This window comes from Saccopteryx leptura, chromosome 12 (assembly GCF_036850995.1).
Source record: "Saccopteryx leptura isolate mSacLep1 chromosome 12, mSacLep1_pri_phased_curated, whole genome shotgun sequence".
NCBI lineage: Eukaryota > Metazoa > Chordata > Mammalia > Chiroptera > Emballonuridae > Saccopteryx > Saccopteryx leptura.
In genome coordinates, this window is record NC_089514.1 from 40141792 (window position 1) to 40285970 (window position 144179).

General features: G+C 40.5%; 1 protein-coding gene and 1 long non-coding RNA gene across 3 annotated transcripts; one reads left to right on the forward strand and one right to left on the reverse strand.

Annotated features, from left to right (window-relative positions):
* Window positions 1–10730: 10730 nt before the first annotated feature.
* Window positions 10731–87106, reverse strand: LOC136383993 (uncharacterized). Of its 2 annotated transcripts, none has more exons than XR_010747509.1 (4): window positions 86927–87106; window positions 81002–81170; window positions 55945–56060; window positions 10731–11320 (listed from the first exon to the last, which is right to left on the reverse strand). It is a non-coding gene; the product is annotated as an uncharacterized lncRNA (long non-coding RNA). The 2 variants fall into 2 exon arrangements; XR_010747508.1 differs by having other exon boundaries at window positions 55940–56060; window positions 86927–87104.
* On the forward strand, window positions 86476–119505 carry SYPL1 (synaptophysin like 1). Its single transcript, XM_066353997.1, has 5 exons — window positions 86476–86655; window positions 109057–109178; window positions 110566–110773; window positions 115795–115983; window positions 118006–119505. The coding sequence occupies exons 1-5, from the start codon at window positions 86587–86589 to the stop codon at window positions 118138–118140; spliced, it is 723 nt and encodes a 240-aa protein (XP_066210094.1). The 5' UTR covers window positions 86476–86586; the 3' UTR covers window positions 118141–119505.
* Window positions 119506–144179: the final 24674 nt, after the last annotated feature.

The window sequence follows — 144179 nt, forward strand, 5'->3', positions numbered from 1 at the left end:
ACCGATGTCCTGGTCTTTGGAGAGTCCACAACAGGCCTAGAGTCAACTCAGTAATGCCGGAAAGCTGACTTCACCTACATACTCCCGAACTTACAACTCAGCAATGCAGACGATTGGTTTTACCTACACACCTCTGGAGTTACAACTCAGTAAAAGCAACGGCTTTGCTCTACCTACAAAATTCCAGAGCTACAACTCAGCAAAACAGCTTTGAAGGCCCTACTTACATCACCGGAGTCACAACTCAGTGAAGCCCCCAAATTACCTAGTCCCAAACCAATTTGACCAGTACTGTCTCAGACAGAAAAGCGAAAGCAAGAATTCAGAGGAAAGCCAGAAAAAAATTCAGTAAAGCAAAAAGAGTTGCCTTACTTACCTCCTCGATTTCTCTGCCAAATTATCCAAATTGGCGGATTTTGGAACCGAGGGTGTCTACTGAGGAACTGTCCGGACCCACAGGAAGACTGGGAGCCCCGAGAACATTTCAGGTGGCGCGCCTCTCCTCGGGACGCAAGTGGGACCGGGCAGCCTTCGGAAAGACCAGCCGATTCTGGGTGCCTCTACCCAGTGATGTGACACACCGTAGGCCCCGAGTGGGCACCAAATGTTATAAAGTACCCAATCCACAATTCCGCGGGTTTTCATAGAGGCACGTAGTCCAAATGAGTTTTGAAAAGTTTTATTAAAGGAGGAAATTTATTAAATATGCCGGCTGCATATAGCTTACACGGGGCAGTCCCAAAGTCCAAATTGTGTGTGTGAGCCCCAAAAAATAGTTCAGGGGCTGTTTATATACTCTTAATTATACATGGGCAGGGGAAAAGCCTGACATCATTGTTAATCCAAATTCGGAGGGACCCAAAACATGAAAGACAGAAATAAGGTCTGTAGTTTACACACCAAAGCTTTATTGTTTAGCTTGGCCAAGTGGTGGCAACTCCAACAGAAATCCGAGGGAGAGCGCGCTGGCCCTTTGTTCTACTTAGTTTTTATAGTTTTGTAAGTGGGAAGCACAGAAGCAAAAATTGCAATTAGGAGCCCCTTACCACTATTGGTTATAGTCATATGTCCTTTACCATGATAGGACCACGTTCAATTTGCAAGCTATACATCATTTTAGGGAAAACAAAGTTTACAAGCCAACACAATGGTAGAAAGATGTCTCTTTACATATTAAAGGCATTCCTATATTATCTAGTGTTTATCTGCTATCTCTCTGTCCAGAGTCACACACACTTTTACATAGGAGAGGTAGTTTCCGTGGGGACAAATACCCGCAAATGGCTCATTGCTATAAGAAAAGGTTTATTTTGGCTTTTCCCTTCCTGCACCTGGCTAGCCATTCACCCCTTTCCCCACAGGTGTGGTGGAATGTCTGGGAATCCATGTTTTCCTCCCCTTGCATTTACAATACAATGCCAAGGGCCATCCTGGTTATGCCAATCACACAGTACAGAGACTATTCTCACAATTTCTCTGCACACCTTAATCCAAATTAATAAAATGTTCTCCAAGCCTCCTAAAATATTAATATTAATTCTGTAGCCTTTGGTACTTTACAACACCTGCGGGTGAAATGGCTCAGTGGCTCCTCAATCATGGCATAAGTTTATACCTTTTGTTTTCTACAGGTTTGGGAAAAGGATGAAGGGAGGGGGGATGGGACACAATTCATTAGCAAGTTTATAACATCTGTCTATAGGATTCATAAAAAGACACTTCTACCCATTAAAACTTACAAGGCAACTCAATGGTAAAAATGTCACTTTACATACTAAAAGACATTCCTATAATTTCTGGTGTTCAGTTGCTATTCCTTTGTCCAGAGATACATACATTAACTACATGCTTTCAGGAGGGGAGAGGTAGTTTCCATGGGGACAAAGGCCTGTAAATGGCCCATTAGTATAAAAAAAAGTTTAATTTAATCTTTCTCTCCCTGCACCTGGCTAGCTATTCACCCATTTCCCCATAGGTATGGGGGAAGGTCAGAGAATCCAAGTCTCCTTTCTCTTCTACATTTACAACACAATGCCATCGGCCATCTTGGTTTTATGCTAATCACACAAGTACAAAGATCATTTACAAAATCTCTCTGTACGCCTAGCCCAAATTAATAAAATGTTCTTTAAGCTTCCTAAAATATTAATATTAATTCTGTAGCCTTTGGTACCTTACAACAAGTGCAATATGGTCCCTTTTAAATGTGTCCTCAGTGTGTGTCTCTGCTGTTAGGTCAGGTGCATCTTGGGAAGAACACCTTGGTGGCAGTCAGGAGGGACAGGGGTGGGTACCGTGCATTATCTGTCAGTGGTTGATCCACTTACCTGCTTATGTTAAGTATGTTTTCTTATCTCTCTCCTGATTTTCTTTTTTGTGGGAATCTATTGGTTTTGAAAGAGGTATTTTCTTTTATTTATTTATTTATTTATTTATTTATATTTTTCTGAAGCTAGAAACCGGGAGAGACAGTCAGACAGACTCCCGCATGCGCCAGACCTGGATCCACCCGGCACGCCCACCAGGGGGCAATGCTCTGCCCCTCCGGGGCGTCGCTCTGCCGCGACCAGAGCCACGAAAGAGGTATTTTCTACCCCTAAATGAGAAAGTTGGATGTAAACCATGGTTATGTCCTAGCCGGGTAGCACAGTTAGGTAGAGCATCATTCTAATATGCCAAGCGTGTAGGCTCGATCCTCAGGGGACGTCCAAGAGTTAAACAGTGAATGCATGAGAACATTGGCACTGCCATATTTGGAGTTTAGCCGTTCTCATAGGTGTGGGTGCCATATTATTGTAGTCTGAATTTGTCATTTCCTAATGTTATATATCAGGCGGAGCTTATTTTTGCAAGGTTAGGTACTTACTCTTGTCCACATATGAAACATGAAACTTTGGGATGTTTTAGGAGTTTATTAAAGTTAAAGTGACTCCAAACATTTGAGATGAAGATCTCCAGTCCTGCTGAGACTCTCAGCATAGCAATTTTATTTATTTATTTATTTATTTATTTATTTATTATTTATTTAATATAAGTAATTTTAGAGAGTAGAGTTAGAGAGAGAAGGGGGAGGAGCAGAAAGCATCAACTCCCATATGTGCTTTGACCAGGCAAGCCCAGTGTTTATACTTTAATTATTTGTTTGTTCGTTCATTAGTTTTATTCAGAGGGGAGAGAGAGAGAGAGAGAGAGAGAGAGAGAGAGAGAGAGAGAGAGAGAGGTAATTTCTTTAATGCATGTGAAATTGTTGTAAAGTAGCGTACTTTAATTTCACAGGATTACGTAGAGACACCAAGGCAGGATACAGAAGAATTTTTAGGAGGAGATTTATTAATAAGCTGGCTGCATATGACTTACATGGGGTATAGCTAACCCAAATCGTGTGTGTGCAAAATAGCCCTGAAGCTAGTTATATAGACTTGATCACATATAGGTTGGGGAGAAAGGAGGGGGAGCATGACACAATAAGCTTACAACATTCGTCTATAGGATCTAAAAAACATTCCTACATATTAAAACTTACAAGGTAACACAATAGTGATGTCGTTTTACATATAAAAAACATTCACAAATCTTTTAGTGTCTACCTCCATTCCTTTGTCTAGAGGTATGTGTTACTCTCAGGATTCCAGGAAGGGAGGAAGAGTTAAAATCAGTGTAGGATATGTAAATATTGTCTCTTATTGAAAGGGAAAGGCAGTTTTTCAGATAACCTTTATTCTTTCAGAGAACCGTGGTTAAACTAAATGACCCAGTCATCCCTGCAAGCCAGGAAGCTCCCACATCTTTCTCCCTCCGTTCTCTAAAGGAGGGAGGGGGAAAGAAGACTGGCTTTTCCTCTTTAAAATGGTGTTGCCAATACTAACTTTTATAGTTCTTTGGTACCTTACCACAAAATAAAAGAAAGGAGGGAAGATTCCACGAGGGCCTGAGAATCAGAACCAGAGGGGATGAGCAGGTAGGGAAGAGTCTGTGCTCTCACCGTTGGGCAGGAGGGGAGAGTCAGGGGGCAGGTCAAAGGCATGATCCTACTGATGCACAGAGTGGCCAGACACAGCTCAGTGACAGCAGAAAAGCTTTTGGTAAAGAAGTGATCTGCCAAGGGTGTGAGTTCCCACCTCGACCTGTTCAATTCGGAAATTTCTATGGGATCAGGAGGAGGGCCCATTCCACTGAACCCTTTCTTGTCCACACTGTGTTCTCCGCCTCGAGTCTGTTTAGATACAAATTCATTTTCAGTGGGGCTGTTTTAGAGTGCTATGTGAGTATTGATCAGAAATGCATTGTAGGCCCTGGCCGGTTGGCTCAGTGGTAGAGCATCGGCCTGGCGTGCAGAAGTCCCGGGTTCAATTCCCGGCCAGGGCACACAGGAGAAGCGCCCATCTGCTTCTCCACCCCTCCCCCTCTCCTTCCTCTCTGTCTCTCTCTTCCCCTCCCGCAGCCAGCCGAGGCTCCACTGGAGCAAAGATGGCCCGGGCGCTGGGGATGGCTCCTCGGCCTCTGCCCCAGGCGCTAGAGTGGCTCTGGTCGCGGCAGAGCAACGCCCAGGATGGGCAGAGCATCGCCCCCTGGTGGGCAGAGCGTTGCCCCTGGTGGGCAGAGCATCGCCCCCTGGTGGGCAGAGCGTCGCCCCTGCCCCTGGTGGGCGTGCCGGGTGGATCCCGGTCGGGCGCATGCGGGAGTCTGTCTGACTGTCTCTCCCCGTTTCCAGCTTCAGAGGAATACAGAAAAAAAAAAAAAAAAAAAAAGAAAAAAAAAAAGAAATGCATTGTAGTTTTCTCGGATTATGGAACAGAAATGTTTTATCAGGTAAATGGTGAGTAAAGATGTTCTCTCCCTTTCTGGCTTGTGTTTTTATTATGTGAATAGTGGTTTTTTTTTTAAAAAGAGTTGATTCTAATTTTATAAAGTTCCTGGCTTTTTCTATTTCGATGGGTCCCTGAAACCTAGAAGAACGGCAAGAGGCGTGGCGGGTCCCAAGGCCCCAGGCGCGCGGGAAGGAGGTGGGAGGCGGGGAGAGGCAGGTGCACGGCGGGCTCAGGCACCGCGCAGTCCGGACCAACGGTGGGAAGAGGCGTTGGAACCACCGCCCGGGCTCCGAGGGAGGTGGTCGCCAAGGCGGCATGAAGGTGAGGTGCATTCGATGTACTAACGTGGGTTCTGAAGGGAAGTGAGAAAGTGGGGGACCGTCAGATTTTCTTTAATGCTCCCTTTGCAGGGAAGACTGTTCGAGTTTCCTGTGTATCGGTGTGCAGTGTTTTTATTTCGTGTCAGTTCCGATGGCATTGTAACCGCCAGTTTAATGTATTTTGTGGGTTATTGAGAAGTACATTTGATAACTTGTAGCCATAAGGGCTCTGTAGTTACTTTTTGTTGTGGATTTCTAGAGGAACCGCCAGGAGGGGAAGATACATCGTTTCTATGTGTCATCTCTGTGTCTAGGCTACTGCGGTTCTTTTTTTTTTTTTTTTTTTTCATTTTTCTGAAGCTGGAAACGGGGAGAGACAGTCAGACAGACTCCCGCATGCGCCCGACCGGGATCCACCCGGCACGCCCACCAGGGGGCGACGCTCTGCCCACCAGGGGGCGATGCTCTGCCCATCCTGGGCGTCGCCATATTGCGACCAGAGCCACTCTAGTGCCTGGGGCAGAGGCCACAGAGCCATCCCCAGCGCCCGGGCCATCTTTGCTCCAGTGGAGCCTTGGCTGCGGGAGGGGAAGAGAGAGACAGAGAGGAAAGTGCGGCGGAGGGGTGGAGAAGCAAATGGGCGCTTCTCCTGTGTGCCCTGGCCGGGAATCGAACCCGGGTCCTCCGCATGCTAGGCCGCCGCTCTACCGCTGAGCCAACCGGCCAGGGCGAGGTTCTTTTCAAACATGCCGTCAGTGCGATACCCTGGCGCCCTCGTGTGGGCATCTCGGGGAATGACAGTGTAGCGCAGGTGCACAGTAGAGCGGATCCTCGACGAAGGCGGAATCCACTCTGCGGTTCACGTAAGGTTTTTTCTGTCCTTACCGACTTTTTTGAAGCCGGGTGTCTATCGTTTTTGATGGAGTGACGGTTTGTCTCTGAATAAGAGAGGTGTGTTGAATATATTTCAATTATAATTTTTCTTTTTCTTTTTTTTATAACTGTGTTGTAAGTGGGAGTTTATTTTCCGGAGTTTATATTAAGTAAAGGAAAAGTTGGAATTACCAAGTGAATAAAGCGTATCTATAGGAAGCGCTACTGTTTGCAGTGATGGTTTTTGCCCTCAATCGTATCAACAACTGTATAATACAGGGATCCCCAAACTTTTTACACAGGGAGCCAGTTCACTGTCCCTCAGGCCATTGGAGGGCTGGACTATAAAATAAACTATGAACAAATCCCTAGGCACACTGCACATATCTTATTTTAAAGTAAAAAAACAAAACGGGAACAAATACAATTTTAAAATAAAGAACAAGTAAATTTAAATCAACAAACTGACCAGTATTTCAATGGGAACTATGGGCCTGCTTTTGGACCGTCTTCCATTGTGCAGCCACATAATCCTTTGCGCAATACCTCGTTCTCGTTCAGTTACTCTCAGAACACTGACCACCAATGAAAGAGGTGCCCCTTCCGGAAGTGCAGTGGGGCCGGATAAATGGCCTCAGGGGGCCGCATGTGGCCTGTGGGCCGTAGTTTGGGGACCCCTGGTATAATATCTATTTGTATAGCGTTTGCCTAATACAGGAGGGCTCCAGAGTAGGTTTTCCGTTGTGACTGTAAGAAGGAATTAATAATTGTATTCATATTTATTATTGTATTATTTTCAGTAGAATGACTGTCACCCTTTATTTGCCGCACCCCGTAGAACTTATTCCACCGTTTCCCTTGCAATCTGCTCGTCCCTTTACGGTTATTGAATTTCAGAATGTCTCCTATGTTGTGGCTCCTGTTTATATTCTATAAAGAAGGCCTTTTCCATGGTAGTTTTAGTTTTATAAAGTGTCAATGAATTTATTTTGCTAAAGTAAATGTGAACGATTGTACCTGGTTCGTGGCTGTTTTTATGTAAATGAACCATTGTAAACTATTGTGGTGTGTGAGCTGCAGGGTCTGGGGCAAGGTGAGGCCTAAAGCTGGACCCGAGGGAGTTGAGAGGTGGGGCCCAGGCGGAGATGCGGGGCGGGGCGGGGCTGGGCCGAGGGAAATCGGGCGGGTGGGCAGGTTCCAGATGAGGCGCTGGAGAAGAGAGAGGCAGCAAGTCGGTGGACTTGAGGTGCAGCGCTGGGTCGGAATTAACATCCAGCGGAATCCCCGAGCTCTTGGTAATATAAAAGAGCGCCAGATAGGCCGAATGTGCCCTGAGGGCATATTCACCTTTGGTTCAGAAAGCACAGCCCTGGAAGCTTTGAGCGATCTGGCCTTGGAAATAGTATTTTCATCATCGTTCCTTTGAAATTATTTTGTAAGGCTAGCATTGATTTAATTTTGTATTTTTTTTAAAAAAATATTTATTTATTTATTTATTTCAGAGACAGCGCGAGAATCAGAGAGAGGAATAGATAGGGACAGACAGACAGGAACGGAGAGAGATGAGAAGCATCAATCATCAGTTTTTCGTTGCGACACCTTAGTTGTTCATTGATTGCTTTCTCATATGTGCCTTGACCGTGGGCCTTCAGCAGACTGAGTAACCCCTTGCTGGAGTCAGAGACCTTGGATCCAGCTGGTCTCGAACCTGGGTCCTTCCGCATCCCAGTCCGACGCTCTATCCACTGCGCCACCGCCTGGTCAGGCTAATTTTGTATTTTTTTTAAATGTTCATTTGATAACATGTCTATGTAATGATACTGTCATCACCTTTTCTACAGGGTTCTAGATGGAGGGTCAGAAGAGCTATAAAGAAAGTTCATGAAACTTTAGTCTATTGAAATGTGTAGGAAGGTGGTCTATCATCCAATAGGGTCAGTTTTTAAAAAGTGGCAAGCATTCTTGCAAGCGTGGTAGATTTGAATATTTGCAGTATGGTGAAGTAGTTATGTTTATGGAATGTTATGTGCCACTTAGGTTATTATTATTATTATTTGCAGATTATTTTGTTGCATGCATCAGTTTCAAAAGCTATGCTCCATTGCTGATTGAGAGGGATATGTTCAACTGCCTTTTACAGTTACGAATATTTGTATTTTATCTTTTAGGTGTGTGTTGTTTGAGTTTGTTATGAATTGCATGTGAATGTAGATATTCCTGGTCTACTGAACCTATTAAAACAGCGGTTCTCAACCTGTGGGTCGCAACCCCAGCGGGGATCGAACGACCAATACACGGGGGTCACCTAAAGCTATCGGAAAATACATATTCAGGGGTTGCCTAAAGCCATCGGAAAATACATATTCGGGGGTCGCCTAAAGCCATCGGAAAATACATATTCGGGGGTCGCCTAAAGCCATCGGAAAATACATATTTTTAAATTTTGGTCGTTTGACCCCCGCCGGGGTCACGACCCACAGGTTGAGAACCATTGTATTCAAAGGATTTTGTGGTTTTTATAGGGCCACTTTTTGCTTAAAATCTATGTATTTCACCCAAATATTTTTGGTGGTTATTTTTAGTTCTTTTAATGGCTTGCTGCCTTATGTTGTAGGCAGCTCCAGGGTTTTCTATTAGTTGTGGGCAGCTATTCACTTCCAGAAGGAAGTGATTTCGGTGGATGTCAGGATGTAGGGGCACAATTTATTTTCTCACATGGTTGTTTTGATACCAGTTATTTATCATGATAAATTTTTCTTTCATGTAAAGAGAAACCTTTGTCATATATGTGTCTGAAATTTCATCCATTAATGTGTGCCAATAATTATGCTATTTATGTTTATTGATAAGGAATTAGCCCAGCAGTTCATTTTAGTAGCTGTATGCCACAAGGAAATGATTCAATGTAGTCGTGTTTTCTTCTATTCACTGCTTTTTGCATACTTTCCCTATATTTTGTATTTTAATAGATGAAGTGAAACTAAGGGAGGAGCATTATTAAAAGTGTGGGCAATGTTTTCATGTGTGACATTACGTTTCGTGTATAGACATCTTTGGGAAGGCCCGATCGATGCAGAGCTTGGGCTCTACTGGGACAGGACCAGTTTTCCTTCCAATGTACCATACATTGTGTAAATTTAATTTAGTTCTCATTTCTATGAGCCTGTGATTTAAGGAGAAGTCTTTATTTTACAAAAATTTCATATGAATTTACATTTATCACCACATTTTCCTTTGGTGCAAATTGTGTATTTAGAATGTGGCCATGTACCCTTTCATTTCATTAGCTGTAGAATACAAGAAAGTGTTATGCATTTTGGGGCTTTCTTCCACAGATGGACTTTTCCAGAATCATCCTTTATGTTTTAGTTCATGAAGTAAACATAAGGCAATAGGATCATTGCCGGGGTCCAGCCCCGGGGGGGATCCAGGGGTCCCACAGGAGGAGACGGCGTCGGCGAAAATCGAGTGAGAGAGCCGAATTCTTTTCTTTCTCTTTATTCTCTGGTTAGCATTTACTGCCAGGCATCTCCGCCAATGGCTGGTCTAACATTACTTTTTATGCACACACACTAAGTTACAATCACATGGTATTTTGAATACATCATTGTTTTAGTTTCACTATGGTTACATATTTCTAGATAACAGTTAATTCATATCTATAAGCTACAAGTCAGGTGGTAAGTCATTCAAAGTACAGTTATACAATAACTTGAATAGTAATAACAATATCGGTACAAACTTCTAAAAGATTAGTACTAATTAATAACTATTTTACTCTTGTTGTGAGTCAAGGGCACAGAAAGAGATAGCAGACGAAATCATCAAGGACTAGCAAAGGACCACCGCTTGCTCAGGCAAATAGCCTTGAGTTCATGTAGTGTCCTAATTCTTTTTTCACAAGACTACAAAAGGCTTGCTATTTAAGAAACTGACATAGTATTAAGAGTAATTTTTTACTTAAAGATACATAGAGTGCACCTGCAAGATAGCTAGTAGCAACATAATATCAGAAGGCATTAGTTGCTATTGCTGCTATGAATCCCACCACATTCCTCTCCTTATTCTTGGAAAATACAAAAATCTCATGAGAATGTTTTACTGAGAAAAGCCCAGCAACTGCCTTCAGTGACAAAACAAGTCTTTTAACAAGACATTCTTTACTAGCCGGCTGCACTCCTATCCAAGGCCACGCAACAGGCCACTCCACTACACTTTACCTAAGATTCTAATGTCTAGTTAAACTTTATTCATTTACTATATTCATACACTAGTTAAGTTCTAACTTTATTCTTTCTAACATGATTAATAAGAAGAAATTCTCCTACAAACTTAACCCTTTATGAGGGATATCATGGCCAGCCTCTTATGTTTATGAGCCCAGTTCAAGGGGCTTACAGGCTTTTCTGTGCAACTTACACCTTCTGTCTCATTTCCAAAGAAATTACTACAAATCTACAGGGAAAGCACGGTACTATTATCCCTGTGCCATAAATAATAGCACACACCCAGAAAAAGGGGGGAATATAAGGCCAGATTAATTCAAAAGATTAAAGGGGGAAGTATCGTTGTGCCTTTCCTTTGCGGTGACTTTGTCAACCCGCAGCTGTTGGTCTTACTGCGGTGACTCTATCTTCTTTTGCTGTGACTTTGTCAACCAGCAGTTGTGGATCTTCTCCTGCTATGACCTAGTTAGCCAGCATTAGTGGATCGGCTCCCGACAGATCATGAAAAATGTAGTCAATGTTTTAAATTGTATTGTAATACATTTATAGACATGTTTTGGAAATTGACATAAGTATGTAAAACTTTTTTGTTTTAACTGGAATAATTCATAGAATATTAAAAAAGTCCTTAGCATTCTAAATGAGGGAAGGGTCTGGAGGCAAGGCATTCTATAAAGGGGAAGTACTGTGTGCATGACATTGTGTCCCCCTTCACGTCTGCTGAGAGACTCACACATTGGCAATTGTCCACAGTTTGGTAAGGTATATTACAGAAGTGGGCATGTAGGAGCCATGAGAAAGCAACGGAGGCCAGGCGCCCGCAGTGGTTCATGAAGTGATTTTGTGTCTTACAATGGCAGATCTTCTTTTGCCTGGCAGGCAGGTAGGCAGGGGTTTTGCAGTTGCCTCTTTGACCCTATGGCACTCACGCCTGGTACTCCCTGGCGTTGGTGTTAAGTGAATGCCCAGGATAGCTTTGCTCAGTCATCAGTCAGGACGGGTGCCAGAGACAGTGGTCGTCATTTCAGATGATTTTATTTTGATGAGGCAGGTCAACATTGTGCCTGGTTGCTCAGGAGTGCTCTCCATGGTCCTGAGCGGAAAAGGTGAGGTAGAATGAGTTTACTGATGGATATAGGGAAATGTCAAGTGGTAATCAGGGTTAGGGGGTGAGGAGAGGGAGGGAGAGAAAGATGGAGAGGGTATATGAGCTCGTGTTGTTTAACTTAGGTGCTCTATGTAGTTGTGCACTCTTGCAGTGTCCTGACAGTGTGTGTGTGTGGGGGGAGGGGGGTGTCACAGATCGAGTCCACCATGTTTTGCAGGGTCGATGTTGACTGCATCAGGCCACCCAAGCAAGGCTGGAAAATGTTTAATGTTTGACTATAATATACGTGAAGAGCTTAGAAGTCTTGTTAGTATGTTTTTGTTGTAAGTAATCACCTTGGAGAGTTGGAATATTAATGGTCCTGGAACCTAATTTTCAAATGCATAATATTCTGAAAAAGATGTTTACCGTTGATGTTTATTTTTGTCATACGTGTGTTGTAAATGGCGGCTCATGTGCAGCCTCGGACACCCGTAGGCAGTCTTTGGAAGATGGCAGGTTTTGTGTTTGTTGTTGTTGTTGTTCTTTTGGTTTCAGCCTCCATGTCATCGTTGAAGAGAGGCATGCTTTGAGGGGTAGGACGCCACAGGACATGCTGTTTGTGTGGTCGCTGACTCTTCATTTTGTTTCCCATAAAGTAGCGCTTGTGTTCTCAGTAATATAGATGTTTTTGCCCGGCACTTTTAGATGGGGGTGAAGGCTCTCTGCACAGTAGGTGCTCAGCAGCACCTGTTAGTGTGTGAACTGCTCGCCAGTAACCCCCACCCTCTCTGTAATGTGAAATGCTGCCATCTTGGCTGAATATGCCCTGAGGGCAAATTTGACTTGTAGAAAGTTGAAATGTAACATTTTTATCATCTTATTACATTTTAACTGTAGTAGTGATTTATTTGGGGGGCTGTTTTAGAATCTTATTTGAAATCATGTTAATGGAATGGGTATCACCATTTCCTTGCCTCACAGGTTTCCAGATCAATGACCATGAGAGGGGAGAATGGAATTTTCTATCAGATCACGAGAAGGACCCTATCCACAGAACCCCTTTTTGTCCACATTGTGTTATCAGGCCAGATTTGTGTTTAGCTAGAAAGCCATTTTTCAGTGTGGTTATTTGTTTTAGAAAGCCATGTGAATTTTGATCAGAAAAGTCCATTTTATTGTCTTTGTGTCACTGTATGGAGCAGAAATGTTTGATCAGATATGTGGTGAGCAAAGATCTGGTCTGTGTTCGTGACTCATCTTTGTATTATTGAGTAATTTCTTTAAAGAGTCATTTTTAATTTTGTCACTTCTATAATAACGATCTATTTTTTAGGTGAGAGAAGGGACAATAATGATGCAAACTTCCACATGTGCCCCATTGGAAACCACGCATCAACCCCATCTGGGGCAGGTGCTCCAGTACTGAGCTGTTTTCAGATCCTGAAGTGACAGCGTTGGGGCCATGCTCTACCACTGGAGGAGGAGAGAGAGGAAGCAGGGAGAAGCAGATGGTCCTTTCTCCATGTGCCCTGACCCAGAATGGAACCTGGATTGTCCATACGCCGGGCCGACAGTCTATCCACTGAGTGAACTGGCCAGGGCTATCTTTATGATTTTTGTTCAATAAACTTTAGGTCCACAATTCTGATTGGGTTCTGGCACTTTCTAACTGGATGTGTCCCTGAAAGATAGTGAACGAATGAGGGCCATGGGGGGTCTGGAGGCCAGAGGTGCGCAGGAAGGAGTGGAGAGGAGGGGAGAGTGAGGTGCAGGGCGGTTGGACTCAGGTGCAGCGCAGTCCGGACCCGCGGTGAGAAGTGACCTGGGCACCGCGGTTCGGGCTCCAGGTGATGCCATTGTCCAGGCCGTGTGAAGGTGAAGTGCCATGGGGTTACTCTCGTAGGTGGTGAAGAAAAGTGGTAAAGTAATGAAGCGTCAGGTTTTCTTCTTTGCTCATGGGTGCAGGTAAGACTTAGAATTTCCTGTACGTTTTGGTGCATGGTGTTATTAGGTTTCAGTTGCAATTATATTGTAAGTGCCCTTGTTATTCGTCTTGGGGTTTATTTAAAAGTATTTGACAACTTGCAAGTATATGGACTGTGCAGTTAATGTTTGTTGCGGATTTCTAAAGGAACCGTTTAAGGAGAGGAAGATACATAGTTTCTATGTGTCACTGCAGGTGTGGAGCAGAACACAGTCACCTTTACAGCTGCCATCCACACAATGCCCTGTCGCCCTCGTGTGGGCATCTGGGGAAATGACACCTTAGCGCAGGTGCGTAGAGAAGGTCTTGCAGAGCAGGTCCCTGCGAAGGAGGAATCCACTTTGCTGTTCACGTTAAGTGTTTTCTTTCCTTACTGATTATTTTGAAGGAAGTGGGGAGGGTCCTCTCGTTTCTGAAGGAGAGAGATGTGATTTATCTATTTCGATGATAAATTTTTGTGTTTTTTCTTGCAGTTCTGCTGTGTGTCATTGGGAGATTCTGTTTCCGAGTTTCTGTGCAGTGCATAGAAAGCAGGAATTCCCGCATCCATCCATCTCAGCGGTAGGAAGCGCTGGTCTTTGTAGTCATAGTTTTTGCCCTCAGCCATACTAAGTGTTGTATAATGTCCATTTGTATGATGTTTGCATAACACAGGTGGGTTCCAAAGTCAGTTTACAGTGGTGAGTAGGAGAAGGAATTAATTGTCCTATTCCTATTTATTAATTACTGTAATATTTTCCATAGAAAGACCGTCAACCTTTATTCGGCCCACCCCATAGAAATTTTCCCACCATTTCCCTTGGAATCTGTGTGTTCCCTTACTGTTTTTGCATTTCAAAATGTCTCTGTTGCGGTGGTACGAGTTTTGATCTTGTAAGGAAGGTGTCTTTTCCATTGTAGTTTTAAATTTTATGAAGTTTAAATGAATTTATTTTGCTAAGATAAACATGCACAAGTGTCCCCGGTTCCTGAGTGTTTTCATGTGAATGAACCAGAAAAAACTAAAGTCAGGTACGAGCAGGAGGGCGTGTTCCCCAGAGGCTGCCCAGCCAGAGACGAGAAGTGGGGTCAAGAGAAAGGTACCAAGCTGGACTGGAGGGAAATGGAGCCCAGACCCGAGGTGAAGACTTTGCATGGGAAGAGGAAAGATGTTGGTGGATGTGAGGCCAGGTGCTGCCAGGCAGGGGCCATTCTCTTGGGGTCAGAGTTGTAGAGGTGAGAGGATCCCCAGACTCCGGCGATGTCAGAAGGGGTGGAGGGGACATGAGGGAGGAGATAGGGCAGGAGGAGCAGCAGCCAGTTGTGAGGAGCAGAGAAGAATCTCCAGACGGTTTGTGGGGTGTATGTCCCACTCCCAGTGTAAATGAGCACTTCCAGTGGGAGCACTTTTCTATGTCAGTGTAGACAATGTTGAGAAAAAAATGTAATTCTTTTTCTAAAAAGATTTTAGTTACTGATTTTAGAGAGAAGAGAGAACGAACCGGGGAAATATTCATCCGCTGTAGTCACCCTGAATGTGCTTTGATCAGGCAAGCCTGCTGTTTCCAAGGTGACATCAGTATTCCAGGTCAACGCTTCATCCACTGTGCTACCCCAGGTCAGGCTAATTATTATTATCATTAATATTAATATTATTGTTACTATCATGTAATTATTATTAAAGAGCATGAAAATATTGTGTGTCTTTAGGTTATAATTTCATTAGTATAGATCATCGCTGCTCTTGTAAAGCAGATTCCCAGGCATTTTCCCTGTTTTACTATTAATTGGGTTTGAAGAAATGTATTATTCACTCAAGAGAGTTTTTTGTATCAGTGGAATATTTATGTATAACTGTTTTTCTCCTCCAGTATAATAAAATTTTTTGTTTGTAGTAAATGTTAGGTGAGCGCCATGAGTCATCCAGGTACATAAGCTAATATGTAGTCGTGATCAGTATATTGATGTAGGTTTAAGGCATGTGAACGTTGTCAAAGTTTGGGAGACCTGAAGATGGCAGTGGAGTAGCCAGATGAACAGACTCCCAGCTCACACCACCGAACTGGATTACAAATTAATTTAGGAACCATCAGTGTGAAAAACCAACTCTGGACTACAAGAACAGCTCTCAAAAACCAAGGAGCAAAGAAGAAGCCACACTGAGCCTGGTAGGGAGCGCCAAGTAGTGCTGGGTCTCCCCTGTTTATAGGAATGAGGGGGGGGGGGGCTGAGGGTGAGAGCCCTTCTCTCACTCCAAGTAAAAGAGCAGAAAATATAGCTCACAGCCACTTGCCTAGGGACCTGGGAATGAAGTGTGATGAAAGGGCTGGCTTGTCTTCCAAAAGGAATGGGGAGAGAGAGAGACAGATGGTGAGGGGCAGAGGAATGCATGGGATGACTTGAAAAGCTGACTCATCCAGTGCTGGAGGCAGCCATAGCTGGGGGAGGGGTTGAACCTTCCACACAATACAAGACTAAAGTGGTTCCAGGTGACCCATCTCCAGACATCTCTCCAACTCCAATCAGCACAAGACACAGCTGAAAACAAGAAGTGGGGAGGAGGGGTAGTAACTCAGGTCTCCATGGAAATCTGAGATACACCTCCCCCTACTGAAGCTGAGAAAACAACCCGCCCCTAGAGAGAGTAACTGGCAGATGAGGCCTTCAGAGTCTCAGGTTACACCCACTGCATTCCTGGATACAGTTTCAAATAAGCCCCCTGCTGAGATCAGTAAACAAGACTACCACCTTGTTAAGAATACTGAGAAGAAAACAAATCAAGATTCAAAGCAGCTCTACTAGAAAAGCCAAATCCGACAGTGGATTACAAATAACAGCTGATGCCAACCCAAGACCTAGAAATAACACAACTGAAAATTGGAGGCAGACAACACCAAGCCTACACTCAACCAGCTATACAAACAACACACCCAAACACAGAGACATAATGATTAGATAGAGAAGCACAATCCAAATGAAACCACAAGAGAAACCTCCAGGAAATAAACTGAATGATATGGAAATAACCATACTTCCAGATGAAGAGTTTAAAATAATGATTGTTAGGATGCTTAGGGATCTTAGAACAGCAATGGATGGTCATTATGCACACCTAAATAAAGAAATAGCAAGCATAAAAAAGGACATTAAAATATTAAAAAAGAATCAGTTGGACATGACAAATACAATATCAGAAATGAAGATCACAATGGAAGGAATTAAAAACAGGATGGGTGAAACTGAGGATCAAATCAGTGAGTTGGAGGACAAGTTGAACAAAGGCATGGAAGCAGAGCAGAAAAAAGAACAGAGACTGGAGGCGACAAAATGACAATGGAGTAGGCGGACATACCAACTTCCACTTCCCAGAACCAAAGTGGATTACAACTTAATTTTAAGAACCATCATCAGGAAAAACCAACTTTGGACTAAACTAAGAGGACTCTTCAACCAAGGAACACTGAAGAAGCCACACTGAGACTGGTAGGAAAAGCATAAACGCGGAGAGGGCTGCCCAGCTCCCTGGCAGAATGGCAGCCCGGTGAGACTCGTGTGGTGGGAAGTGAGTTTAGCAGAGAGGGGAGGGTCCTGAGCCCCAGGAACAAAGCCCCAGCCTGCAGCCTCAGAGCCTAGAAGAGGCATACAGACAGTATTTGGCTGGAAACAAGTCAGGATACTGTTTGTGAGAGACTGATTTCTCAGACCCAGGATTCTTCTTAAAGGGACCGCACAGAAAACCTCTCTCACAACCACTCACCCGGGGTTCAGGGGGACGGGGAGAGAGGAGAGGACTAGAACAGTGGGAAGAAAGTGTAATCTAGGAGGCACAGGGAGAAACACTTTGAGAGACAGCCACTCTAACCCCTGGGACGAGTCACTCCCCAAATCTGAAGTGAATATTTCCTCCGGAAACAGCAATACCAGCAAAGGGAAGCAGGACACCAGCCAAACAAGCTCTCTCACGGTGCTTAGAGCAGAGTCACTTAGAAGGAGGGAGTTTTTGGGACTGCAGTAGTGAGTCTTAGGGTTTGAGCTGCAGCACCCCAACCCACATGGCTGAGGGCTCGCCCGAGGGCAGGAGGCAACAGGACATGAAAGCTCAGTTCTGTTGGCAAGGGCGAAAGCTGGCTGGCCACCACTGAAGCCCAGAAGTGAGCTCGGTCTTGCCAGGCTGGGGAGAAGGGGATGCAGGAAAGTGGTCAAGCCCAGCTATGGGCCACCTGCAATTCAGCCTGTGGGGTAAGGGAAGGAACCCCAGAAGGGGCAGAGACCCACCCTTGAGCAAAGGCACAGGAGCGCAGCCTTGTCCAGCCTGTGGAACAGAGGCTTGTGGCCTGACACAGGAGCTGGCTCCTCCCATGGAGGTGGAGGGAAAGCCAAAACAGGTGAAATCCCACGACTGAGCATGGGCACACAGCCCTGCCCAGCCCATGGAACCAAGGTTTGCACTATCCCACAAGCAGGATCCTCCTGCAGGGGCAAGGCAAAAGCCCAGAATCAGTTGGAGAACTGCAGCTGAGCAAAGGTGCTCACCCCTGCCCTCAGGGCTGAGCATAACCCCACCTGCGGGGATGGGGCGAAAGCTGAGGCAACCGAGGCTTGTACACCTGAGCACGTGATCACAGCCCCTCCCACAAAGGAGAGGCAGAAAACACAGCAACAGCCCCAGTGGGCTGGCACCAGCAACGCCCATATCCAAACGACCTAGGCAGCAGCAGCAAAGGGTGTGGCAGGCCTGCAGACAGACCACACTTAGGGAACACAGAGGCCACACCAGGAGAATCCAGGGGCCAAAACCTTCTCTTACACAGATAAAATGAGAAGGAGAAATTGCAACACAAATGAATCAAGAGAAATCCCTAAAAAAGGACATGAATGAGTCAGATATAACCAATTACCAGATGCAGAGTTTAAAATAACGATTGTTAGGATGCTCAAAGATATTAGAACAACAATAGATGGTCATTACAAACACCTAAATAAAGAGATAGCAAATATAAAAAAGGACATTGAAATAATAAAAAAGAATCAGTCACAAATGACAAATAAAATATCAGAAATGAAGAACATAAGGGAAGGAATTAAAAGCAGCATGGATGAAGCAGAGTATCAAATCAGTGAGTTAGAGGACAAGATAAATGAATGCATGGAAGCGGAGCAGAAAAAAGAAAAGAGACTCAAAAAGTCTGAGAAAACTCTAAGAGAGCTCTGTGACAACATGAAGAGAAATAACATCTGCATCATAGGGTTTCCTGAAGAAGAAGAGAAAGAACAAGGGACAGAGACTTTGTTCAAACATATCATAGCGGAAAACTTCCCTAAATTAAGACAGGAAAACAACTCACAAGTTCAAGAAGCACAGAGAACTTCATTAAAGAGAAACCCAAAGAAATCTACACCAAGACACATTGTAATTAAAATACCAAAGCTAAATGATAAAGAGAAAATACTAAAAGCTGCTAGAGAAAAAAAGGCTATCACCTACAAAAGAACCCCTATAAGGATGACTTCCAACTTCTCAACAGAAACACTTGGCCCTGGCCGGTTGGCTCAGCAGTAGAGTGTCGGCCTGGCGTGCAGGGGACCCGGGTTCAATTCCCGGCCAGGGCACATAGGAGAAGCGCCCATTTGCTTCTCCACCCCCCACCCCCTCCTTCCTCTCTGTCTCTCTCTTCCCCTCCCGCAGCCAAGGCTCCACTGGAGCAAAGATGGCCCGGGCGCTGGGGATGGCTCCTTGGCCTCTGCCCCAGGCGCTAGAGTGGCTCTGGTCGCAGCAAAGCAACGCCCTGGAGGGGCAGAGCATCGCCCCCTGGTGGGCAGAGTGTCGCCCCTGGTGGGCGTGCTGGGTGGATCCCGGTCGGGCGCATGCGGGAGTCTGTCTGACTGTCTCTCCCCATTTCCAGCTTCAGAAAAAAAAAAAAAGAAAGAAACACTTGAGGCCAGAAGAGAATGGCAAGAAATATTCAAAGTAATGCAGAACAAGAACCTACAACCAAGACTACTTTATCCAGCAAGGCTATTGTTTAAAAATGAAGAAGAAATACAAAGCTTTCCAGACCAAAAAAACCCTCAAGGAATTCACTAAAACCAACCAATGCTGCAAGAAATGCTAAGGGGCCTATTGTAAACAGATCAAAAAGGAAAAAGAATATAGCAAAAGAGTAATACAGTTTTAAAGAATAAAATGACAAAAAAACAACTATATATCAATAATAACCTTAAATGTAAATAAATTAAATGATCCGATCAAAAGACATAGGGTAGCTGCATGGATAATAAAACAAGACCCATACATATGCTGTCTACAAGAAACACACCTTAAAACAAAAGATGCACATAGACTGAAGATAAAAGGATGGAAAAAAATATTTCACGCAAATGGAAATGAAAAAAAAGCTGGGATAGCAATACTTATATCAGACAAAGTGTACTTTAAAACAAAGGCAAAAGTAAGAAATAAAGGTCACTACATAATGATAAAGGAGCAATCCAACAGGAAGATATAACTGTTATAAATATCTACGCACTTAATATAGGACCACCTAAATATATAAGGCAGACTTTGATGGATTTAAAGGGCGAGATCAACAGCAATACTATAATAGTAGGGGATTTCAATACCCGACTAACATCACACTAGATAGATCTTCAAGAAAGAAAATTAATAAAGAAACAGCACTCTTAAAGGACACACTCAATAAACTGGATATAATAGACATCTTCAGAATCTTTCACCCTAAAGCAGGAGAATATACATTCATTTCAAGTGCTCATGGTACATTTTCTAGGATAGACCACATGTTAGGGCACAAAAGTGGCCTCAACAATTTAAAAAGATTGAAATCATATCGAGCACTTTCTCTGATCACAAAGGCATGAAACTAGAAATCAACCACAAAAGAAAAACTGAAAAATACTCAAACACTTGGAAACTAAATAGCATGTTATTAAATAACAAATGGCTGAACAATGAGATCAAAGAGGAAATAAAAAAATTCCTAGAAACGAACAATAATGAGCATACATCAACTCAAAATTTATGGGATACAGCAAAAGCAGTCCAGAGAGGGAAGTTCATAGCATTACAGGCATACCTTAAAAAGCTAAAAAAAACCTCAAATAAAAAATTTTACCCTGCATAAAATAACTAGAAAAAGAACAGCAAGTAAAGCCAGAGGCACTAGAAGGAAGAAAATAATAAAGATCAGAGCGGAAATAAATGACATAGAGGCTAAAGAAACAATACAGAGGATAAATGAGCCCAGGAGCTGGTTCTTTGAAAAGGCAAACAAGATCGATGAACCTTTAACCAGACTCACCAAAAAAAAAAAAGAGAGAGGACTCAAATAAATAAAATTAGAAACGAGAGTGGAGAAATAACAACTGACACAACAGAAATACAAAGGATTGTAAGAAAATACTATGAAGAACTATATGCCAAAAAACTAGACAACCTAGATGAAATGAACAAATTTCTTGAAACATATAATCTTCCAAAAATTAATCAGGAAAAATCACAAAACCTAAACAGACTGATTACAACAAATGAGATCAAAACAGTTATAAAAAAACTCCCAAAAAAGAAAAGTCCTGGGCCTGATGGCTTCACAAGTGAATTCTACCAAATATTCAAAGAAGAACTAACTCCTATCCTTCTCAAGCTATTTCAAAAAATTCAAGAGGAAGGAACACTTCCAAGCTCCTTTTATGAGGTGAGCATAATTCTGATTCCAAAACCAGGCAAAGACAACACAAAGAAAGAAAATTATAGGCCAATATCCCTGATGAATTTAGATGCTAAAATCCTCAACAAATATTAGCAAACCGGATCCAGCAATATATGAAAAAAATCATACACCATGATCAAGTGGGATTTATTTTGGGGAGGCATGGCTAGTACAATATTTGCAAATCAATCAATGTGATTCATCACATAAACAAAATGAAGGAGAAAAACCACATGATAATTTCAATAGATGCAGAAAAAGCATTTGATAAAATCCAGCACCCATTCATGATCAAAACTCTCAGCAAAGTGGGAATACAGGGAACATACCTCAACATGATAAAGGCCATTTATGACAAACCCACAGCCAACATCATACTCAATGGGAAAAAATTAAAATAAATCCCCTTAAGGTCAGGAAAAAGGCAGAGGTGCCCCCCAATCACCGCTCTTATTCAACATAGTTCTGGAAGTCCTAGCCACAGCAATCAGACAAGAAAAGAAATAAAAGGCATCCAAATTGGAAAAGAATAAGTAAAACTATGATTATTTGCAGATGATATGATATTGTATATAGAAAACCCTAAATTCTCAGTCAAAAAACTACTGGACCTGATAAATGAATTCAGCAAGGTGGCAGGATATAAAATTAATGCTCAGAAATCAGAGGCATTTTTATACACTAACAATGAACTGTCAGAAAGAGAAATAAAGAACGCAATCCCTTTCACCATTGCAACCAAAAAAATTAGGTACCTAGGAATAAATTTAACCAGGGAGATTAAAGACTTGTATTCGGAAAATTATAAAACATTGATAAAAGAAATCACCAAAGATACAAACAAGTGGAAACATATATCGTGCTTATGGTTAGGAAGAATAAACATCATTAAAATGTGTATATTACCCAAAGCAATTTATAAATTCAATGCAATACCGATTAAAATACCAATGACTTACTTCAAAGATATAAAACACATATTCCAAAAATTTATATGGAACCAAAAGAGAACACGAATAGCCTCAGCAATCTTGAAAAGGAAGAATAAGTGGGAGGTATCACACTTCCAGTTATCAAGTTATATTACAAGGCTGTTGTACTCAAAACAGCCTGGTACTGGCATAAGAACAGGCACATAGATCAATGGAACAGAACAGAGAACCCAGAAATAAACCCACACCTTTATAGACAACTGATATTTGACAAAGGAGGTAAGAGCTTATAATGGAGTAAAGACAGCCTCTTCAACAAATGGTGTTGGGAAAATTGGACATCTACCTGCAAAAAGTAAAACTAGACCACCAACTTACACCATCCACAAAAATAAACTCAAAATGGATAAAAGACTTAAATGTAAGCCATAAAACCATAAGCATCTTAGAAGAAAACATAGGCAGTAAGCTCTCTGACATCTCTTGCAGAAATATATTTGCCAATTTATCTCCATGAGCAAGTAAAATAAAAGACAGGATAAACAAATGGAACTATATCAAACTAAAAAGCTTTTGCACACCTAAAGACAATAAGAACAGAATAAAAAGACAAACTACACAATGGGAGAACATATTTGAAATTATATCTGATAAGGGGTTAATAATCAAAATTTATAAAGAACTTGTAAAACTCAATACCAGAAAGACAAACAATCCAATCAAAAAATGGGAAAAAGAAATGAATAGACACTTCTCCAAAGAGGACATACAGATGGCCAATAGGTATATGAAAAAATGCTCAACATCACTAATCATTAAAGAGATGCAAATTAAAACCGTAATATGATATCACCTCACACCAGTCAGAATGGAATTCATCAACAAAACAACACAGAATAAGTGCTGGCGAGAATGTGGAGAAAAGGGAACCCTCCTGCACTGCTGGTGGAAATGCAGACTGGTGCAGCCACTGTGGAAAACAGTATGGAGATTCCTCAAAAAATTAAAAATTGAAGTGCCTTTTGACCCAGCTATTCCACTTTTAGGAATATACCCTAAGAACACCATAGCACTATTTCAAAAGAAATCCACCTCCATGTTTATGGCAGCATTGTTCACAATAGCAAATATCTGGAAACAGCCCATGTGTCCATCAGTGGACGAGTGGATTAAAAAGCTTTGGTACATATATACTATGGAATACTACTCAGCCATAAGAAATGATAACATCGGATCATTTACAACAACATGGATGGACCTTGATAACATTATACTGAGTGAAATAAGTAAATCAGGAAAAACTAAGAACTATATGAATCCATACATAGGTGGGACATAAAAATGAGACTCAGAGACATGGACAAGAGTGTGGTGGTTACGGGGTGGGGTGGAGGAGCGGGAGGGGGTTGGGGGAGAGAAGGGCACAAAGAACCCAGTTAGAAGGTGACAGAAGACAATTTGACTTTGGGTGATGGGAATGCAGCATAAGCAAATGTCAAAAGAACCTGGAGATTTTTTTCCTCTGAACATATGTACCCTGATTTATCAGTCACTCCATTAAAATTAATTAAAAAAAATTTTTTTAAGCTAAATAAAAGAGACTCAAAAAGTCTGAGGAAACTCTAAGAGAGCTTTGTGACAACATGAAGGGAAATAATATCCGCATCATAGGGGTTCCTGAAGAAAAAGAGAACAAGGAATAGAGACTTTGTTCAATCATATCATAGCTGAACACTTCCCTAAATTAAGGCAGGTAAAACTCTCACAAGTTCAAGAAGCTCAGAGAACTCCATTAAAGAGAAACCCAAAGAAATCTACACCAAGACACATCATAATTAAAATATCAAAGCGAAATGATAAAGAGAAAATATTAAAAGCTGCTAGAGAGTGCCTGAGCAAGCGGTGGCGCAGTGGATAGAACATCAGACTGGAATGCGGAAGGACCCAGGTTTGAGACCCCGGGGTCACCAGATTGAACACGGGCTCATCTGGCTTGAGCAAAAAGTTCACCAGCTTGGACCCAAGGTAGCTGGCTTGAGCAAGGGGTTACTCGGTCTGTTGAAGGCCCACGGTCCAGGCCCATATGAAAAAGCAATCAATGAATAACTAAGGTGTCACAGCAAAAAACTGATGATTGATGCTTCTCATCTCTCTTTGTTCCTGTCTGTCTGTCCCTATCTGTTCCTCTATCTGACTCTCTCTCTGTCCCTGAAAAAAAAGGGGGGGGAAGGCTGCTAGAAGAAAAAAGGCTATCAGCTACAAAGGAGCCCCATAAGGATGACATTCAAATTCTCAACAGAAACAAACTTTAGGCCAGAAGGGAATGGCAAGAAATATTCAAAGTAATGCAGAACAAGAACCTACAACCAAGACTACTTTATCCAGCAAGGCAACCATTTAAAATTGAAGGAGAAATAAAAAGCTTTCTAGACAAAACAAAGAAAAAAGAAAAAAAAACCACCTCAAGGAATTGATTACAACCAAACCAATGCTGCAGGAAATGTTAAGGGGCCTGTTGTAAACAGATCAAAGTGAGAAAGGAATATAGCAAAAAAGGAATACAGCTTTAAAGAATAAAATTGTAATAAACAACTACATATCAATAATAACCTTAAATGTAAATGGATTAAATGATCCAATCAAAAAACTTAGGGTAGCTGCATGGATAAGAAAACAGGACCCATACATATGCTGTCTACAAGAGACACACCTTAAAACAAAAGATGCACTTAGACTGAAGGTAAAAGGATGGAAAAAAATATTTCATGCAAATGGAAATGAAAAAAAAAGCCGAGGTAGCAATACTTATATCAGAAAAAAAAGACTTTAAAACAAAGGCTATAGTAAGAGATAAAGAAGGTCACTACATAATGATAAAGGGAGCAATCCAACAGGAAGATATAACTATTATAAATATCTACACACCTAATTTAGGAGCACCTAAATATATAAAGCAGACTTTGATGGATATAAAGAGCGAGATCAACAGCAACACTATAATAGTAGGGGATTTTAATACCCCACTAACATCACTAGATAGATCCTCAAGAAAGAAAATTAACAAAGAAACAGCAGACTTAAAGGACACACTAGATCAACTCGATTTAATAGATATCTACAGAACCTTTCACCCTAAAGCAGCAGAATATACATTCTTTTCATGTGCTCATGGTACATTCTCTAGGATAGACCACATGTTAGGGCACAAAAGTGGTCTCAACAAATTTAAGAAGATTGAAATCATATCAAACACTTTCTCTGATCACAAAGGCATGAAACTAGAAATCAACCACAACAGAAAAGCTCAAAAATTCTCAAACACATGGAAACTAAATAGCAGGTTGTTAAATAACGAATGGATTAAGAATGAGATCAAAGAAGAAATAAAAAAATTCCTAGAAACGAATGATAACGAGCATACAACAAGTCAAAATTTATGGAACACAGCAAAAGCCGTACTGAGAGGGAAGTTCATAGCACTACAGGCACACTTTAAGAAGCTAGAAAAAGCTCAAATAAACAACTTAACCCTATCTAAAAGAACTAGAAAAAGAACAGCAAGTAAAGCCTAAATGTAGTAGAAGGAAGGAAATAATAAAGATCAGAGCAGAAATAAATGACATAGAGACTAAAGAAACAATACAGAGGATCAATGAAACTAGGAGCTGGTTTTTTGAAAAGGCAAACAAGACTGATGAACCTTTAACTAGACTCACCAATAAAAAGAGAGAGAGGACTCAAATAAATAAAATTAGAAATGAGAGGGGAGAAATAACAACTGACACAACAGAAATACAAAGGATTGTAAGAAAATACTATGAAGAACTGTATGCCAAAAAACTAGACAACCTAGATGAAATGGACAAATTCCTTGAAACATACAATCTTCCAAAAATTAGTCTGGAAGAATCAGAAAACCTAAACAGACCGATTACACCAAATGAGATCAAAACAGTTATCAAAAAACTCCCAACAAAGAAAAGTCCTGGGCCAGATGGCTTCACAACGGAATTCTACCAACTATTCAAAGAAGAACTAACTCCTATCCTTCTCAAACTATTTCAAAAAATTCAAGAGGAAGGAAGATTTCCAAGCTCCTTTTATGAGGCAAGCATAATTCTGATTCCAAAACCAAGCAAAGACAACACAAAGAAAGAAAATTATAGGCCAACATCCCTGATGAATATAGATGCTAAAATCCTCAACAAAATATTAGCAAACTGGATCCAACAATATATGGAAAAAATCATACACCATGATCAAGTGGGATTTATTCTGGGGAGGCAAGGCTGGTACAATATTTGCAAATCTATCAATGTTATTCATCACATAAATGAAAGGAAGAAGAAAAACCACATGATAATTTCAATAGATGCAGAAAAAGCATTTGATAAAATCCAGCACCCATTCATGATCAAAACTCTCAACAAAGTGGGAATACAAGAAACATACCTCAACATGATAAAAGCCATCTATGACAGCCTGACCTGTGGTGGCGCAGTGGATAAAGCATCGACCTGGAAATGCTGAGGTTGCCGGTTCGAAACCCTGGGTTTGCCTGGTCAAGGCACATATGGGAGTTGATGCTTCCAGCTCCTCCCCCCTTCTCCTTCTCTGTCTCTCCTCTGTCTCTCCCTCTCCTCTCTAAAATGAATAAATTTTTAAAAATAGTTTAAAAAATCTACCCTTTCTTAAAAAAAAAAAAAAGCCATCTATGACAAACCCACAGCCAACATCATACTCAATGGGAAAAAATTAAAAGCAATCCCCTTAAGATCAGGAACAAGGCAGGGGTGCCCCCTTTCACCACTCTTATTCAACATAGTCCTGGAAGTCCTAGCCACAGCAATCAGACAAGAAGAAGAAATAAAAGGCATTCAAGTTGGAAAAGAAGAAGTAAAGCTATCATTATTTGCAGATGATATGATATTGTATATAGAAAATCCTAAAGTCTCAGTCAAAAAACTACTGGACCTGATAAATGAATTCAGCAAGGTGGCAGGATATAAAATTAATACTCAGAAATCAGAGGCATTTTTATACACCAACAATGAACAATCAGAAAGAGAAATTAAGGAAACAATCCGCTTCACTATTACAACCAAAAAAATAAAGTACCTAGGAGTACATATAACCAAGGAGACTTGTACTTGGAAAATTATAAAACATTGATAAAAGAAATCAAGGAAGATACAAACAAGTGGAAGCATATACCATGCTCATGGTTAGGAAGAATAAACATCATTAAAATGTCTATTATTACCCAAAGTAATTTATAAATTCAATGCAATACCAATTAAAATACCAGTAACATACTTTAAAGATATAGATCACATATTTCAAAAATTTATATGGAACCAAAAGAGAACACGAATAGCCTCAGCAATTTTAAAAAAGAAGAATAAAGGGGGAGGTATCACACTTCCTGATATCAAGCTATACTACAAGGCCATTGTACTCAAAACAGCCTGGTACTGGCATAAGAACAGGCACATAGATCAATGGAACAGAACAGAGAACCCAGAAATAAACCCACAGCTCTATGGACAACTGATATTTGACAACGGAGGTAAGGAAATACAATGGAGTAAAGACAGCCTCTTCAACAAATGGTGTTGGGAAAATTGGACAGCAACCTGCAAAAAAATGAAACTAGACCACCAACTTACACCATTCACAAAAATAAACTCAAAATGGATAAAAGACTTAAATGTAAGCCATAAAACCATAAGCATCTTAGAAGAAAACAGGCAGTAAGCTCTCCGACATCTCTTGCAGTGATATATTTGCTGATTTATCTCCATGGGCAAGGGAAATAAAAGACAGGATAAACAAATGGAACTATATCAAACTAAAAAGCTTTTGCATGGCCAAAGACAATAAGAACAGAATAAAAAGACAAATTACACAATGGGAGAACATATTTGACAGTATGTCTGATAAGGGATTAATAACCAAAATTTATAAAGAACTTGTAAATCTCAACACCAGAAAGACAATCAATCCAATCAAAAAATGGGCAAAAGAAATGAATAGACACTTCTCCAAAGAGGACATACAGATGGCCAATAGGCATATGAAAAAATGCTCAACATCATTAATCATTAGAGAAATGCAAATTAAAACCACAATGAGATATCACCTCACACCGGTTAGAATGGCGCTCATCAACAAAACAACACAGAATAAGTGCTGGCGAGGATGTGGAGAAAAGGGAACCCTCCTACATTGCTGGTGGGAATGCAGACTGGTACAGCCTCTGTGGAAAACAGTATGGAGATTCCTCAAAAATTTAAAATCGAACTGCCTTTTGACCCAGCCATCCCACTTTTAGGAATATACCCCAAGAACACCATAGCACTGTTTGAAAAGAAGAAATGCACCCCCATGTTTATGGCAGCATTGTTTACAATAGCGAAGATCTAGAAACAGCCCAAGTGTCCATCAGTGGATAAGTGGATTAAAACCTGGTGGTACATATATATAATGGAATACTACAGGGCAGTGAAAAAGAAGGAAATCTTACTTTTTGTGACAGTATGGATGGACCTGGAAACTATTAGGTTAAGTGAAATAAGCCAGGCAGAAAAAGAAAAATATCATATGACCTCACTCATTTGAGGAATTCAGTGAACAATGTGAACTGTGGACGGAATTGAGACGGCAGAGAGATCAAAGGGACCAGAGGAAAATAACAAAGAGGGAAAGGGGATGATAGGATGGGATAAACCTGAAGTGAAGGGGGGAGGGTGCTATGAGGAGGGGGACAAGGGAAATGTTGAGGGGAATATGGGGGAGGGGGGATGCATTTGGGGCAACACTAGAATCTATGTAAACAGAATAAATTAAAATCAATTTTAAAAACGAGGATATAACCCTTGTAAACACACACCCAACATAGGAGCATCTAAATATATAGAGCAAATATTGAGGACATAAAGGGAGAAATCAATAGTAATATAGTCTTGGTAGGGGATTTTAACACCCTTTGAGACATCAATGGATAGACCTTCCAGACAGAAAACCAACAAAGAAACTGTGGTCTTAAACGACACACTGGATTAAATGGCTTTAATTGACACCTTCAGACCACACATTTTCAAGTGCACATAAAACATTTTCTAGAATAGACTACATGTTAGGACACAAAACAAATCTCAATAAATTTAAGACTGAAATTGTATCAAGCATCTCTTCTAACCATAATGGTATGAAACTAGAAATCAATCATAAGAATAAAACTGAAAAAAAACACAAAGACACAGAGGTTAAATAACATTCTAAACAATAAATGTTTTAACAATGAGATCATGGAAGAAATCAAAAGATACCTTGACACAAAAATGAGAACACAACAATGTAAAATCAATGGGTCACAGCAAAAGCAATCCTAGATGGGAAACACGTAGCATTGTAGGTCCATTTCAAAAAACAGGAAAAATCTCAAGTAAACTATTTAACTTTACACTTCAGTGTACTGGAAAAAGAACAACAAACAAAACACAAAGCAGAAAAAAAGGAAATATTAAAGAGCAGAGCAGAAATAAACAAAACAGAACCAAAGAAAAACCCAATACAAAACATCAGTAAAATCAAGAGCTGGTTCTTTAAAAACATAAGCAAGGTTAACAAACCTTAAACCAAATCATCAAGAAAAAAAGAAACAGGACCCAGAAAATATAATCAGAAATGAAAGAACCTGACCAGGTGGTGGCACAGTGGATAGTGCGTGGGACTGGGATGTAGAGGATCCAGGTTCGAAACCTTGAGGTTGCCAGCTTGAGTGCAGGCTCATCTGTTTTGAGCACAGCTCACCAGCTTGGACCCACGGTCACTGGCTTGAGCTTGGGGTCACTCAATCTGCTATAGCCCCCCGGTCAAGGCACATAGGAGAAAGCAATCAATAAACAACTAAGGTGCCACAACAAAGAATTGATGCTTCTCATCTCTCTCCCTTCCTGTCTGTCTGTCCCTCTCTCTGTCTCTGTCTCTGTCTCTCTCTCTCTCTCTGTCATAAAAAAAAAAAAAGTAATGGAATGAAATGAAAGAGGAGATGTAACAACTAACACCAAAGAAATTCAAAGAACTTTGTTTGTTTGGGGTTGGTTTTTTTTGTTTTTTTCTTTACAGAGACAGAGAGAGAGAGTCAGAGAGAGGGATAGACAGGGACAGACAGACAGGAACGGAGAGATGAGAAGCATCAATCATTAGTTTTTCATTGCGCATTGCGACACCTTAGTTGTTCATTGATTGCTTTCTCATATGTGCCTTGACCATGGGCCTTCAGCAGACTGAGTAACCCCTTGCTTGAGTCAGCGACCTTGGGTCCAAGCTGGTGAGCTTTTGCTCAAACCAGATGAGCCCACACTCAAACTGGTGACCTCAGGGTCTCAAACCTGGGTCCTCCGCATCCCAGTCCGACGCTCTATCCACTGCGCCACCGCCTGGTCAGGCGAAATTCAAAGAACTTTTAAGAGAATATTATGAAAAACTATATGACAACAAATTGAAGAATCTGGACAAAATGGATAAATTCCTAGAAACAAACAATCCTCCAAAACTGAATCAGATTATGAAATCACTCATATGCTGAATCTTACAAACAAAATAGAAACAAACTCATAAGATAGAGAACAGACTGACAGTTGTCAGAGGGGATGGGGGTTGCAGAGTTGGGTGCAAAAGATGAAGAGATTAAACAACAACAAGAAAAAGAAAACCTCATAGACACAGACAGAACAGTATGGTGATCACCAGAGTGAAAGAGGGCTGGGGGAGCTAGAAGAGGGTAAAGGGGATAAATGGTGATGGAAGGAGATTTGACTTGGGCTGGTGAACACACAATACAACATACAGATGATGTACTATAGAATCGTACACCTAAAACCTATATAATTTTAGTAACCAGTGTCATCCTATAAATTCCATAAAAAAGACATTGTTAAAATGTCCACACTGCCCAAAGTTATTTACAGATTAGCACAATCTCTATCAAAATTCTAATGGCATTCAACACAAAAATTGAGGGGGAATGGGAAATCCTCATATTTGTGTGGAACCACAAAAGATCCTGAAGAGTCAAAGTAATTTTGAGAAAGAAGACAAAACTAGAGGCAACACACTGCCTGATTTCAAGCTATGTTACAAGGCTATATTAATTAAAACAGGATGCTACCAGCGTAAAAAGAGATACATATATCAAAGGAACAAAGAGAAAGCCCAGAAATAAGTTCTCTCTCTCTCTCTCTCTCTCTCTCTCTCTCTCACACACACACACACACACACACACACACACACACACACACACACACGAGGTCAATTAAAATCGAACTACCACATGATCCAATAATCTCACTTCTAGGTATATATTCAAAATAAATAAAAACAGGATCTTTTTTCCTAAGTAATTTCTTTAAAATTTTAAAATTCATTTTAGAAAGAGAAAAAGAGAAAGGAGAGAGGGAAACATTGATTTGTTGTTCCACTTATTTTTACATTCATTGGCTGATTTTTATATGAGCCCTGACTGGGGATTGAATCCACAACCTTGGTGTATCAGGACAATGCTCTAACCACCTGAGTACCTGGTCACATCAAAAACAGGGTCTTGAAGAGAAATCTGTACTTCCATGTTCGCTGCAGCATTATTCACAATAGCCACGACATAGGAACAATCTAAGTGTCCATTTTTGAGTGAATGGATAAAGATGTGGTATATATATATAATGGAATATTATTTATTCAGTCATGTGAAAAGAAGGAAATACTGCCATTTGCAACAATACAGATGAACCTTGAGAGCATTATGCTAAATAAAATAAATCAGAAAAAGACAAATACAGCATAATCTCACTTACATGTGGAATCTGAAAAAACTGAACTCATAGAAACAGTAGAATGACAGCTACAAGAGGCTGGGATTGGTGCAAATGGGGAGATGTTGGTCAAAGAGTACAAATGCCAGTTATAGGATATTCTGAAGGTGTAAGGTACAGCATGGTTATTATAGTTAATAATACTGTATTATATACTTGAAAGTTGCTAAGAGTAAATCTTAAGTGATCTCAGCACCAAAAAGAATGGTAATTATTTGAGGTTATTGAGGTGTTAGCTACAGCTAACAGGGTAATCATTTTGCAGTGTATAAATGTATCAAATCAAGATGTTGTACACCTTAATTATATCTTTATAAAGCTGGAGGAGTTTAAAAACAAGTTAACATCATTTTCCTGACAAAGTCATGGAATGTCTGCTTTTTCTTCTGCAGAATTCTGGTGCCTCATCTCTGTCAGTGTTGAGTTTGAGGATGGTAGCACAAAACTCAGGGATCTTATGCCTGGTCCCTGGCTTTGTGGGTGTGGCAAGGCAGCTGTGATAGTGACAGTGGCTGCTCCCTGACACGTGGGTTGCAGCCTGGTGGTCTGCCTTCAATTCAGAAGTCCTAGTGCCATCATAGACTGCCACAGAACCCCACCCACACAACCTCTCATCCTCATCTTTCACCTGTGCCAGAGGTCAAGGCAATACACTCGGCATTTGTTCTGGAAACCTTCTTTAGAAGTCCCACCTATAAAGCTCACTTCTTGAACCCTTCCAACAATTTTGTATTCACCTACTTCTAGTTTTTTTGTTTTGGTTTTTTTTTTTTTCTTGCCTAACATTGCTAGAAAATTTTTGAATCACTGACTGCTGAATGGTACAGAAGATTTTTTAAAATCACTTTAATTCTTAAAAAAAATTTTTGAACTTTGATTGCATCGTGTGTCCATCACCCAAAGTCAAATCAGAAGATTTTTTTTAGTGTTCACTTTTTATATCTCACACCTGAGTTGTTATCAGAGACTATGTGCTATAAGATACTTAATCTTTGAAATCTATAAAAGCTAGATTTGTGATCTAGCACATGGGCAATTTCATTACATTCAGTGTGTTCTTAAAAGATGATGTGTTGGCCTGACCTGTGGTGGCACAGTGGATCAAGCGTCGACCTGGAATGCTGAGGTCACCGGTTCAAAACCCTGGGCTTGCCTGGTCAAAGCACATATGGGAGTTGATGCTTCCTCCTACTCCCCCACCCCTCCTCTCTCTCTCTAAAAATGAATAAATAAAATCTAAAGATACAAACTGTATAATGTTAAAAAAAAAAGATGATGTGTTTTCTCCAATTGTTTGTGTTCCTTATACAATGCTTGCTAATTGTGCTCATCACATCTCGGATCTCACTGATTTTTGTCTGCTTGAGCCACAATTTACTGCAAGTGATACGTTAAAATCTGGAAGTATAATGATTGATTTGTCAGTTTCTCTTGGTAGATTTTTCATTTTGCTTTAAATATTGTGATGCTGTATTATCAGGTACATACATGCTTAGAATTATTATAACTTCCCAGTAAGTAAATGTTTAATCATTATTCAGTAACCAGCTTTTCCACCTTGGACTTTGCACTTTTAATGCATCCTTATGTCTCATTTAACAGTATGATTTTATTTTTAATCCAGTTTGACATTCTTTATCTTTTAACTAAATTATATTCCATTTACTTCTTTTTTTCTCTCTTCCTGTCTTCTTTTAGTGAAAACTCCAAACATTAAGTTTAAGGTGCGTTTTAATATGCATGTTTTTTACAAAGACTAAAGTTAATCAATATCCCTAACCTCCCAAATAATGCCAAAAGAATAGAATAGTTTTAACTCCAATCACACAATTATAACAATGCTATTTCTGTTCAGTATTTTGACTATTTTGTTTGCCTCCACAAATATACACTTATTAATATCATCATTTTAAGGGGTCAACATTTGCTTCTATATAACCTATATAACCACACTTTTATTACTATCTTGTTCATCATTTTTTTTTTTTTTTTTTTTTGCACTTCTAGAAACTTTCTTCCTGGAGGCTATCCTTTTTATCTTTTTTCTTTTTTTTTTTTTTTTTTTTACAGAGAAAGGAGAGAGGGTAGGAGGAAGAACAAGAAATGTCGACTCATAGTTGCTTCACTTTAGTTGTTCACTGATTGCCTGTCATACATGCCTTGACCAGGCAAGCCCAGGGTGTCAAACCAGCAACCTCAGCATTGCAGGTTGATGCTCTAGCCACTGTGCCACCACAGGATAGGCCTGAAGTTTATTCTTTAATTTGCTTCTGGTGAAGGTTTGTTGTTAAACTTTTAAATTTTGTTTCTCTTTTAAAATCTTACTTTTGTCCTAATACTTGAGAAATATGTTATGAGTATAGAAGTCTAGTGTGAAAGTTTTCTATTAGTAAATTGAAGGTATTTTTGCTGTTAATAATCAGGCTTCTCTAATTCCTGCTCCTTTTTACATGGCTATTTTTTAAGATCTCTTCTTTATATTGTTCTGTGGTTTGCTTACGAGGTATCTTGGTAGATTTCTTTGTACCTGTACCACTTAGAATTTCTTGGGCTTCCTGAATATACAAGTTGGTTGCTTTCATCAGATTTGTAAAATTCTTGGCTATTGTCTCTTTGAATGTTGCCTCTTGACATTGTCTTCTAGAACTCTGGCTGGTCATCTATTAAATCTCCTCTCTCTTCCAAGTCTTGCTACCTCTGTCTTTTCTTACGCCTTTGTCTCTCTGATGTGCATTATGAATAATTTCTTCTTTTCCTTTTTTTCTTTTTTTTATGTGAAAAGAGGGGAGATAGTGGGATAGACTCTCGCATGTGCCCCAACCAGGATCCTCTGGAAACCCCGTCTGAGGCCAATGCTCCAATCAACAGAGCTATTCTCAGTGTGGCGGCCACACTTGAGCCAATCAAGCCACTGGCTGCAGGAGGGGAAGAGGGAGAGAAGGGGGAAAGGGACAGGGAGAGAAGCAGCAGATGGTCACTTCTTCTGTGAGCCCTGACCAGGAATAGAACCTGGGACTTCCATTTGCCGGGCCAGTACTCTATCCACTGAGTCACCAGCCAGGGCTTGAATAATTTCTTTGAATGTATTTCTGAGATCACTATTTCTCTCCTGAATGTCATCTAAAATCTGATATTTAAACCACTCTAGAATTTCTAGCAACAAAAAAATAATTGAAAAGAAAAATTCCATTGTTTCTTTCAAATTTACTTGGACATTCTTTTTTTTTTTTTCATTTTTCCGAAGCTGGAAACGGGGATGCAGTCAGATAGACTCCCGCATGCGCCCAACCGGGATCCACCTGGCATGCCCACCAGGGGGCGATGTTCTGCCCCTCTGGGGGGTCGCTCTGTTGCATCCAGAGCCATTCTAGCGCCTGAGGCAGAGGCCACAGAGCCATCCCCAGCGCCCAGGCCATCTTTGCTCCAATGGAACCTCGGCTGCGGGAGGGGAAGAGAGAGACAGAGAGGAAGGAGAGGGGGAGGGGTGGAGAAGCAGATGGGCGCTTCTCCTGTGTGCCCTGGCCAGGAATCGAACCCGGGACTCCTGCACGCCAGGCTGATGCTCTACTGCTGAGCCAACCGGCCAGGGCTACTTGGACATTCTTTACAGTCTCTTTCCCAATTAACTTTTCAAGCTTTTTATTTTAAGAAATATGCAATTTTATAGTTTTAAATACGCCTGTTTATAGTTTGCATCTGCTAATTCCAATATCCAGACTTCAGGGTGTGTTTCTGGTATGTACTTTTTCACCTGGCCTTCAGTCAAGTGCCTCACTCCTTCCCCTCTAAAATTTTTTACCCTGAATCCCTCACTTACTTAGAAGTAAAGCACCTCTCCGTAGAAAAGCTCTGAAACCACTGTTGAGGTTGCATTCCTCCAGGAAAGGCTTGTGTTGGATTCTGCCCTTTCCCTAGAGAGCCATTCTAAACTTAACTACCTGTTTGAGGTTTGTTTTTTAACCACACAGGCCATAAATTTGGACCACAACTCTAAGAGAGTTAGTTTGTCCTTATGAATTCTCAAGGGAAATTTTTTATTCTCTACCATCTGGTGTCAAAGTTAAAACAGTCAAGTCTCCATGCTGTGCTCTTTAGCACATCAGGTTTATTTCTTACTCATACTTACCCTCACATTGTAGCCTGATGAACCCCATCTTCAGCAGGAGAGTCTCCTAACATAAACTTCCCTTTGGGCATGCCCTAGTTTTATCCCCTATCTGCTGAGCTCCCTGCATCTATCAAAGAGGAAGTTGAGTCTCCACGCTTTAGTAGAAACCCTCGTGCAGAAGATTTTAGGGGACCACAACAATACACCTTTAAATTTTTGGCATTTTTCAACTGGAAGATTATTTAGAATACCTAATCTGATATACGAACATAAATAGTGATCTCATTCCATGGAGAGTGGGCCACCCGAGGGTAAGGTTCTTTGATTCTGGGTCCATAAGTGGCCAGTGCCAGAACAAGGGGGCCAGTGTTTCTGGGAACAGCTTGGGCTTTGCAAAGTCTTGTGAAAGATAACTGCTAGGGGAAAGGTTTAGGAGGGTTTGAGTATCCCAGGATTGCTTAGGATGTTAGCATCACCTTTCTCTACACAACCACTGCCATGAGGAAGCATCTCCTTATAGATATAGTCTAACTAATAGATGAAATGAAAAAAATTATAGTTTCATTTTATCACCATTTCTCAATGCCCTGTGAATTACTGGATCTAGACATGAAATCAATGGCTGCTAACATCATGTAGTCAGAGGTTATGAGATAGAAGTCTTATCACCTAGCATCTTGCCAAAGGATTCAAACCTGAGAGTGATTCAGCCTCTGGATCCGGCTTCCAATCTGCAGGGAACATGTAGGGGACAGGACCACAAGAGGTGACATGCACACATAATCGAGGTGACATGCACATATAATCACAGGATCCAAACTACCGATCAAGTGGCCTAGGCTCTGCAACCAATAAATTTCAAGGAAGAGAAAGGGATAGCAGGGAAACCAGTAGATTAAAAAATGACTGGAGGGACATAGCAAGTCATTTTTATAAATGGGGACACTTAACTAGAGTGTCTAGAATTGCACACTTGGATGATCAACCAGAAAGAAATAAAAGAAACATAAGGAAATAATTGCTATAGAAGAATAGCAGTTACTTTGGGGGATGGAAACGGTGGTGTTTGGATGTTCACACCAGGAGGCTATTCACCTTGTAATAATTCACTAAGCTATACTTTGTTTTGCATAATTTTCTTTCTTTCTTTTTTTAACTCAACTTTTTTTTGCAGAGAGAGGAAGGGAGAGAGAGAGAGACATAGATTTGTTGTTCCACTTATTCATGCAATCATTGGTTGATTCTTATATGTGCCCTGACTGGGAATCCAACCTACAACCTTGGTGTATTGGGATGACACTAACCAACTGAGCTACCCGGCCAGCACTCCATAATTTTATTATCTGTTGAACTTTACAATAAAAAAAATTTAAAAGGTGAGGACAATTATTTAGACCTCAAAATATCCTCTCACTGCTTAGTCTTTATTGGTCCAATCCCACGTGAAATATTTGAAAGATCTCAGGATTAGTCTCTAAGAAACCCAAGCAAACCTTATACCACTCTATACAATCTTTTTATAGGTAGAGATATACAGGTCTCTTATACGTGGATACATATATACATCTAGAGTTAGACTGACAGTAACTAAATTCAGTTTATTAACCATGAACTTCATACAATTCCAGAATACAGAATAAAAGGGGTGGTGGTGGTGGAAGGAAATTTTAACCTGCCTTCCGCAGCTTCTCCCTGACACTCATGCACTCTAATCTCTGGACACACTTGACAATTCCCCAATTCCAAACACAACCCCAATACAATAGAGACCTTGTTCCTATTGTTCCTTTATTGGAACACTCACATCTCCTTACATCCTGCTGCATTTGCTGCTTTCCAAGACCCCACACCCCTCTTCTCGAACTCTAACTGAATCTGAGCTCTCTCTCACCTGAGCCCCATCACTATCTGGTACTCTCCTCAGGGAATTTATCTTGATTCACCTTATTTTATAATTATTTCCCTTCCTCTGGGGTGATACAATTATAAACTCATTGCAAGAAGAAACTGTGTAACTTATTTTATGGGCTCCTTTAAAAATGAGTACAATATCTTGTATAGTAAGCGTTTTTGTTTTTGTATTTTTTTTAATAGAAGAAATATGTTTTTTCTTTCTTGGTTGAAAATTAACTGTTTTCATTCATTGCTTTTTTAACCATCACATAACCCATTCTGTGATAATAGAGCATTGGTTTTACTTAGTATTCAGTTACAAGACATGAAAGTCTGTAATTTACTTGTTAGCTTCTCTCTGTTAGAGACCACAGAGAAATACCAAGAATTGGCCAAGAGCCTTCCAGAGCTCTGAGGATAAACTCCAGGAGTGCTGGCAGCACCGTTCCAGCAGAGGGCAGCAGAGAGCCAAGGAAGGGAAGAAACCTGCTGCAGGGCTTCAGAAGGCATTTCTGAGCTGAGTTGGGAAGGTGGGCCTGGGAAATCTTCCATTTCAAAGCAGAAGGTTTCCAGAGTTAGAGAAAAAGCAGAGCTAGAATGCCCCACATGTCTCTTGGATCTCAAAGTGACCACAGCCTGATGGGCATTTAATCAAAGTTCAGACTAGTGGGAGTGAGGATCTGGTGTGAGGAGGGGTCAGAGGGCTTCATTTTCTTTTATGAAACAACCTTCCTCCCAACTCGACATCACCCTCCTCGAAAAGCCCCTCCTTTCTGAACACGGCTTCCCCCCACCCCCCGGGACTCCTGTGAGGGAGAGCGCCCCCTCTGTCCTGAGACGGGTCCGTTTCTGAAGCAGCCTATGTTTCCCTCGTGGGCTGCCCCCTGCCCTCCCCAACCCGGGTCAGCATTTCTTTCTAGTCCAGTCTGACCCACTCAGGTCTGGAGAGAGACCGTCCTTAATTCAGGCTTGGAGAATGTCTAGGAGCACCAGTCTGATTCCAGACTCTAAGGAGCACATTTTTAAAAAGGAAATTCCGTGATACTTTTACTCTAAGCATTCGTCTTACAAGAAGCGCAACTCTGGCCATGAGGGTCCCTGGGTCTCAGTGCTTAGGACCTCCTGCCCCCAGAAGGGGACAAGGTTCCCTCTAAAATCTACGATGCCGAGCATGTCTGAAACTTCAGTGACTGTCATAAGGACACCAGCAAGTGCAACAGTACAGGAACATAAAGAAACACTGGGGCCCTGGCCGGTTGGCTCAGCGGTAGAGCGTCGGCCTAGCGTGCGGAGGACCCGGGTTCGATTCCCGGCCAGGGCACACAGGAGAAGCGCCCATTTGCTTCTCCACCCCTCCGCCGCGCTTTCCTCTCTGTCTCTCTCTTCCCCTCCCGCAGCCAAGGCTCCATTGGAGCAAAGATGGCCCGGGCGCTGGGGATGGCTCTGTGGCCTCTGCCTCAGGCGCTAGAGTGGCTCTGGTCGCAACATGGCGACGCCCAGGATGGGCAGAGCATCGCCCCCTGGTGGGCAGAGCGTCGCCCCCTGGTGGGCGTGCCGGGTGGATCCCGGTCGGGCGCATGCGGGAGTCTGTCTGACTGTCTCTTCCTGTTTCCAGCTTCAGAAAAATGGAAAAAAAAAAAAAAAAAGAAACACTGGGGATGACACGTGAGGATCTTCTGCTCTTCCCAAGATTTCCCCCGGTCATGCACACCGTGACCACTGACCGCAGATGGACACTGCAGGGGTGAACCCCACAGCACATAGCCCTGCGGGTGAGCTGGGATGACCTGGCTGGCGCTGCTGCTGAAGGTCTGGCCTGATGAGCAGGCTCTTCCCATCGGACTGATTATAGCACCTTTGGTTTCAGATTTTTCAAAAATCCACCTTGGTCCCAAAATCTCTGGAGCACTTATAAATCATGACCTTCACTGCAAAAAGCAGCGCTTTTAGACTCTGTGAGACTGCTTGCCGCCTGTTCAGGGTCTAGTCTGTCCTTCTCCAGTGACAGAATTCTGGCGATGTGCCCGATTATTTACTTACTAGAAAGCCCAGCGGTCATACGAAATGACCGCTGTTCTAGATATTATAAATTGTAATTAAAATGATTTGTGCAAAGGTGTCTGCTAATTCAAACTGAATTACCCAGGGCAGGCGGCGAGGACGCCCCTTTGCTTACTGCCCCACGGGGTTTCCCCCTTCTACTTGCTTAATTGCTTAAAGCAGAGTGCAATGAAGGAAACCACTGGCAGTACATTTCTTAAGAGCCACCGCTAGCTCAATAAATAAAGGTGATTTAAATAATAAAATGTTAATTCACATGTCAAAGATCTCTTTGTACACAACATTTCTTGTGTAGATCTTTCCATCATTTTTAAGCTCGCCTTGCAGAGGACCATCAATTATTTTTAATTTTACATGCAAATGGGTTAATGTCTTGAAATAATTCCCCCATTTCATTAAGTAAGGTCTCAGGAACTCTTTTATTCCATTCTAAACGTGCTGAACTGGCTTCTGAGGGATCAAGTATATATAATTGAGCAAACTTTCTTTTACCGTCAGAAGGATGCAAAGTTCCAGTTTGATGGTAAACTTGACCATGAAGTCGAAAGCAATAAAGTCCTGGTCCAGGCAAGTCAATTGGTTTGTTTCCCATGGACGCAAAAGCAAACGAACTATTAATTGATCGAATGCTATCCATGTACTGTTTGCTATTTGGATGCTGATTAGTCAATAATTTATTCAAGAGTGGTGGATAATTCTCAATTAGTGGAACTACAATGTTTCCGTACTTGCAACATTGAGAAAATCCTTTCTTGCCACGGTCAAATCGATTAGTTTCTAACTTGAAGTTTAAGGACTGACAGTGTTCACATTTAATATTCATGTCACCAGAGGAATGCTCAAAAATTAGTTTATCCGTTTGAAACTGTTTTAATCCTTTTTGCGTTTCGGTCAGCATTACTCTGTCGTTTTTTTGCATTTCTCTCCTGCCTTTGTTCAAGGGACTCATTTTGTCGAGACAGGCTTTTTTGTCTTGCATCTGAGGCAAGCCTTGTTTCTCTATGCTCATCAGTCTCATTTTGCCGAGAAAGACACATTTGCTCTGCGACTGAAGCAAGCCTTGTCTTTCTCTGCTCAGTGGTTTCTTTTTGTCGAGAAAGCCGTTTTTGTGCAGCTTTAGCTCCTTTTCTCTCCTCTTCAGTGCTGTATTTTCTAGGAGGCACTCTTAAAATAAATTATGTTAAGACGTAGGTTTTATGTAAAACAGATGATTGCCAATGCAAACAAATGTTCACCTTCCCCCGACACGCTCAATTTGCGTTCAGCCTTAAATTGTTTCAAAAGCAGATGATTGCCAATGCAAACAAATGTTCACCTTCCCCCTGACCCGCTCAATTTGCATTCAGCCGTGGCAACTTCACCCCATTGGCTAGTACAGTTATGCAAGCAACCAATAAGCTATAGGCGACAAACAGACACTTAAGCCGCATATAATAAAGATATAAATAAATGTTTATGCAAATGTATTTAAATATGTTTATTTATAAATCAATTAACTAACACTACAGTCCACACTTCCTGTGCAGATTAGGGGTCACCAAGTAGGAGGGCAAGCCTTAGGGCACTGGCCTCTGGGAGAGCATGCCTGTCCTTCCCCATCCAATCGTCCAATCGCAGCCAGAACAGGGCACCATGAATAGGGACTAAGGCTGGTACCTAATAGTTTGTGAGAACTGCCCATACCTGAAAGGGTGGACTTTAACTAGGTTTGAATTCCACCACTTCAGTATATACATAAACATTTTGAGTATTTCAGAACATCATCATCCTTCTTATTCTGCCTTCCTTTGCCTTTACCACCATTAGCTCTTAAATCCTTTTCTCCTTTCCTACATCCAATGGATGACCCCAAAGGCATAAGGTAGTTGTCAGAGCTGGGAGGTGTCAGGACTAACAGAAACAAACCATTTTAGTTCCTAAATGTCACCTCAAACCTTAAATTAAAAAAAAAAAATTCTCTTGAGAAATTCAAAACATTTTGCACAGACTCCCCGCTGGGCTGCTTGTCATGCACAGTGTCTGAGCCCTCTAGTGGTGGGGGGACTGGGGGCTAGTGACACCTGTACTGAGCAGGAAGTACCTCCACCTGGGGGCAAGTAGCGGAGAAGCAGAGGGTGGAGTGGACACTGCTGACCATCCTGTATACTATGGACATGGACTTTAGGTGACTGGTTTTATCTGTACTCATTTCTCTATGACCTTGTAACCAATGGCTTAGAGTCTAAGAGAGCTAGCAAAGATTAAGTACCCACAGAAGAGAGCAAGGCCAACCTTGGCCTCATTAGCACAGTGAGCTATTCTCCAGACTCTAGCCTAACACTAGAACAGGAGTGGCAAACAAGTTTTAAATTTTATTACCCACACACAGTGATCAATACTGACTGCTAGAGCAGGGTCAGCTTTCTATAAAGGATCAGGCAGGTATTTTAGGCTTTTGGACTAGGTGGTCTCTTTGGCAGTTACTCAGCTCTGCCCTTAAACTACAGAAGCAGCTATGGACAATGTGTAAACAAGTAACTGTGGCTGTGTCCCAATAAAACTTCAAAAAACAGGTGGTGGGCTGGGTAAGGCCCTCAGGACATAGTTTCTTCCCCCACTCCTACCTCCCCCCACGCCCCTAGAGAGCACACACTGTAATGAAGGGTGAGGATGCCTCCAGGCTCAGCAGGAGTGCTGTAATCAATCAGCTCTGTCTGCACAGGTGCTGAACGCAGAACAACAGGTTCTGAGTCAGTGGTCTACAAGTGAGCTGTGCCTACCCCAGATATGTACATGATCCACTGAGATACATGGAAAAAATCAGAATTCCTATTTATTTTTATCTTACCTGCTTTCATTTTAGACCACTGATCATGTCTACCCATCACAGATCCATGGACCTGCAGTGAGTCAGTTCTTCTATATAACGTGCTATCAGAAGTCAGGCTTACAAACCTCTGAAGAGGATGTCACAGCAGACATGTCCTGGAATGGCAATATCTGCCTGTTACCTCTCTCTGCAGGTCTAGTCTGGTGCCTTTTTAATTCCACAAAGGTACTGCATCAGTTACCAACAGCCACAGCTACATACACTGCTAATAGGTAAAGAATGAAGAAGAAAGAAAATGCATGGAATACAATGGATTCAAATTCTTCTAGGGCACAGAGGTCCTGTGAATCCCTATACAGTGTGGGGAGACTTTGCTGAGGGAGGCAGAGTTTGAGTGATGAATCCTTAGCACAAATCTCTAAGAGTGCCAGCCAGAGCACATGGTCTACCTGCATTCACCTCTACTCATGGTGGTGAAGGGAAAAAGGGACAGAAAGCACTTCTTTCCCCATCCTGACTGCTCTCCCAGGAGCAGGATCTGGAAGAGGCAGTGTGAGCTGTCAACATCAACCCACACAGAGTGAGTGATGAAGTAACACTCTCTTGAGACAAGAGCCACTAGTTATCATTTGGTTTCCCAGTATCCATTTCCCTTTCTCCTGGTAACAACTTCGCATTTTCCCCAGGAGAAATAAGTCCTGCCCATGGAGGGAAGTCTCTGGAATTACCAAACAAAACACCCTGTCATCTACTGGCTAAAAAGATGGTCATATGACTGAAGCTCGCCAGTGTGCTCTCCCTCTCCTTCCCTGTGATGGTCAATTTTATGTGTCAATTTGACTGGGACATGAGATATCCACATATTTGGTCAATCATTATTCTGAGTGTTTCTGAAAGGGTATTTTTGGATGGGATTAACATTTTCATCAATGGAGTAAAGCAGAGTTCTCTCCATATGTGGATGGGTCTCTGTAATATCGGTGGTTGAGACCAGGCAGGTTCACACTAGATTCGGGCAGACAGTAGAGGAACTGTGGAGCCAGAAAGCGTTAGACCATTCTCATTTAATAGAGTCTTGCAACCGTGAATGAGCAAACAGGCAGGGGAAACCACTTCCCAAAGCAACAGGTGAACAAATAGCTAAACAGCCCCTCACAGTAGCAGGCAGGCAATCCATACTTCATCCCGATATGACAAAGTGCCAGGAAATTGAAAAACTGTTAGCATAAGTAAATGCCATCTCTTGTATTTTGTATACTTTCTGTAACCCCACTTGGAAAACTTTTATGTTTCTGTGCAAATTTGCAAACTAAGCTAGAGACCACAAGATGTACTGTTAGCAAAAGGTGTGAAAAGGCTTGCAAAGTAGAGATGAACTAACATGAAAAATAACTGCTAGTTTCTGCTTCTGTGAAATGGCTTTTTGCATCAGGTGTAGCTTTGGCTTATAAAAACCCAAGACTCTTGTCTCTCAGGTCTGCTGATTTGGGATTTGTTTTGCCCCAGCAGCCTGCTTTGAATAAACTCCTCTCAAATTCTGAAACTCTGGTGTCTCCTTGGGACTCAATGGTCACTTTATAACATTTGGAGGCCCCAGCAAGATACCTGGTACTCCATGTCACTGGGTTGAGACACCCGGGCTGGTTAGCCTCTCTGAGAGGTTGACCAACCCCTGGATCTCTAGGAGAGGCGCCCCTGAGATATCCCAGGGCTCCAGTTATCCTGTGGGTCTTGGACAACATTTCAGCAGACACCCCTGGTTCCCAGATTTAGCAATTAAACCGAAGAGCACAAGTTGTGAGTAAAGTAAGTCTTTTGCTTTGCTGAATCTTGGTTTTGGGCCCCAAGTTAGGACTAGACAAGGACTGTTGCGACTGAGGATCGGACGTGATCAGACTCATGCAACAGGCTCTCCAAGGCCAAGACGTTGGCAGAGAGTTTTGGTCAGGCATTCTCTGATAGAGTGACGAATTCTCGTTAGTGCCAGGCACTTTCTGATAGAGTGGAAAGTTCTGGTCAGGAAAGGGACTTTGAGTTTGACCTTTTCCCTTCCATTAGTCTGTCTGAAACCCCTGAGTGATTAGTGTGTAAATAGGGATCTCTGGTGCCTGCACCTGAGTTTCCAGTTTGTGGCTCCACGGTAAATAACTATGGAGTCTGAATGGGTTCCAACCTGTGGTTCTGTGGCGATCTTCATATGGCTTATAGTGGTACCAGACACTCTCTGATCCAAGTTGGGGCTTTATATCAACCCACCAATGCTAAGAGGTGCCTAAGCTCCTGCGAGGGAAGTGGTCAGGTGGACACCTGAGAGGCTCCTCATGGGGCACCCCCTTCTCTTGTCCATTGAACTGTGTCTAAAAGTCAAATGTAAATATAAATATTAAATTATTTGTTCTGTAGGTTCTCTTTGTTCGTCAGAGAAATCTCTCATGACATCTCTTAGTTTGGGCCACTCTCCTCGGACCCTCTAGACCTCTTTTCTTAGATCTAAGACCTCTGGTTTCAGGCATTCTGTCTGACTTTCCCCCAGAGGAAACTGTTTTTCTGTTAGCCCCTACCTCCCTTCTTATATAATAATTGATACCTCTAAAATTAAACAACCCTTATTCCTAGTACTTGTCCTTGTCATTTTGACTGTTAGAATTTTGTAGGACAGTACCCTAGAACTTAAGAATGGGAGGGGGACAGGTACTCAGAGGACTCCCTTAGGTTGCCTCTTAAGGCATTTCAGAGAAGCCTTTAGAGACAAGGGCAGGTATAGAATTAAGTAGTCAAGAGGGAAACTACAGACTTTGTCCTTTAGTCCTCAAGGGACTGACCAAGGGGGGAAACTTCAAACTTTTTATAAATTAGAATATCCCACATTTAGGGTAGGGTAGCCAAAACAGGGCTCATTATATCCTAGAAATATCAGAGCTATATAAGATAACTAAGCCCCAGGGCCACCCATACCAGTTCCCCTACATAGAACAGTAGAGGGCCCTAGTAGAAAATCCCCTCCCTAAAGAAAGGCTGTGCAATCAGGGACTATCATCATATTTTACTAGCAACAGCCCCCAAATCAAGAAAGAGGGCCCCTATCTTACAAACTATTAAGGAGGATAAGGCAGACTAGGAAGCAAAAAAAAAAGAAAGCTTTTTCTTGTTTATGTCCTTTCTCCTCTAGTAAATTGTATAATTAGAAGACTTTCCAAGGATAGAAATTTCCCTACTATTAGTAATAGCTCAGAAAATTTACAATAATAGAGACAGTTTAGAGGAAAAACAAACTAAGGTAGTTATAACTGTTAGAACACCAAAAAAGGGTACATTAAAAACTCTCTGTGAATTAAAGTAGCTAACTTTTAGAGCAAACTAGCCAAGTCAAAAATTGCTAGGCCCAGAGAAAGCACAGGCAATTTAGAATATTATCACTAGGCATCTACCCGCAGGCAGGTAGCACAGCCAGGCTGCAACCAAGCACGAGTAATGGCAGCAGAAGAAATAAAAGTGGCAGCCAGGTAATGCCACCTCCATAGTATTTAGGGCCCATAGGACCACACTGTGCCTACTTATGCTCCAAGGAGCGGTGCCGAGTGGTGGCTCCTCCTGCAGCTCCTGGTACCTGCTCCTCCCCTCGGGCACCAGGAATCCCAGGCACCCCGATCAATTCCCCTATATTAGCCAGTAGTACACTCTAATAAAGAACCCTTATTCTTAGTCCAAGGGATGCACCAGGTAATTAGGACAAAAGGTTTAATAGTGCAATAAGCCAGGGGCATTTACAGCCCCTCCTACCTCCTCTGCTTTGGCTCCTGAGAATCACAGCTTCATACCTAGAGCCAAACCCAAGGGGAAGACTTAAGGAATAGTGCCCCTTCTAAACCCATTTCTGCCCCGAGGGAAGCACCACCTGCTGATGCATTGCTGTAGGGGAGGCAACCTTTCATAGTTTATGTACCCTTTTCCTCAAGCGACCTATAGAATTAGAAGACTTAGAATCCCCCTTTCTTAGAGAATCCTCAAGCCCTAACAGGACTGTTAGAATCTGTGCTGTACACATCACCCCACTTGGGACAATTCCCAGCAGCTGCTAGTTACCTTGTTCACTGCCAGAGAGAGGGAAAGAATCAAAACTAAGGTGAGAAAAGCTGCTATGTTAGGAATAAACAGGTCTGAGGAGGACAACCAAGACCACCTCAAGAAGGTGTTTTTGGTTGCCCAGCCTAAGTAGGATCCTAACACCACAGCAGGATAGAAAGCTTTGAACACTTTTCACCAGTTTCTGTTAGCTGGGATCAGGGAACTACTGAGGAACTCACAAATTTGTCTAAGGTGTCAGAAGTTATTCAGGGTCCTCAGGAGACTCCCACCGCTTTCAAAAAGAGACTACAGGAAGCTTACAGGGTCTACACACCTCTAGACCCAGAGGCAACAGAAAATTCTAAGGCAATCACCTTAGCCTTTGTATCACAGTCAACTCCAAACATTAGAAAGAAAATGTACTACAAAAATTAGACTTCCTCAGAATAAGTCTTTAAAGGTTTAGAAACATCAATGGCTAGAGAAATAAAGCTAAATGTTTCAGAAGAGACATTGCTCCTCCCTCACTCACATCACACTGTTTGGCCCCTAAGATGGCTGGTTAGCCAAAGACGGGTAAGATTCTTAAAGGCAGGAACAACCTAAGACAGGCACAGTTAAACAGGGTCCATCAGGAGAAGACTTAAAAACTAACAAAGGTGAGGCTCAACTCCTCACCCCAACAATGCAGAAGTCTGCTTCCCTGAGATAGTGGCCTTCACCCACTGTCCAGGGCACCAAAAGAAGGGGGGAACTCCCTAGAAGCTCAAGAAAACAGAGCAGCTGATGCTACTACAGTGGGGCCTTTAGAAGTTTTAGTAACTTAAAATTTGCCAGCAGGAAAGGGATGACTAAGAATAAGGAGGGGTAATTAGGAATACTAGGTAACAGACATTTTTACCTAAAGCCCTAGACAGAGCAATTAAGTTAGCTACATCAAGTTACTTATCTAGGCCAAATTAAGATAATAAAATTATTTAAGAAAAACTATTTTTCAGGCTTAGAATCTATTATAAAACAGTATAGTGTCCAAATATTTAGTCTGTATCCAAGTAAATACTAAGCAAGGTAGAGAAATTATAAAAAGAAATAAGGAAAGAGGAACTTTCCCAGGTAAACATTTAGAAATAAATTTTATTAAATTAAAGCCACCAGCGCAGGGATATAAGTACCTATTAGTTTTTGTTGACACCTTTCCAAGATAGGTAGGAGCTTTTCCTTCCGGAAATGAGACCACAGTAACAGTTGTTAATAAATTGCTGTATGAGATTATTCCTAGATTTAGCTTGCCCATCAATATTAGGTCTAATAATGGCCCTGAATTTGTGTCCAAGATCTCACAGCTAGTAGGAAAGGCACTCAAAATTAATTAGAAATTACATTATACATACAGGCCTCAGAGTTCAGAACAGGTCAAAAAATAAACCAAACTCTGAAAGAAGTCCTAACCAAATTCATTGTGAAAACTGGACAAACTTACTCCCCCTAGTTCTGTTAAAAGCTAAATGCACCCCCTACTAGGCAGGATTCACCCTGTATAAAATTGTATTAGGCAGGGCAACACCCCTTCTCCCTAAGTTCCCTTGGAGAGCCCCTCGGAGACGGTACAAACGAATCCCACCAACTCCTATAAGTTGACCCTAAGAAGGACAATATGCCCTGCTCCAGCCACAAACCAGAAGCCAGCTGGTCTACGTATGACAGAAGCCTGAGGAACCTCATGCCATGGGACTCCTTATAATTGAACTTTAGGGAGGGAGGGGAACACTAGGGTTAGGGGAAGGCCCAAGCAAGTTACCTTAAAGTTTAGTATATATGCTGCTACAAGTCATATGGGGGGGGGGGTGTAAGTCCCTTCACCAGAAGAAAAGCTACAATGTAAATAAAAATATATATATACTCATAGCTACCCCTATAGAGTAACCTGTAAATGTTGTCAGGTGTCCAATAAGCTACTTAGGAAAAGGACACCTCCAAAAAGAAGTATATTTTGAAGGAGAATTACTTGTTACTAGCTTAGTTGTCACTAGAGGTTAAGGTTTTTAAGAAAAATAAAGAGTTCTAATTAATTAGAAAGAATTGTATAGTTTTAATAATAAAAGGTATAAGGTATAGAAATACTTTTTTAAAAAAATAAATAATTTATTATAAAAGCTAGTTATTTCTGAATAATTATTTAAGGTTCATAAAAAGTTAAAAGGTTTATATAAGTTACAGAAAGTTTGTGCAAATTGTAAAAAGTAAAAGGTTTGTACAAAGAAAAAAAGTTTATAAAAGAATAAGCCTCTTTTGTATATTCTAGTATGTATTATGCCTCAAGTTTGTTTACATAGAGGAAATATTTTTGCAAAATAGAAAGGAACTAACCCTGCTGTTCCTAAAACAGGGAGGGCTTTGCATAGCCCTTGAGGAGGCCTGCTGCTTCTATGTCAACAGCATAGGAGTAATTCAAGAAAGCTCATGCCTAGGCCAAAAACTTAGGCAAAAATTAGAGAAAATCCAATTAATAATTCTCCAAAATACTTACACTCCCCTCCCTATAGAGAAAAATTAATCAAGGATTTGATTAAAACTTAAATAAAACCAGTGGAGAATGTGACAAAGTGCCAGAAAATTGAAAAACTGTTAGCATAAGTAAATGCCATTTCTTGTATTTTGTATGCTTTCTGTAACCCCCACTTGGAAAATTTTTATGTTTCTGTGCAAACTTGCCAACTAAGCTAGAGACCACAAGATGTGCTGTTAGCAAAAGGCTTGCAAAGTAGAGATGAACTAACATAATAAGTAGCCACTAGTTTCTGCTTCTGTGAAATGGCTTTTTGCACCAAATGTAGCTTTCACTTATAAAAACCCAAGACTCTTGTCTCTCAGGTCTGCTGATTTGGGATTTGTTTTGCCCCAGCAGCCTGCTTTGAATAAACTCCTCTCAAATTCTGAAATTCTGGTGTCTCCTTGGGACTCGCTGGTCACTATTACACTGAGAGAAAGCAGCCATAGCCTTACATAGGCTACACACAATCACACACTAATTATGCAGAGAACAAGTGAGCAAGCCTAACACAGCTGTTTTCTCTACAGTCTCCTCTTAACTAGGACAGAAAAGAACAAAAAGACTCTCCCCTGAGTATGAGAATTCTGCAGCCAACTGACTTTGATCTTCATCAGTAACACCAGCCCTTCCTACCTGCCTGCCCTTGAACTGGAACATATGTTCTCCCCAGCTCTCGAACTCCAACCTGTCACCCACCCTGCAGACTGGGCTTGTCTGCCTCCATAGGCATGTGAGCCAATTCCTTACAATGCATCAGTATCTCTCTATCTCTCTAGATAGGTAATACATAGGTAGGCAGACAGTTGGATAGATGATAGATTACATAGATCAGTGGTTGGCAAACTGGCTCATGAGCCACATGCGGCTCTTTGGCCCCTTGAGTGTGGCTCTTCCACAAAATACCACGTGTGGGCGCTACCTCGATAAGGAATGTACTTACCTATATAGTTTAAGTTTAAAAAAATTGGCTCTCAAAAGAAATTTCAGCCATTGTACTGTTGATATTTGGCTCTGTTGACTAATGAGTTTGCCGACCACTGAGATAGATAGATAAATGATGATAGATAGATAGATAGATAGATAGATCTTTTTTTTTTTTTTTTTTTTTTTTTTTTTTTTTTTTAAAGAAAGGCAGACTGCCACATGCAGTGCCTCACTTGGATGTGTCTGGAGTCTTGGACGCTTGACTACCCTACGTTCTCCTACAAATGGAGCTTGAGACTTGTTTGGAGGTTCTAGCAGGGGAGCGCAGCTACTCGTATACCCTTGACCGAAGAACGGTCCTCTCCTCTAGCGGGGAAGGTCGTCCTCTTCGACCGAGCACGCAGCTTCGGGAGGGACGCACATGGAGCGGTGAGGGAGGAAGGGGACACCCGCCTAGCCAGCCAGATCAGCCGAATCAACCCTGGCGATCAATGGGGTGACAGATGTCGCAGCCAGATCGCCCTCACATCCTAGATAGATAGATCTTATTGGTTCTGTTTTTTTCTGGAAAGCTTTGATCTGGACTTTGATGTGGGAGTATAGACACTCAAAAATATAAAAACAGTTGAGAGCATTCACTCCAACAGTGATGTCCTGATGAAACTGTCAAGGACTTACTTCCTGCTACCTAAACCCCTCCAGAGATGTTCTCAGTCTTCATAATAGTAGCTTCTAGTCTACAGTTGCTGAATGCCATATTTAAGGTACTGTTCTATTGGGGAAACAGTAGTGAACAAGCTAACCCTGCTCTCATGGAACTTAATTTTTAAAAAGTCCTTTTTTTCTTAAGTACATTAACTCATAAAAGAGTTGATTTCTGTTGCTTGCCACCAAAGAGTCCTGGCTTATACTAACATCTTTCCTTCAGAGCTCTGCCCATTCTCTGGGTCATCTTGGATAAACCAGATGTCGGTCTCCCAAAAGTCAGAGAAAATGACCCTGTGTAATTCTTGAAAACCACTTCTTAGGATTACCCCAAGTAAAACAAGAGGGCCCTCCAGTAGACCTGTCTAGTGCAGTCACCCAAGAGAATGAATGAATGGCTCAGCAGGACCACCTGATTGGAACAGCTTCTCCACTCGCCCTCCAAAACCATCTTTCTCCTCTCCTGCTTAAGACCTGAGAAGATACAATGAGCATTGCATTGTTTGCACCTCATTATGACTTGTTTCAAGTTTAATCTTCATTACCAGAAGCCCTTTTAATGCCCTTCCCCAAGGCCCACAGGATTTATTCTAGGATTAGGAGATAAAACGAAAGAAGCTGATGAAATGGCCAGACAGGGCTTCTCCTCAGTAGCACCAGACGGTATTTAACACAACTGAAACTCTATCTTGCCAGCAAGTAAGCGTGCTGTTTGCTCACTGTGGGGTTTCAATGACTACCCACAGTTTACTTTAGCACTCCTGGCAAACTTTGGAGCCAGCTTGCATAATGCAGTGGCTAAAGAACATGATTCCAGTTCAACAGAGCATATTTGCAGTTAAAAATAGAACTCGGTCACATAATCAACTCATATATCAATTGTGAGGCTGGGGTAGGGATAAAATTAAATAATAGTCACTGGGGGTTCCTGAACACCTGCCCCAGTCACTCAGAGCCTGTACTCTTCAGAACTGCCAGCACACTAAAGCCAGGCCTGCCCTGAAATCAAATGGCAAAAATAAACAACCTAACTGACCCAGTTAAACCAAGAAACATGAGTGTACCTTTAGGCAGACAGCAATTCTGGTGGCCTCTCCAGGCAAGGCCTCCTTGGGGGTTTAGCTCTGTATTCTAAAAGAATTAGCTGTTGTAGACCCAGTGGCAGACACTGTGGGTTTACAGCTAGACTGAAAGCTGAGACTGAGTTAGGTCTGAATTCCACTCCCACTGATAAGAGTTTCACTGCACATACACGTGTTATGCTCTGTACAGAATGCATCGAGATCCCTGGCTCCTTTTTAACAGATGTGAGACCTTGTGACCCACTGTTCAGGCTTGCAAAGAGCTAAGAATTACAAAAGAATGATCTGAGTTTCCATACCAGAAAACATATTAAAACAGTTGTGGGAGACTGCAAGCTGGCAAAACCCACGCAGTTTAAGGCTTAAACTAAAAGTGAAGTTCTTTCCCCACACCTCCATATTAGCTATGAAGCTGAGTCTTTGTACTCATCCCATCTTGCTTAAGTTGCTAGAGGCAACTTACATGCCCTTCCTCTCACCCTTTGTTTGTTCTGATGTTGGTTGATTTCAGTTATGCAGGGTAGAGGGTTTTCTGCACTTGAGAGATTTCTTGGGTTGCCTTAGAAATGTGACATTGTGTCAGAGACTTCCTTATTTGCATATGGCTCTGCACTGTATAATAAAGCAGACTGGGGCTTTGCTTTGCTCTTGCAAGCTATATGTGTTGCAGAGAGACCTCTTGATCCCTCCGTTTTCTCTCTGAATTTATTGCTTCATTCCACACTGTTCTCACTCAGGACCTGGACAATTACTAGCCGCACTGGTCTGCAGCAGGTGGCACCCAAATAGGGACCTGGATATGAGAACACTAATATAGTATAGTTGAGAGTAATAAATTATGGGACAATTAGGGTCAAAAGTAAGGGACCTTTTTCTTTTTGTACAAATGTTTTTATTTGAGAGGGAGCCATTACCTAGGGGGTGTCAGAGGGAGCTAGAAAAGGAGGAATGTGTATGTGAGAGGAAGAAGGGGGGTGAACTAGATGCCTCCGAGTCTGCAGATGACTTGAGGGATGGAGGTGTCGCGACTGTGGCCGCCTTAACCTTGGCACCTCCGCCACCCTCTGTTCCTTCTTATGCTTATCAGGTTGCTCCCAGGGTCTTTGATTCAGACCCTTGGAGATCCCTGCTCCAACAAGCTTTAGATCAGGCTCAAGATATAGGGGATTATATCCAAATATGCGCTGATCTTGGGCCTTCATACATGCAAGGTCTGGCTATTGCCGCAGTGCTCCGGGATATTTTGATAAATGGAAGAACAAACAAAAGGGAGGCCAGGGAAGTACTTCTGCCAGTGGATCTTGTTTCCAATGCGGGGGTTTAGGACATTTTGCTAGAAATTGCCCTACTCTTTCCGGATATCAGTCTCAGCCTCCCAATCAAGGGAAGCCAACTCCTAAAGCTCCTAGCCTCTACCCACGCTGCAGGAAACGGAAATACTGGGCAAATGAATGTAAATCTAAGTATAGTGCTGAAGGGCAGGTGATTCAGGAAACGGACAACGGGGCCCTCCCCAGCCCCATCAAACATTAGGGGCAATGTCAGTGTTTCCTCAGCAAATTCTGATTCCAGCAGGCCAAACATCACCCAGTTATCCCGAGCAACAGCAGGGCAGCTGCTCCTAGTTCTCTCTGGCTGCTTAGTCTGTCACTCTGCTAAAATTGAGGTAGGGGAGAAATCTCACTATAGTCAACCTGAACCGCCAGTTACAGCAACTATGGAATTTGAGAATAGATAGGAGACTCAGATACTATTTAAGTTACAGCTTTTCCTGTTATTTTTTCATTTTCTTTCATGTTTTAGCTATAATCCTCTGAACTGTCATTTTGTTTCTTTCCTATTCTTTGCCTGGAATTTAGGCAGGAAACCCCTGGTGGATCTGACTACAAAATTCCCCATGCAGCTGCCAAGAGGAAATTTTCTCAGGAAGATTTTGTTTAGTTCCATCCTCCTGTGTTTCTGTCAGAAAATGCCCTGATTGAGATCAGGCAGGCAGGCATCTTTCTAGTTTGGTTGTGCTCTGAAATCCCTGGTTTCTCTCTGGTTTGTCTGATCCTAGTTTCTGTTTAGTATATTTTTGTCTGATGTTGTCCAAAACGTGTCTGCTTATAAGGCGTGAATTAAGTTCTTGCATGCAAAAATCGGAAATGCTGGCTCTTATATTGAAAAAATAAAATATAATAGTTTCATCCCTACTCTTTTTTTTTTAAATTGGTACATGTAAGGAGTACTCATTTAAATTTAAATAGAATTTAGGTCATAAAGACTTGCTAATTCAGTTTGTGTTTTGTGAAGTACGTTTAGTGTTTGTCTTCAGAGTTGAGAGCCAAATAGCAACTCAGGTATTAGGGTTAATCAGATTTATGTGTTATATTTGTGTTTCTGTACTGTAATTGTCTTCTTTGTGTGTAAAACTATACTCATGTCTGTGAAACAAAGGAATTGAGCCAAATTAAGCAAAGCTCTGATAAGTCATTTCAAGAATTTGTGTCAAGCTGCTTCAGGCAGTTGGAAGAATAGTTTGAGAATACTTATTCTGCTTGTCAGGCCACATCCTGCACAAAGGGCCCCAAGGAAATCGGGAATTTGGCTCCTCTGATGCCTGAAATAGAGTTAACAATATAAGGGCATAAATCAGAGGACTCTCGGATGCATGCAGGAGCTGATGTATCTGTTATTGCTGAGCAACATTGGCTTTCTTCTTGGCTCACTCATGAAGCAGTCAGAGCTGCGAGGCTTAGGGCAAAGTAAATTTCCCTAACAAAGCTCTAAGTTTGTTTGTTTTTTACAATGGGAAGATAAAGAAGGTCATACTGAACTTTTTCAGCCTTATTTGTTCCCTGGATTGCCTGTTAATTTGTGGGGTAGAGATGTTTTGAAAAATATGGGAGCATTACTTGTCAGTCCTAATAAGTTAGTCAGTGACAATGCTCCTGCATATGTAGGAAAAGCACTTACTACATTTTGTTAGACTTTTAGAATTTACCTGAGGACAGATATTCTTTACAATCCTCAGGGTCAAGGCATTTTAGAGCATGCCCATCAAATGTTTAAAGGTCAATTAAAAATAAAAAAGGGGAGTCATACCCTCGAACTCCTGCAAATCTTCCTTGTCCTGCTCTTTTTACTTTAAAAAAATTTTTAATACTTATATACAGGGCCATTCAGTAGCCAAAAGACTCTGGAATTCAACAAGGAAAGCCTTCCCTTAAGTACAATGGAAAGACCCACTCACAGGAATCTGGCAAGGGCCAGACCCTGTTCTTTTGTGGGGCCGAGAATATGTGTGTGTTTTCTCTAGGTCTACTAAGGCTCCTTGGTGGGTTCCTGAACACCATGAGCCAGGAGGAGAGCACTCCTCCTGCAAATTCTGCTGTCCTTCTGTCATCTTCCAATCAGCCCCCAATATACGGGAAAAGCTTAAATAGGCAGAGGAGGGCCCTCAAACCCCTCAATGAGATCTCCTGAGCATGGCTTTTAAGGTCTGTAATGACCAAGAGGAACAGAAGGCAGACAAAGCCCAAAGAAATCAGGCAAAATACCAGCTCTTAGCAGATGCCCTTAAAGGTTCCAACACCCCAAAGGGGCCTCATAAGACTCCATCAGGGCCCTGCTTCAAATGTGAAAAGGAAGGTCACTGGGCTAAAGCCTGTCTGGCTCTTTGGCCCCCACCAGGGCCATGCTCTCACTGTGGTAAAAAGGGACACTGGATGGCAGACTGCCCCCTCACTCCTCCAAGGGAGGGTTCAGTCGCTTCCAGCCCTAACCCAGCCACCTCTGACCTAACCTTGCCCAGCCTGCTGCGACTTGCCACTAAAGACTGAAGGTGCCCAGGGCCATTGGTCCCATCTCACTTCACCATCCCAGGGTAACCATCCAAGTAGCAAGTAAGCCTATCTCATTTCTTATAGACATGGGGACACTTACCTTACCTTGCCTGAATATTCAGGTCCTGCTCATTCCTCCAAGATCTCTGTTGTGGGTGTTAATGTTCTTATTTAACTCCTTGCTTACCATGGATCCACTGCCTTGTCTAATACAGTGGTACCTTGAGATACAAACAGACAAACAAACAACTTTTTTTAAAGATATGAGCTGCGACTCGGTCCATATTTTTGTTTGAGATCTGAATGAAATTTCAAGATACAAGTCGTAATTAAGTTTTTGTAGTTTCATTTTAAGTAAAAAAAGTGCAATTTTAGTTTTGTTTAAAGTAAAGAAAATGCAGTTTTAGTTTACATTTAGTGTTAAGAAAGTGCAGTTTTAGTTTACGTGTCTACAGTGCCTGCATCCCTCCCTCCCTCCTCCTCTGCCATTCACCTCCGTTAGCCACACTCGTCTGTCTCCAAGGTAAGAATACAGTCTAAATAACACTTTTTTCTTTTATTTCATATATTTTGTTATGCATTGGTAAAGTATACATGTATGTTTCTTAGTTAAAAACATGTCTTTTTTTCATAATTTAGGATGGCTTGGGGATGTTTCACAGGGCTGGAATGGATTAAATCTATTTCAGTTATTTTAAATGGGAGAAATTTGTTTGATATACAAGTTGACTGACTTACGAGCTCGGTTACAGAATGAATTAAATTTGTATCTCAAGGTACCATTGTACATGGTGTCTCCTTTCCACACTCTTTTCTCTGCCTGCCTTAAGGCCCCATGCCTATTTTAGGCCGGGACCTAACCTCCAAATTCAGAGCCTCTCTCTCTTTTCACCTCCCATCCTTGAAGTCAGCCCTGTTGCTACTCTTGGCCAGCCAGATTTGCCCACTTCTGTTACAAATTTACCTCTACCACCCAGCATAGTGAATCCCAAGGTTCTCCTTACCACCCTATACTGCAAAACTCCAGGACAAGGCCCCGTTTTCATCTCTCCAGGTTACAAGAAAACAAAAACTCCATCTCCACACATACCTAACAGATGGCCCTTCCAGTCTACCTAAATTATCACCATAAATCCAGAATTGACATTAAGCTTGAGAAAAAGGCTTAATGTGCTGGAAGCAGTGGTCATTAGGACTTAGACGCTAGCTGTGGAGTGTAGAAATGTGACAACCGTTCCAGTGCTGTGCGGACTTTTCGTGAGTGTTACTCCTACTCTTTGTGACAATTCTCAATGGGACTGAAGTGGGGCTGGGTTGCATCTGCAGGGAATGTAGAATGGTGATAATGTCAACATGGACTTAGTGAACATATTAAGGACATTCAACACAGCAAAGACTCTATTATAGATCTTGCTGTATTGCCTAAGAATTTGCCTAATGATTGGAAAGGCTTTAATCCCTTCAATGTATTAAGACACTTGTTTGGATATCTGTTAGCACTGGCTATATTAACTTTGTGTTTATTCTGTATTTTTCCAGTCTGCCTCTGAATTGGAATCTGGCAAATCAGATGAGTACAAATCTCAGCACACAAACTAAAATAAAAAAATAAAAAAGGGGGATGTGTAGGAGACTGCAAGCTGGCAAAGGCTTTGCAGTTTAAGGCTTAAACTAAATGCTAAGTTCTTTCCCCACACCTCCATATTGGCTATGAAGCTGAGTCTTTGTACTCATCCCATCCCCCGACCTCACTTGCTTAAGTTGCTAGAGGCAATTTACATGCCCTTCCTCTCACCCTTTGTTCTAATGTTGGTTGATTTCAGTTATGTAGGGTAGAGGGTTTTCTGCACTTGGGAAACTTCTTGGGTTGCCTTAGAAATGTGACATTGTGTCAGAGACTTCCTTATTTGCATATGGCTCTGCACTATATAATAAAGCAGACTAGGGGCTTGGCTTTGCTCTTGCAAGTTATATTCATTGCAAAGAGACCTCCCGATCCCATCCATTTTCTCTCTTAGTTTATTTCTTCGTTCCGCACCATCCTCACTCTGGACAATTACTAGCTGCACTGGACCATGGCAAACAGTTGCATAGATCTAATTGGAAAGGTTGCCCCAGATAAAGAATAGAAATATCATGCCTGCATACATATACAGCTAAGCCATCAGAACTACTGATTCTGTGATATACTACCAGAAGAATGGATGTGAAAGAACATAAAGGAGCTGCCTCCTACCTCTGCCCAGCCTTCACCAGCCCTCTGCCCAGGCAGATTGCTTCTCCTCTCTATGCCTCTCTTCTCTTTAAAATCCACCTGCAATGCCTGTTTTCTTTCCAAGCTCACCAAAATGATGGCAAGTTTAATTGGACACTTATGTCAGTTCTTTGTTTCTGGTTTTGAAATCCTAGAATAAAAACCTCTGTGCTTCACAATCACCTGAAGAGCTTATAAAAACTACAATACCTGGGCCATACCTCCAGAGATTCTTGCATAGTGGATCCTAGTCAGGGGTAATGAAAAAACACTCAGGTGACTGTCCTGGCCAGTTGGCTCAGTAGATAGAGCATCAGCCTGGCATGTGGACGCCCCGAGTTTGATCTTCAGTCAGGAAACACATGAGAAGCAACCATCTGCTTCTCTTCCCCTCCCTCTCCCCCTTCTCTCCCTCTTCCTTTCCTATAGCCAGTGGCTTGGCTGGTTCCAGCATTGGCCTCAGGCACTAAGGATAGCTCGGTTGATTCAAACATCAACCCCAGATGGGAGTTACTGGTGGATCTGTCAGGGCACATGTGGGAGTTTGTCTATCTTCCCTCCTCTCACTTCAAAACAACCAACCAAACAAAAAAACTAACAGAAAGCGCCCAGGTGATTCTAATGTGCAACCAGGACTGACACTATGGAAGGCTTCCCTAGGATAGGGTGGCAGATGAAAGACATACATTCTCCCACCACCTCACCCAAATCTTCAAAGTCTTTCCTTTCATTGGGTTGAACAAATTGTTTTGTTCCCAGACTGTCTCTCACCAACTTCTCCTTCCCCAACCCCTCTGCCAGCATCAGTCAGCATTGATATGAGCTAAATATTTCAGAAAGATGGGTGGGGACTTTTTATTGTTTTTAATTGAAAAACCCTAAGTAGCTCTTAACTGTATTATAGGCTTTACCTCAACAAAGTTTATCTTTCAGGATTTACTCAGTATTGGAACATTTGTAACCAACCAGTCTGTGTTGCCTTCCCACAAAGCTGGTGACATTGCACCCTTCGCTGTGCCATCGATTGCTACTAGAAAGGGATGTTTTGGTGTCAATCACCCCATCCTCCTATAAGATATGAATGATTCAGAGTAGAGCAGGGGTCAGGAAACTTTCTGGCTCTGAAAGAGCCATGAACGCCACATATTTTAAAATGTAATTCCATGACAGCCATACAATGACCCATGTACGTTACTCATTATCCAATAAAAATTTGGTGTTGTCCTGAAGGACAGCTGTGATTGGCTCCAGCCACCCGCAACCATGAACATGAGCGGTAGGAAATGAATGGGTTGTAATACATGAGAATGTTTTACATTTTTAACGTTATTTATTATTATTATTATTAAAGATTTGTCTGTGAGCCAGATGCAGCCATCAAAAGAGCCACATCTGGCTCGCGAACCATAGGTTCCCAACCCCTGGAGTACAGGATCTGTAGAAGTCCCTTAGTGAGGGACTTAATGCTTGAGTATGTGCTGGTCAGCCCCACTTTTCCCTATCCACCACACTAAGCTCCATGCCCCTCCTGACTAACGTGTTGTTGTTTTGCACCGTGGGTCAGTTGTGTCTCCCATTGGAATAAGTTCTGGAGGTCCCACTGTTCATCCTATATCTTCCCAAGAATGTAGTTCAGTTTTTGCTTTTGAGAGCACCCTGTGTGTTTCTGCTGGAAACCTTGAAGAGAAACCTAAGGACACAGCAAGGTCATGGAGTGGCTAAGAGCTAGGGAATGAAACATGCCTGAATTTGAGTCCTGTTTCCATCACTTACTAGCTATGCACCCTGGGATAACATACCTTAACCTCTCTGAGCCTCAGTTTAATCAACTTGTAAATGAAGTTTAGATATAAAGTCAGTATCATGGGATTGGCATGATGATTAAATGAGATGCCCCTGCATCATGGCACTATGCCAAGTGTCAGCCACTATCACCACTGTTACTATTAACAGAGTGAGAGTGTGGGGAGCATAGTAGACGAGTGGCATCTCCTCAGAATCAGTATGAATTGTGAAGGAACAGAACTTGGAGCAAGAAAGCCTGAGCTTAGATACATTCTCTTTCTCTATGATTTTAGACCAGTTATATAACCTCTTGAAGTTTTCGTTTTCCCAGCTGCAAACTTGTGACAATAATGCCTACCTGATGTTGTAATTGAAAGGACTAAATGCAATAATACATATAAATATGTTTTGCAAACAACAGAAAACCGAATAATGTTAGGAATTATTATTCATACCCAAGTCTCAACATTTTCTGAGTCTGGTCCTGACTATTGATAAGAAGAATAAATGGATTCTTTAAGATTAGAAATGGAAGGAAAAGAGGTTCAATTCTCATGCCTTTCATCCAGCAGCTCAACAAAGTTCAGGCCAAAGGTGAGTCCCACAGAGAGTGAGGATTCTAATTAAAAGGGAAGACCACACTGGGCTAACTGCACTCCTGAATGACCCCTTCCTTCGATTCAGCAACTGCCTACTAAAACTTAACGTTATCTCACATTGTCTCAGAAGATATCTTAACATTAGTTAAAGTTGTGCTTTTTTATAAAAGATGACCATCATAAAAGATGGCCTAATATAAAAGGCCCCCCCAAAAAAATACAGGGTAGAAAATTTTAGAGTGTGTGTTTCCTCTCTTAAGCAGATGTTTTTTGGGAGGTCTCATGGTTTTTTAATGTTTAACTTTAGTTTTAAGCATTGAGTTTTGGGTGACACTCTTCTGCTGCCTTATTTTTTATGGGTTCTCCAATCTCTGCTGACTTTGCTAGCCTACACTGTTTTCCATTGCTACCATAAATAAACATTTCTAATTTGAAAGTTAAAGGCTGGGAGCAGATATGCCAGCAAGAGAGGGGGAATTCAAGGTCAAAATGTTACTTGCCACCAGGTGGCTCCTATCAAAGGGGAAGCTCGGTCTGGGTCCTGACCCAAGTTCGGATCCCTTCTCCTCCATTGCAGCAGTTCTCAGAGCCTCCGCTGACCCAGCCTGTTCGCAGTTCACATTATAGCTAGAGCTGACTTCAGACACCTCCAATGCCAGTCTTCCAGTACACCGATGCTTTAGAAAAAAAATCAAAATTTAGCCAGAGGAGAGTTCTGGTAGCAGAACTCCAGGTTTTGACCTTGGTGACCCCAGAGGTATTACAGGGACAGGCAAAAGATCGTTTCTCCAGTACTACTTGAAGTCAGTGGGATGAAGTCTTTCAATGACTTCCTATTCCCTTGCCCACAGCGCACTAGAAAGAAACTGGGGATAACTGGCTCCACAGATGTTGGAAGTGGGCTGGGGGGGGGGGGAGGCCAAAGGAAATCTGCCAAGAGTGTGCAGGAGTGCCACTCCTTCAGAATATTTTACATATTTGTGGGAACCACAGGGTTAGCTCAAAGGGAGAGATGCAACCTAGAGACTAGGAATGTACTCTTTCCTCAAAAGGCTCTGAGGAGGAGTGTCTGGGAGCATGTGTGAAATATGCGTTAATGCTAAGTGTCAGGGGTGGAATTAAGCAAGATTCATGGAGACAAATACCTCAGCAAGGCAACTTTAATAACTTCTGCAGAAGGGCATGCTGCCGCAGTGAAGACCAAGCCAGCAAGCACACGGGCAGGGGTATAGGTTATATTTTAAATCCTAACGTGGGCCCTCGGCTGAGTCTTGCCCCATTGGCTGGGGTGGTGACCATACAATCTTCCTCTTTCCCCATGAGCTAGTTTCAATAGCCATGCGAAGAGGGAAGGGAGAGATGGGGATATCATTAACTGGATAAGGGGGTTGGGGAATGGTTAACAAGTTCTTTCTTCTTTTATCCCCTGGTCAGAGCAATCCAGATGAAGGGGGTTGGGGAATGGTAGAAAAAAAGAACATGAGGTAAACATTTCCTTTACTAAGGACAACCTTTTTGAGAGTCTTCCAGACCCTATGGAAATTCATTTTATCCCCAAATTAAAAACCAAATTAAGAACAAGGAAATTTTAAGTTACCTATATCTACAAAATTAAAACCTGTACTTAGACTACTGCAATTCACCAAGAAAACAGCTGTATGCATTTATTTTAGTCCCTGGCATGTATTCAAACACAAGAATCTATGGAGGTATTAGAAAAGACAGTAGCTTTTTATTGCATGAGGCAGGCAATCAGGAAATGGGTATTCTTAAATAACCAAAAAGAAAGAGGATCCTGAATTAAAGTGATGTCTATCAACCACCAAGAGATCTGGCTGACCTAGTCAACCTTTGAGGAGCTTTAGAAACATAAAACAATGACCATACTTTCCAGGCTTTCATTATCCCTACTGCAACTTCTTGGCAGCCTGAAACTTTGTCCTTTAGTTAAGCCTGTCCTCCTGCGTTGGCACCCCAGATTGCAAAATTACTCTTTTTTTCCTACACTCCCACTGAAACTCCCATTTTTCTTACTGCCAGGAGAAAAAGAAATCATTTTCCGTTAACTGTTATGCTATAATAGACCAATTAATGCAATAATTCTCCAGGGTGTTTGTATTTTAAAAACAAAGCTGTTAATGTAAGATAAAGAATGTATTGCTATGGTATTTCAGGATCCACATGACAGCACAGTAGGATGTATGCATCTTTTCATAGGCAGGTGGTGGGGTGGTTGGGCTTTCCTCAAAATTCCTAGCCTTCTCATCATTTGGTCATTATAGGAAATGGAAAAGAAAGAGAGAGAGAGATTGAAATAAGAAAGCAGAAGAGTTTAAATACAAACAAAAAACCTTGCATTTCCCTGAAGGAAAAGAACAAGTCAAAAAACTGTTTCAGAAAGCAAAGACCAATGTATTCAGCTTGTAAAAAAAAAAAATTACAAATGATTGTTATGTTAAACAGGTTGAGAGAGTATAAAAAATACAAACCTATGAAGCGTAGATTGATCACAAAGTTCTCCCCAAAAATCCTTTATCTAAAAATGACTGGCTAAGTCCTGAAGTGTATTAAAGTAAAATCCCATTTGCAAAAATTACATTTATAGTTAACTTACTAGAGATCAAGCTACTGCATAAAATACTTTACTCTGCCTCCTAGAGAAATTATAAACAAACTTCATTGCCATCATTTCACGAGCATCAGAATTTTCCTGGCCAGCTTCTACTCAAGCATTTATTTCCGTTCTTTGTTAGAAGATTCTCATTTTTTATCAGATTGCAGACTTCCTAGTTATGTGATGGTCAACATTAAAAGTGGTCATCTCTGGTGATTGATTTTCTCATAATAAATGCTATGATGTCACTCAGAAGATCATGGTGGTCCTGGCACAAAATTTACAGGTCAGGAATCAGGAGGGAATGACTACTGTGCATTTCTTTGGGTTTCCTATGTGAAACACAGGAAATTCAGATCCTAAGGAGATCCTGTCTGGCATGTTAAAAAACAAAGCACTTTTCACTGTCCCAGATCCTTCATGCCCTGTTCTCTCTCTGGCAGGAAGTCAATTCTCTGCGCCTGCAAATAGAGTAAACAAACCATCCACATAGAATTAGTGGACATTTTGCTTTGCTTCTCACCTGACTTCAAGAGAGAGCCTGGGTATAATATAGTATTAATTTTGAAATCTTTGTTTAAATCTTTGTGACACTGTGCTTTCCAGAGAGACAATAAAATGTGGAAGTCCTTGGAATAATTACTTATAATATTATAGAAGTGGCTCAGAATTGGATTGTAAAATCCCAATATCCACCCTCCTATCCAGCTTTGGCTACCTGCTGAACCCTCCCCCACTGGATATGATTCTAGGACTGGCTTGTAACAGCTTCACATTTGTCTTCATTCCTAAGTCCTGATTTGTAGTCCAAAGTACTCCAGCAACACGGATATATGTCAAGTCGATGCTATACAAATACTCTCAAAGGGAATGAAATGGTGATGCTCCAGAACAATTATAGATCCGACAGAGCCAAGGCAGGAACCAAGGTTTCTGCATCTAAATCTGGCTTTGCTGCAAGCAGTATTGTGCAGCTCATGTCAAACTGGCTGTCCCCTGTTGCTCATTAACACCACGTCTGGGACCCGAGATCTCATGGCCAACAGGTTTTGAAAATATCAGCTATTTTGAACCTACCTGCTGAAGGCCTTTCAAGTTTCACTTTCTATAGTATTGTCATAATGATCTTCCTAAACTGAAATCTGATCATGTTACTCTTTGCCTCAAAGAAACTCAACTGTCAGAGAATCAAGTCCAAGTTCCTAGCTTGGCATGTAAAGTGCACCCCCCTCCGCCCCACTGCCTCTGTACTGCTCCTCATACCCAAAGCACCAGACATATGGATGTATTTGGTTCCACACACACACAAAAAGCCCCCTCTCCTCTATCACCTCACTTTCTGCTACACCTCTTCAGGGAACTCTCCATCCATCTGAGTAACTCCCTTCACATCTCTCAAGCTTCAGTGCTGTGTCACTTCCTTTATGTGGCCTTTCATGATATATTTTCTTACTGCTGAGCATCCCTCTTGGCAAAATGCGGAAGATAATTCATATATCCTCCCTTAAATGAAGGGTCATGTGAGAAAAATGATGATGAAAGGTCTCAGAAAAATGCCAAATACTATATATACTCCAAGTTATCTTATTTCTGAAGCTATTATATAATAAGCCTTATTTCTTTGGCAACCTAATAACAATACTTGAGATAATTATTATAAAATTAATCTCTACTCATTGCTTAAATGTGAGCTAAACTTAAAATAGTGATAATAGCAGTGTTCACTTCAGCCACAAGTAGATTAAAATTGGATCCATGCAGAAAGGATTAGCATGACCTTTGCCCCACATGATTTTCAGTAGTTAAAAATTGCATTTTATTTGCTTTCTAGAATTCTATTCCCAAGTTTCATATTTCTTTCCTTTCATCAGTGAAATTGTCTTCCTTAGTACTCTAATGATCTCTAGAGATAATAAAGTTGAAATCTCACTACAGCTCTCATTTCCTCTCTGAAAAATAAAAATTAAAAGATGGAAGGGTTCAACCCTTTGCTGCAGGTCACAATGTAAAGGGAAGATTTACCCAGAAATCTGATAATATATCCTCGCTGTTAACCACTGATTGTCCCACAGCTCTAAAGGGCTATATAGCAACTAGAGAGCTTCCTTGATGTCCACAAACTTACACTTAGGGCAAGTAGGCACCAAGGCTATGGGAGCACACACCAGAACTTCAGAAAAGATCTCATTATATTAAATGTGGCATCCTGGATTGGACCCTGAAGCAGTAAAAAGACGTTAGTGGACAACTGATGAAGTTTGAAAAATTCTATAGTTTAGTTAATAGTAATATACCAATGTTAACTCTTTGTTTTGATAAACATATCTTGGTTATACAGATGTTAGCATTAGGAGAAACTGGGTGAAGTGTATACACGAATTCTTTGTACTTTGCAGCTTTTCTGTAAATCTAAATTTAGAGGAATTTTTAGATTTTTCTAAAATGATTGCTGAATTCGTGGGTAAAAAGAAAAGAATGTGTTTATCGGCAAAACTCAGGTTTTGAACTCACTGGTATTGAACAGTTATCTTTTTTGGAAAAAAAATTAAAAAAATATGGGTTGTGAGTGCATAACAAAGTCTTATCTTCTCAATAAAATGATCAGACCATTTTATTACTCTTGAGAAACATAAAACAATGCTATAGTTATCCAATTACATGATTTCTTTATACATAGCTCCCTTCAGAACCAGTCAGAAATGAAGAATACAATATCTGAAATGAAGACTACACTATTAGGAATAAACAGTAGGTTAAATGAAACAGAGAATCAAATCAGCGATTTGAAAGACAAGGTAGCAGAAAGCACCCAAATAGAGCAGCAAAAACAAAAAAGAATTTAAAAAAATGAGGATAGTTTAAGGGAACTTTAGAACAACATGAAGCATAACAACATCCAAATCATAGGGTTACCAGAGGGAGAAGAGAGAAAACAAGGAATCCAGAATCTGTTTGAATAAATAATGGCTGGAAACTTCTCGAACCTGATGAAGAAAAAAGACATACATGTCCAGGAAGTGCAGAAAGCCCCAAACAAGATGAACCCAAAGAGCCCCACACTGAGACACACCATAATTAAAATGGCAAAGGTTAGAGACAAAAAGAAAATCATAAAAGCAGCCAAAGACACTTAGTTACCTAAAAGGGACTGTCAGCTGATTTCTCAACAGAAACATTTCAGGCCAGAAGGGATTAGCATGAAATATTCAAAGTGATGAAAAGCAAAAACCTAAAACCAATGCTTTATCTAGCAAGGCTATCATTTAAATTTGAAGGAGAAATGAACAGCTTCCCAGAGAAGAAAAACTAAAGGAGTTCATTATCACCAAACCAATATTACAAGAAATGTTAAAAGGTCTTCTTTAAGAAGAAAAAGTAGGAAAAAAAAAAAGCCCAGAGGAACATAATTATTAAAAATAAAATGGCAATACTTTTCACGGTCTCACTGTATTGCAGATTTTTAAATTGTATATATCTAATTTTGTATCACAGATTTTTCACTATTTCATGGGATTTTGCAGTATATAGGTATTTTTATATATTATTTTAATTATTTTTGCAGTAAAATAAGCATTTTCTAGCCTAAAAAATTGAAAACAATATAAAAATATTAATTAAAACATATTAAAAGAACATTAAATTGAAATAAAATACTACTGGAGAGTACCTATATAGAATTTTATATGTTGTTAAAATTACATAGGTTTAAGAGTGTATGAAGTGTTTAAGACCATGATGGCAAACCTTTTTATAAAAACCACCCACTTTTTTTTTTTTTTTTCATTTTTCTGAAGCTGGAAACAGGGAGAGACAGTCAGAGAGACTCCCGCATGCGCCCGACCGGGATCCACCCGGCACGCCCACCAGGGGCGACGCTCTGCCCACCAGGGGGCGATGCTCTGCCCATCCTGGGCGTCGCCATGTTGCGACCAGAGCCACTCTAGCGCCTGAGGCAGAGGCCACAGAGCCATCCCCAGCGCCCGGGCCATCTTTGCTCCAATGGAGCCTTGGCTGCGGGAGGGGAAGAGAGAGACAGAGAGGAAAGCGCGGCGGAGGGGTGGAGAAGCAAATGGGCGCTTCTCCTGTGTGCCCTGGCCGGGAATTGAACCCGGGTCCTCTGCATGCTAGGCCGACGCTTTACCGCTGAGCCAACCGGCCAGGGCAAAAACCACCCACTTTTGCAGTGATGGTCAACCCGGTCCCTCCGGCCCAGTAGTGGGCATTCCAGCTTTCATGGTGGGCAGTTTTGGAGCAACCAAATGGCGCTACAATTGGCCCACCATGAAAGCTGGAATGTCCCCTAGTGGGCGGGAGGGATCATGTTGACCAGCACTGCAAAAGTGGGTGGTTTTTATAAAAAGGTTCGCCAGTTTAAGAGCATAGGAAGTGTTTATAGAGTGTGGGAAAGGTTAAAAACAGTGTAGGAAAGATTTATAAGAGTGTGGGAAGGGTTTATAAAGCCTTAAAATACATATAAATAATAAATATAAGGTCACTACTTTGCAGATTTTCGCCTATTGCAGGGGGTTCTGGAACCTAACCCCCGTGATAGACAAGGGACCACTGTAAATATATATCCATCAATAATCACTTCAAATGTAAATGGCTTAAATGCTCCAATCAAAAAACACAGGGCAGCAGAATGGATTGGAAAATAAGACCCATATACAGTGGTACCTTGAGATATGAATTTAATTTGTTCTGTAACCAAGCTCGTAAATCAGTCAACTCGTATATCAAACTGCCGATACTGGACCCGTGCGCCAATGTACCAACTAGCAGCAGCTTCCCAAATCACGACTTGTATCTCGGAATTTCACTCAGACCTCGAACAAAAATACAGACCAAGTCACAGCTCATATCTTAAAAAAAATTGTATGTTGGTCTGTTCGTATCTCAAGGTACCACTGTATATGCTATCTAAAAGAGACCTATATCAGGATAAAGGATACACAGAGACTAAAAATAAAAGATATTTCATGCAAATGGAAATGAAAAAATAAATCTGGGGTAGCAATACTTATCAGATAAAAAAAGACCTTAAAACAAAGAGACAAAGAAGAGCACTACTAATAGCAAAGGGAGTAATTAAACAAGAGGATATTACCTTTGTAAACATTCATGCATCCACCATGAGAGCACCTAAATATGTAGAGCAAATCTTGAGAACATAAAGGGAGAAATCAATCAATATACTCATAGTAGGGGATTTTAACACCCCCTGTGACATAAATGGATAGACCTTCCAGACAGAATATCAACAAAGACACTGGGGCCTTAAATGACCCACTAGATTAAATGGCTTTAATTGACACCTTCAGACCATTTGACCTCAAAGCAAAAGAATATACATTTTTTTCAAGTGCGCATGAAATATTTTTCTAGAATACATCACATGATAGGACACAAGACAATTTTCTTTTCTTTTTTCTTTTTTTTAAATAAATTTTTATTAATGGTAATGGGATGACATTAATAAATCAGGGTACATATATTCAAAGAAAACATGTCTAGGTTATTTTGTCATTAAATTATGTTGTATACCCCTCACCCAAAGTCAGATTGTCCTCCGCCACCCTCTATCTAGTTCTCTGTGCCCCTCCCCCTCCCCCTAACTCTCTCCCTCCCTCCCTCCCATGTCCTCCCTCCCCCCACCCCTGGTAACCACCACACTCTTGTCCATGTCTCTTAGTCTCGTTTTTATGTTCCACCAATGTATGGAATCATATAGTTCTTGTTTTTTTCTGATTTACTTATTTCACTCCGTATAATGTTATCAAGTTCCCACCATTTTGCTGTAAATGATCTGATGTCATCATTTCTTATGGCTGAGTAGTATTCCATAGTGTATATGTGCCACATCTTCTTTATCCAGTCTTCTATTGAAGGGCTTTTTGGTTGTTTCCATGTCTTGGCCACTGTGAACAGTGCTGCAATGAACATGGGGCTACATGTGTCTTCACGTATCAATGTTTCTGAGGTTTTGGGGTATATACCCAGTAGAGGGATTGCTGGGTCATAAGGTAGTTCTATTTGCAGTTTTTTGAGGAACCACCATACTTTCCTCCATAATGGTTGTACTACTTTACAGTCCCACCAACAGTGAATGAGGGTTCCTTTTTCTCCACAGCTTCTCCAACATTTGCTATTACCCGTCTTGTTGATAATAGCTAATCTAACAGGGGTGAGGTGGTATCTCATTGTAGTTTTGATTTGCATTTCTCTAATAACTAATGAATCTGAGCATCTTTTCATATATCTGTTGGCCATTTGTATCTCTTCCTGGGAGAAGTGTCTGTTCATGTCCTCTTCCCATTTTTTTATTGGATTGTTTGTTTGTTTGTTGTTGAGTTTTATGAGTTCTTTGTAAATTTTGGATATTAGGCCTTTATCTGAGCTGTTGTTTGAAAATATCATTTCCCATTTAGTTGGCTGCACAAGACAACTTTCAATAAATTTAAGAAGACTGAAGTCATCTCAAACATCTCATCTAACCATAATGGTATGAAACTAGAAATCAATCACAAGAATAAAACTGAAAAACACACAAACACACGGAGTTTAAATAACATGCTACTAAACAATGAATGAGTTAATGAGATCAAAGAAGAAATCAAAAGATATCTCAAGACAAATAAAAATGAAAACACAACCCAAAATCAATGAGTCACAGCAAAAGCAGTCCTAAGAGGAAAATTCATAGCATTATTGACCTACCACAAGAAACAGAAAAAATCTCTAATAAACAATCTAACCTTACACTTAAAGTTACTAGAAAATGAACAACAACAACAAAAGAAAAAAACACAAAATGAGTAGAAGAAAGGAAATACTGAAAATCAGAGCAGAAATAAAACAGAGTCTATAAAAAACTACAAAACATCAATAAAACCAAGAGCTGGTTCTAGAAAGGTAAACAAGATCAACAAACCTTAAACCATCAAGACAACAGAAACAGGGTCCCCAAAAAGATAATCAGAGATGAAAGAGGAGAAGTAACAACTGACACCAAAGCAATACACAGCATTTTAAGAAAATATTATGAACAACTATATATGCCAAAAAAATTGGACAATATGGAAGAAATGGATAAATTCCTAAAAACAGATGAACTTCCAAAACTGAATCAAGTAGAATCAGAAAACATAAATAGACCAATTACAAGTAATGAAATTAAAGCAATAATTAAAAAAAAAACAAAAACAGTCCTGGACTAGATGGTTTTATGGGTGATTTTTGCCAAACATTCAAAGAAGAACTAACACCTACATTTCTCAAACTATTTCAAAAATTCAAGAGGAGGAAGGCTTCCAGGCTCATCTTGCAAAGCCAGCATTATCCTAATTCCAAAACCAGATAAAGACACTACAAAGAAAGAAAATTATAGGCCAATATCCTTGATGAACATAGATGCTAAAAGCCTCAACAAAATATTAGTGAATAGATCCAACAATACATTAGAAAAATCATACACCATAATCAAGTGGGATTTATTCCAGGGATGCAAGCAGGGTTGGTACCATATCTGCTAATCAATAAACCACATAAACAAAATGAAGGATAAAAATCACATGAGCATATCAATCAATGCAGAAAAATAATTTGATAAAATCCAGCACTCTTTTACAAAAAAAACTCTCAGTAAAGTGGGAATAGAAGGACCATACCTCAACATAATAAAGGCCATATGTGAGAAACACGGAGCCAACATCATATTAAATAGGTAAAAACTAAAACTGTTTCCCTTAAGATCAGGAACAAAACAGGATGTCTGCTTTGACCACTCTTATTCAACATAGTACTGAAAGTCCTAGTACTATGCACAGTAGTCAGACAAGAAGAAGAAATAAAAGGCAACCAAGAAGTAAAACTATCAATATTTGCAGATGACATTATACTCTACATATAGAATCCTAAAGATTCCACCAAAAATCTACCAGAACTGATAAATGAGTTCAGTAAAATTGCAGGGAACAAAATAAATATCCAGAAATCAGTTGCATTATTTTTTTAGAAAGAGAACAGAGAAACAGAAAGTGCGGTGGGTGGGGAGGAGGGGGAGTGGGAAGCACCAACTTATCATAGTTGCTTCTCATATGTGCCTTAACCAGGCAAGTCTGGGGTTTCGAACCAGGGACCTTAGCATTCCAAGTTGATGCTCTATCCACTGCACCACAACAGGTCAGGCTCAGTTGCATTTTATACATGAATAATGAACTATCAGAAAGGGAAACTATAGAAACAGTCAATTCAGACTGACTGGTGGTGGCACAGTGGATACAACACTGACCTGAGACACTGAGGACCCAGGTTTGAAACCCTGAGGTAGCCAGCTTGAACCCTGGCTCACTAGCTTGAGCGTGGGATCACCAGCTTGAGTGTGGGATTACAGACATGATCCCATGATTGCTGGCTTGAGCCCAAGGTCACTGGCTTGAAGTCCAAGATCAGTGGCTTGAGCCCAAAGGTGCTGCTTGAGCAAGGACTCACTGGCTCATCTGGAGACCCTTGGTCAAGGCATGTATGAGAAGCAATCAATGAACAACTAAAGTGACACAAATATGAGTTAATGCTTCTCATCTCTCTTCCTGTCTGCCTGCCTGTCCCTCTCTTTCTCTCTCTGAAAAAAAAAAGAAAGAATGAAAACAATCCATTCACAGTTGCTTCCAGTCTGTCTCTCTCTCTCCAATCTCTCTCAAATAAAAGAAAAAGACAACAATTCCATTCATAGTTGTTTCCAAAAAACCCCCACAAACCTAGGAATAAATTTAACCAAGTATATAAAAGACCTGTACTTGGAAAATTATAAGACATTGAAGAAAGAAACTAAAGATACAAATAAGTGGAAGCATATATCATGTTCATGAATAGAAAAAATTAAGATAATTAAAATGTCCATACTGCCCAAAGCAATATATAGATTCAGTGCAATTCCTATCAAGATACCAATGGCATATTTCACACTAGGACAAATGTTTCAAAAATTTATATGGAACCATAAAAGACCCCGAATAGCCACAGCAATCTTAAGAACAAATTTGGAGGAATAACTCTGCCTGATACCAGACTGTACTACAAGCCAATACAATAGTAAGCAAAAGAGCATGGTACTGGCATAAAAGCAGACATATGATCAATGGGTCAGAACAAAGAGCCCAGAAATAAACCCATACTTTTAAGGTCAATTAATATTTGACAAAGGAGGCAAGAACATACAATGGGGTAAAGATAGTCTATTAGATAAATGGTGGTGGGAAAATTGGACAGAAATGTGCAAAAAAATTAAACAAGACCACATTCTCACACCATACACAAGATTAAAGCCTTAAATAAATGTAAGACCAAAACCATTAAAATCATAAAAGAAAACAAAGGCAGTAAAATTTTGGACAGTTTTTCTATCAGTATTTTTTCTGATATATCTCGTTGGGCAAAGGAAACAAAAGAAAAAATAAACAAATGTGACTACATCAAACTAAAAGTTTCTGCACAGCAAAAGGAACAATCAACAAAATAAAAGACAACCTACTGCATGGGAGAATATATTTGCCGTTACATTTGAAAAGGGATTAATATCCAAAATTCATAAAGAACTTACAAAACTCAATACCAAAAAAAAAAAAAGAATTCAATTTATGGGCGAAGGACCTGAACAGACTCTCCAAAGAGGACATACAGATGGCCAATAGACATATGAAAAGATGTTCAATGTCACTAATAATCAGAGAAATGCAAATTAAAACCACAACAAGATATCATCTCACACCTGTCATAATAGCTATCATCAAGTGTTGTTGAGGATGTAGAGAAAAGGGGACCCTTGTGCACTATTGAAAGGAATGCAGATTGGTGCAGTCACTGTGGAAAACAGTATGTAGTTTCCTCAAAAAATTAAAATGAAACTGCCTTATGACCCTGCAATTCCACATATGGGAATATAGCTAAAGAAGCCCAAAACACTATTTCAAAAGAATATATGCATTCCTATGACACTGCAGCATTATTTGCAATAACCAAGATTTGGAAGCAGCCCACGTGCCCATCAGTAGATGAGTGACTAAAAAAGCTGTGGCACATTTACACAATGGAATATAATTCAGCCATAAAAAGAAGAAAATCTTACCTTTTGCAACAGTCTGGATGGAGCTGGAAGTACAGTGTGTCTGTAAAGTCATGGTGCACTTTTGACCAGTCACAGGAAAGCAACAAAAGACGATAGAAATGTGAAATCTGTACCAAATAAAAGGAAAACCCTCCCAGTTTCTGTAGGATGATGTGGCGGCATGTGCACATGCGCAGATGATGACATAACACCGTCTATACAGCGGAGCAGCCCACGGCCATGCCAGTAGAGATGTGGATGGTACAGAGGAAAGCTCAGTGTTCTGTGGCTCGCTAAATTTGAATCCGTGACCAAAGTGCAATGTGACTATAGGCGCGTTTATAACGAAGCGCCACCACATAGGAATAACATTACTCGGTGGGATAAGCAGTTGAAGGAAACCGGCAGTTTGGTGGAGAAACCCCGTTCTGGTAGGCCATCAGTCAGTGAAGAGTCTGTAGAGGCTATACGGGATAGCTACCTAAGGAGCCCTAAAAATCTGTGCGTGAGCCCACATCAAACTGCACTGAATAGGTATGAAACTGGGAGAGTGTTCCTTTTATTTGGTGCAGATTTCACATTTCTATCGTCTTTTGTTGCTTTCCTGTGACCAGTCAAAAGTGCACCATGACTTTACGGACACACTGTATATTACGTTAAGTGAAATAAGCCAGTCAGAGTGTTGTATCGGAACAGCGAGAAACAAACGTCTTGCCACACAATCAATTAGCCAAATTAAGAAATTGAGGAGTCTTTAATTAACCGGCTGTAAGGACTGCAAGGAGACCTAAGTTGTTCAAATCAATGCGGCAGGGAACACAGTTTGGGGCTGGGTTTTAAAGGGAAAATTACATACTGACTGAGGAATGGGGAGGAGAGGAAGCATAGCAGTGAAACAAGCTTTCTTGCAATGTTTATCTTTAGGGTTAATTCGGGGAGAAACATTCTGAGAACACCTGCAACTTTGCAAAGCTAGCCCAAGGCCACAGTCTGGGAAACCAGCCTCAAGGCCAGAAATAGAAAGTCGTTTCAGAAAAAAGTAAGTTCTGCTAAAAGTCTCTTTGTTTTAGAGAAAGTAAGTTTTGCCAAAAATTATTCATGTTAAGAGCCTTTCTTTTCTACACTTCATTCCCTACTGGTTTTAATTAAATTTTAATCAAATCATTGATTTATTTTCATTTTCGATGCTATCCTCTTATATTGGTGTATTGATTTCTGATTACTATTAATTTGATAGAGTTTATCCTTTCTTGATCAAATCTTGTTATAAAATTGATTAAACATGGTCCTACTATAGACAAGTTAAAATTAAAGTAAGAGGACCAATTGCTGTAGACTAAAGGGTAGTGAGCTATGGTGACTAATTAAACATTCTTTGGAACTAATTCTGATTGTTCAAATTCTTTTTCTTTTCTTTTATATGTTTGCCCTAACTAAAGACAGGCTTTCTTTAATTACACTAGAATTATTAGCATAGAAACAACAAGTTTCTCTTAACACTGCACATAAGCTACCTTGTTGAAGGCAAAGTAAATCTAAGCCTCTTCTATTTTGTAAAACTATTTCCTTTATACAAATAAACTTGATACATAACATTTGCTAGAATATATGAGAGGCTTATTCTGTTCCCTAAACCTGTCTTTTTTCTCTTCGTACAAACCGCTTACAACCTGCACAAACCTTCTGCAGCTTACGTAAACCCTTTAGCTTTCATGAACTTTCTTATCTATTCAGAAATAACTAGCTTTCATATCAACTTAGTTTTTCTCTTTTCTTAAAAGTATACCTTACACCTTCTATTATCAAAACTATACAATCCCTTTTTAATCAGAACTCTTAATTTTTAAAGATCCTAACCTTTAGTGACAAGTTAAGTTAGTAATAAGTAATTTTATTTAAAAATATGCTTCTTTTTAGAGGTGTCCTCCCTCTAGGTAGCTTGTCAGACACATGATTAATATTTATAGGTTACTTTACAGGGGTAGCTATGAGTACATGTATATTTTTCATTTACCTTGTAGCTTCTCTCTTAGTGAAAGGACTTATACCTCCCTTCTTTATGACTCATAGCAGCACATGTATTAAGATGACTCACTCTGGCCTTCCCCCGACCCAAGCTCCCCTCCTTCCCAAAGTTTAATTATAAAGGAGTCCCACGGCAAGGTTCATTAAGCTTCTGTCGTGCATGTGTAGACCAGCCGGCTTCCGGTTTGTGGTTGGAGCAGGGCATGTCATCCTTACAGGGGTTGGTGGGATCTGTTTGCACCATCTCCAAGGGGGTCTGCAAGGAAGCCTAGGGCGAAGGGGTGTCGCCCTGCCTAATACAATTCTACGTGGGTGAATGTTTCCTAGTAGGGGGTGTATTTAGCTTCTAGAAAAACTAGGGGGGAGTAAAGTCAGTCTAGTTTTCACCAGATTCTAAAATGAATTTAGTTAGGACTTCTTTCAAAGTTTGGTTCATTCTTTCAACTTGTCCCAAGCTCTGAGGCCAGTAAGCACAATGTAACTTCTAATTAATGTTGAGTTCCTTTCCTACTAGCTGTGAGACCTTAGATACAAATGCAGGCCCATTATTAGACCTAATATTAATGGGCAAGCTAAATCTGGGAATGATTTTATACAGCAATTTCTTTTTTTTTTTTTTTTCCATTTTTCTGAAGCTGGAAACAGGGAGAGACAGTCAGACAGACTCCCACATGCGCCCGACCGGGATCCACCCGGCACGCCCACCAGGGGCGATGCTCTGCCCACCAGGGGCGACGCTCTGCCCACCAGGGGGTGATGCTCTGCCCATCCTGGGCATCGCCATGTTGCGACCAGAGCTACTCTAGCGCCTGAGGCAGAGGCCACAGCCATCCCCAGCGCCCGGGCCATCTTTGCTCCAATGGAGCCTTGGTATACAGCAATTTCTTAACAACTGTTACTGCGGTCTCATTTCTAGTAGAGAAAGCTTCTACCTATCCTGAAAAGGTGTCAGTAAAAACTAATAGATACTTATATCCCTGTGCTGGTGGCTTTATCTCAGTAAAATCTATCTCCTAATGTTCACCTGGGAAAGCTCCTCTACTTGGTTATAAAAAGGCCTCTCTGGCAACAAGCATTCTGGTCAAGTCACTAAGATTTCTAAAGGCCCTAGTGGTTTTAAAGCGACTTCTTTGGCTGCCTTATCTGCTGCCCAATTTCCTTTTGCTTCTTTTGAGTCCCCTTTCTGTTGTCCTGGGCAATGAATAAGCGCTACAGTTTGTGGCAACTGAATGGCTTCTAGTAAAGCTAAAATCTCATCTTTGTTTTTAATGTCCTTACTAGCAGATGTCAGGAATCCTCTCTCCTTATAGATTGCTGCATGAACATGGGCAGTAGCAAAAGCATACCTACTCTCAGTGTAAATGTTGGTCTTCTTTCTTTTGGCCCACCTCAACACCTGGGTGAGAATACTAAGTTCTTCCTGCTGAGCCGAGGTCCCCTGGGGCAAGGCTTGGGCCTAGATGGTGTTATCAGGAGTCACTACAGCCGTTCCAGGATATTAAACCCTATCTAGGACAAAACTGCTGCCATCTGTGAATAGCTGTTTTTTCCGCATCAGGTAGGAGTACATCAGTAAGGTCTGGCCTTGCAGTTTGAACAGAGTCCAGCACCTCAGGGCAGTCATGCAAGGGGATGCTTGGTTCTTTGTCAGGCATCAGGCTTGCTGGGTTGATCCTGCATCTGAACAAACTTAATGTGAGGCTGATCTATGAGCAGGGCTTAATACTGTGTGATCCTAGCATTAGCTATCTACCTTTCTGGAGTTCCTCTAAGCAAAGTCTCTACTGCATATGGGGCTTTCAGGAACAATTATTGCCCTGTGGTTAGTTTATCTGCCTCCCTCACTAGTATGGAAGTGGTTGCTATGGCTCTGAGACAGTTTGGCCATCTAGATGCAACAGGCCATCCAGCTGCTTAGAGAGGTAAGCTACAGGCCTTTTCCATGGCCATGGCCCTAAAGTTTGGGTCAAAATCCCTTTGCCATTCCCTTGCTTACATGAACAAAGAGCTGGAAAGGCTTTGTAATGTCTGGCAAAGCCAGGGCAGTGGCCTCAGTGAGGGCCTTCTTGAGGGTTTCAAAAGCTTCTTGTTCCTTATCTGTCCAAATTAACTCTTGGGTTCCTGCTGTACAGGAGTATAAAGGCTTGGCTATCTCTGCAAACCTAGGGATCCACAACCTGCAATATCCAACTGCCCTGAGAAATTCTTGAACTTGTCTCTTCCTAGTGGGGGCTGGAATTTGAAGGACTGCCTCTCTTAGCTGACACCCGGTACCCTAGAGTCTGCAGTGTTTGTAGAAGTCCCTCAGTGGCTGTGCAGCAGCTTACCTCCGTTTACACAGCTAGAAGCAAATCATCTATACTGTAGCAGTGTGCATTCTGGATGTGCCTGGCGGAAGGCGATTAGGTCCTGATGTAATGCCACCTCAAAGGGGGTTGGTAGAAGCTGGAAACAGGGAGAGACAGTCAGACAGACTCCCGCATGCGCCCGACCGGGATCCACCTGGCACGCCCACCATGGGGCGATGCTCTGCCCACCAGGGGGCGATGCTCTGCCCATCCTGGGCGTCGCCATGTTGCGACCAGAGCCACTCTAGCGCCTGAGGCAGAGGCCACAGAGCCATCCCCAGCGCCCGGGCCATTTTTGCTCCAATGGAGCCTTGGCTGCGGGAGGGGAAGAGAGAGACAGAGAGGAAGGTGCGGCGGAGGGGTGGAGAAGCAAATGGGCGCTTCTCCTGTGTGCCCTCGCCGGGAATCGAACCCGGCTCCTCCGCACGCTAGGCCGACGCTCTACCGCTGAGCCAACCGGCCAGGGCGGGGGTCGGTGAATTCTTGAAGCCCTGAGGTAATCTGGTCCAGGTTAGTTGTCCTGAAATGCCTGCCTCTGGGTCATTCTACTCAAAGGCAAGGATGGCAGAGGCCAGGGGAATACTGAAGAAAGTATCTTTCAAATCTAAGACAGTGTAAAATTTCAAGTCCGGTGACAACAGGCTTAAAAGGGTGTAGGGGTTAGGCACAATTGAGTATATTGTCTCAACCTGTGTATTTACCTCTCGTAAATCCTGGACTGGATGATAGTCTTTGATGCCTGGCTTCTGGACAGGCAGTAAAGAAGTATTCCATTGGGATTGGCAAGGAACAAGAATACCAGTTTCTAACAGTCTTTTAATATGATTACTTGCTCCCCTGAGAGAAGTTCTAGGAGGGCAGTGAGAACAGAGTGGGAAGCTCTAGTGCTAGTGAGGAAGTCTACCAGGTAGCCTCCTACCTGAAAGGCTAACAGGTATGGATCTCTGCCCCGTCAGCCCTCCTTTAGATTAAGGATTCTTGGGGTCTTCTGTGACTTTCTTTTCAGCTTTGGACAATCTTTCTTCCAGTGTCCTTCTTCTTTATAATAAGCACATTGATTTCTGCTTAACTTAGGCTTCCTTTTTCTTCTTATTTTGGTGTTCTAAACCAGCTACAACTACCTTTGTCATTTTCTTAGTCTGTTTCTCCTCAAGGGTGTCTCTATTATTATAAACTTTCTGAGCTATTTCTAACAATTGGGAAATCACTATCCCCAGGAAGCCTTCTAATTTTTGTAGCTTCCTCCTAATATCTGGAGTGGACTGTGACACAAAAGCTAAGCTAGGCCCTGGACGGTTGGCTCAGCGGTAGAGTGTCGGCCTGGCGTGCGGGGGACCCGGGTTCGATTCCCGGCCAGGGCACATAGGAGAAGCGCCCATCTGCTTCTCCACCCCCCCCCTTCCTCTCTGTCTCTCTTTTCCCCTCCCGCAGCCAAGGCTCCATTGGAGCAAAGATGGCCCGGGCGCTGGGGATGGCTCCTTGGCCTCTGCCCCAGGCACTAGAGTGGCTCTGGTCGCGGCAGAGCGACGCCCCGAGGGGCAGAGCATCGCCCCCTGGTGGGCAGAGCATCGCCCCTGGTGGGCGTGCCGGATGGATCCTGGTCAGGCGCATGCGGGAGTCTGTCTGACTGTCTCTCCCCATTTCCAGCTTCAGAAAAATACAAAAAAAAAAAAAAAAAAAAAAAGCTAAGCTAACTGCCCTAGCATTCTCTGGTGCTTCAGGGTCTAGAGGTGTGTAGACCCTGTCAGCTTCTTGCAGTCTCTCTAAGAAAGCTGAGAGAATTTCCTGGGGGCCTTGGATAACCTCCAACACCTTAGACAGATTAATGAGTTTCTTAGCAGCTCCCTGATCCCGGCTAACAGAAACTGGTGAAAGTGTTCAAAGCTTCCCATCTGACAGGAGTGTTAAGGTCCCACTTAGGCCAGACAATGGGGAACATCTTCTCAGGGTGGTCCTGCTTGTCCTCCTCAGAGCTATTTCTCCCAAGCATGACAGCTTTTCTTGCCTCTGATGTGATTCTTTCTCTCTCTTCAGTAGTAAACAAAGTAACTAAAAGCTGCTGGCAATCGTCCCAGGTGGGGTAACGTGTGTACAGCATAGATTCTAACAGTCCTGTTAGAGACTGAGGCTTCTCCCTAGTGGATGGAGCCAACAGAGGAGGAAGATATGGAGGGGGAAATCCTGAATCTCCCTGAACAGCTTGGAAAACAGGGACCTTCTTGTCTGCTGTTGGGGCTGTTGCTAACAAAACATGATGACCGTCTCTGACAGCACAGCCTTTCATCCAGGGAGGGGGATTCTCTACTAGAGCCCTTCACTGATCTATATACAGGAACTAGTCAGGGCAGCCCAGAGGCTTAGCTATTACATTCCACACAGCTCTGACATCTCTAGGATCTAATGAGCCCTGGTTTGGCCACTTTACCCTAAAGCAGGCATCCCTAAACTACAGCCCACAGGCTGCATGCGGCCCCCTGAGGCCATTTATCTGCCTCCCCCCCCCCCACACTTCCAGAAGGGGCACCTCTTTCACTGGTGGTCAGTGAGAGGAGCACTGTATGTGGCGGCCCTCCAACGGTCTGAGGGACAGTGAACTGGACCCCTGTGTAAAAAGTTTGGGGACCCCTGCCCTACAGGATGGCCATTTTAGTTCACAAAGAGTTCTAAGTCTCCCTTTGCTTACTTTTACACTATCATCATCAGAAAATCCAATTTTGTAATTCTTAAGTATACACTCAAGAGGAGTTTGACTCTTATTTGCCCTTCTACCATTGTTATAAACAATATGAGTACAAATTAACTTCCCAAGATTACAAAAGGGATCATGAACTGAGGTTTGTGCCAGTTTTCTAAAATATCTCCCATTGGAGAACCAAAGGACAGAGAACTCTCAGACAAAAGGGAAGGGGGTGCCCATCCTGAGAAGAACCACAGACTGGAAACTCAGGCTCAGGTACCTGAGCTCCTTGTTCACACAGTCACTGAGGGGTTTTCAACACAGAGACAGAGTAACAAAACAAAAGTAAAGACCGAGATCTCGACAGGAGTAAAATCAGAGAGGGACCCTTGAAAATACAGGTCCTCTATCTGGTGAAGAATGCAGGAAGGAAACCCGAAGAGGGACCAAACTAGGAGATGTCTTTTAGGATATCCTGTAAAAACAAACAAAAGCAGCACAACAAGCAGAGGGCAAACATATGAGAGCAAATCGAAATGTGTCCTAGGAAGCTTGAGATGGGACTCAGTCCCAGTAACTGTCCTCCCAAGAACACACAAATCCCTCTTCCAAATAACCCTCTGCCAACATCTTGGCACTGGAGAGCCTATTGTGTAACTTCAATCACGTCTGATCCTCCCTCGATCACAATAGTACAGATGGCTAGCCACAAACAAACAAACCACAAATGGAACAGATTAAAAATCTGCTCTGCTTACCTCCAGAGGATTTCTTGATGACTCCAAATGGGTGGATGGGCATACTGATTGTCTGCGGCTGACTGTCAGCCAGACAGAAAAGACCAGTGGGGCCCTGGAACATCTCAGGTGGTGCCTCCCCTGCTTGGTTTCTGCTCCTGGAAGTCAGGCCAAGGAGATCAGCAGCCCACTTGTGTTGCAAAGACAAAAAGACAAATGAGTCCAAAGGACTCTTATCTCGCTGGGGCCTCCATTAATATGTTGTATTGGAACAGCAAGAAACAAACGTCTTGCCAATCAATCAATTAGCCAAATGAAGGAGTTTTTAATTAACTGGCTGTGCAGACCGCATCGAGACCTAAGTCATTCAAATCAATGTGGTGGGAAACACAGTTTGGGGCTGGCTTTTAAGGGGAAAATTACATACTGACTGAGGAATGGGGAGAGAGGAAGCATAGCAGTAAAACAAAGCAGTGAAACAAGCTTTCTTACAATGTTTATCTATAGGGTTAATTCAGGGAGAAATATTCTGAGAACAACTGCTACTTTGCAAAGCTAGCCCAAGGCCACAGTTTGGGAAATAAGCCTCAAGGTCAGGAATAGAGAGTCTTTTCAGAAAAAAGCTAAGTTCAGCTAAAAGTCTCTTTGTTTTAGAAAAAGTAAGTTTTGCCAAAAATTATTCATGTTAAGAGCCTTTCTTTTCTACACTTCAAGAGAAAGACAAATACCATATGGTTTCATTTATATGTGAACTCTTATGAACAAAATAAACTAACAGACAATATAGAAACAGACTCATAGATACCAAGAACAGACGGACATCTGTCAGATGGTTGCGGGGGAGGAGGTTGAGTGAAAAGGTTGAAGAGATTAAGCAAAAACAAACCAGCAAACCTATAGACACAGAGAACAATGTGGTGATTACCAGAGGGAAGGGGGGGGCAAAGTGTGTGGGCACAAGGTGAAAGGGAAATAAATGATGATGGAAGGAGACTTGACTTAGGTTAGTGAACACACAATGCAGATGATGTGTCATAGAATTGTAAACCTGAAACCTATGTAATTTGATTAACCATGTGACCCCAGTAAATTCAATAAAAATTACAAGAAAAATTCACAACCTTTTGATTGTCTAATCAAATCTCACTTGCTCTGCTAGTCACCACCAACTCCTTGTCAGGAAAGTAGGAGCAACTATGAGCTTAGCTGACTGACTGAAGTTGTACTGGGCTTTATACAACTGAAGGTAACAGCTATTGCCCCTCCTGCTTTGTTTTGCTCAAATTCTATAAATGAGTTCTGACAAGTGATCCAATACTCTTTTGTTCACTGTAAGTGATCTCAATCTTTTTAAAATTACTGGTACATGGTCAAGGAAGAGAATTTCTTAAAGTACAAGGGGTGTACTGTAGCACTAATGGCTTTCAAGGGAACAGCCATGTCTTCCACTGGTTGGTGTGAACAAGAAGCAGTCAGGAAAACAAGGAGTCAGAAGATTGAAAATAGAAAGTTAATCTCAGAAGTTAAGAAAGGGCCTGCCCAATTCTAATTTCTGAGACTTTCAAAAAATGGGGGGAAAAATGGAGAAATGTCAAAACTGGGTTACCAAATTACAGTATATTTTAGATTTTTAAAGTTATAAAGAGATTAACAGTTAAATATATACTTCTCACAAAAATTAGGGGCTGTTTCAAAATGAACATGAAGTGATAAAAAAAAAAGCATTTGATTTTTTTCATTAAGCAAGAACATCAGAAGAGCAAACAAGTCAAAGAAAGTTGTTTGATTATGCAAATGAGATGCAAAACCAACTGTTATTTCATTGGTGAAAATGCACTATACAAAAGATTGAAAGTACTGGAGTATCTGCACATTCCCTGGTCCCCTAATTTTTGTGAGCAGTGTGTAGGTATATACTGGCAGTGTGTGTGTGTGTGTGTGTGTGTGTGTGTATATATTATATATATATTAGTATATATATATTAGTATATATATATTAGTATATATATATTAGTATATATTAGTGTGTGTGTGTGTGTGTGTGTGTATTAGCAAGAGAGATAGAGACAGATACAGATAGAGGGACAGATAAGGACAGGAAGGAAGAGAGATGAGAAGCATCAGCTCTTCGCTGCAACACCTTAGTTGTTCATTGATTTCTTTCTCATATGTTCCTTAACCTGGAGGCTCCAGTAGAGCAAGTGACCCCTTGCTCAAACTAGAGACCTTTAGCTTCAAACCAGTGACCTTTGGGCTCAAGTCAGCGACCATGGGGTCACGTCTATGATCCCATGCTCAAGCCAGTGACTCTGCGCTCAATCTGGTGAACCTGCGCTCAAGCCAGATGAGCTTGCGCTCAAGCCGGTGACCTTGGGGTTCGGACCTGGGTCCTTTGTGACCCAGTCCAATGCTCTATCCACTGCTCTACCACCTGGTCAGGCTAACAGTTATATTTTTAAATGTCATAAGTAATGTTGCAGAGAACATTGTTCCGATCTGTCATGTGTATCTTATTTGGAAATCACATTAGAGTCTACTTTGAACCTTTGTGACTATGAAATCTAAGCCAAATAGCACTACTATCCACAATCAACCTCCAGGTGCCCACTCAAAAAGCCACAACAGAATGGAAGTAAAGGTTTAGAAAAATGGACTAAAGAGAATAATACAAAGAGTAGCAAGGAAAGCTGTAAGAAGATCACTTTCTTGAGACTCTGCTAACTGGGTGCCAGGAGCAAAGGTGCAGAAACAAAGTAGAAAAGGAAGTAATAACACTTAGAGTACCCCTTACAGTGGTCTCAGGTGCACTGGGTGCCATGCATGGTTACTGTCTACTGTTAACCCTGAGGGGCATCACTGATTTACTTAGTAAGAGGAATCAGCAACCAACTACTAGGTGCCCATTCAGTATAAAGCACTATGCTGGGAACTAGGGAATGAAAATCAGAGTAAAAAGAGTATGACTGTCTGTTGACAAGGAAATTGAAATGTGTTCTCTGCGCTCTGGGAAGCTAATAGGGAGATAAATAGTGATAGATAAAATGACTACTCAGCTGCCATCACGAAAACAGTGCAGGCCCAGAGGAGGAGGAAGGGCTCCTAACAGAACATTCTCACCCCCTGTGAGGTTGTAGTTACTGTGCTTGCTGTTCTCTCTCTTACTGGTTTCCTGGTCTTTACTTTGAAATGTAGCAAAAAGTTTACCTTCACAGGAATGCCTGGAAAAGCTTACAATGGGGAAGGACCTGACCATTAGGTGAGTCTAAACCACAGTAGTTGTTTATGAAAGCCTAGCCACAGGCCCAGAGGCACCTGGACCAGCTGTTCCTGCGACATTCCTGACCTCTGGCTGTCTTCAGGATTTACCAAGGACACCATATAAGATCACACTGATTAGGCCTGTGCTACATCAGAAAGAACTTGCAGAGGAGGTGTTTCTGCAGCTGAATCCCCCTCCTCCTGCTCATCGTCAAGTCAGTGACCAAGGCCACAAACCAACGTGTTAATCTGAGCACGTCCAGGTGCACCCAACCCCATACCGCAAATGCCTGCAGCAACCCCTTTAATGCTCCCCCTGGCAGCGGGGCCTGACACCCTTTGTTGGTCTCAGGCCATCTGCACCCAGGCGCTTTTAAAATAAATTTTCCTTTTGGAACAACCTAGCCTTCTGTTCTTGGTTTGGCCCAAGGTTTCTGCCTTTCAAATAGGTCTCAAAGAGAAAAGGTTAGCGTCCTATAAACAGCTTCAAAAAGTTATCAATCCCTCCTAGAATATCTTCAATGGCAAGGAACCTGCTAACTAACAGGTTAAATGCCTGTTAAATCAGTATATATGAGCAAGTACCTGGAAGTTGGTATCGAGATGCTACTGTGCTCAATTCCTTTCTTCCTTACTTACTGGTACATGGTGTTAACGACCTTACAACCCAAACACGCCATCAGGCTACCATTCCAGCTCTCCAAAACCTCCAAGATGTTGGGGAAGCAGAACGGAGATCACTACCTCATGCTCTGATAACTGGGTGCAAGGAGGGAAGTGTCACCTAAGCTGAATCTTGATGGGGGAGCAGGATTAGCATTCTACAGAAAAACACCAAGAATGACATGAACGACAGGGTGAGCCTCTCTGGTCAAGCCTTTTTCTACTAGATATAACCTTCTCCTCCATATTTAATCCTGACTCAATAGTAACTGACAATAAACTAAATTTTCCTAAGAATGTTTGGTGAATCATGCTTCTGAGATACCTATGTTAATCCAAATTCGGAGGGACCTGAATTATGGAAGACAGGAGCAAGGTCCGTCGTTTACACATTAAAGTTTTATTGTCTAGCTTGGCCAAGCGGCGGGAACTCCGACAGAAATCTGATGGAGAGCGCACTGGCCCTTTGTTCTACTTAGTTTTTATAGTTTTGTAAGTGGGAAGTACAGAAGCAAAAATTGCAATTAGGAGCCCTAAGCTTACCGCTATTGGTTATAGTCATATGTCCTTTAACATGATTAGGACCACGTTCAATTTGCAAACCATACATCATTTTGGAGAAAACAAAATTTACAAGTCAACACAATGGTAGAAAGATATCTCTTTACATATTAAAAGGCCTTCCTATATTTTCTAGTGTTCATCCTCCATCTCTCTGTCCAGAGTCAGACGTATTAACCACATGCATTTACATAAGAGAGGTAGTTTCCGTGGGGACAAATGCCCGCAAATGGCTCATAGTTATAAGAAAAGGTTTATTTTGGCTTTTCCCTTCCTGCACCTGGCTAGCCATTCACTCCTTTCCCCACAGGTGTGGTGGAATGTCAGGGAATCTGCTTTCCTCCCCTTGCATTTACAATACAATGCCAAGGGCCATCCTGGTTATGCCAATCACACAGTACAGAGACTATTCTCACAATTTCTCTGCACACCTTAACCCAAATTAATAAAATGTTCTCCAAGCCTCCTAAAATATTAATATTAATTCTGTAGCCTTTGGTACTTTACAACACCTGCGGGTGAAATGGCTCAGTGGCTCCTCACCTACATCATAGTCGCCCAAACATCGTTGTTCTTCAATAACTATCCACCATTTTAATCAAAGGCCTCTAAAGCCAGCTTCATCTGTATCAATACTTTATAAAGCCACCAAAAAGTTGGGACTCCGAAGAGAAAGGCGCCCCACGGCGGGAGACTAACGAACACAGAGAGGACTGTGCGCAGGGAAGCAGCTCTCGCCGCGCAGACGCGAAGGTGCATGCGCATGCGCGTGAGGAGCCGGCTCGCCAGGGACTGCACTTCAGGGAAGGGGGCGCGGCATACGCAGCATGGCGTCCAACATCTATTTGGTTCGCGAGCGGATCAGCCGGCTCGGCCAGGTGCGGCCCAGGGAGGCCCCTCCCCTTCCCAGCCCTCGTCCACCCCTCGCCTCCCGCCGCCGCCCCTCTTAGTCTCCTCCCCGCGTCTCACGAGCTGCTCAGCCGCCGCCGCCCCGCCCCGCGGCCTCCCGGGCCCGCCTCCCCGAGCTGCCCCGCCTGCCCGTCCTCCTCGCCGCACCGCTGTCTCCGCGGGGGCCTCCTCCTCCGCCCGCCGGCCTGACTGTCTCTCCCTCCTTCCCTCAGAGGATGTCGTCCTTCCAGCTCAACCTCAACCCGCTCAAGGAGCCGCTCGGCTTCATCAAGGTCCTCGAGTGGGTGAGTGCAGCCGCCTCCGCCAGGCCGGGACTCGCGCCGCCGCGCCGCGCTCTGGCCGCGCCGCTCCCCCAGCGCCCTCCGCGGGCGGCCCCGAAGCGGGGCGCGGCCCAGCCTGCGCGGGCCTCCGAGTCGCCGCCACCCCGGCGGGGGCCGGGATTGGGGACGGGGCTGGCGGGGGCGGCGGGCGCGAGGGGTCCCGCGGGCGGTGTTGGGCCCTGACGCCGCCGGGCCGGGGTCCCGCGCCGAGTCGCCCGCCCACACTGAAGCTCACCTCTGGGTGCCCCGGGAGCTCCCATTCTCTCTGGCTTCACGGTTTCCCGCAAGGGAAGAGAGGACTTCCTGTTGCGGTCTAACCGAAACCGGCGGCCACGCCGCTGCGCCTCCGCGCGTCCTGAGCTCGGCTGCCGGGCGGACCTGAGGCCGCTCCTCCGAAAGCTAGTTGTTTCTTACCGAAGCGATTTGATGAGCACACACGTCTTAATTTGTGTTTAACATTGGCTCCAAGTTAAAAATGTATAAAAATAAACTGTTGGTCAGGGAAGCTAGTGGCGGGGATGGCAGCGGGAGACGCGGGGCGGCGGCGGAGAGGTCTAGCAGAACGCGCGGTGTCAGCCCGAGCCTCTTAAACACAGGCTAGGAATCGCCATCACGATTAAGTATTTCCAAGCGACGGCCTGCGATTAGCTTTAGTCCCTTTCTGGGAACACTCAGTCATTAACATCGCAGGAGACATTAATTTGACCTTGACAATGATCATGTCACTTTGGAGGAGTTGGTGAATACACCAGGCTGGTAGAATTTCTTCAGACTTTGTGGCCTAGTACATTTTAGTGCTGATTTTCAGGCGCACATTAATAGGCAGCTGGCATCTGTCCAGCATGTACAGGCAGGCAAGTTTTTCTAGTGAACAAATTTTACATCTAACTTTAACTGTGTATTTTAGTGACATGGTGATGAAAAGCAAGAATTTTCGATTTCCTGATTTAAATAACCTACCCAGGATGATTTATAAAGTAACAAAGAAACAAATTCTCTAATGGGCACGCAATCTCGCAATCTGATTTCCTACCTACATCCAGTTCCCTACTTTTACCCCAGAGTTCCACTTGGTGTTTTGTGAAAACTGAAATCGAGATTTCACACATATCTACTTTAAAGACGCATAAATATGAATGCTTAGGTTCTGTAAACCTAGGTTCAGATTTAAATACATATGAAGAAAATTAATTGAATATATAAAAATTTAAAATTGCAATTTAACTAAGCTAATCAAATATAATGGTTAAGAAAAGTCTTATACCTAGAAGACTTAATCTCATTGAGGATTACAGTTAAACTTTTCCTTACACAAAGAGGCAGTTGTTTATATTTATGCTTATATTATTTACTTTTAAAAAGATGTAGACTTTTTCTTAGTATTTTAAAACAGCAATAAATATTAGTAGTTGCAGTCTGATATGTTAATATTTTGAATAATATCCTTTAAAATTTTTTTCAAGGATGTACTACTGTTAGTTTGAACAATTTATTACACAGGAGAACCTTTTTTGAAAAGATTCCTACATTCCACCATTGTTAATGGTGTAGGAAATGTTTGTTCAACAAATATTTGAGTATGTGTTATATACAGGCATTGTGCTAAGCACTAGCGCAAACATGAGAAAATTTGTTTTTTTCTTACACACTATTAAGAAAGACATGAAAACAAATATGAAAATGACGTATGACAAATACTATAATAAAGGTATTAACAAAATTAATAAGTTAAAGGAAGGAGAAATCAATTGCTTAGAGGAACCAGGGAGACTTTTATAGATGAAATAACACTTGAAGGATGAGAACTTGTTCACTGGGAAGTGACTTTCCAGGCAAAGGGAACTTATGTTCAGTGATGTGAAAAGTTAAAGCAGCATAGCCCTGTTTGAGAACTCGAAGTATTTGGGATTGACTGGAACATAGATAGACCTGGGGGGGGGAGAGTGTGATTTGAGATGATTCTAAAAGACTTCAGAGGACTTGCAGAATAATTTGTGGAGTATGTTATGTGCAGGTACAGAATTTTGGGTAGTTTATTGGATAGCTTCCATTTAAACCCAGAATTCCTAATATAGGGTGAGCACATTCTCATTCAGGTGTTTTAAACAAGTGAATGGTATGATTACGGTTTGCCTTTTAGAAATTTTCATTTTGTCAGCAGCTAGGACATTGGAAAGGCCATAATTGAAGGAAAGGAAGAGGGGACACCTATTGCTTGAGAAATTATGAGGACCAAAAATTAATAGCAGTGGGAATAGAGAAATTTAGAAATACGAATATATCTGGAGGCTGAATAGGAGGGAGGACTCAAAGATGACTGCCATATATCTGATTTGGGTTGGTAGTGGCAGTGCTATCCAAGATACATTACTAAGGAAAAGAAGCAAATTTTTGGTAGAAGATAAATAAGGATTTGGATGATTGAGTTTGTGAGATCTTTGGGTCATAATAGTGAACGTACAATATAGGCAGTTAGATATATTCATCTGGGTTTTAAAAGATAAATATGGGTTGGATATTCAACAGAGATGTACCACTAAAGGAGAAGAAATGGTTTGAAAGATGGAGAGGAAAACATTTTGGTACCACTATTAGAATTTTAAGTAAAGAGAACTCAACAATATCAGGTTCAATAGGGAGATTCGCTAAAATAAGGGCTAAAATGCATCCTTCGTTTTGGTAATCAGGAGGCTATTGGTGGCTTTAGTAAGAGCAGTTTCACTAAAATCAGAAACCAGAATGGTAGGGGGCTGAACTGATATATGGTAAGAAAGTGAAGAGAGTGAGGAAAAACCACTATTTGACTGAAGATGGGAGAAGTAAGGTAGTACCTCATTTTAAAGATGGGAAAGACTGTATAGATTTGTCGGCTATTGGTAAGAGACTTGTGAATAGAATTGTTGGAGATTAAAAACAGGCACAAAGCCTAACCAGGCGGTGGTGCAGTAGATAGAGCGTTGGACTGGGATGCAGATGGACCCAGGTTTGAGACCCCGAGGTCGCCAGCTTGAGCGCGGGCTCATCTGGCTTGAGCAGAAAGCTCACCAGCTTGACCCAAGGTTGCTGGCTCGAGCAAGGGGTTACTCCAGTGGTCCCCAACCTTTTTTGGGCCATGGACCGGTTTAATGTCAAAATATTTTCACTGACCGGCCTTTAGGGTGGGACGGATAAATGTATCACGTGACCAAAACAAGTGTCAAGAGTGAGTCTTAGATGTAACAGAGGGTCATTTTTAAAAAATAAAACATCGTTCAGACTTAAATATAAATAAAACGGAAATAATTTAAGTTATTTATTCTTTCTCTGCAGACTGGTACCAAATGGCCCACGGACCGGTACTGGTCCGCAGCCTGGGGGTTGGGGACCACTGGGTTCCTTGGTCCGTTGAGGGCTCGCGGTCAAGGCATATATGAGAAAGCAATCCATGAACAACTAAGGTGTCGCAACGAAAAACTGATGATTGATGCTTCTCATCTCTCTCCGTTCCTGTCTCTCTGTCCCTGTAAAAAAAAAAAAAAAAAAAAAAAAAAAAAAAAAAAAACAGGCACAGAGCCCCTGCCAGATAGCTGGGTTGGTTAGAGCATTGTCCTGACGTGTAGAGGTTGCTGGTTCAATCCCTGGTCAGGGCACATACAGGAACAGATTGATGTTCCTGTGTCTTTCTCTCTCCCTTCCTCTCTCTCTAAAATCAGTCAATAAAAATAAAAAAATTTTAAAGACAAAGAGGAGAATGAATAATAAAAGGAGGGTCTAGAGGAGAAAAGTCCATTTTAGGAATCTTTAAACGTGTTTTGAATGAATTGTTAAAGTTTCATAAGGCCTAGATTGAGGTGTGTTGGGGGGGGTTACCTCTAAAAAAGTCAATAAGTAAGTTTACAAACTAACGTAAAATCTAGATGAAGGCTGCGTACCATCCATGTAACTAAAAGAATTCCCAAATCATCTTCTCTAGCAAGGCTCTAGATCAGTGGTAGTCAACCTGGTCCCTACCGCCCACTAGTGGGCATTCCAGCTTTCATGATGGGCGGTAGCAGAGCAACCAAATTATAAATAAAAAGATAGATTTAACTATAGTAAGTTGTTTTATAAAGATTTATTCTGCCAAACTTAGCGAAAATCCGACATAAAGTACTTGGTAAGTAATTATTATTATTATATGCTTTAACTTGTAATTCTGCTTTATAAATTTTATAAAGTTACTTCCCTACTTTATAAATCTCCAGTACTGTGGAACTGGTGGGCGGTTAGAAAATTTTACTAACAGTATAAAAGTGGGTGGTAAGTATAAAAAGGTTGACTATCCCTGCTCTAGATAAGTGGTCCCCAAACCCTGGGCCCCAGACTGGTACCGGTCCGTGGGCCATTTGGTACGGAGCCACAGAGAAAGAATAAATAACTTACATTATTTTCATTTCATTTATATTTAAGTCTGAACGATGTTTTATTTAAAAAAAAATGACCAGATTTCCTTTGTTACATCCGTCTAGGACTCACTCTTGACACTTGTCTTGGTCACGTGATACATTTATCTGTCCCACCCTAAAGGCTGGTCCGTGAAAATATTTTATGACATTAAACTGGCCCGTGGTCCAAAAAAGGTTGGGGACTACTGCTCTAGATGATATTAGACTAACATATAACCTGATAATATGAACCTTTCAAGGGGTTACAAATCTGTGTCTCATAGACATGAAGGCGAGATGCCCAGTAAATATATATTTATTGATAGAATAAAAATACAATTGCTGCCTGACCAGTGATGGTGCAATGGATAGATCAGGGGTCCCCAAGCTATGGCCCGTGGGCCGCATGTGGCCCCCTGAGGCTGTTTATCTGACTCCCGCTGCACTTCCAGAAAGGGCACCTCTTTCACTGGTGGTCAGTGAGAGGAGCACAGGATGCAGATGCTGTGCTGAAGTACTTTATGTGGCGGCGCCACAAAGCACACGTCACTCACGTACAGTACTACTTCCGATGACACGGGATGCACGCATCATGGCTCCGGAAGCCCGTCATATCACTTGTTACGGCTAGCAGTGACAAATATGGAACCGGACATTGACCATCTCATTAGCCAAAAGCAGGCCCATAGTTCCCATTGAAATACTGGTCAGTTTGTTGATTTAAATTTACTTGTTTTTTATTTTAAATATTGTATTTGTTCCCGTTTTGTTTTTTTACTTTAAAATAAGATATGTGCAGTGTGTATAGGGATTTGTTCATAGTTTATTTAATAGTCCAGTCCTACAATGGTTTGAAGGACAGTGAACTGGCCCCCTGTGTAAAAAGTTTGGGGACCTTTGGGATAGAGCATCAGCCTGGGACACTGAGGTCCCAGATTCAAAGCCCCAAGGTCACTGGCTTGAGCATGGTCTCATCTGGTAAGCGCAGGCTCACTAGCTTGAGCACGTTGAAGGCCAAGGTTGCTGGCTTGAGCAAGTGGTCACTGCCTTGAGGCCAAGGTTCCTGGCTTGAGCAAGGGGTCATTGGCTGGGCTGGAATTCCCTTATACCCCCCACCCCTGTCAAGGCATGTATGAGAAGCAGTCAGTGAATAAAGTGCTATAACTGATCTCTCTCCCTACTCCCCACTTTAAAAAGTTTTTTTTAATACAATTGCTGAAGCAGAAGCATTTTTACTTTGCTTCTAAACTGCAGCTACAATATTATTTGTATAGATAAAGAATTTATATATTATGTTTCTTTTTTTTGTTTTGTTTTGTCTTTACAGAGACAGAGAGAGGGATAGACAGGGACAGACAGACAGGAATAGAGAGATGAGAAGCAATCAGTCATTAGTTTTTCATTGCGCATTGCAACACCTTAGTTGTTCATTGATTGCTTTCCCATATGTGCCTTGACCGCGGGCCTTCAGCAGGCCAAGTAACCCCCTGCTAGAGCCAGCACGACCTTGGGTCCAAGCTGGTGAGCTTTTGCTCAAGCCAGATGAGCCCGCGCTCAAGCCAGTGACCCCGGGGTCTCGAACCTGGATCCTAAGCATCCCAGTCCGACGCTCTATTCACTGCGCCACCACCTGGTCAGGCATGTTTCTTATTTTTATATTTTTAATGTACTCAGGCCCCTAGTTACAGTGGCTGGCAGAAGCATTGCTTTAGTTCTCTTTTTGTAATTCAGTGAAAGTTTAATATTTGTAACATTTATATGGGACTATTGATACTTTATAGGGCTGTTGGAATATTGAGTTAATTTATAAATGTATGAGTGATGACAATATACTTGACCAGTTCTTAGTTATTTTTTCAGGACGGAGATGCTATGTTTCTAAAAGATCAGACCAGAGAGTGGATAGATTTGAGCCCTATTATGACTGTCAGACAGACATATGTCCTGGTCCTTCAGGATCACTAAGTTCTCTGTTAGGTATTTTAAACTTTAGAAATGACATGTTGTATACTTTTTGTCTTCTGATGCGTTTTCCTGCCTGGAGCAGTCTATCAAGTTGACAAAATAAAATTTAGATAAGAATAGATGCTCCGTATGTGTGGACTTGAACACAGAAGTAAAAGTCAAGGATTTTTATCAAAGCAGCTTTTTATAATATTTAATATTTCTCTGATAAATTTTAATTTGGTTCTTTATAGTCAGTTATTCCTACTATTTAGATCAAAGTTTTTCATTAAAATGATATTATCTCCTTATAATGTCAAGCACTGTGTTTTGGACTTCCTTGCTACTACCTTATAAAGGGTAGACAGTGAACAAATATTTAGCCCTTAAGGAATTCAAGTAACATGCTTCTCTAATTCCACACACACAAAATTATAGAAGAGGTACTGTTTGGGGAATATATAAGGAATAACAGACTAACTTGAATTTTAGGATTATTAACCATCTCTCATTTTTGTCAGGGCTGGTCAACTTCATTCTCACTATTAATGAGATATTTATTGAGTATAATATGTATTCTAGGGCTTTACCTATGTTTCTCATTTAATCCTCTAACAATCTTATGAGGGTTGTTATCCTCATGTTACTAAAGATTAGAGATGAAGTAATTTACCCAATATGCCATAACTCTTATTATATCCAAGACTCTTAACAGTTTGTTCTTAGTCATTTTGATAATTTACCTTTGTGTTTCTAAGTGACCTTTTAATTAATTATAAGTATTTTAAAAATTGCCAAAAATTTAAGCTTAAAAAACAAAAATGTAAGATACCTGAAGTAATTTTTTCTTGTTAAATGCATGTTTTTAATAAGATCCTAAGAGCTAAAACAAGTAGGGTCTTCTTGATTAATTTATGAAATTTGAAGTTTTTTCTGATTTTATACTTATGCCTTTAAAAACATTACTTTGGTATAAATTGTTATCCAGGAAAATTAGTGTCAAAAAACAGTAAGAAAAACTGTAACTCTTTGAGCATTACATATATTAATGTCATTAAACCACAAATTTTCAGAAATATATAATATGTTTCTATAAAGTATTTAAAGTTTAGTTACCCCAAGTACACTTTTAAGATTTGTGGCTTACAATATGACACAGAGGAGCATCCTCAAAATATAAACTGTTTGTATTGCAGAGTTGGGGTTGGGGCATAGATAGACTGATGTTTGTCTCATCTGTCTGCTTAATTTTTACATTTTCAGGTTATCAATCTGTAACACAGACTACTTTTTAGAAAATTTATCTTTCTCTTAACTCTGCCATTTGTGTTTGTTTACCCACCCCCCTATTATGGAAAGAGAAAAAGGATTTCAAGTAACATTTTAATAGTCTTATGGATCTCCCCCACACCCCACCTTAACTCTGTTTTTCTTCCTGTAATCCTCTCAGTATTTAACCACAAGCATTCTAAGGGGGTAGATCAGATGTTAATTTTCATAGACAAAATACATGTGTTGTCATTGCTTTCAGAACACAAAAACACATACCCACACATACACAGCCCCACACATACAAATAGAGGTCTCTGATAAAAAGGGAAAATTAACAATAACGGAGCGATGCTCTCATAACAATGGTTCTGAAACACTCTGGTCTCAGAACTCTTTATGCTCTTAAATATTGTGAACTTCCAGGAGTTTTTGTTTATGTGGATTATACCTATCAATATTTACCATATTAGAAATATAAGCTGCTACATTTAAAAGACATTTATTTATATTAAAAATAACAGTAATAAATCACTTGAAAGCTTGAATTACATCAATGGCAATAAATCTTGCCAGTTTTTCTTGAAGTAAAGGGCTCACTTCATTTGTTTTTGAGAAAAACATCTCCCAAATATCTAAATCTGAATAATTATATTTTGTCTATGACTTTTTCTTACAAGTGAAAATGTCATTTCAGGAAGAAAGTAGCTAGTTGAGCGTACAATTCAGTTGTCTAAATGCTTTTCCTGGAGAAAACCATTGTGTTGTGATAGTGACAATCTTTATTTCATACATCTATTTCATCACAGAATATTAAGATTCAGATGTCAGGATTTTATAAAATAATTTTTACTGTTTCATCAAAAGGTTTTTGTTTTTTTTTACTACAAGTACATAATAGTTTGGTGGTATTGCTGATTCCTACCAAAGCCCAGCAGTGCCTTTGATTAAATCAGTAGAAATGTCAACAGAGTATTAAAGGCAAATAATGTCAGGCCCTGGCTGGTTGGCTCATTGGTAGAGCATCAGCCCGGCATGTGGAAGTCCCAGGTTCAATTCTCGGCCAAGGCACACAGGAGAAGCGCCCATCTGCTTCTCCACTCTTCCCCCTCTTCTTTCTTTCTATTTCTCTCTTCCCCTCCCACAGTCAAGGCTCCATTGGAGCAAAGTTGGCCCGGGCGCTGAGGACGGCTCCATGGCCTCCACCTCAGGGGTTACAATGGCTCCGGCAGCAATGGAGCATCACCCCAGAAGGGCAGAGCATCGCCACCTGGTGGACATGCTGGGTGGATCCCGGTCAGGCGCATGCGGGAGTCTGTCTGACTGCCTCCCTACTTCTAACTTCGGAAAAATACAAAATAATAATAATAAAATAAAAGGCAAATAATGCCTTAGTAATATTATGAAAATATTTTTTACCTCCTGGACTCCGTGAAAGAGACTTGGGTACTTCCATAGGTCCACAGACCACACATTGAGAATTACTGTTGTGATACAAGATAAATATCATTGAGGACCAGGAATGGAACAGAAGATGTGGGTGGGAGAAGGACCATTCCTAGCTCAGGGAAATAAATCTGGAAAGAAGTTTCAGCCTGTTGTCTGGATTTATAACTTGCACAGAGCTGAGTTCTTAAGGAATTAGGAAGGGAGAGAATATAGCCTCCGAACTGAGACCTGACTCTACCTGACAGCTTAAGGTCTGGATTTATGGTAACTTAAATATTTCCATATGTTGGGATTTTAGGAGCCCCATTCTAACATGTGGAAGAAATAATAAGCTCTCAAGTGAGCCTACATCAGATACAGTATCCTCAGGCAAATGAAGGAAACCTTTTCACTAAAAGCTCAAATTATAGCAGCAGCAAAAAATACTATCAGCTTTCTGTGAACTGACAGGCTAACTTCAAGACAGCAAGCCAACTCAACAGCCAGGATGGATATTGAGTCACTACAAGACATAGAAATAATAGAGCAGTCAGGATAGATTTAGGCTCCCCAGAGATTTCTAGTTCCCTACTCAGCTGAAACAGTTGTTTAAGAATAAAGGTGACATAAAGATGTTTTCAACATATAGTAATTAAAAGTTAACAAAAAACTTCTAGCTGTTTATTTCAGCAGAAATTCAAGTTTATTTCACATAATCCAAATTCTTAAGGGTTATGCAACAGACTATCTAGAACTTACTATGAATGTGTTTTACTAGCAGAAGGAGACAGTAGAAGAGTCAAATTGAGGTATTCTGTGACTGATTTTCAGTGCTCAGTGAGAATGAATTGATACCGGCATAAGTAATAAAATGTTTTTTAAAATGAGTATCTTTAATAAAAACTTCAGACATTGACTCATAAAAATAAATACCTTGGCTCTAGGCTCTAATCCTATTGATTATAAAGGCAAACATGCCGTGATAGTTCATTTTAAATACTAAATGATAATTTGGTTTTAATATAGAGCATATATTTGGATTTGCACATGAACATTTATATACAATATACTTTAGGTCTATAGTGTGCCCGTAAAGTCATGGTTCACTTTTGACTGGCCACAGGAAAGCAACAAAAGACGATAGAAATGTGAAACCTGCACCAAATAAAAGGGAAACTCTCCCAGTTTCATACTTGTTCAGTGCAGTTCGATGTGGGCTCACGCACAGATTTCTTAGGGCTCCTTAGGTAGCTATCCCGTATAGCCTCTACAGACTCGTCACTGACTGATGGCCTACCAGAACGGGGTTTCTCCACCAAACTGCCGGTTTCCTTCAACTGCTTATCCCATGAGTAATGTTATTCCTATGTGGTGGCACTTCGTTATAAACGCACCGATATTCACGTTGCACTTTGGTCACGGATTTGAATTTAACGAACCACAGAACACACTGAACTTTCCTCTGTACCGTCCACATCTCGACTGGCATCGCCATAGGCTGCTCCGCTGTATAGACGGTGTTACGTCATCATCTGCGCATGCGCACGTGCTGTCACATCATCCTACAGAAACTGGGAGGGTTTTCCTTTTATTTGGTGCAGATTTCACATTTCTATTGTCTTTTGTTGCTTTCCTGTGACTGGTCAAAAGTGCACCATGACTTTACGGACACACTGTGTTATTGGAGATTTCAGTTATACATTTTATTTTCTTACACTAACCCTGTACAGAAGGAAAATTAAGTAGATGATATCAGGTTAATGATGAAACCAAATAGCAGTGAGGGCCAACTAGAAACATGTCAGGTAGATGAAGATCAGTGTTCCCCAGGAGAATCCTTAGTGTGCTGAGCAAGGTCTAGGAATAGGTGCAAGGACTGGGACTCTGTCTGTAGGATAAATAACTCATTGAAAATACTAAGAATCATCACACTTTCTTTTTTATGATGAGTCCCTCTCAGTGTAATATTTTATGCACAGAGCCCCAATATCCATCTATAAGTTAGATACACATTTTACCATGTGAGTATCTTAAGGCATTTGACATACTCAGGATAAATTTTATTCATATTTTTAAATCTTTGTTTCAGATTCTGGTCTGATATTGAGTGGGGGCTTCTTGTGATCTAATTAAGTGGGGTCTGTTTTTACCTTGTAATGTAGCTGATGAATATAGCTCACATAGGATATTAATGCTTCTATTTTCCCTTTGGTCATGAGGTGTTTTTTTTTTTATTATCAGTATAGTTTCTAAAGATAATTTTAAGCCACCAATCCATTTTGTGCAAGTTTGGTTAAAACTAGACTTTATTCCGTAAAGTCACTTAGCTACATTCACATTTTAATTCATGAACACTAAAAGTGAAATAGGTGAGGGTATCATTGTCTGTCCTTCTATCTTTTGGGACCCCCCCATACTTTCAGGATACTCAGCCTACTGTACTAACATGCAACTTTCTAACATACAGGCCCAGCATGGGTTTCATTGATATATTAACTTTAATAAAGCTTTGATTCCTGTGTATGTCTAAAGGTATATATAAATAGAAGGTCAGATATTTTCTTGTACTCCAGTTGAGTACTGTGGTCTATTTTGGAGAGTAGTGTTCTGAGAACCAGTCTGTAATATTAGCTCCAAAGCTGTGAGAGATCTGCCATGCCTCTAGTCTGGTCCTGTTGGGCAGACAGATAACTGGGAACTGTTTCTCTGGTGACTTGTGGCTGTCATAATGAATATGGAACCTTTTTGACCTGAAGAGAGGCTTGTTGTCACCCTGTCCCTGGATTCCTACTGTTACAGTACAGATAGAATTTCATGTCAGCAGATTCAGTCATTCTTCCCATAAATAATAGGAAGGGGATGAAAAATGAATTTCACAAGTAGTAAAGAAATATAAATTAGTATATCAGTGTTCCTCATTTTAGACTAGGACTACACACTAAAGTGCTTATAAGAAACACCTTCATAAAGTAAATGAATGAAACAAGCTGTTCAGAAGAAAAACAATAGTTTAAATTCCTTGATTACTTATAAAGCCTGACACTTCCTGATAGTTATTAAAACACTAGAGCAGGGGTCGTGAACCTATGGCTCACAAGCCAGATATGGCTCTTTTGATGGCTGCATCTGGCTCTCAGACAAATTTTTAATTAAAAAAATGTTAAAAATATAAAACATTTTCATGTATTACAATCCATTTCCTACCTCTCATGTTCATGGTTGCGGGTGGCTGGAGCCAATCACAGCTGTCCTCCAGGACAACACCAAATTTTTATTGGATAATGCGTAACGTGCACAGGTCATTGTGAGGTCAGTAAGTAAACTCCCCTCTTAATCAAGTAGTCAGCTAGCTAATTGCAGAAACCCTTTTGACGAAGAAGATGGCTAAAATAAAAAAAGATGAGGAGTATCGTACTTTTCAGCAGGAATGGACAGAGGAATTTGGAATTTGCCTTTGTGGAGAGAGCAGGTTCTGCAGTGTGTCTAATATGCAATGATAAAATTACATCGATGAAACAGTCAAATATATATAAAGCAGCACTTCAACACATGCCATACTACATTTGCATCGAAATATCCAGCGGGGGACAGCAGGAAGAAAGCATGTCAAGAGCGACTGTGCAGAGTGCAAGCTAGTCAGCAGCAACTCCGTGTTTGGACCCAACAAGGTGACTGGAATTTGGCTAGCTTTGCTGGTGCTTTAGCAGTTGTGAGAAACAGAAAGCCACTCACAGATGGGGAGTATGCCAAAACATTCATGCTTCATGTTGCCAATGAACTTTTTGACGACTTTTTGGATAAAGACAAGATAATCAAACGAATAAAAGACATGCCTCTGTCAGCAAGAACTGTTCATGATCGTACCATCATGATGGCAAATCAAATTGAGGCTACACAAATGAAGGACATAAATGCAGCACCATTCTTTTCTCTCGGTTTGGATGAGTCAACAGACGTAAGCCATTTATCCCAGTTCTGAGGAAAGTCTTGCTGTTTTGCCTATGAAAGAGACAACAAGAGGAGAGGATTTATTTAAGTCTTTCACTGAGTTCGCTAAAGAAAAAAATCTTCCGATGGATAAACTTATTTCGGTGTGTAGTGATGGTGCTCCGTGCATGGTGGGGAAAAACAGGATTTGTGGCTCTTCTTCGTGAACATGAAAAGAGACCCATCCTAAGTTTTCACTGCATCCTACGTCAGGAGGCGCTTGTGCTCAGATACGTGGTGAGCAGCTTGGTGAGGTGATGTCGCTTGTCATTCAAGTGGTCAACTTTATTGTTGCCTGAGCTTTAAATGATCGCCAATTTAAAACACTGCTGGATGAAGTTGGGAATAATTATCCTGGTCTGCTTTTGCACAGCAATGTGCATTGGTTGTCAAGAGGGAAGGTGCTCAGCTGTTTCGCGGCTTGTCTGAGCGAAATCCGGACTTTTCTTAAAATGAAAAACATTTAGCATCCTGGGTTAGCTAACACTGAGTGGCTCCTGAAGTTCTGCTATTTCGTGGACATGACTGAACATCTGAACCAGCTCAATGTGAAAATGCAAGGCATTGGAAATACAGTCTTATCCCTTCAACAAGCAGTGTTTGCATTTGAAAACAAGCTGGAACTCTTCATTGCTGACATTGAAACAGGTTGTTTACTACACTTTGAAAAACTGGGGGAATTTAAAGATGCATGCATAGCAAGTGACCCTGCTCAACATCTTGATCTCCAGCAGCTAGCGGGCTTCACATCTAATCTCCTGCAATCATTCAGAGCGCACTTTGGAGAATTTTGTGAGCGCACTCGTCTTTTTAAGTTCAACACTCATCCTCACAAGTGTGCAGTGGACAGCACCGACCTGAGTTACATCCCCGGTTTCTCCATCAGAGATTTTGAGCTACAAGCTGCTGACCTGAAGGCCTTAGACATGTGGGTGAATAAGTTCAAGTCACTGAATGAAGACTTGGAAAGACTTGCACGACAGCAAGCAGAGTTGGTGAGCAAACACAAATGGGGAGAAATGAGAAAACTTCACCCTGCGGATCAGCTGATTGTCAAAACTTGGAATGCGCTTCCCGTCACATACCACACACTGCAGCGTGTGAGTATTGCTGTACTGACAATGTTTGGCTCTGCGTATGTATGTGAGCAGTCTTTCTCACATCTAAAGAACATTAAGACCAACCTACGATCACGTTTAACGGATGGAAGTCTCAACGCCTGCATGAAGCTTAACCTCACCACGTATCAACCAGACTACAAAGCCATCAGCAAAACCATGCAGCACCAGAAGTCACATTAATGGTAAGAAGTACTTTATTCATCATTGGTTAGCAACAGCAAAACAACGTTATTAAAAAGAATTCAGAGACTTATTGTACTTTAAAAGTGTTGGTCTTACATAAAATGCACACATTGTATTTAGTAAAAAGTTAAACATATTGTATGGCTCTCACAAAATTACATTTTAAAATATGTGGTGTTCATGGCTCTTTCAGCCAAAAAAGTTCCCGACCACTGCACTAGAGGTGACATCCTGGAAAGCACATGCCCTATCTTACGTGTCATTTGTCACTCAATTTCATGTGATTGTTCCTTTATGGGACTATGGGTCTGATACTGCTATATCTTCCTTCAGTTTCCCCACACTCTCAGGAAAAGTGGAAAGTCTAAATTTTTATGTACACTGTGCTGATATTAAAATATTGATAAAAGATTCGAATTTTTTATGGTTATGGGAAGACCACACAAATATATCTGCAGGTCAGGTTTCACCCATGGGCTACCACTACATAACTTCAAATCTAAACCAAAACCGCAGTGGAATAGGAGAGGTGAGATGGTTGGATAATTTACTCACAGATTGTTTTGTGCTCCATTTAATAAAGGGTGTATACCTTTTCCCCTTTTTTCCATGAGATAAAAACTCTTGGAAAAAACATGACATTTATTTATCCTGCTAACAAAAAGGCAGCTTCAAAATGATGGTTATGTAAGACTCAAAATATGGTTTTTTTCCTGTATATATTGGAAATTGATTTTTTTTCTCTAATTAAATAGTTATTAGTATAAATTTTCTGTGTGCTAAGCTTTCTGCTAGAGAGGCATTAAAAATCTTATAAAAGGGCCCTGGCTGGTTGGCTCAGCGGTGGAGCGGTGGAGCGTCGGCCTGGCATGTGGGGGACCCAGGTTCGATTCCCGGCCAGGGCACATAGGAGAAGCGCCCATTTGCTTCTCCACCCCCCCCCCTCCTTCCTCTCTGTCTCTCTCTTCCCCTCCTGCAGCCAAGGCTCCATTGGAGCAAAGATGGCCTGGGCGCTGGGGATGGCTCCTTGGCCTCTGCCCCAGGCGCTAGAGTGGCTCTGGTCGCGGCAGAGTGACGCCCCGGAGGGGCAGAGCATCGCCCCCTGGTGAGCAGAGCGTGGACCCTGGTGGGCGTGCCAGGTGGATCCCTGTCGGGTGCATGCGGGAGTCTGTCTGACTGTCTCTCCCCATTTCCAGCTTCAGAAAAATACAAAAAAAAAATACCTTAAAAATCTTATAAAAGACCAAGGACAAAATAAGACAGTCTGCCGAGAGACATAAAAGCATAGCTTGAAAAAAGCAATAAACTGTAGTACAGTATACCATTTATTTACTGATTTTTGTATTAAGTGGGAAACTAGTTTTATTATTGTATTGGGGTTGGTTTTTATTTTACAAGGCAAAATACACAAGAAAAATGCTTATGACCCAAGGCTGTGGCAGCTTAGGAGATGGAAGAGTTCTACCACAAGGAATTGAGTAGGGTCTTAAAGGATGAACTTGTTAGAGCAGGGGTCCCCAAACTATGGCCCACGGGCAGCATGCGGTCCCCTGAGGCCATTTATCCAGCCCCCGCCGCACTTCCGGAAGGGGCAGCTCTTTCATTGGTGGTCAGTGAGAGGAGCATAGTTCCCATTGAAATACTGGTCAGTTTGTTGATTTAAATTTACTTTTTCTTTATTTTAAATATTGTATTTGTTCCCATTTTGTTTTTTTACTTTAAAATAAGATGTGTGCAGTGTGCATAGGGATTTGTTCATAGTTTTTTTTATAGTCCAGCCCTCCAAATGTCTGAGGGACAGTGAACTGGCCCCCTGTGTAAAAAGTTTGGGGACCCCTGTGTTAGAGAATGGGGTAGCGGTAGGGATGGGGCAATTTCTGGCTGAAGGAATATGTACATCTAAGACATAATAAACACATGATGTGTTTCAGAAATAGTAAGTAATACAATGTGACAGTTGTGCAGTGCATGGCAGGGAGTATAGTGCACACAAATCTAGAAAGATGAAGGTGAGGCTACTTCAGCAATGCTTCTTATGTCAAATTAAGAAGTTTGGGGTTTTTTTTTTTTGTTTTTTAAAGCAAGAGAGAGAGGGATAGACAGGGACAGACAGGAAAGGAGAGAGATGAGAAGCATCAACTCATAGTTGCAGCACTTTAGTTGTTCGTTGATTGCTTCTCATATGTGTCTTGACCACGGACTCCAGACAAACCAGCAACCATGGAGTCATGTCTATGATCCCATGCTCAAGCCAGCGACCCCACCCTCAAACTGGTGAGCCCACACTCAAGCCAGTGACCTTGGGTTTCAAACCTGGGTCCTCAGCAACCGAGGTCAATACTCTATTCATTTGCACCACCGAAGAAATCCCTTTAAACAGAGGAGTGACATGACTTCAGATCAATGTGACATCATGAAAGTTGCTCTGTCCACTAGAAATACAATCAATGCAAACTACAAATGTAAGCAACATAGTAATTTTGTATTCTACTGGCCACACTAAAAAGTAAAAAGAAAGAGGTGAGATTAATTTTAATAATATATATTTTACTTTACCCAGTATATCCAAAATAGTTTCCACGAGTAATCAATATAAACAATTGGTGAGATGTTTTATATTTTTATGCTAAGTCTTTATAATTCATTGTATATTTTACATTTACAGCCATCTCAATTCAAAGTAGCTATTTTTTTAAAATACTGATTTTATAGAGAAGATAAAGATAAAGGAAAATATTGGGTTTTCTGTTGCACTTATTTATGCGTTCATTTGGTTGATTCTTGTATGTGCCCTGACTGGGAATGGAACCCACAACCTTGGCACATAAAAATGATGCTCTATTTTTAAAGTCTGGACACATCCACATGTGGCTTGTAATTACCTTATTAGACACTGCAGCTTTAAGGCCCACACTATAGAAGATGAATGGTGATGGGAATGAGATTGGAAATGAGAGGAAGGGTCTATTGGGTTAGTCCCAGTAAAAAGAAATGAGGGCCTGAACAAAAATAGTGGCAGGAGTGATGAAGAAGAGTAAGCAAAGCTTTTAAAAGAGTGTCATCATACTCTGTAGTCTTAGGCAACTTTTTCCCCTCAACATTAGGTTTGTATGATTCATCCATGTTGACATGAGTAGTTTTGAGTAGCTGTAGTTCGTATGTATTTATTGCTATATAACTTTCCCATTGTAAGTATATATTACCATATTTTATCCAATTTCCTATTGCTTCTCTTCTTGATATTATGTAAACGATGTCAATATGAATATTCTTGTGCATATCCCATAGTACACATGAGCAAGAATTTCTCTTAGATCTATAGACTAGTAGACACTAACCCTTTGTGACATTATTGCAAATACTTTCACCTAGTTTGTAGCATGTTTTACGTTTAAAAGCTGACTTGATTTTGAAAAAATTTTTCTGTAGTTGAATTTAACAAACTCTAACCATAGTTAGTGGTTTTTAGAAAATCTTAAGATTCTTTCTTTCTCTATGGTCACAGATTTTCTTTCATATTGCCTTTAAAATTTTTAGATACTCACTGTTTACTTTTTAAGTATTTAGCTCATCTGAACCATTTATTGAACAGTCCTTCTCTGTATTGGTTATCTATTGCTGCATAAAAAATTACCTCACACTTAGCATTTAAAATAATAGACACTTATTCTGTCATAGTTTCTGTGGGTCAGGAATATCGGAGCAGCTTAGCTAAGTGGTTCTGGCTCAGGGTCTCCCATACATTGCAGTCAAGCTGTTGGCTGGGGTTGCAATCATCTCAAGCCCTCCTGCTCACTCACATGGCTGTTGGCAAACCTCAAACATTACACTTCCAAGGTCACTCACATGGTTGCTGGTAGTACTGGGTTCCTCACCATGTATGAATCTCTCTATAAATCGCCTCTGTATCCTCCCAACATGGCATCTGGCTTCCCTCAGAGCCCGTGGCTCAAGAGAGAGGGAGAAAGAGACAGAAGTTGTAGACTATTACTTACTCTCAGAAAGGGCACCTCATTCTTTCTAACATACTCTGTTCAGTAGAAGCAAGTCACTGTGTGCAGTTGACACTTAATGGAAGGAAAATTAATCTCCCACTTTTGGGGAGAGCATTATCAAAGGAGTTTGTGGATATATTTTTTAAATCACCACACTTCTTTCCTTGGTAATCTGCAATGCCAGCTCCGTTAGATATACTGTAATTTGTCTATAAACACAAGTCTATTTCTGGCCTCTTTTCTATTGATTCAATTTGTATCTTCCATTTGATTTTTTTCTCATCCTAAATGTGGGCATGTGCCCAAGACTTACTATCCTAGCCTTCTGTTTTCACTCTGTATTTATGCACATTTATACTCAGAGAGTATTCATTATTCATTCTTCTATCTTTACCTATTAACTCTTTTTTTTTTTATAGAGACAGAGAGTCAGAGAGAGGGACAGATAGGGACAGACAGACAGGAACGGAGAGAGATGAGAAGCATCAGTCATCAGTTTTTCGTTGCAACACCTTAGTTGTTCATTGATTGCTTTCTCATATGTGCCTTGACCATGGGGCTACAGCAGACTGAGTAACCCCTTGCTCGAGCCAGCGACCTTGGGTCCAAGCTGGTGAGCTATGCTCAAACCAGATGAGCCTGTGCTCAAGCTGGTGACCTTGGGGTCTCGAACCTGGGTCCTCTGCATCCCAGTCCGACACTCTATCCACTACGCCTCTGCCTGGTCAGGCTACCTATGAACTCTTAACTGAAGACTCTATGTACGAGACATTTCTCAGACTCTTCATATCTGTAACCAGATTCTGTTTCTTATATTTCTTCTTAGAAAGAAAAAAATCCCTTGATAGTTATGAGCCTGATTATGCCTGGATTCAAGGCCTAGAAGGCATTATACCACTGTTCAACAGTATAGGCTTTGATAGCAGACCTGCACTGCATTTATTTGCTGGATATATGTGGCCTTGAACAAAATGAAGTCCTTTTCCCTCTTTGAGTTTACATCAGTGGTGGTCAACCTGGTTCCTACTGCCCACTAGTGGGTGTTCCAGCTTTCATGGTGGGCGGTAGCGGAGCAACCAAAGTATAAATAAAAAGATAGATTTAACTATAGTAAGTTGTTTTATAAAGATTTATTCTGCCAAACTTACTGAAAATCCAACATAAAGTACTTGGTAAGTAATTATTAATATATGCTTTAACTCTGCTTTATAAATTTTATGAAGTAAAGTTACTTCCCTACTTTATAAATCACCATTACTGTGGAACTGGTGGGCGGTTAGAAAATTTTACTACTAACAGAGATACAAAAGTGGGCGGTAGGTATAAAAAGGTTGACTACCCCTGGTTTACATTCTAGGAAAAAACAGACAAGTAATTTTAAGTATTGTCAGGCAATGGTAGTTACAATGGAGGAAAAATAGAGTAGCTTAAAAGCAATAGGTAGTGTGGGGTTGGGGACACTATTATTTAATGTAGTGTGGTAAGGGAAAGGCCTCTCTGATGAGGTCACATTGTAACAGGAAGCTGTGAAGGAGAAAATGAACCATGTACCATAGTGTCCCGTCCCCCCCATCTGCAGGCATCACAGTCCAAGACCCAGTGGATGTCTGAAAACCATGGATAGTATTGAACTTCATATATACTATGCTTTTTCTTATACATAAATACCTGTGATAAGGTTTAAGTTATAATTAGGCACTGTAAGAGATGAACAACACAATAATAAAATAGAACAAAAATAACTATACTGTGATAAAATATGAATGTGGTCTCTCAAAATCTATTATTGTGCTGTACTCACCCTTGTGATGTGAGATGATGCAGTATGTGCGTGATGAGATGAGATGAGGTGAAGGATGTAGGCATTGCAATATAATCAGAAGCTACTCTTGATCTTCTGACTATATGTTACAAGTACTTTAACCTTCTCTTTGACATCACCACTCCTGAATTTTGAGGCTCTTATTATGTAAAATAGGGTTACTGAACACAGTTACTGTGTTACCAGGATCTGATAATCAAGAAGGCTAATGGATGGGTAGCAGATACAGTGAAGATACCCTGAACAGGGGATGACTCACATCTCAGGCAGAGTGTGGGATGGTGCAAGATTTCATCACACAGAAGGGCATGCAGTTTAAAACTTATGAATTGTTTATTTCTGGAATTTTTCATTTAATATTTTCCAACCAGTGTTGCCCAGGGGTAACCAAAACCATGGATAAGGTTACACTTCTTTATTCTAGGCAGAGAGAAACCGTGGATAAGGTTACACTTCTTTATTCCAGGCCGAGAGAATAGCAATTACCAAGGCTCTGAAGGAGGAATTGATCCCCTGTCTTTAAGGAATAGCAATGAGATCAATTTGTGTAAAGAGATTTGGCAAGGAAAAAATAGCAACATGAGGTCAGAAATATTAAGGGAGGACTGGACCTTGTATGAGCTTTGGTTTTTATTCAGTGAGAACTTAGAAGGTGTTGGAGAGTTATGAGCAGAGGGAAAATTTCTCATATATATATATGAATATTTGAGAGAGAAAGAGAGAAGCATCAACTCATTGTTCCACTTAATTGTTCCATTTAGTTGTGCATTCATTGGTTTTTTCTCTTATGTGCCCTGGCCAGGGATCTAACCTGCCTCTGCACACTGGGACGATGTTCTATCCACTGAGCAACCTGGCCAGAGTCTCTGCTTTATATTTGTAAAAGATGACCCTGGCTGATATATTAATAATAGACTGAGGCAGGGGCAAGGACAAAGCAGGAGGATCAATTTAGAAGGCTGTTTAGTATATAATTCAGACGAGAGGTTATGATAGTTTAGAACGGGATGTTGTGATGGGGATTGTAGGAAATGATCTAATTCCAAATATATTTTTAAATAGAGGCATCAGCATTTGCTGAAAGATTGAGCTCTTGGTCACTACACCTCATCTGGGTTTTTTGTTTGTTTTGTAGAAAATTTAGAAGATACAAATACAAAGAGAAATTATCTTTTGTTCAGAAGTGACGACTGTTAAGATTTTGATGTATAACCTCTAGTAGTTTGTGAATGCATAGATGTAGACACATGCATAATGATACATTGTTTAAACAAACTTTATATGTAATGAACATTTTCCTTTCTTTTTTTAAGATTTTATATATATTGATTTTACAGACACAGGAGGTGGAGGTAGCAAGAAGTATCAACTCATAGTTGCTTCACTTTAGTTCATTCATTGCTCATCATGTGTACCTTGACCGGGCAAGCCCAGGGTTTCAAACCAGCGACCTCAGCATTCCAGGTTGATGCTCCATCTGCTGTGCCTTCACAGGCCAGGCTGTAATGGACATTTTTATGTATCATTAGGTATTCCCTAACATTTAAATGATGATATAATGTTTCATTGTATGAGTGAATTATAGTTTATTTGGTTTCCTGTCAACATTTACAGTGCTTTCAACTTTTCCTGTTATGGATAGCATTTAAAAGAACATCATTACTTTTTTTTTTTTTCTTTTTTTTTGCATGTTCAGGAAAACAAATTTCCAAGTACTTTTTGAGACCTGGAATTCCCACAAGGAGGCCTTATAAGCTCATAAACTCATGAAATAAATGGCATCTCTTCTTGGCATATAGTCACTTGGCTTTACAGTTACCTTTGGGTTCCAAATAAAAATACCTCCACTTTTACCTTCTTTGATTTTGGTACTAATAAATAAGACTTCCTCTGAATTCATACTAGTATTTAGTAGGTACACCTGGAGTAGGAGCTAATAAATTTTCATGTAGTCCAGTATACTAACTTCTATATTATATTAAAGGGAAAATAAAATCACATTTGTTGAGAGTTGCAAGTAAATTTTAAATTTTTTCATCTTCTACATTTAAATTTGTAGTTAAGAATTTCTGTATTTTATATAATGTTATATATTTCTATAATGTTAGTGAGCCAGTTTTTAATACTAATTTAAGGTTTTACTGACCTGTGTTTTGAATGTAGTAATGCTTCTCTTCCCCCCCCCCCCCACCCTTTTGTCTCACTTTGTGTAGATTGCTTCTATCTTTGCTTTTGCTACCTGTGGAGGTTTTAAGGGCAAAACAGAAATTCTAGTGAGTTGTCCTAAAGGTTCTGAAAATAAAACAATTACAGCTACTTTTGATTATCCATTCAGGTGAGTTATTTGTTTGTATGGTTTAACAACTCTTTTTACTTTATATTGACTCATTAAGATTTTCAACAGTTTACTAATCTGGAAGGGTAAAAAATTTCAAATTACATCCTCATTTGTAAATAGTGATCATTGTTACCCAAACTGTGGTACATAGACCAGTGCCTGCCTGCTAGCTATTTTCCTGGTCTGTGATGAGGTAAGTATAGAAAATGAGAGTAAGCATTTAGAAACTTTTATCACATTCCTTTGACATGTTTATTCTGTCATCCCACAGTGGGTTAGAAATTTAAAAAAAAAAAGGACTACTCTCTCACCATAGTGTGAGAAACCATCATGTGGAAGCAAACACAACTTAATGAAAAATTCAAATTACTCATGTGCTTGCCACTACTAAATAATATAGTGTTCTTTATATACTTTATGTGAAGTGAGTTCCTATGGTGTTCTAGGCTTCTTTTACTAGTATAGAACTTTATTTTCTTACTCTCAAATTAAAATGAGTATTTTGTTTGTGAATTCTTCTGTTTGACTTGTGTATTCTTTAAACAGTTTATTGAATATCCTGTGTTTAAGCCAGGATATGAAGCTTCTTTCGCTTTATCACCACTTGACCTCTCTATGACTCGATTTTTCTGTCCCATATATTTGAAATGTTAACCTTTTAAGGTTGTTTTGATGATTAAATGCAATCTTACATTAAAAATTATCAGATAGCAAGTGCTTGGTATCGTTGCCTCTCCATCTCCCAACGCTTCTCTTATAAATTTTCTGTACAAGGAACTGTTACTGCATCTTTAGTGATAAGTGCTCTTGTGATTTATGGATAGGGAAAATTAAAGACAGTGTGAAGTTAGCAGATAATTAAATCTGATTAAAATGTGAATTATAATTGGCTCGCCTGGTGCTAGTCACACAGACTATATCTACTAAAGTGGAATACAGCATGTTTCAAATTGTAAACTATATTTTATCAACCCTCTTAATCAAAAATTTTATTGCAGGAAGATAGTATCTGGGTTTTTAAGCATTTGATTCAGTCTGTCACAAAGCAGTTACTAGGTATAATTTATGTGTATATGTTATAAACATTTTAATTTACTTAATATTTGAATTTTCTCCTTTTTTTTTCCAGAAGGAAAATGTTTTTAATATACGGGGTAGGGCAAAAGTAGGTTTATAGTTGTGAGTACATGAAACACAAAGTTTATTCTTGTATTGTTATTTATTAATGTATTATGTTTCATGCAAATAATGGTAAACCTACTTTTGCCCCACTCTGTGGGGAGTATTTTTCGAAATGTCATTTCAATATTCTGCCTATGTATTTCTGTCTCTGTTGAGAGAGTCCAAGTAATTCATAAATTTATTTGAGCCTTTTTTTAAATAGGTTGAATCAAGCATCATTTCAGGCACCTCCAGGTGTGAATGTGTGTAATATAAGTTGGGAGAAACAAGTCCTTATTGGAGATTACTCTTCTTCTGCACAATTCTATGTTACATTTGCAGTCTTTGTCTTCCTGTACTGCATTGTTGCTCTTCTGCTCTATGTCGGTTACACAAACCTGTATCGGGATAATCAAAAACTTCCCATGGCTGTAAGTAATCACTTTCTCTTTATACTTTATACAAAAATAATTGTATAAGATAAATATACATTGTATTTGAAGTAAAATACAGATTTTCTTGCACTAGAAATAAAAATTCTTGGCATAAGCCAGTTCAACATATTTTAACCTATATTTGCCATAAGGTTAGGCTTTCTTCCATTGTCATGATTAAGCCAAAATTTGGATTTGGATTTGAAGTCCTAGCACTTTTCTTGGCTTCAGAGTCTGCTGAGCTAAAATAAATAATATCTAATATTTAGTTAGTAGAATCTGCCCTGGGTTATTGGTGGCATGTTCAGAACTAAGCCATGGATTTAAGCTGGGCCTCCACTATAGAAAAATAGGTGCAAAGGCAGTATCAGTGTTACTGATTTGAAGGGAGAACAGAGGTGTTTTTGTGATCCTGGTCATTTATATCTTGAGAAAATATTGACATATGCTAATTACTTATGAAGTTACATTAAAGGGAAGGCACTTAAGTATGAAGAATTTATCAAATAAGATAATAGGTTTTATTTATTTACTTATTTATTTTTAATTTTTGCTGCCTGGATCATAAGAATGAAAATGGTAAGTGAGGAATAAAATAAATTTTTATTATCATCCATATTTATTTTATTTCTTATATCTGAGAAGAGATTCTTAAACCTGACATTTTCATAAAATATTTTTTGGTTGTTAGGTGTGTTTCAGAAAAATAGACATCATCTATTTGCAATGTTTAATCAACAGAAATTACATATTAGAAATCTATAGCTTCTGTAGACATTTCAAGCTTTACCTATTAAACAATGATGATCAGATACTATATTTTGTTTAAATTCTTTATCATTTAAATTCTAAATGAAGACATTTCTTGTCATTATCCCAACAAATTTTTAAGTTAAATATAGCAGTGAGTTTTTTATTATCTATTTGCAATGTTTAATCAACAGAAATTACATATTAGAAATCTATAGCTTCTGTAGACATTTCAAGCTTTACCTATTAAACAATGATGATCAGATACTATATTTTGTTTAAATTCTTTATCATTTAAATTCTAAATGAAGACATTTCTTGTCATTATCCCAACAAATTTTTAAGTTAAATATAGCAGTGAGTTTTTTATTTCTCATATTTTGTTTAGTAAGCTTTAAAATGACCACACTTTTAAAAGTAGCATTCAAATCAATTTTTTTGTATAAGTCCCATCATTCGGAAAGTCAAATGTAATTTTTCACCTCAGGAAAACTGCCCATTGCCCTGGCTGGTTGGCTCAGCAGTAGAGCATCGGCCTGGCTGTGGAAGTTTTTAGTCAGAGCATACAGGAGAAACAACCATCTGCTTCACCACCCCTGCCCTTCTATCTCTCTTTCTCTTTCTTCCCTTCCCGCGGCCATAGCTCCAGTGGCTTGAGCAAAGTTGGCCCAGGCACTGAGGATGGCTCCATGGCCTGGGCCTCAGGTGCTAAAATAATAGCTTGGTTACTAAGCAACAAAGCTGCAACCCAGCCAGGCAGACCATTGCTTGGTAGAAGCTTGCTGGATGAATCCCGGTCTGCGTGCATGCGGGAGTCTGTCTCTGCCTTCCCACCTCTCACTTAAAAAAAATAAACAACAAAAAAACACAACTGACCATTATATAGAGAGAGAATCTAGAATTAGTTTAAGTTGTTTTTATTGGTGTACAAGGATGCTTCTTCTCTGTAAAAGTCCACATTCTAAATTAAAGTTTGAGTTCTACTTTTTAAAATATAAGTGTAAAAATGTTTTCTTGATATGCCTAAATTTTAAAATATAACCAAGTATGACAATTTTTTTAAAGTACTATTTATTAATGAGGACATGCTTTCATTTTAGCAGTGTTCTCAATCCTGTTAAGGTATTTCTAGGAACATTTCAATTGTGATATTTTCAATTGACTTTTTAGTTCCTTTTTTAAGTAAATGTACTACTTTTTTGTGTCAAGTAGCAGGATAAGAGTTCCTGGCCATGTGGAGAATGAGAAATACCATAACACGAAACCATACAAAGCTAGAGTATCCCAAATCCTAAAAATCTCATCTAAATCATATCCTGATTATTGGTAGGACTAAGGCTGCCACAGGCAGCTGCAGGTTGTGAACTGCAGAACTCCAGGCATAGGTGGTACATCTTAACTAGTCCTAAAGAGAACAAAGACTATCTTCAGAGGCCCACATTTGCCCTACCTCTCCTCACCCTGGGGTTACTTTGTACATCATTTTCAGAAAAGGTTTTGAAATATAAAGTGTCATGCCTTAAGCCATCAGCAAAGTATATTTAAAGGGCATAATCTGGAAAGGGAAAATAACAGCATATTCTCTAGTTAGGAATTTAGAAAGAATAAATCAAAATTAAGAGGATTTGATATATATTGGTCAAAGCTGTGAACTTTAGCCCAGAGATATCTTTAACATGTGGTAACCTCATACTTACTGTTTATCAGTTCTCCAAAAGGCACTGTATTTCTAGCAAGTGTTTAGGAAATGTCTGCAGCAAAAGATATAGCAACTAAAAGGAAAGTACTCCCTCAGTGCAAAAATGTAAGCTGTAATGTTACTGTCCTTTTCTCTGTGATCTACATTTTTTAAGAGGACCAGTAACAATGGAGAGCTCAATGCAAAATGCAAATACCTCCATGTTTGTAAGATTAATCATACTGGTATTGGTTCTGTAATCAAAAGACATTCAATGTCATCTTGACCAGGTACACAAGCTGTATATAGCATAGTTTCTATATCTCATAAGTGGTCACTGATCTTGATCCAGAACTAAGAGCTGGCTGGCAAAAGTAATAAAAACTAACCAGGTTCATTTTAAAAACAAATCACTTCTATGATAAGCTCCAGAACCCATTCTTGAGTTTGGAGAGAGTTTTGTTGTACTAGTGTATGAACTCATAGCCTTGAGTGTACCCTAATACATAACCTTAAAAGATACGAATTTTAATTATTCCAACTTTGGTCATTAATTTAAAGGAAGACCAAACAAGGAACAACTTAATTACACTTTATAATATACAAATGTGTATTTTTTAAAAGTGTTATCCAGATATTTGTAACAATACTAGTTGACAAAATTTTATAGTTCCCCAGCAGAATAGATTAAGAAAAATATTTTTTCTTCATCTTATTAGTTCAATAAGAAACTAGCACAAATTGGATGTGAGGGCGATCTGGCTGCAACATCTGTCACCTCATTGATCGCCAGGGTTGATTCGGCTGATCTGGCTGGCTAGGCAGGTGTCCCCTTCCTCCCTCACTGCTCCATGTGCATCCCTCCCGAAGCTGCGCGTTCTGTCAAAGAGGATGACCTTCCCTGATAGAGGAGAGGACCATTCTTCGGTCAAGGGTATACGAGTAGCTGCACTCCCCTGCTAGAACCTCCAAACAAGTCTCAAGAAACTATCCAAAATATTAAGAACTTCAGACCTATTTTTAGGAATGTAATAAGTAGCAAAGACCATTACCAGGATAAGGATTTTCAGAGACATTTCTTTCTTTTTCTTTTTTTTTCTTTTCATTTTTCCGAAGCTGGAAGCGGGGAGGCAGTCAGACAGACTCCTGCATGCACCCGACCGGGATCCACCCGGCATGCCCACCAGGGGGCGATGTTCTGCCCCTCTGGGGCGTCGCTCTGTTGCATCCAGAGCCATTCTAGCACCTGAGGCAGAGGCCACAGAGCCATCCCCAGTGCCCGGGCCATCTTTGCTCCAATGGAGCCTCGGCTGTGGGAGGGGAAGAGAGAGACAGAGAGGAAGGAGAGGGGGAGAGGTGGAGAAGCAGATGGGCGCTTCTCCTGTGTGCCCTGGCCGGGAATCGAACCCGGGACTCCTGCACGCCAGGCCAACGCTCTACCGCTGAGCCAACCGGCCAGGGCCGACATTTCTTTCTTGTTCTTATTATAATGAGCATTCTTTTTTTTTTTTTTTTTGTATTTTTCTGAAGTTGGAAACGGGGAAAGACAGTCAGACAGACTCCTACATGCGCCCAACCGGGATCCACCCAGCACGCTCACCAGGGGCGATGCTCTGCCCACCAGGGGGCGATGCTCTGCCCCTCCGGGGCATCGCTCTGCCGTGACCAGAGTCACTCTAGCGCTTGGGGCAGAGGCCAAGGAGCCATCCCCAGCGCCCGGGCCATCTTTGCTCCAATGGATCCTTGGCTGCAGGAGGGGAAGAGAGAGACAAAGAGGAAGGAGGGGGGGGGTGGAGAATCAAATGGGCTCTTCTCCTATGTGCCCTGGCCGGGAATCGAACCCGGGTCCCCCGCACGCCAGGCCGACGCTCTACTGCTGAGCCAACCGGCCAGGGCCTATAATGAGCATTCTTAAAATGTTGTGGTCATGAATTTAAAAAGACAAATCTTCCAGGATATGTGCTTTTCATCATTTTACTGTCTGTATCATAGAAAATTAGATTTAACTGAAGTTAGTTTTGCCAGAACAATAGGATAAAGTATGAGAAAGGTTAAGGGAGTTAAGAGTATGTTATGCAAGGGATTATAATGATGAGTCTAAGAATAGAAATGAAAGAGGAAAATGAGGGCATCAGTCAGTTTAAGAGACAGTAGGAGCAGATTGTATGTCTCCATGGGGTCAGTGGGTATGTTTCAGGTTTAGATGCTATTGGGGAGGATGTGACTAAAATAAAGATTATAGAGGGATACAGTTAGTGGTGATAGCAGGGTCTAAGGAATGATCCTGGGAGTGAGTGGCTCAGGAATAATTGGGGTGAGGGCTATGTAAAATCATAATTTCCAGTGTAAATATCTTTCATTCCTAAAGAAAAAATTGAATCTTATTTAGTGTTGTAGCTCAGGTAATGGGTAGTAATAATATACAGCAATGTTTATTATGTTGACTATGCCCTTCTTTATAAAGTATATCATGAAAGTAATTTCTCAGTATCATCGGGTTCAGTGTAATCTCAATTCCTTCATTATGGATTTAAATTTAGTATTTTTAAATTAACTGTTCCTTATTAATTCATACTTCTTTTTACTTTAGGACTTTGTCGTTACTCTTGTTGCCACTTTCTTGTGGCTGGTGAGCACTTCAGCCTGGGCTAAAGCTCTTACAGATATTAAAGTAGCTACAGGTCACAGTATTGTCCAGGAACTTGCTCCCTGTAAAACTCAAGAAGTGATGTGTTATTTTGGCTCTGTGACTGGTATGGGATCCCTAAATGTATCTGTGGTATGTATGCAGTATTAAAAATATTTTGTTTCATTTATTTGAAAAACCTTACTGGTAATTTAAGAAAAAAACAGCTTTTAATAATCTCTAGGTGTTAGTTTTTATTTTTATTAAGCTATCAGGATCCTAGTTATCATATGATCTTTACCTTTTTAACAATGATGAAGAGTTTAAGAAAATTAGAAAACAGGTTTGAACAAGGTCATAAGTGAGTCTTTCTTTGCATTGAAATTGACTAAATAAGACTTTTAACCTGAAAGGTACTTATAATAGTCACTAATATTCATTAAGTCGATAAAGAAGACATTTCACTAAGGGCATTACACTCATATCTCCAATTATCCAACAATCCTATGAGGAATGTGGGGAGGTGGTATTATCTTCATTTTACAACTAGGAAAAAATGTAGCTCGTGTTAATTCACCCAAGTTGACACAACCAGTAAATTGGCAAGCCAAGGTCTGAACCACATCTGACTTCAGAGCTCATTCTTTAATCTGACTGTCTCTGAGTCTATGAAGGTAATACTTTTATAGTTTCTTAAATAACCTAAAAAATTAGGTCTATATAAATTTATGTGTTCCTTAGTCTTCTGTTTTACCAAAATGCAGATAAATAATAAATATAATATTAATATATGGAGTATATTTTGTATAGGGATCTATCTTTTCAAGAAAGTGTTCGATGAAGTCAGCACTGCCTTATAAAGCAGTTTGGCCAAATATTTGCTTTATAACTTTGTGATTTAAAAATAATTATATATTTTTTGCATTTATATTGATAATATCTGAGATGGTTTCAGAAATGTTTTTGTAAGCAAATATACAAAAAGATAAAGCATTTGGCCTTCAGTAATATGATAGTACTCTCAAAGTTCTTACCCTTTTCTTCATATTCTTTTTATAAATTTGAGAGTATACCTATATTTCTTGTGTTTAAAAGAAACTGCAATCCTGACCAAGTGGTGGTGCAGTGGATAGAGCATCAGCCTAGGACGCTGGAGACCCAAGTTCAAAGCCCCGAGGTTGCAGGCTTGAGCACAGGCTCAACTGGCTTGAGTGCAGACTCGCCAGGTTGAGTGTGGGATCATAAACATTGGGCAAGGAGTCACTGGGTGGGCTAAAGCCTTCCTGTCAGGGCACATACGAGAAAGCAGTCAGTGAACTGCAACTATGAGTCGATGCTTCTCATCTCTCTCTCTTCCTACCAGTCTGTCTATTTGTCTCTCTCTCTCCCCATCTCTCCATCTTTCCCTCACCCCTCTCCCCCCTCCCCTTCTTTCTCTCTCCCTCTTCCCCTCTCCCTCTCTTCTCTCCCTCTCCTTTCCCTCTCCCCCTCTTTTCCTCTCCTTCTCCCCTTTTGCTCTCCCCCGCTCCCTCTGCCCTCTCTCTCTCTCTCTCTCTCTCTCTCACACACACACACACACACACACACACACACGAGCCTGCTTATGTATGCTCACAAAAAAAAAAGGAAAAGAAAAAAAAACTGAAAAAGAAGGTAGCTGCAGTTTATTCGTCTCTGAGACTTTCATCTTGTCAGATTTATACCTGGGAAGACTAATTTCTTTTAGGTTGACTACTGTGAGATGTGGAATAAAATTTTTCTGACTCTTTTTCACTTCTAGCTGCCCCTGTTAAAGTAGGAAAATGATAGGTATAGTAGGGAGGATAAAGTAGGAAAATAGGAGAAAAGATATGCAAAGGCAGTTTAAAAGGAAGGTTTTAGTTACTCTCAAATTCAATCCCTTTTTTATGATGATGGGCATGCAAAAATAAGATTTCTTTTAGTTGTGGTTTTATGTTAAAGATTTAGATTTATCTCTTGTTGGGAATAAGTCATTATATAGCCCAATTAGTCATTGAAATCTAAAGTCTTCCTTTTTTGTTCCACTTCCTAGGTAGTTTAAACTTTAAATGAATATACTACCTGAAAATGTTAAATATTTACAGGAAAATAACTAAGATGTGTATGAATTTTTAGTACTTATTAGATCTTCATGTTTATTTTTTTCTTTCTTAGATCTTTGGCTTTCTGAATCTGATACTTTGGGGAGGAAATGCATGGTTTGTGTACAAGGAGACCAGCTTACACAGCCCATCAAATACTTCTGCTTCCCATAGCCAAGGAGGTATTCCACCTCCTGCCGGAATATAATTAAAGGGAGAAGTACACTGTATGAAATACATGTCTATACTATGACCTGATGCCAACATCTTGAGAAGCATTATTTGTTTCTAATAAAAATAATGGCTTTTTCAATAAATTGGTGGATTTAAAATTTTGCTGCTTTTTTACATAAAGCCTGTGCCTTTCCTAGAAATTTAAGATGTAAATGTATTCTCACATGTAAATTTGAAAATTCAGGGGCATATTATGATATGATACACGTTTTTAAATGAATATTAATGTCTTCAATAAGTTTCCTTTCCAAAGTGTTTATACCTTAAGCCTTAGTTATATTATCATATCCTAATAGGAAGAAGATCTCTATTTGAAATATACATTACTGTAAGTTTGTACAGATTGTATACCTAAAACCTATCTTTGTTTAAGAAAGCCTTGATTACATAAGTCATATTTAGAAAAAAACATTCAGTTCAGAATTTATATCTGACCGTTGTTTGTATGTCTAGAAAAAATTTTAATTACAAAGACTGGGTACATGTTTGGTTTCTGTTTTTCTAAATGACCTGCAGTACTTAATAGGTATACTTAGTAGGAAATTAGAGTTTAGAATTTTCTAATAGTGCTTAATTTAGTAATTCTGTCACTTGAGATGTCAGCTTCTATTATACTGGTTGTTTAATAGACTTGCTATATAAGTAGAAAGAACACGGTTTAACTAGTTATTTTCAAATGCAGGGGCATTACTCTTAGTGATATTTGTTTGCTTTCCTTTGTTGTTCATGCCACTTAAGTGCAAGCTGAGACGTATTATCCTTGCAAGTAGAATAAAATAATCCACCTTTTTTTTGCAGACCACATTCATAGGGTTAAAAAAATTAAGATTGCCTTTTACTTTTGGAACATTTAACACTTAGATTCAATGAAGTTGCTATTTTGAATTTAGCATTGATATTATGAAAATAAATGCAATTCGGATTTCATGTTTCTTAATGTTCATTCTTATTTCACTAATGGATTATTAAGGAATTATGCATCATAAACAGGAACCTTTGATTTTTTTTTATTTTGTATTTCTCTGATTGCTATTAAGGTCAGTGATGTTTCTCTGTATGTATTAGCCAGTTAGGTGTCTCCTATTCTGTATTACCAATTCCTCTTCAGTGTTTGTGCTTTTTGTGTTTAAATACATTTGGAATTCAGGGCTTATTCACATTTTTGCTTCCTCATCTTTTTGTTGTATGGGGCTAGATTTCCTAGTCTTACCACTTGATTGTTTATTTGTGAAGCACATCTTGCTGTTGCCTTATTTTTGTTGATTTTATTCATGAGAAGAATTGTCAGTATGAGAATATATCTTTTATGCAACCAACTTAATAAAGAAGTTAAAAGAAAGGGTGCAGTGATTGTTATATTACAAAGAAACTTTCATCTTATAGGCATGAGCAATTCAAATGGAATGAATTTCCAAAACAAGAAATAAAATATCAGTAACATTTTTTAATGGTTGGTAAGGAATAAAAGAGACAAAAATGCTTTGGAGACCCTGAGTCTATTCTTTTTTCAATCTCATTTAAAAATGTTTATAACTTTCAGATTAAAGTTTCCTTATAAACCTTCTCTAATTGACTATCCATTTAATTGGACACAAAGATTATTAAGTGTGTATGCTCTGGAGCCAGACTGAATTATTTTTTTAGGTAAGTGATCCTTTTTAATTTACTGATTTCTTTTAAGAGAGAAACATCATTTTGTTGTTCTACTAATTTATGTGTTCATTAGGTGATTCTTGTATGTGCCCTGAATGGGGTTGAACCCACAACCTTAGCATATTAGGATGACACTTTAACCAACTGAACTGCCAGGCCAGGGCTGGAGCCAAACTGAATTGATTCTTGGCTTTACCACATACTACCAAAGTAACTTTAGGCAAATTATCCTCTAAATACCTTAATTTGGAATATAAGCAAGCAAAAAATAGACAACCAGAAGAGCAAAAAGAAAAAAGAATTTAAAATAATGTAGTGTAAGCTTCTGGGACCTCAACTGTGCCAACATTCACATCATGGAGGTGACGGAAGAATAATGAGAGGAAGAAATTGATGAAAACTTTTTTGAAAAAAATGACAGAAAACTAATCTAACCTGGTGAAAGAAATAGACACACAAATCTAGGAAATGTAGCAAGTTACAAAAAATGAATCCAAAGAGGCCCACACCAAGATACATCATAATTAAAATGCAAAAGGTGAAAACAGAATCTTAAGCAGCAAAAAAAAAGTTCCCTACAAGGGAGCTCCCATAAGACTATCAGTTGATTTCTCAATAGAAACTGCAGACCAGAGGGATTGGCAAGAAATATTCAAAGCGCAAAGACCTACAAACCAAGATTACTCAGTAAATCTATCATTTAGAATCAAAGAACATATACAAAACTTCTCAAGAAAAAGCTAGAATTAATTACCAGCAAACCAGTATTACGTAAAATGCTCGGGTCTTTTTTAAGAAGAATAAAAGATCAATAATAAAATGACAATAAATCTCACAAAAATTGGGATATTTCAAAATGAATATGAAGCAAAAAGCTTGATTTTTTTTTTTAACATCCATCAGAAAAGCACAAGTCAAAGAAAGTTCAATTATACAAATGAGATGCAAAACCAACTTTTATTTCATTGGTGAAAATGCACTATACAAAAGGCTGAAGGTACTGGAGTATCTGTACTTTCCCTGATCCCCTAATTTTTGTGAGCAGTGTACATATCAACAATTGAATCTAGAAATCAAAATAAATGAACAAGTATCACATAAACAGACTCATAGATACAGAGAACATTTTGATGGTTGCCAGGTGAGGGGGGTTGGTGGGATGAGTGAAAAAAGTGAAGGAATTAAAAAGTACAGAGTTCGGAAAAATACAAAAAAAAAATGAAGTACAGATTGATTATCACATAATAGTCATGGGGATGAAATGTACAGCATAGAGAATATGGTCAATATTCTAATAACTACATAGTGTCAGATTATAAAATTTATCAGGATAGTAAGTTATATAACAATCTAGTCACGAGTGTACACCTGAAACATACTATATTGTATGTCAACTGTAATAGAAAAAAATGATTTAAAAAAATTGTTGCAGTTGAGATTACAGTAGACCAGTGTTTCCCAACCTTTTTTGTGCCATGCCCCACCTTAACCTTTCTAAAATTTTTATGTCCCCGCTATGTAACATACATAATTTTTAACATTAAAAAATTGATTTGTTCACTTAATAAACATAAATGATAGGTTCTAGGAAGAAATCACTATGAAATTGTTAACAAAACACAGTAAGTAAAATTTCAAAACATAATGAAAAATTTAAATTCCAAATAATTTTAATACAGATTTTTCTATATTAATTTATTATTTTAATTTAGTGTGATCCTTGCACTTGATGCTTGCTGCACAGAGATTTTATATTAGGTTCCAATTTGGTTAGCTTTAGTCTCAAGTCTCCACGTTGTGTTATATCCAGCCGATTTCTTTTTTTTACCAGTAAATCATTTACAGCACTAAATCCACATTCAGCTAAAAATGAAGATGGAAACGGTAGCAATAGTTTTCTTGCACATTTGGTTGAATTTGGGTATTTGATTTCTGTTTCCTCACAAAGCCATGCCATCGCTCCTTTGATATTAAATAAAGCTTTAACTGATCATTTTGCAATTCGAGTTCTTCTTGATACTGCATATTTGATATATCAGACAAATCCACTAACATTGGCTGCATCATCCATGTTGGGAAATCAATTTGTTTTAAATCAGCTGATAGAATATTCAAATGATTGACAATAACAAGTAAAGCGGTATCAGTTACTTCACATTTTTGGAGCCAATGAAACTAAAGTTTTTGTTAATATGTTTCTGACATAACTTAATATTGGTAATGAAACCAAATATCTTTGCTTTTGCATTGACAAGAGTTTTATTTGTTCCTTGAAGTTGCTTATTTAATATATTTAGTTTTTCAAAGATATCGGCTAAATAACTCACAAATGCTTTACCATCTATTGTTAACAGATACTTCATTTCAGGTTTGTTGCTTAAAAAATCACTAAGAGTATCAAACAGTTCCATAAATCTTTTCAAACAGTTTCCTTTAGATAGCCATCTTACTTCAGTATGAAGTAAAAGTCTCACATGGTCTTCATTTTGTTCTTCACAAAATAGCTTGAAAAGACGCTCACATTTGACACTAGCTTTAATAGCATTAACACACTTTATTACCGTATGTAATACTTCATTCAGAACAGGCGAGATGTTTTTAGCTACCAAGTTTTCCCTATGAATAACAATGCACAAGAATCATTTCTGGATTCGCATCTTTCATCAGTTTTAAGCAGCCATTTTTCTTGCCCATCATATTGGGAGCACCATCTGCAGCACAAGATGTTATATTTTTCATTGGTATATCATTGACATCTAAGTAGTTTTTTAGCTTATTATATATATCTTTGGAGGTAGTGGTGCTTTCTAATCTTTTACAGAACAACATTTCTTCAGCAACATGTCCTTTATCAATATATCGTACTTAAGTTATCAATACTGCCTCACTGTCTCTCAAAGTTGATTCATCCATTTGTAAGGAGAATTTTCTTGTTTTCAGCTTTTCAATAAGTTGTTTTTCAATATCCTCACTCATTTCGTCTATTCTCTGCTAACAGTATTGTCACTGAGTGGCCTAGCTTTTACATCTTTGTTATCTTTTTCAAGAACCGTTTTAAGAAATGCTGATATTGACGGTTTTATTAAATTCTCTCCTATAGTGTGATTTTCTCCAGTTTTAGCGATGAATAAAGAAATTTGATAACTAGCCTCAAGAACATGATTATTAGTTGAAGTATGAGCAGTAAATAGAGACTTTAATGTTCTTTTTTCAAAATTTTTCTTTAAAGTTTTAAAGTAACAAATCTGAATTAATATGAGCATTATGTTTCGCCTTCAAGTGCGCCTCAAGCTGACCACTTTATGAAGCACATTTATTTTAAAATTTTTAACTATGTAGTACTTCAGATAAGTATAAGCAATAATATATGACCAAGTCCCCACCGCTAATTTGAACAGAAGTTAACATTTTTATGTTTTCGTGTTAGATTTGCTTTAGTTTTATCTTTTTAAGGAGATGTTACTATTACAAATAGCACGATGTGTGAAAGAAAGCTTCTCTAGGGCGTCACTAGAAGTAGAACTGTTAGACTATGAGATATAACTGAGATGTAACTTGAGTATTACAAAATTGTTCAATATAGTGTTTGTACCAAGTTAGTCTCCTGCCAATAATATGAGTCCCTGTTGTCTCATATCCTTGCCAATACTTGATGTTACTGGACAATTGGATGAGTTTGAAGTTAGTTTTTGATGTTTTTAATTTGTATTTTTCTGATTGCTGTTGAGGTTGGTGATTATTCTGCTTATTTATTGGCCACTTAGATTTATTTTATTCTGTGTTACATTCATATTTATAGTTTCTTGTGCTTTTTCTGTCTTAAATCCTCAATGTCATAAAGGCATGCATGTCTGTTTTCTTCTGAATGGGTTAGTTTTGCTTTTTTTAGATTTTTAAGCCAATGAATATGGGAATGAGAAAGCTAATAGAATGACCTATGGTTGGGCTTCTAGACAAGGAAGTAGAGAATATTGTCCATGTGAGTAGAGTAGCTAGGTAGGGGAGAAAGTGAAACAGAGATGGGGGGAAAGGGAGGAAACTGACCAGCAAGTCTGATAAATTTAAAGAACAAGTGCAGTGGGAATTTGAGAGAACTGGAAAGATGGCTGATTATGGTCAGAAAGAATTCAGAGGGGCAATTAGGATAAAAAGGTGGAGGGTGTGCTTATGGAGGTGAGTGAATAAAATAATGGATACCAGGAAAAGCAGAGTATTTATTTCCCAGGTTCTTGAGAGTGATATTGTGATGAAGGTCCTATTCATTTATCTAAGATCTCTACTAGGGTCATATTGCTTCCTTCACAATTCTGTTGATAAATCAATAGATGCCATAAAAAAGAACATAAATCTACAATCTAGCAATGGTCAAAACAGGCTTTATATTTCTCATATAGAATAATGCTTGAAATTTCTTTCTATAATTATAGACAAATTAGTAGTTCAGGTCTGTCCAGAAGTAAAGAATCTACATGGTACTTTTTGTCAATAAGAAGAAATTCTACTCAAACTTTAATATGCATACAGATCACCTGAGGAACATGTTAAAATGCAGATTCTGGTTTAGTAGGTCCAGAATGAACCCTAAAATTCTTCATTTCTCCTGGTTCCAAAGTGATGCTGATGGCTTCTAATGAGTGAATGAATCAGATAAAATATTTTTCTCTCTAAAACAGTAATTAAAAGCATGGCCTATTTGTAAGTGATTTGCACTCAAGGAAATATAGCTTCAGCTGAACCAATGATGAATTTGTCATTTTGATTTCTAGGATTAGGATGATGGCTAATGGGGTATTTTAAATACCCAAAGTTCATCAGATTGTGACAGAATCAAACTACTTCACATAGAAACCTATGCAGTAGTTTACATCTACTACCATAGGTAAATTTAGCAAAGTTGCTGCATACAAGATCTGATAGAATCAATCGGAGTCTGAAAGACCAGTGTAACAGGTTTTAATGAAAGGAAACCTGCCGGGCTGTCTGTCTCAAGGGAGAGCAGCAACTGGTTCTCTAACAGGTGGACTTAAATAGGGGATTTGAGGGTGGGGGCTGATGGTCATTAAGGAAAAATGTAGCTTTCAGTGATTTATGTAAGATTAACTGATTTATGTAAGATTAACCGTATATAAGCTAGGGGACCTTCCACACCCAGGTTAGTCACCCGGGTGCCTGGGGGAAGGTGATCTGGAACATCTAATTTGTCAATGTCCCTTTGTCCACGGAGAGGGTCATGGCCCCCACCTGCAACCCTATCAAGATCAATGTATAAAAATAGTTTCTATATAAAAACATTGTAAAATGGCATTAAAAAACTACTTAGGGATAAATCTGACAAAATGTTTAGAACCTGTATACTTAAGACTACAAACACTACTGAAAGAAATTAAACCCATATAAAGGGAGAGTTGTACCGTGTCCATGAGTCAGAAGACTCAGGGTTAAGATGTCAATAAATTCAACATAATTCTAAGAAAAACCGCAATAGACTTTTTAAAAATTGACAAGCTGCTTCTAAAATGTATATGGAAATGCAAAAGACCTCCAATGCCAAAACAATTTGAAAAATTTGTAGAACTAACACTAATTTTGTTATAGTAATATAATGTTATAGTAATTAAATATATAGAAATAAAAAATATAGAAATATAAAAGAAATTAAGATATAATATTAAAATTAGAGAAGTTAAAGTTATGCCATCTGGATAGGAATTAATATAGTGTGTGCAGATGTAATAAACAGACTCTGACTTTCCAGCAGGGCCCAGTTAGTGTGTGTGTGAAGTTATACATAGATAAGAAGTGACTTGATGTCATAACTGTAGGTTAACATAAACAAGAAGTTTCCCTAGGAACATCTTAAAAGTGGCTTGATGTAACATTTTAGGAGATTAACATAAAAAGGGCTCCCTGTGAGGAACTCCCAAAAAGGTGGTTTGAGATGATAATCCTGTAGATTGACACCTGTTAGAAGGCATTGGCCAGAAAAGGTACTAAAGCTGAGGTGCCCCCTGCTGCAGTAGTCGCCCAGACTCCAACATTGTGGACTGTCTCCACTCAGCTCTGAGCTCTGACCAAAGACAGCCTAGAGGAGCACGCTTATGGGGCCCCTTAAGCTGTACCCAGGCATGCCAAAAGGATTTGTGAGTAATAAATTGCCTGTGTGATCCTTGCAACTAACTGTGTGTCGGTCTCATGCTTTTCTTCCAGTAGCAGTTAGTATCAGCACTCATAAGTAGAATCCTCATAGCTGCCTCAAAAGTAATCTCAGAGGCTGCCAGCCCTGCTGATAAGCAGCAGGAGTGTCCCACTGCACAGGGAAGTTGAGTCAGGGACGCCTGATCAACATAGAGCTTGGGCTGTACTGGGACAAATTTCAAGACAAACGGGTCAGTGAGACAAAATATAGTGTAAAAATGACACCTACATATATGGATAGTTTATTTTTTTATAAAGTTACATAGGCAATTTGATAGAGAAAGGCCAGCTTTTTAAGAAATGGTGCTGGAACCATTAGATAGCCATATAAGCCCCCCCCCCCCAACGGGATTGTTGATACCTTGGCACAACATATAAAAATCAACTTAGAAATGGAACATAGTCTAAAATGTAAATTCTAAAACTTCTAGAAGAAAAAAGATTCTTATTGTTGGTCAAATAAGTTTGTAAATATGATATATATGTTTGCTCGCTTATAATTTGCATTGTGTATGGGGGACAGGCTGTAAGGCTGGGTCATTATAGCCTGAGGCTTAGTTTTAAGACTAAGCTTTCCCCCACACCCATGACTGATTGCATGATGTGGGTGGTGCACTCTCATGAGGAATCCCATTATGCCTCAGATAAGTGACTTTGTATCAGAGACTTCCTTATTTGTATATTGGATTAAAGGTTTTGATTTCTACACTATAAAGTGGGGCAGACCGGGAGCTTGCTCTCTCGGTTCTTGAAATTGGCATTAGAGGAGAGAGCAGAGAAAGGCCATGTGGAGGAGGCCAGGAGAAGCAGATGGTGGAGTGCTGAGGGAGAAGCCAGTTTGTGCAGAGTTTGTGCAGAAAGAAGGAGATGGGGAACAGAGGTGAATGAGACTGGTGAGGTTAGAAACCTTTGATTCTAGGAAACTCGGATAAGTCAGTAGCTTTGTAAGCACTGAATGAGTGGGGTTTGGAGCCCAGTGTGTGTTTTTACTTGCCCGCCAGGTGCAGGCTAGGATTAAAGCTAATGGCCCACCAGTTATTGGCTCCATTGTTTCATTACCGTCCAAATCTAATGCAAACCTGCATGGGCCAGGCAGCTGTGATGGTGACCGTGGCTACTGGCTTATTTATGACCTTGGGTTATACAAAGATCTCATAATACTGGAAGCATAATCCCTAAGGAAGTTTTGATAAATTGGAATTTATCAAAATTTAAAACATCTGCTCTTTGAAAGAATGAAATGACAAGCCAAATAGTACAAATGTATTTAGACTATCTGAAGAATATCAAACACAATAAGAAAAATGTAATAAAAAACAGACAACAGTTTTGAATGGATACTTTACCATAGAGACCCTGAATAGATAGGAACAGAACATAGTTCAGTGCCCTGAGGCAAAAGCCACAGTGACACCATTGACGAAAGTACTGCACATGGTACATGCAGAACACAGTATACAATAAGGATAGAATGAGCAATTCTGATTAATCAATATACAGGGTAGAATCTCAAAAGTGAGCTACTTCCCTTGCCCTTTTGTCTGCTCTAAGATAAGAAGTTCCCCTTCCTGACTTCCTTATTCTAGTCTCTGCTTCTGTTTGTATCAATAAATACTCATAAGGACTGGGGGTGGGGGCCGTTCTCATGAAACCTGTGTAAGGGATTGTGAGGCAGTCTCCCCTAGGTCCCTCAGTGCACTCCATCTGGTCTCCAAGTAGTTATTATCGCCGTGACACTTTACCAAAGATATGCAAACTGCAAATAAGCACACGAAAAGATGCTCCACATCATTAGCCATCACAGAAATGCAAATTAGAACCACAATGAAATACACACCTATTAGAATGGCTAAAATTAAACTGACCATACCAACTAGTTTTTTTTTTAATTCTCTTTTATTACATTTCCATTCCTCCACCACCACCTTCCTCTTAGGTAACCGTTAGTTTGTTCTGTATTCTATGGGTCTATTTTTGTTCTGTTTTGTTTACTTGTTGTTTTTTTTTAATTTATTTTATTTATTTATTCATTTTTAGAGAGGAGAGAGAGAGAGAGAGAAGGAGAGGAGAGAGAGAAGGGGGGAGGAGCTGGAAGCATCAACTCCCATATGTGCCTTGACCAGGCAAGCCCAAGGTTTAGAACCGGCGACCACAGCATTTCCAGGTCGACGCTTTATCCACTGCGCCACCACAGGTCAGGCGACTTGTTGTTGTTTTTTTACATTCCACATATAAGTGAGATTAAACAGTATTTGTCTATCTCTGTTTGACTTATTTCACTTAGCATAGTTCCCTCTAGGTCTATCCATGTTATTATAGATAGGCAGATTTCATTCTTTTTTATTGCTGAATGTTCCATTGTATATATGAGCTACATATTCTTCATTCATTTATTGATAACCATCTAGGTTGCTTTCAAATCTTGGCCATTATAAATAATGCTGTAGTGAATATAGAGGAACATGTATCTTTTTGAATTAATGTTTTTGTTTTCTTTGGATAAATACCCATACTGGAATTGCTAGGTTGTCTGGCAGCTCTTTTTTTAATTTTTTGAGAAACTTCCATACTGTTTTCCATAATGCCTGCACTAATTTACAATCCCACCAACAGTGTAGGGTTCCCTTTTCTCCACATTCTTGCCAGCATTTGTTATTTGTCGATTTATTGATGGTAGCTATTCTAACAGGTAAGAGATAATATCTCATTGTGGTTTTAATTTGCATTTCCTTGATGATTAGTAATGTTGAGCACCTTTTAATATATCTTTTGGCCATCTGTGTGTACTCTTGAGAATAATGGCCATTCAGATCCTCTTTCTATTTTTAAATTGGATTATTTGCCTGATCTGTGGTGGCACAGTGGAAAAAGTGCCAACCTGGAACGCTGAGGTCCCCAGTTTGAAACCCTGGGCTTGCCTGGTCAAGGCACATATGGAAGGTGATGCTCCTGCTATTCCCCCACCCCTCTCCTCTCTAAAGATGAATAAATAAAAAAAATTAAATTGGATTGTTTGTATGAGTTCTTTATATATTTTGTATATTAACCCTTTATTGGATATATCATTTGCAAATACCTTCTTTTGTTCTATGAGTTGTCTTTTTATTTTGTTGATGGTTTTATTTGCTATACAAAAATTTTTAGTTTGATATAGTTTAATTTTTTAATTTTTGCCTTTGTTGTCCTTGCTTGAGGCAACATATCCAAAAAAATATTGCTAAGAATGATTTCAAAGAGTTTACTGTCAATGTTTTCTTCTAGGAGTTTTATGATTTCAGGTTTAAATTTTAAGAATTTAATCCATTTTGAGTTTATTTTTATATTTGTTATAAGAAAGTGGCTCATTCTCTTTTTTCTTTTTCTTTTTAAATGATTGAAGTATTTAGCTATACAATTTGATACTCATCATAACGTAATGTAAACAAGCACTTTAAAATTTTTTTTTTAATTTTATTTTATTGTGTTGATATGGTTTCAAGTGTCTCACTCAATACAGCACCCTCTACATCCGGCATCGCACCCCCATGCCCCATGCAAAGTCTCTTTCCACCTCCTTTTCTTCCACTTGGCCCCTTCTTTCCTCCCTCCACCCCCTCCCATTTCCCTCTGGCTATTGCTACCTGTTATCAGTATCTATGTGTTATGTATATATAACTTTGGCTAATCCCTTCACCTTTTTTTATTCCATCACCTTTTCCTCCTTCCCTGTGAACAGTTTCTCCATCTTTTCCCTGTGACCTTGCCTCAGTTTCTATTTTGTTCTTTAGTTTATTGTCTACAGTTAGATAATTGAAATCATATGATATTTGTCTCTCTCTGCCTGGTTTATTTCACTTAGCATAATACTCTCCAGTTCCATCCATGTTGTTGCAAAAGGTAAGAGCTTCTTCTTTTTTACAGCTACATAGTATCATTGTGTAAATTAACCTTAGCCTTTTTATCCACTGCATCCCTGATAGGTACCTGGGCTGTTTCCAGGTGTTAGCTATTGAAAACAACGCTGCAATGAACATGGGAGTGCATGTCTTCTTTTGAATTCGTGTTTTAGTATTCTTTTTTTTTTTTAATTCAGTGAGAGGAGGGGAGGCAGATAGACTCCTGCAAGCCCCCTGACCAGAATCCACTCGAGAAGCTCACTAAGGGGCAATGCTCTGCCCATCTCGGGCGTTGCTCTATTGCTCAGCAACCAAGCTCTTCTTAGCGCCTGAGGCAGAGGCTATTCTCAGTGCCCTGGACCAACTTGCTCCAATTGAGCCATGGCTGCAGGAGGGGAAAAGAGAGAAAGAAGTGAGAGGGGGAGGGATGGAGAGGCAGATGGGCACTTTTGTGTTCCCTGACCAGGAATCTAATATAGGACATCCACACTTCAGGCTCTACCACTAAGCCAAATAGTCAGGGCCTGTTTTAGAATTCATTTTTAAGATATGTTCCTCAAAATGGAATAGTGGGGTAATAAGGCAGTTCCATTTTTAATTTTTTGAAGAAACATTTTCCATAGGGGCTGCACAAGTCTGCATTCCCACCAATAATGCAGTTAGGTTACCCTTCTCTCCACACCTTTGTCAACACTTGTTGTTTGTTGATTTGTTAATGAAAGCCATTCTAGCAGGTGTGAGGTGAAATCCCAATTGTGGTTTTAATTTTTATTTCTCTGATGATTAGCGACATTAAGCATTTTTTCATATGCCTATTGGTAATCTGAATGTTCTCTTTGGAGAAGTGTCTATTCATGTTCTTTGCCCATTTTTTAATTGGATTGTTTATCTTCCTGGTGTTGAGTTTTATAAGTTCTTTATGAATTTTGGTAATTAATCTCTTATCAGACATATCAATGAAGATGTTCTGCCATCGAGTTGTTGTCTCTTTATTTTATTAATGGTGTCTTTTGCCATGCAAAAGGCTTTTAGTTTGATATAGTCCCATTTGTTTGTTTTGTCTTTTTTTCCCTTGCCTGAGGAGATATATTGGCAAAAGTATTGCTTCAGGAGATGTCTGAGAGTCTATTGCCTATGTTTTCTTCTAGGATTTTTATGGTTTCATAACCTACATTTAAGTCATTTATCCATTTTGAGTTTATTTTTGTTTATTTTGTAAGTTGATAGTCTAGTTTCATTTCTGTGCATGTACCTGTCCAAAATTCCCAACACCATTTATTAAAGAGACTGTCTTGCCTCCTTTGTGAAAGGGAACAACCTGTCTTGTTTCTATTCTTAAGGGGATTGCATTTAATTTTTGCCTATTAAGTATGATGTTGGCTGTTAGTTTGTCATATATGGCCCTTATTCAGTTGAGATATGTTCTCTCTAATCTTACTTTGCTGAGATTTTTTTATCATAAATGGATGCTGGATTTTATCAAATGCTTTTCTGCATCTATTGATATGCTCATGTGATTTTTATACTTCATTTTGTTTATGTGATGAATCACGTTTATTGATGAATATTATACCAGCCTTGCCTTCCCAGAATGAATCCCACTTCATCATGATGTATTATCTTTTTAATATATTGCTGGATTTTTTTGAAAATTTTAGCATCTGTATTCTTCTGTGATGTTGCCTGTAATTTTATTTGTAGTGTCTTTATCTGGTTTTGGAATTAGGATAATGCATGCCTCATAAAATGAGATTGGAAGTCTTCCCTCCTCTTGAATTTATTGGAATAGCTTGAGAAGGATAGGTTTTAGTTCTTTGGGTGTTTGGTAAAATTTGCCTTTGAAGCCAGCCTGCTAGGACTTTCATTTGCTGGGAGTTTTTTGATAAGTGTTTTCATTTCATTTGTTGTAACTGGTCTGCTCAGGTTTTCTGATTCTTCTAGATTCAGTTTTGGAAGGTTGTATGTTTCTAGAAATTTATCCATTTCACCCAGGTTATCCAATTATTTTGGCATATAGTTATTCATAGTATTTTCTTATGATCTTTTGTAGTAGTTCAGTGATGTCAGTTGTTACTTCCCTTTTATTTCTAATTTTATTTGAGTTCTCTTTTTTTCTTCATGAGTCTGGTTAAAGTTTCATCAATCTTGTTTACCTTTTCAAAGAACCAGCTCTTGGTTTCATTGATCTTTTGTATTTTTTTAACCTCTATGCCATTTATTTCTACTTTTATCTTTACTACAGGGGGTCTCAACATATTACGTTTCAAGTTTATGATGCTCACTCCTATAAAAAAAAAGACACGAATGTTTTGGCTTATGCCATTAGCGTCATACTTACGGACTACGTGGGTGAACTAGTTTTGTTATGTGCAGTGGAAAAATACGTAATTACAATACATGTTGTATGATTGAAGGAGCTGGCATTCCTCAATATGCTTACCTACGACATTTTGGACTGTTAAAAGTGCAAGTGTTGGCCCTGGCTGGTTGGCTCAGTGGTAGAGTGTCAGCCTGGCGTGTAGAAGTCCCGGGTTCGATTCCCGGCCAGGGTACACAGGAGAAGCGCCCATCTGCTTCTCCACCCCTCCCCCTCTCCTTCCTCTCTGTCTCTCTCTTCCCCTCCCGCAGCCAAGGCTCCATTGGAGCAAAGATGGCCTGGGCACTGGGGATGGCTCCTTGGCCTCTGCCCCAGGCGCTAGAGTGTCTCTGGTCGCCGCAGAGCGACGCCCCAGAGGGGCAAAGCGTCACCCCCTGGTGGGCGTGCCGGGTGGATCCCAGTTGGGCGCATGCGGGAGTCTGTCTGACTGTCTCTCCCCGTTTCTAGCTTCAGAAAAAAAAAATACAAAAAAAAAAAAAAAAGTGCAAGTGTTCTCTTTGTGTTGCTTTGTTTGGTGACTTTTTGGCCCTTATTATGGCTCCTATATTTATATCCTTGTTATTTTTTTAATATATTTTTAATAGACTTTAATTATTTTTTACTTATTTATTCATTTTAGAGAACACACACACACACGCACACACACACACACGCACGCACACACGCACACACACGCGCGCGCGCGTGGGAGGAGCAGGAAGCATCAACTCCCATATGTGCCTTGACTGGGCAAGCCCAGGGTTTTGAATCGGTGACCTCAGTGTTCCAGGTCGATGCTTGATCCACTGCGCCACCACAGGTCTTTATATCCTTTTCCTGTGGCTTAGTTGTGTTTTGTATTCTAGATTATGATTTTACAACTGTGTTAGGATAGGTGAGTGACTTAGGTTAGGGTGTGTTTCGACTTACACCAAAATCCAGGTTATGTCACTGTTGTAGGAACAGAACTGTGCTGTAACCCGAGAACCCCCTGTATTTCTTTCCTTCTACTTCCTGTGGTCATTTTTTGTTGTTCTAATTCCAGTTCTTTTAGGTGCTGGGTTAGATTGTTACTTGAGAGTTTTCTTGTTTTTTGAGGAATGCTTCTTGAGGTATGAACTTTCCTCTCAGGACTTCTTTCTCTGTCTCATAGATTAGGGGTTATTGGATGTTCATTTTCATTTGTTTCAAGGACTTTTTTTATTTCTTCCTTGATCTCATTGTTAACCCATTTCTTATTTAATAACATGCTAATTAGCCCCCAAGTCTTGTATGTTTTTCAGTTTTTCTATTGTAGTTGATCTTCAGTTTCATGCCATTGTGGTCAGAGAAGATACTTGATATGATTTCAATCTTCTTAAATTTATTGAGACTTGTTTTGTGTACTAACATGTGGTCTATCCTAGAAAACGTATCATGTGCACTAGAAAAGAATGGGTGAAATTTTCTGAAGATATTAATTAAATCCAGTTAACCCAGTATGTCATTTAAGGCCCCTGTTTCTCTATTGATTTTCTGTCTGGAGGACCTACCCATTGATGTCAGTGGGATATTAAAATCCCCTACTATTACTGTATTCTGTCAATCTCTCACTTAATGTCCATTAAAATCTGCTATTTAGGTGCTCCTATATTGGGTGCATAAATATCACAATGGTTATATCCTCTTGTTGGATTGCTCCCTTTATCACTATGTAGTGACCTTCTTTATCCATTACTATAGTCTTTGTTTTAAAGGCTATTTTGTCAGATAAATCTATTGCTACCTCAGCACTTTTTTCATTTTCATTTGCATGGAATATTTTTTTTCCATCCCTTCACTTTCAGTCTATGCATATCTTTTGTTCTGAGGTGGGTCCCTTATAGACAGCATATATAAGGACCATGTTTTCTTTTTATTGTTTTTGTTTGTTTGTTTTGTATTTTTCCAAAGTTAGAAGCGAGGAGGCAGTCAGACTCCTGCATGCACCCAACCTGGATCCACCAGGCATGCCCACCAGGGGGCGATGCTCTGCTCATCTGGGGCGTTGCTCTGTTGTGGCTGGAGCCATTCTGGCACCTGAGGCAGAGGCCATGGTCAGTGCCCAGGCCAACTTTGCTCCAATAGAGCCTTGGCTGTGGGAGGGGAAGAGGGAGATAGAGAGGAAGGAGAGGGGGAGGGGTGGAGAAGCAGATGGGCGCTTCTCCTGTGTGCCCTGACCAGGAATGGAACCTGGGATTTCCACACGCCAGGCTGACGCTCTACCACTGAGCCAACTGGCCAGGGCCTAGACCATGTTTTCTTATCCATTCAACTACCATATGTCTTTTGATTGGAGCATTTAATCCATTTACATTTAAGGTTATTATTGATATGTACTTATTTATTGCCATTTTATTCTTTAAATCTATGATCCTCTTTTTACTTTCTGTCTTTCCTCTTTGTATAGCAAGCCTTTAACATTTCTTTTTTTTATTTTTATTTTATTTATTCATTTTAGAGAGGAGAGAGAGAGGGAGACAGAGAGAGAGAGAGAGAGAGAGAGAGAGGAGAGACAGGGGGAGGAGCTGAAGCATCAACTCCCATATGTGCCTTGACCAGGCAAGCCCAGGGTTTTGAACCAGCGACCTCAGCATTTCCAGGTTGACTCTTTATCCACTGCGCCACCACAGGTCAGGCCACCTTGAACATTTCTTGCAATACTGGTTTAGTGGTAATAAACTCCTTTAACCTTTTTTTATCTGGGAAGCTCTTTATTTCTCCTTCAATTTTAAATGGTAACTTTGCTGGATAGAGTAGTCTTGATTGTATGTCTTTGTTTTTCATCACTTTTAATATTTCTTGTCAAGCCTTCTGGCCTAAAGTGTTTCTGTTGAGAAGTCAGATGTCACCTGACCTGTGGTAGCATAGTGGATAAATCTGGAACACTGAGGTTGCCAGTTCAAAACCCTGGGCTTGCTGAGTCAAGGCACATAAGGAAGCAACTACTATGAGTTGATGCATCCTGTTTCTCCCCCCTCTTTCACTCTCTCTCTCTTTTCTCTAATAATCAATAAATAATATCTTTATTAAAAAGTCAGATGTCAGCCTTATGGGGGCTCTCTAGTAGGTAATTAATTACTTTTCTCTTGCTGTTTTTAGGACACTTAATTTAGCTCTTATCTTTGGCATTTTAATTATGATGTGTCTTGGTGTGGAAATTTTGGGATTTATCTCTAATGGGACTCTGTGCTTCTTGAACTTGTGTGACATTTTTCTTCATCAGGTTAGGGAGATTTTCAGCTATGATTATTTCAAACAAGTTCTCTCTCTCTTGTTAGTTCTCTTCTTCAGGAACCCCTGTGATGTGGATGTTATTTTACCTGTTGTTTCAGAGGTCTCTTAGAATTAGTTTCCTCAGCCTTCTTGAGCCTCTTTTCTTTTGCTAGTCTGCTTCTGTGCTTACAATTATTTTGTCCTTTAAATCACTGATTTGATTCTTTGTTTTATTCAACCTGCTATTGATTTCTTCTAATGCAATCTTCATTTCAGATATTGTTTTCACCATTTCTGACTGGCTCTTTTTTATGGTTTCAATGTCTTTTTTAATGCTTCCTATCTCTGTTTAAGTTCTCGTTGTGATCATCTATTCTTACTCTAAGCTCCTTCAGCATCCTAAAAACCATTATTTTAAACTCTGCGTCTGGTAGTTTGGTTGCTTCCATTTCATTTAATTCTTCTTTTGGGGATATTTTTTTAAAGAGAGAGGGGAAGACAGACAGGAAGGAGAGAGATGAAAAGCATCAATTCTTCTTTGCAGCACCTTAGTTGTTCACTGATTGCTTTCTCATACGTGACTTGACTGGGGAACACCGGCCGAGCCAGTGATCCCTTGCTCAACCCAGCGACCTTGGGCTTCAAGCCAGTGACCTTTGGGCTCAAGCTGTCAACCCTGTGCTCAAGCTGGCTGAACCCACGCTAAAGCTGGTGACCGCAGTGTTTCGAATCTGGGTCCTCTGCATCCCAGGCTGACACTCTGTCTAATGCGCCACCACCTGGTCAGGCCTTTTTCTGGGGATTTTTCTTGTTCATTTGTTTGGGGCATATTTCTTTGTCTGTGTATTAGGTAGCTCTTCTCTGACTCCTAAATTTGTTGTGATATCTTTATGAGGAAGGTGGGTTAAGTGGTACTAAGCACCAGGCCACCTGAGCTCTTTGCTCTAGGAATGTTTTGTGAGAGATATATGTATTCTCCTGTTGTAGTTGAACCTTGAATGCTGGTGTCCCTTTTGTGAGTGGAGTTAATCTTTCAGGCTGGCTGGCTCTAAAGGTTAACCTTCATCATGTGTTATTAGACATTGCAGTGTCTGTCCTCTGGGGTATAGTTATTCTCAGCAGGGTCTGGTGCCTGCTGGACTCCTTGGGCATGCCACTTATGTGGCTAGCTGAGTCTCGCGTTGGTGCCACTTTCAATCCACTACTGGTATTATTGGTTCTGGGTCCTCTTGGGCAGGGTTCGGGTACAGTTTGACATCAGACATTGTTTGTAACCCACTTTGGGCTGCCTGTCTGGAGCCACTGCTCTCTTTATTATTTGTTTCTGCATTTTCTGTTCCTGGGTATGTGGGAGGGACCATCCTGTGTACAAGGATCTGCTTCTTCCTGCTTAGAGCTGACAGTAGCTCTATAAAATGGGCCAAGTTCAAGATTTGCCTCTACTTTCCAGCTGCTTTACCTCCTTTTTCAGCTGCCTTCTATTCCCACAAAGTCTTCTGTGGAAAGACTATAGAGTAGGCTCATACTGGCCTCACCCCACTAATGCCTCCACCAGTTCCAAGCTTGGTGGGGTAGAGCAACTGAGGTTGGGAAGGCAACATTTGTGGGACCCCCTACCTAGGAGGTCTCCTGATCAGGAGATCAGTACAGGAAAGGTCTCAGGGAAGACATCAGTGGGGACTGAATAAGTCATGCCTCTGGCTTCCCAGGACACGTCTGTGTTCTCTCTCTATGCCGAGATCTCATTCTTTGCTCTTATTGTTTCTGTCTAAAAACCCCTGAATGATTGGTGTGTGAATGAGGATCTCTGGTGCCTGCACCTGAGTTTCCAGTTTGTGGCTCCACCAATGCTACGAGATGCCTAAGCTCCTGTGAGGGATGCTGCCAGGTGGGCACCTGAGTGGCTCTTCAAGGGGCAACCCCTGTCCCTTGTTCGTCTTGTTCGTCTTGTTTTTCAGACCGTGTCTAAAAGGTTAGGTGTTAATATACAAATATATATGGCAAATTGTTCTTAAGTTTCTCTTTGTTCGTCAGAGAAATCTCGTGACATTTTTCTGGTTTGAGCCACCTTCCTGGGACTTGCTTGATCTCTTTTCTTGTATCCAAGACCTTTAGTTTCAAGGCTCTCTGTCTGACTTTTCCCCAGAGGAAATTGCTTTTTTTGTTAGCTCCTATCTCACCTCTTATGTGAGGCACTTAGCCTTAAGGAGGCAATTTTAATTGGAAATCTCTGGCTTAAAACCAGAGGGCAGAAGTGAAGGGAAATTTGTAAACTCCATATAGTTTAGTGGCTGTCCACCGGAAGCTGAGGGAAACCTCTTCCATCTCCGGGTCTGACCTGGTCAGGGGTGTATACTAACGGGCCTATACTAAGGAGAGCGAATATCCCAAGGTGGACTCAGCAGATGGCTGTCACTTTTGAAAGGCAACTCTGAGAAAACCGTTCTAAAGCCCACAAATTATAAAAAATAGCAAAATAACAAAGCAAAATTAATAGAAATATTATATTGCTCAAAGATAAAACTAACTAAAGACCTAAGAGAGTGCTGGAAGAAGTATCGAGTAGAAGCTATTTTCAGATATCCACATACTGACCCAAAGAACTTTTACCCATTTGGAAGATACGGGGGTAGGAATTAAATATTAAGAAGAAAAATTAGAACTTTCTTTAGAATAATCTGAAAGTAAGAACCAGACCCCACTAAAGTGTATGGTTAAGAATTTCAAAGTTTGATTTTCTAATAATTATAATGTAAAAATAGTCTAAAAATACATGGAAAACTCTCTGTGAATTAAAATGGCCAACTTTTAGAGCAGACTGGCCAAACCAAGAATTGCCAGACCCGGAGAAAGCACAGGCAGTCTAGTACACTGTCACCGGGCACCTACCCACGAGCGGGTGGCATAGCCAGGATTCGGCCGAGTGTAGCAGCCAGGCTGCAGCTGGCTTCATGAGAAGCGGCGGAGAAAAAATAATAATAATAAAAAATAAAAGTGGCAGTCTCCTCGCACAGCTCTGGGCACCCGCCCCCCCTCTGCACCGGGAATCTCAGGCACCCTGGCCAATTCCCTTATATTGACTAACAAAGAAACCTTCTTGGCTCTAGGGCTGCACCAAGTGATTAAGACAAAAGATTTTAACAGCGCAGTAAGCTAGGGCTACCACCCCTTTGCTACAGCCCCACCCCTCCTCTGCTTTGGTTCCGGGGAATCACCGCCTCATACCTAGAGCCAGACCTGAGGAGAAGACTTAGGGAATATTGCCCCTTCCAAACCCATTGCTTTAGCCATAATAGTCATGAATTGTAAGAAAGAGTTCTCAGGGGATTGTGGGGTTACTGTTTCCTTGGGGAAATTGAGGACCTTATGTAAAATAGAATAGCCCACTGTTGGGAAAATGAGTTTGTAAATTTTGTGTTTTTTGAGTTTGCTACCCCAACCCTTATATTGACTTAATAGTGTAAAGCACTGTGGGTCAAAAAAAGGGTTAGCATCCTTATGCCAGCTGAGTAGCTACAAAATCATGAGTGCATTTTGGCCATTCCTTATTTTTCTCAGTAAATCAGTGGTTCATTGGGGGTAGTAGTTTACAATCCTCTTAACTTAATCCTATTAACTGCAAGCCTACTCCCCGATGATGACCCAGTCACCCCATTACGTGACTGTACAGAGGTAATCAACATCATACAGACTGCCCGGCCAGACTTAAAGGACTCTGAGTTGCCAGATGCCAAGGAAGTACTGTACACAGTTACATATAGGATGGGAACAGTTACATATAGGACGGCATCAGGTATGCAGAAACTGCAATAGTGACCCTGGACCGGGTCATCTAAGCATAGGTAGGCACTGAGCAGGGGAACTTCAGCACAAAGGGAAGAACTCATAACCCTTATCCAGGCCCTCAAATAGGGAAAAGGATTTCTGACATCTGCTGATAAGGACCCCAGTATTCCTCTGCGTGATTGCTCTGTGGAATTAGACTCCGTCCAGGCTGCAGGGCCAGACTTTTCTGCACAGATGGCAGCAGTTTTGTTGTAGATGGAGTCCAACATGCTAGAGCAACTGTAGTGACTCTTGATAAGACCATCTAGGCCCAAGCCTTGCCACACAGACCTCAGCTCAGCGGGCAGAACTTATCGCTCTCACTCAGGAGTTGAGGTGGGCCAAGGGAAAGAAAACCAGAGACTATAGCCTTTATTCATTACCCAGGACAACAGAAAAGGAGACTCAATAGAGACAAAAGGAAATTAGGCAAAAAGCCAAAGATATAGCCCTAAAACCAGTGGGTCCTTTAGAAATTTTAGTAGCAAAAAGAGAAAACTAATAATAAAAGAAATAGTTAGAAATACCACACAAAGACTTTTCTTACCTGAAGCCCTAAGTAAAGAGATTAACAACCAGATTTAGAATCTATTACAGAGGGCATAGTATCCATGTGTTTAGTCTGTGCCCAAATAAATACTAAGCAAAGTAAAGAAATTATAAAGAAAAACAGGAGAGAGGAACTTTCCCTGGTGAACATTTAGAAATAAATTACTAAAGAATAAGTAGAAGCTTTCCCTACTAGAAATATGACCATAATAACAGTTGTTAAGAAATTACTATATGTTGTCCATTAATATTAGGTATAACAATGGGCCTACGTTTATATCTAGGGCCTCACAGCTAGTAGGAAAGACACTCAACATTAATGAGAAATTACATTGTACTTACAGGCCTCAGAGTTTGGGAAAAATAAATGAAACTCAGACAAAGTCCTAATCACAGTCATTCTAAAAACGTGAAAACTTGACTGATTTACTCCCCCCTGGTTTTGCTAAAAGCTAAATGCCCCCCTACTGGGCAAAATTTACCCTATATAGAATTGTATTAGGCAGGGCAACATCCCTTCTCCTTAAGCTCCCTTGGAGACTCCCTTAGAGATGGTAGAAATGGATCCCACCAACCCCTGTAAGCTGACCCTGAGAAGGACAACATGCCCTGGTCCAGCCACAAACCGGAAGCTTGCTGGTCTACGTATGGCTAAAGCCTGAGGAAACTCACCAAGGAGCTCCTTTTATTTGGACTCTGGGGAAGGAGGGAAACTGAGGTCAAAAGAAAGCCAGAACAAGTCGTCTTAAGGGTTGATGCATGTACTGCAATGAGTCATACAGAAGGACAATATAAGTCCCTTTGCTAGAAAGGAAGCTACAAGGTAAATGAAAAATACATATGTGCTTATAGCTACCCCAATAAAATAACCTATAAATATTAGCTACTTAGAGAGAGGACACCTCCAAGAGGAAGTATACTTTAAAGAAAAATTACTTGTTGCCAGCTTAGTTGTTACTAAAGGTTGAGATTTTTAAATTAAGAGTTCTGACTAGAAAAGAATTGTATAGTTTTGATAATGAAAGGTGTAAGGTATAGAAATACTTTTAAAAGAAAAAGGAAGAGCTTGTGCCAAGATGGCGATGGAGTAAGTGGACGTACCAACTTCCACCTCCCAGAAACAAAGTGGATTACAACTTAATTTTAAGAACCATCATCTGGAAAAACCAACTTTGGACTAAACTAAGAAGACTCTTCAACCAAGGAACACTGAAGAAGCCACATTGAGACTGGTAGGAAAAGCGGAAATGCAGAGAGGGCTGCCCCGTTTCCTGGAGCGAGCGGCAGCCCAGTGAGACTTGCATGGTGGGAAGTGAGTTTAGCGGAGAGGGGAGGGTCCTGAGCCCCAAGAACAAAGCCCCAGCCTGCAGCGCCAGAGCCTAGAAGAGGCGTATGGACAGTATTTAGCTGCAAAACAAGTCAGGATGCTATTTGTGAGAAAGAAACTGATTTCTCAGACCAAGGATTCTTAAAGGGACCACGCCAAAAACCTCTCTCACAACCACCCACCCAGGGCTCCTGGGGACAGGGAGAGAGGAGAGGACCTGAGCAGTGGGAAGAGAGTGTAATCTAGGAGACACAGGGAGAAACACTTTGAAAGACAGACTCTAACCCCTGGGCTGAGTCACTTCCCAAATCTGAAGCAAATATTTCCCATGGAAACAGCAATACCAGCAAAGGGAAGCAGGACGCCAGCCAAACAAGCTCTCCCATGGCACTCAGAGCAGAGTCGCTTAGGAGGACGGAGCTTTCAAGACTACAGTATTGAGTGTTAGGGTCTGAGCTGCAGCACCCCCACCCACATGGCTGAGGGCTTGCTGGAGGGCGGGCAGCAGCAGAACATGGAAGTGTAGTTCTGTTGGCAAGGGCAGAAGCCGGCTGGCCATGACTGAGACCTGGGCGTGAGCTCAGTCTTGCCTGGTGGGGGTGTAGGGGACACGTGCAAGTGGACAGGCCAGCTGCGGGCTTGCCTGCAATCTCACATGCGGAGGAAGGGCCGGACCCCCAAAAAGGGCAGAGACCTACCACTCAGCAAGAGCACCAGCATGCAGCCTCACCCCCCTGCAGAACCGAGGCTTGCTTTCTGACACACAAGCCGGCTCTGCCCGCGGGGGTGGGGCAAAAGCCCGGAAACAGGCGAAGCCACACAGCTGAGCAAAGGTGCTCACCCCTGCCTGTGGTGCCAGTGCCTAGGCTTGCGGCCCAGGCACAGCATATAACCCCACCCGTAGGGGCAGGGCGAAAGCCAAGGCCATCAAGGTTTGTGGAACCCTACACGTGATCACAGCCCCTCCTGTTGAAAAGAGGCAGAAACCGCAGCTACAGCCCCAGCAAGCTGGCACCGGCAACGCCCATACCTGAATGCCCTAGGCAGCCGAGGCAGAGGGGGTGGCGGGCCTGTAGACAGACCACACCTAAAGAACACAGAGGCTACAGCCATTGGGCTCCAGAGGCCAAAACCTTCTTATACACAGACAAAATGGGAAGGCAGAGAAATACAACACAAATGAATCAAGAGAAATCCCCAGAAAAGGAACTGAATGAGTCAGATATAACCAAATTACCAGATGCAGATTTTAAAATAACAATTGGCCTGACCAGGCGGTGGTGCAGTGGATAGAGCGTTGGACTGGGACACCGAGGACCCAGGCTTGAGACCCCGAGGTCACCAGCTTGAGCGCAGGCTCATCTGGTTTGAGCAAAAGCTCACCAGCTTGGACCCAAGATAACTGGCTTGAGCAAGGGTTTACTCACTCTGCTGAAGGCTCACGGTCAAGGCATATATGAGAAAGCAATCAATAAACAACTAAGATGTCACAATGTGCAATGAAAAACTAATGATTGATGCTTCTCATCTCTCCAATCCTGTCTTTTCCTGTCTGTCCCTCTCTCTGACTCTCTCTCTGTCTCTGTAAAAAAAAAAAAAAAAAAAATAATAATAATAATAATAAAATAAAATAAAATAATGATTGTTAGGATTCTCAAAGATCTTAGATGGTCATTACAAACACCTAAATAAAGAGATAGCAAGTATAAAAAAGGACATTGAAATAATAAAAAAGAATCAGTCAGAAATGACAAATACAATATCAGAAATAAAGACCACAATGGAAGGAATTAAAAGCAGGATGGATGAAGATGGGGATCAAATCAGTGAGTTAGAGGACATGATGAATGAAGGCACGGGAGCAGAGCAGAAAAAAGAAAAGAGACTCAAAAAGACTGAGGAAAGTCTAACAGCTCTGTGACAACATAAAGAGAAATAACATCCGCATCATAGGGGTTCCTGAAGAAGAAGAGAAAGAACAAGGGATAGAGAATTTGTTCAATCATATCATAGCTGAAAACGTTCCTAAATTAATTCAGGAAAACATCTCACAAATTCAAGAAGCACAGAGAACTCCATTAAAGAGAAACCCCAAGAAATCTACGCCAAGACACATCATAATTAAAATACCAAAGCAAAGCGATAAAGAGAAAATATTAAAAGCTGATAGAGAAAAAAAGGCTGTCACCTAAAAAGGAGCTCTCATAAGGATGACTTCTGACTTCTCAACAGAAATACTTGAGGACAGAAGGGAATGACAAGAAATATTCAAAGTAATGCAGAACAAGAACCTACAACCAAGACTACTTTATCCAGCAAGGCTTTGTTTAAAATTGAAGGAGAAATAAAAAGCTTCCCAGACAAAAAAAAATCAAGGAATTTACTACAACCAAACGAATGCTGCAAGAAATGCTAAGGAGTCTGTTGCAAACAGATCAAAGGGGATAAAGAATATAGTAAAAGAGGAAGACAGCTTTAAAGAATAAAATGGCAGCCTGACCAGGCAGTGGCGCAGTGGATAGAGCATCAGATGCCGAGGACCCAGGTTCGAGGCCCCGAGGTTGCCAGCTTGAGCAAGAGCTTATCTGGTTTGAGCAAAAAGCTCACCAGCTTGGACCCAAGGTCGCTGGCTCGAGCAAGGAGTTACTCGGTCTGCTGTAGCCCCACAGTCAAGGCACATATGAGAAAACAATCAATGAACAACTAATGTGTAGCAACACTCAACAAAAAACTAATGATTGATGCTTCTCATCTCTCCATTCCTGTCTGTCTGTCTCTGTCTATCACTCTCTCTGACTCATTCTCTGTCTCTGTAATTTAAAAAAAAAAAGAATAAAATGGCAATAAACAACTACACATCAATAATAACCTTAAATGTAAATGGATTAAATGATGTGATCAAAAGACATAGGGTAGCTGCATGGATAAGAAACAGGACCCATACATATGCTGTCTACAAGAAACATACCTTAAAACAAAAGATGCACATAGACTGAAGG

Excerpts from the sequence above, each read along its gene's own strand:
- SYPL1 (XM_066353997.1), top strand. The coding sequence starts at position 86,587 with ATGTCGTCCTTCCAGCTCAACCTCAACCCGCTCAAGGAGCCGCTCGGC. Across the intron at positions 86,656-109,056 it reads TCATCAAGGTCCTCGAGTGG|ATTGCTTCTATCTTTGCTTT; the intron begins GTGAGTGCAGCC and ends CACTTTGTGTAG. Across the intron at positions 109,179-110,565 it reads ACTTTTGATTATCCATTCAG|GTTGAATCAAGCATCATTTC; the intron begins GTGAGTTATTTG and ends TTTTTTAAATAG.